The following is a 144,179-nucleotide window of genomic DNA, read 5'->3' as shown; positions in this document are numbered from 1 at the left end:
TCCTTTCATAGATCTATTGGTCATCTATATGTCCTCTTTGGAGTACTGTCTACTAGGTCCTTTGCCCATTTTTAATTGGGGTATTTGTTTTTTGGTGTAAAATTGTGTAAGTTCTTATACATTTTGGTATTAACTGACTATTGCAATATAAAATGCAACTGTTTTCTGGATATTAATTTTATGTCTTGCTACTCTGCTGAATTCATTTATCAGTTCTAAGTAGTTTCTCTGTGGAATCTTTGGGGTTCCCTATGTACAGTGTCATATGATCTGTCAAATAAGACAGTTTACTTCTTACTTTCCAAATTGGACTTCTTTATTTCTTTCTTCTTGTATGATTTCTGTGGCTCAGATTATGGGAAACAAGAGAGGTAAAAAGCAGACATCCCTTTCATTGCCTCTGTATCTCAAGGGGAATGCTTGTAGTTTTTGCCCATTGAGTATGATGCTGGCAGTCAGTTTGTTTATATATGGCCTTTATTATGTTTAGGTATATTCCCTCTAATCCCACTTGTGCTGAGAGTTTTTATTATAAATGGGTGCTGGATTTTATCAAATACTTTTTCTGCATTTACTGATAATATCATGTGGGTTTTATCCTTCATTTTGTTTATGTGTTGAATTACATTTATTGATTTGTGAATGTTTGTAGCCAACCTTGCATTCCCCATAATTAATTCCACTGTGTCATGTTGTATGATCTTTTTGATGCATGTTGTATTCAATTTCCTAATATTTCATTGAGTATTTTAGCATCTATGTTCATCAGAGATATTGGCCTATAATTTTCTTTCTTTTTTTTTTGTAGTGTCTTTATCTGATTTTAGAATTAGGGTAATGCTGGCCTTGTAAAATGGGCTTAGGAGCCTTTTGTCCTCTTGAATTTTTTGAAATACTTTGAGGAGAGGTGTTAGTTCTTGTTATATATTTGGGTAAAATTCACCTATGATGTATCTGGTCTAGGGCTTTTATTTGTTAGAAGTTTTATTATTATTATTATTATTACAGCTTCACTTTCACCATTTGGAATCTGCCTGTTCAGATTATCTGCTTCTTCTTGATTTAGTTTAGGAAATATTTTATGTTTCTAGAAATTTATCCATGTCCTCCAGTTTGTCCAGTTTATTGGCATATAGTTATTCATAATATTTTCTTACAATCCTCTTTCTTTCTTTGGTACTAGCTGTTATTTCTCCTCTTCATTTCTGATTTTATTTATTTTGGTCCTTTCTCTTTTTTTCTTGATGATCTGGTTAAAGGTTTGTCAATCTTGTTTATCGTTTCAAAGAACCATCCCTTGTATTCATTGAACTTTATATTGATTTTTAGACTCAGTTTCATTTATTTCTGCTCAATCTTATTATTTCCTTCTTTCTACTCACTTTGGGCCTTTGTTTGTTGTTCTCTTTCACATTTGTTTAAGTGTGAAGTTAGATTGCTTATTTGAGTGTTGCTGTTTTTGTGTTTTTTTGGTTTTTTTTTTTGAGATTTGCCTATAATCCTATTAATTAACCTCTTAGGATTGTTTTCCCAGTGTCCCACATATTTTGGATTGTTGTGTCTTAATTTTCATTTGTTTTAAGGTATCTCTTTTAATTTCTTCTTTCATATTGTTGTTTACCTCATACATTGCAAATAATATATTATATAGCTTCCATGTATTGTGTGTTTTCCAGTGTTCTCATAATTGATTTCTAATTCATCACATTGTGGTCAAGAAGATGCTTAATGTGATTTCAATCATATTGAATTTTTTGAAACCTGTTTATGTGCTAACATGTGGCCTATCCTAGAAAACTTCTATGTGCACTTGAAAAGTATGCATATTCTGTTGCTTTGGGATGAAATGCTCTGAAGATACCAATTAACTCCATTTGATCTGCTGTGTTGTTTAAAACTGCTGTCTCTTTCTTGATTTTCTGTCTGGAACATCTATCCATTAAAGTCAATGGTGTGTTAAAATCCTCAACTATGACTGTATATCTGTGGATCTCTTTCTTTATGTCCATCAAGACTTGTTTCACATATTTAGGTGCTCCTATGTCGGGTATGTAAATGTTTACTAGAGTTATATCCTCTTGTTGGATTGTTCCCTTTATCATTATGTAGTGTCTTTCTTTGTCTTGCACTATAGCCATGGTTATAGTTTTTTTTTTTTTCAGATATAAGTACTGCTACCCCAGCTTTTACTTCCTTTCCATTTGTGTGAGATATCTTTTTCCATCCCTTGGTCTGTGTGTATCTATCAATCTCGGATGTGTCTCTTGGGGGGAATATACATGTGGGTCTTGTTTCCTTATCCATTCAGCTAACCTATGACTTTTGGTTGGAGCAATTAAGCCATTTACATTTAAGGTGATTATTCATAGGTACATATTTAGAGCCATTTTATTGTTAAACTAATTTCCTCTTTTTTTCTCTTTTTTTTTTTTCCTCTTAAAGCAAGCTGTTTAACATTTGTTGAAGCACTGGTTGGTGTGAACAAACTCCTTTTGCTTTTCTTTGACTGGGAAGCTCCTTATTTCTACTTTGGTTTTATATGAGAGCCTTCCTGGGTAAAGTAGCCTTGGTTTAGGTTCTTGCTTTTCATCACCTTGAATATTTCATGCTATTCCCTTCTAACCTCAAATGTTTCTGTTGAGAAATCAGATGACATTCTAATTGGTGTCCCCTTGTATATAACTACCTGCTTTTCTCTTGATGCTTTTAGGGTTCTCTCTTTGTTTTTAAACCTTGCCATTTTAATTATGATGTGTCTGGTGTAGGCATCTTTGGTTCCAACTTGGTTGGGGCTCTCTGGTCTTTGTGGACTCATGTCATCTTTTCCTTCTCCAAATTAGGGAAGTTTTCAGTCATTCTTTCTTCAAATAGGTTCTCAATCTCTTGTTCACTCTCTTTTCCTCTGGTATTCTCATGATATAGATGTTGTCATGCTTCACGTTGTCCAAAATGTTTCTTAAACTCTCCTTTTTAATTTTTTTTTATTTTTCTGTTCTGCCTGGGTATTGTTTTTTTTTTTTTTTTTGTCTTCCAAATCACTGATTCTATCCTCTGCTTCATCTAACCTACTGTTTATTCCTCCTCTTGTAATATTTATTTCAGATATTGCATTCTTTATTTATGAGTGGTCTTTTTTATGGTCTCTATGACTTTTTTCATGCTGTTGAGTATCCTTATCATCATTACTCTAAACTCTCTGATAAATTGCTTACCTCCATTTCTTCTAGTTCTTCTTCTGGAGAATTCTCTTATTGTTTCATTTGGAATCTGTGCCTGTGTCTTCCCATTTTGGCTATGTCTTTGTATTTTCCACATTAGTTGTTAAACTAATCAGTGATGTAGCCTCAGACTGTAATCAGCAACATGGATTAAGCTCCACAGGATGGAGCAGCACAATTCCAGTGGGCAGGGCTATTGCTTTCCCTCAGGCTGATGTCACTTGGAGGGAAGTGCTTTGCCTGAGAAAGATGGCTTCTGCAGTATGGGGAATTATTCAGCACAGGGATGCTGGCAGCTGTTCCTTCAGTTCTCTTCCCACAGCCACTAACCTCAGACTCTCCTCACACATCTCTAGTCCACTCTGCCCTCCCTCTGCCAGAGCCCAGAATAAGTGGCTTCAAATGAAATATTCTGTGTTAGCCCCTAAGAGGCTCTCTGTATCTCTAAACATCTCTCCCTGGCAGACAGAAACCCTGGTGTTTTTCACAGCTGGATGTTATCTGGGTTCTTTTCTGGCCATGGTGCTGTAGGCTGGGGGATTCCTCTAAGAAGTGTGGAGTCTAAACCCCAAGCTGGAGCTAATCCCCCAGCCACTGAAATATCCCTCTAGAACTTCAGCTGTTTGCTTGGAGTTTAGCCAGCATTCTCATGTCTCCTACACACTACCTACCACTGTCATTGTGGTGAAGTGGTTTCTTCTGTTTGCCCTTGGTTACAAGGCTTCTCTCCAGCCAGTGTTCAGTTTGTTATTCAGGGTGATTGCTATACAATTTGGTTGTAATTCCATATTAGTCCTTGATAGAGGTTATTGTAGCTTCCGCTTACTCCACCACCATCTTGGATCTCATTGGTCATATATTTTTATGATGACCCTCAATTGACATGTGTCTTATGTTTTTCTCATGATTACATTGGGTTTATTGATTTCAGAGAGGGTGCACATTAACATTACTTATCACTATTAATATTATTCTTCATTCTTTATCTAAGGTAGTGTTTGTCAGTTTTTTTCCACTACAAAGTTACTTTCTTTCCCCTTCCCAAACTGTACTCTTTGGGAAGAAATCACTATGCACAGCCCACACTTAAGGCGTGGGGAGGTATACTTTTCTTCCCTGTGTGACCTATTAATGTGAGTTATTAGGATATTTTCTCCATGGAAGATTTATCTGTTCCTCTCTTCTACCCTTCTATCCACTATTTATTTTATCTATTTACTCGGTTCTTTATTTATGTAAATATGCACTTATGGATTTTTAAGAATATTTTGACTCTGATAGTTTTTCTATAGATTTACATAGACATAGTAGTGTGCTATTGGTTTTAGAACATAAAAATAAGTCAGTGGAAAAGATAGTGAGTTTAGAAATCAACTACGCATGATTGCCAATTTATTTTTATTTTTGCCAATATTAATTATTTTAATTTTAAAATTCTCCTCATATTTTACATATAAATAATTGGGTAAGTGGATATATTAGCAAAACTCCTTCCCCTAACATTTCTTCCTTTTTTAAATGACGGATCATTTTTCTTTTGGGTTAATTTTCAAGTTTTATTGAGATGTATTTGACATATGGCACCATATAGTTTTGAGGGGTTGACTGAGCTGGAACCTAGTAGGATGGTGGTCTCTTTCACTCAAAGCACACCAGAACGTCTGATAGTCTTTGGTCATTCTCATGAGAGGTAGGACAGTTCCAAGGCTCTTCTGGGGATGTTGGCAGACTCTATGGTAAGCCCATAAGCCTGATGTTGGGGGAACTTCACTCAGAAGGAAATGCTAACTGTGTGTGTAGCCTTGGGATCAATTTGGCATCATGAGTAAGTTGGGTGAAAGGCAGTGCTAATCACCAGCCACCTTCTAGGCAGTACAGGGAACAGCTGGTGAGGACTGACTAGGTAAGGGAAGAGGTTAGCAGGCACTTGATAGCAAGGTAAGCTAACATCTCATGATATGCCAATGAAGCCTTTCAAAAAAAGATAGCAATTTTTGAAGAAGCATTGATGACTCTTTCATGTAGTCTATTAGATTGGACCACATAGATTGTAACGGGGTGCTGAGCTAGAGGTCCCCCAAATGGAGAAAATCCCCAGAGCTATTATTGGGGGACTGAGGGAAGAAGAACAGGGCCATTGGGAGTTATTTTGCATATCTAAAGAAATTGGCCAGAGTTTTAGTAATGTTAAAAGCTGTGCCTGCACTTGTTTGGAGCCAGGGAGATGGGCGTGACTCTAAGGCATGATGTGATGTAGTCACAGGGCCTTACTTGCCTGGACTAACAATGGCAGCCGGGAAAGGCAGAAGAAACCAGACTGCTGACAGGAGTAACCCAGTGTGGGAGGAATTGGAAATGGAGTTACAGAGGAAGATCCATGCTTATATTTAAATCCAGGCACAGCAGCCATGCTGAAGCTTAACCATGACTTTTGGGAGTGGAGTGGCACTCCACTTCTCTCTCTCTCTCTTTCTCTCTCTCTCTCTGCCATACTTTGTCTTAGCCATGCTAGAGCTCCGGACCATGTGGGAAGGAGAGTAGGAAAGTCATGAGAAACTCTCTTTCTCACTTGCTTTTAACCATGTGGCTGGGAAGGAGAAGCCTCTTGACCATGTAGCCGAAGTGTGGGGTCTTGGCCACGCAGTTTGAAAAAATGCAGAAGGATTCCCTGGCCTACCATGAGGATGCAGTTTTGGATTAAAAGCAGGAGCCTAGCTAGCCAAGTACAGATGGCTGAAGGAAGCTGAAGGAAGCCTGGATACAGACAGAAATCTGTACAGCTAAGCTATAGACTTTAATTTCTTTTCCTGAGAGACGGTACTTCTGACTGGTCTGGCTTGGCAAGGGGAAATAGGCAGGACTGTGTATTTGTGGGTGTTTCTTTGTTTCTAAAGGGAGTGAGGTTTAATGGCAGGATTCAGCCATTATTCTAAACCTGTATAACTTTTGAATAAATAGTACCTTTCCTTTTTACCAAACTCTGGCATTGAAAGCTTCAGTTCTTATTGGTAACAAGCAAAAAGAACCCAGAGTAACAGAACCCATGGGTTCTGTAACAGAATGAGGATATTTGCCAATTTTTTAAAATCCTTTTTTAAAAATTTTAAAAATACCTTATTCATTTATTTTTAGAGAAGAAAGGGAGGGAGGAAGAGAGAGAGAAACATCAATGTGCAGTTGCTGGGGGCTGTGGCCTGCAACCTAGGCATGTGCCCTGACTGGGAATCGAACCTGTGATGCTTTGGTTCCCAGCCCCTGCTCAATCCACTGAGCTATGCTGGCCGGAGCAATACTTGCCACTTTTTAACTTACCAAAATACATAGCCTAGGGAGTACCTGATCTTGCCTAAGGTTTAAGGAGTATGATTTCCTTCACCTAAGAAAGAAAGAAAGAAAGAAAGAAAGAAAGAAAGAAAGAAAGAAAGAAAGAAAGGAAGGAAGGAAGGAAGGAAGGAAGGAAGGAAGGAAGGAAGGAAGGAAGGAAGGGAGGAAGGAAGGAAGGAAACAACAGAAAAAAATAAAAAGAAATGAAGAAAGAAGTAAATTAAAAAAAGAAAAAGAGAACTTTTTTCCTTTTGTTTTTGTATGCTATTAGGAGAGAATTATAAGCATGTAACAAAATATTTATGATAGATACACTTAAATATAGACTCGAAGATTTCTGAGTGCCTGTGGATCTCCTTCCTTGTGTCTTGCTCCCCTTCCTGGCACTCTAGCAATTATCTTTATATCCCAATTTCTTCTATTCTATTTGTAAATTATTTCCTTGAGCCTTACTGATCACCAAGGCATGGATACTGGGAGTAGTCAGAGGTGAGAGGCACAGTCAGGAAAAGTTTCTTAGTCACTGCATGTTGGAAGAGGCCTGGATTGTGCCTGGAGTGCTCACTTGACTGATTTCCAAGACAAAGGCAGGCAGCTGTGGGACAGACAGGTCTGATCACAGCAGGTTACAATGAACTGTGTCATCCCAGCACACCAGGCAATTTCCTTTTTGAGTCACTTTTTAGCTCAGAATGAAACTCCACCCTCTTTTTTCTGTGTCCCAAGTGAGAGGAAGATACTTTCTCTTGGAGAGAACATTTCAGCAAGGAGCCTCCTAAGTATGCAGTTTCTGCCAGGATGGGCAAGGGTCTGCAGGAGAATCCCCTGTCACTGTGTAATGTGACTCCCTGGAAGCTCAGTGGTCCTCACTGAGATTCTTCAGGACTTGGGGCCTGGAGGCGACCTGGGAAATGAGATGCCCTAGCAAGTCCATTTGCTAACAGAGGAATGCACTTCCCTTTTCCATTTGGGTTTTTTCTCTTGACTTAAAAAATCGGATGCTTGTCCTTTGTGCTTTCATGGGAGAAGAGATGTAGTGTCACTGTGCTCCCTGGGTCCTTGGTTTTGTGCTCTATCATCAGAAAAAGAAGATATATCTAAAATCACTGGTTACTGGATTTGATTATAGGGATTTCTGAAAGGCTTTCCCATTTTCTCATAGTTTTAAAAAGCATATGCTTACCAGGAATTGTGCTTTGAGTTTTGTTATTTCCAGCTTTCTGCTTCTTTCTCCTTCTTTCTCTTTCTTTCATTTTTAACCTATGGACACTGGTAAAAAATTTAGTCACTATTTACACCATGCAATTGAAGACAAGAATGTGAGCAACAGACCTGGGAAAACAGGGCTTTCTTCTCTCAGAAGAAAGGAGACCTGAATGTGGTGTGAGGAAGTAACTGCATCTCCCCACTCCCTGCTCTCTAAGGCCTGTGGAGCTCCCAGATCAAAATGGCCCATGCTGCTCCACTGCTGTAGCAAGCATTCCAAAACTGATTCTTGCTGGGAGCAAAAAAGCTGTCTTAAAAAATAAAAAGGTATGACTAATCATTGGATTTAAAAGCTGGTTTTTGTACCTTGTCTTCTGACCAGTTTCAGTCCTTTTGTAGTCAGCGCTGAAAATGAAGCATTTTCCTGCTCCCATTCTCCTTTGCTTTCTCCTTCCAGTCACCCACAAGAGGCAGCCCTCCTGTGCAGTTTCTGCAGCATTGTGGAGGGAGCAGACAGAGGCCACAGAGAACAAGGTCATCAATGCCCCACACATCTTTCTTCCCAATGCAGAGACATTCTTCTAGTTTTTAAGGGTCTGCAGTTTAAGGCAAGTATCTTTAAAAAAAAAAAGTAATACCCTACATCAGGAAGGATTGTATGTGCTAGAGTAAGGAAGACTACAGTGAATGGAGGAGTAGTAAGGGAGCAGGTGGGCTGAGATTTGGGGTGGAAAAGCCCAGTGGCAAAATACTCCAGATATCAGTTACTCCTGTTCGTTCACCCAAACTGCCAAATCTCCTTTCCACATGGTATCCAGAATTATCTTGAACACCTCATTCCCTTGCTCAGTCTTCTTCAGTGACTTGCCATTGCCAGAAGAACAAAGTCAAAACTCATTAGCTTGGAAGCTAAGGTGTCCAAAATCTGCCTTCATCATGTATTTATAAACCATAGTTCACTGCCTTCCTTGCTGCCAGTGTTCCACCTGGGCTCCACCCTACCCTTCACTCTATTCAGAATGCAGTCTGCACATCCTTACTCCTTCTCCTTCACTGACTTAATTCTTTTAGCCCATGAACTTCTTTCTATTCAATCGTTATTTCTATTCTCCTTTTCCTTTTTATTAGGTATTGAAATTCTAACCATTTTTCAAAGATTATCTACTTAACATAATTGTCTCCAATCATTTAAGTCAATATAAATCTCACATGTATTTATTTTCCTGTTTTTTCCCATGGTTCCAACATATTATACTTGCCTCACAGTTATACTTATATAAGGGCAGGGCCTGATGTCACCTTTGTATATAATGCCTGGAACATTAACAGAACTCAATAAATTAGCATCAAGGTGTTGGTTCAGGCTACAACATTCCCAAAGACTTATCTAAAAAATAATCGAGTTTTAATTGTTGAACAGAAACTCAAAGGCAAAATGGACTTCGGGGCACCAATAGAAAGAAAGACCCAAGGTGGCATGTGGTAGCATACATCTTTTTCCTGGTCAAAGGTGGAAAGCTTGGCTTCAGAGGGAAAAGAAGGACACAGAAGTGAATCTGTAAATGACTGTCCCAAGCTGCTTTGCAGAAAATGAAGAAGCTGTAGTCTTTATTCAGATGGTATTCAATGCACTAGTGGTGGAGAAAGCCCAATTAGTGATCTCACTCATAGGCTCAGGGATAACACTTTGCCAATTCAATATTTACTTTGTTTTAGAATAGTAGAATTTTAAGAGTTGGAGAGTACTCTGGAGATTATCTTGTTTATGCTCCTAACCAATTTAGGGATCTCTTTATCCCATTTATTCCTCCGGAATCCACACCTCGATCTTTACAGTCATGCCTCTTCCAGAAAGCGGCCCATGTACTTAGGATGTGACAAGACTACAGTCTTCACCCCTCATCAGACCTCACACCCTGGTGCTTTGCAGAGAATGTGAATGAACATTCATGTGAGAAGTTCTATGAGAGGCGTGAAAAGAGACATGCAACTTGGTAAAGGCACTCTAACACTACGTCTGCACAGTCAGCATACTTGCTCTTAAGAAATGGCTAAAATGCTGGGAAACCATCTATCAACACTCAAAAATGACTGGAAAAGAAAAAGCAACCTTCATTTCTGTCATCATTCTAAGAAATTTTGGGATCTTGCAATCTGCTTATAAAGAGATGTAGGTTAATAATTTGCAGTCACACTGGGGTTTAGAATATTCAGTTATGCATCAGTAGTGGTTTTTGCCAATGAAAGGACATTTAGAATGCAAAGAATTAATTCATAATGATTCCATGGCTAGCTGAAGGTGTTTTTCACACAGAGTACGATTGATGAAGAAAGTTACAGTAAGTGGGTGAAGTCAGCTCACACTAGTGCTATTTGTCTTTTGGCCTTAAAAACTGATCTATCACTCAGATATAACCGACTCATCAGAAAATCATAATGATAATGGTGTCTTTTTAAAATGCAAGATTACTTTTTGAAGGTAAACACATACATTGAGTATGTATTATAATAGGAATTTTCAGAGAATTTGAATGAGACATTTTTTACATATCCTTGCCTTAAGAGGCCTGAGCACTGTTTACAATTCCTTAGGGAGGAAGAAAGGAGGTTGTTGTGATTAACTTTTGGACTAAGAAATCCTTATTCTCTCTCTCTTTCCATCCTGGGATCATATATCAGAGCAGATACCTTCCATCTATGACTCGTTGTAGAGTCCTTTGAGCCCTTGAGGCTGGCTGTTAATTGCTACTTCAACCAGGTTGCTAAGAACTCTCATGATAAAGCTCACAATAAAACTAATATACATGAATGTATTTACTTATTTATATTTATATTTATATTCATATAATCTAAGTAAGCTAAGCACACACCCAAATGCTCCAAACCACAGGTCACACACACACACACACACACACACTGATGGGTGTGCATGGGATTACTAAGCCTCCTTGATTGATTCTGAAATGAGGCAGGCAGAGGTGTTTTTATAGGGAAGTAGAAATGTTGAGCTGAACAGCACCTGCTGTGTGTGATCTGTGATCTGCCACTTGTCTTGAAAGAGGCAAAGAGAATGAGGCCTAAATCCCTAAACTTTTGGAGGACCCCAAACAGGAGGGGCACCCAGTGGAACAAAGAGCTTCCTGGCATACATGAGAGCTGTGTTTTTCAACTAGGTATCATGTTCCAGCCACAGCATGATAGACAAATGCCAGGCCAGATGAGGAGATACAATCTGCACAACCTGATGCGTCTGTACCTGGATCATGTGATGGGAACAGATGCTGATTCAATATGGATACAGGTGCAGAAAAAAATGGGAAAATGCCTAGACACTGAAGAAAAGTGCTATGAAAGTTTAGAGCCTCCAGGGGAGGCTCAATATTTCCATTAATGATCTGAATGTGGCATAAATTGTCACCTATACAGTGTTGTGTTGAGGCTTTCTGGCGGAGGAAGCCTAAGAGCATATTTGATATCTGGAAACCTAAGGCTTCTACAGGAACAATTAATCTTTCTGCTCTTCTCCTTGTGACCTGGAGCAGCAGTTTCTCTCTTCATTTATGGTGCCATGTTCACTGTTGATGATGAGACTATCTTCATGCTGCTAGCTATGTTTGGAAAGATCATAAGGGGAAGGACTGCTGAATTTGTTACTTCTTGGCTGTTTCACAAACACTGAAAACTTGACATTGCATGTTAGGGAAGCCCATGCCTGTGTTACACAAGAAGTTTAATGCTCTACCATTATCCTTAAAAAAAAGCTCAATGTTGCCTATACTGAATAATTATTGAAATCAGACTTCAAAATTCCTGATTATTTCTCCAGGTGCTTCTATGAAGAAATTATTTACTTAGCATCTTCTGCTAGTCAGTGTGCCATGTGATTAGAAAAAAAGGCCTGCATCTGCCAAATAAAAGAAATATTAATGCAATTATTGAAAATAAAGAACCTGTTTGATCTCAAGATAAATACTGGCCCCCATCCCAGAAAACAGAAGCTGCTTGTAACCTCAAAAGTGGTTATTTCCAGCTTCCTAAAAAATGTTGATATCTGGTTACCAATGGTAGCACTACTATTTTTCTTTCTATATCTTGTCTTTCTTTTCTATTATTATTATTATTGTTGTTGTTGCCTTCTTTAGAACTTCCCTTTATCCTCGAATTTTGAATACTCTTTGGTTCACATAAAGACTTAGTTTAGAGGCACTAAATTACTCAAAGTTTTCCCTTCCTTGCCATTCATGAAGACGTGATTTTAGGTACTGTTCAATTTTTTATGTGTGACTTTAAATTTTATTTTTCAATTACAATTTACATTCAATATTGTTTTGTATTAGTTTCAGGTGTATACCATAGTGGTTAGACAATCATACTTTATAAAGTGATGACCCCAATATTTCAAGTTCTCACATGGCAACATAAATAATGTTACAATTTTATTGAGTACATTCCCTATGCTGTACTTTACATCCATGACTATTTTGTAACTACCAATTTGTACTTCTCAATCCATTCACCATTTTAACCCATCTGGCAAACATCAAAATGTTTTCTGGATGTATGAGTTAGTTTTTGTTTTGTTTTGTTTGTTTGTTTTTCAGATTCCACATACAAATGAAATCATATGGCATTTATCTTTCTCTGTATAACTTATTTCACTTAGCATAATAGCCTCTAGGTCCATCCATGCTATCATAAATAATAAGAATTTATTTTTTATGGTCAAATAATATTTTGTTGTATATATGTACCACCTCTTTTTTATCTACTCATCTAATGGTGGGTATTTGGGTTGCTTCTATATCTTGGCTATTGAAAAAAAACAGTGTAATGAACATAGGGATACACTTGTTCTTTCGAATTAGTATTTTGGGTTTCTCCAGATACATAACCAGAAATGGAACTGCTGGGTCATAAGGCATTTCCAATTTTAATTTTTTGAAGAACATCCATACTGTTTTCCATAGTGGCTGAACAAATCTTCATTCCCATGAACAGTACATGAAGTTTCCCTTTTCACCTCATCCTGACTAATACTTGTTTGTCCATTTACTGGTGATAGCCATTCTGGCAGGTATGAGGTGGTATCTGATTGTGGTTTTAATTTGCACTTCTCTGATAATTAGTGACACTGAGCATTTTTTCCCGTCTATTGGTCATTTGTAAGTTCTCTTTAGAGAAGTATCTATTTAGGTCCTCTGTCCACTTTTTATTTGAATTGCTTTGGTGTTGAGTTGTATGAGTTCTTTATAAATTTTAGATATTAAGCCCTTATCCAAATGTCATTAATGGGCATCTTCTTCCATTCAGTGGGTTGTCTTTCTGTTTTGTTGATGCTTTTCTTTGCTGTGCAAAAACTTTTCTGTTCAATGTAGTCCCATTTTTTGTTGCTGTTGTTTTCCTTGCCCAATAACATATGTCAAAAAAGTATTGCTAAGAGAAATGTCAGATATTTTATTGCCTATCTTTGCATCCAGAAGTTTTATAGTTCAAGTCTTACATTTAAGTTTTTCAGTACATTTTGAGTTTGTTCATATATATGGTGTAGAAAAATAGTCTAGTTTCATTTTTTGCATGTATCTGTCCAATTTTCCCAATAATATTATTGAATAGACTGTCTTTACCTCAATGTATGTTCTTGTATTTTTCCCATATATTAACTCTCTATAGGTGTGGGTTTATTTCTGGGCTTTCTATTATATTTCATTGATCTATGTGTCTGTGTTTATGCCAGCATTATGATGTTTTAATTACTCAGGTCTTGTGCTATACTTTATTTTCTAATTATATTTTGTTGATTATGTTATTACAGTTGTCCCAGTTGTTCCCCCTTTACTGCCTCCAACCAGCACCACCATTCCTTCAGGCAATCCCCACACCATTTTTTTATGTCCATGGGTCATGCATTCATTGGCTACTCCATTTCCTATACTGTGCTTTACAACCCCATTACTATTCTGTGACTACCAATTTGTATTTTTTCTTTTGTTCTTTTCTTTTCATTTTTTTATTTTTTTGCGTTCAAGTACAGTTGTCTCCATTTCCCCCTCCACCACTCCTCCTACCCCAACCATGCCCCCTTCCCACCCTAGATCCCAAACCCCCTTGGCTTTGTCCATGTGTTTTTTATACATGCTCCTTGACAACACTTCTCCCTTTCCCCCGCATTATCACCCCCACCTCCCCTCTGGTTACTGTCAGTTTGTTCTTAATTTCAATGTCTCTGGTTATATTTTGCTTGCTTGTTTGTTTTGTTGATTAGGTTCCACTTATAACTGAGATCATATGATATTTGTCTTTTACTGTCTGGCTTATTTCACTTAACATAATGCTCTCCAGGTTCACCCATGCTGTCACAAAGAGTAGGAGCTCCTTCTTTCTTTCTGCTCCATAGTATTCCATTATGTAAATGTACCACAGTTTTTTGATCCACTTATTTGTGGATGGGTACTTGGGTTTCTTCCTGCACTTGGCTGTTGTAAATTGTGCTGCTATGAACATTGGGGTGTATAAGTTCTTTTGAATTGGTGTCTCAGGATTCTTAGGGTATAGTCCCAGCAGTGGAATTGCTGGATCAAAAGGCAGTTCCAGTTTTAGTTTTCTGAGGAAATTCCATACTGTTTTCCATGGTGGCTGTACCAGCCTGCATTCTCACCAACAGTGCACTAGGATTCCCTTTTCTCCACAACCTTTCCAGCACTCGTTGTGTGTTGATTTGGTTATGATGGCCATTCTGGCTGATCTGAAGTGGTATCTCATTGTGGTTTTAATTTGCATTTCTCTGATGGCTGGTGATGCTAAGCATCCTGTCACATGTCTTTGACAAGGGTTTGATCTCCCAAATATGTGAAGAACTCACACAACTCCACTCCAGGAGGACAAACAACTCAGTTAAAAAATGGGCAAAGGACCTGAATAGATACTTCCCCATGGAGGACATAAGGATGACCCAATTTGTACTTCTTAATCCCCTCACCTCTTCTTCCCTTCCCCTATACCCCTCCCATCTGGCAACAATCAAAATGTTATCTGTATCCATGATTCTGTCTCTGTTCTTCTTGTGTGCTTACTTGTTATTTAGATTCAATTGCTGATAGATATGTATTTATTGCCATTTTATTGTTCATAGTTTTGACCTTCTTCTTAAATAAGTCCCCTTAACATTTCATATAATAATGGTTTGTTGATGATGAACTCCTTTAGTTTTTTCTTGTCTAGGAAGCTCTTGTGCTATAGTTGAATATCAGGCAGTGCGGTACCTCCACCTTTGGTTTTCATTCTCAGGATTGCTGTGGCTATTCAGGATCTTTTGAGGTTTTATATAAGTTTCAGGATTATTTGTTCTAGCTCTGTGAATACTGCCAGTGATATTTTGACAAGGATTACATTGAATTTATAAATTTCATTGGGTTGTGTGGATATTAGATGTTAATTGTTCCTATTCGTGAGCATAGTATATGCTTCCATTTATTTGTATCTTCAATTTCTTTCTTCAATGTCTTATAATTTTACAAGTATAGATCTTTTACCTCCTGGTTGAATTTATCCCTATGCATTTTTTAATGTAATTGTAAAAGAGATTCTTTTAGCTTCTGCTTTTGATAGTTCATTATTAGTGTATAAAAATGTAAGTGATTTCTTAATGTTTATTTTGTATTCTGCTGTTCTACTGAGTTCATTAATTAGTTCTAGTGTTTGTTTTTTAAATAGAATCTTTAGGGTTCTCTCTACGTAGTGTCATGTCATCCACAAATAGTGACAGTTTTGCTTCTTCCTTTTCAATTTGGATGCCTTTTATTTTTTCTTGATTGCTGTGAATAGGACATTTAGTACTATGTTGAATAAGCAGAATAAAAGTGGACATTCCTGTCTTGTTTCTGATCTTCAGGGAAAAGATTTTAGTTTTTCTCCTTTGACTATGATAATAGCTGTGGGTTTGTCATAGATAGCTTTTATTATGTTGAACTATGTTCCATCTGTTTCCACTCTGTGGAGTGTTTTAATCATTATTGGGTGTTAGATTTTGTCAAAAGCTTTGTCTGCAACTATTGATATGATCATATGACTTTCATTTTTTATTTTTATTTGTGGATATTGAACCATCCTTGCATTCCAGAAATGAGTTCCACTTGATCATGTATTGCTGAATTTAATGTTTTGTTAAATTTAGTTTGCTAATATTTTGTTGAAGATTTTTGCATATGTATTCATCAGGGATATTGGCTTATAATTTTTTGTAGTGTCTTTATCTGGTTTTGTAATTAGGATAATTTTGGCTTCATAAAATAAGCTTGGGATTCTCCCCATGTAATGAATATTTTGGAATATTTGAGAAGGAGGTATTAGATCTCTGAATGTTTGGTAAAATTCACCTGTGAAGTTATCCAGTCCAGGACATTTGTTTGTTGGGAGTTTTTGTTTATTTGTATTACTGCTTCAATTTTGTTATCATAATTGGTCTGTTCAGATTTTCTTTTTTCTCCTGATTCAGTTTTGGAAGAGTGTATATTTCTAGAAATTTAATCATTTTATGAGGATTGTCCAATTTGTTGGCATGTAGTTTGTAGTCTTATAATCTTTTGTATTTCTGCGATGATTATTGTTGCTTCCTCTGTCATTTCTGATTTTATTTATTTTGGTTCTCTCTTTTTCTTGATGGGTCTGGTTAAAGGTTTATTGTTGTTTATTGTTCTTGCTTAGTTTTTTCAAGGAATTGGCTCTTGGTTTTATTGATCTTTTGTATTGCTTTTTTAGTTTCTATTTTGTTCTTTTCTGCTTCGATCTTTACACTTTTCTTCCTTCTATTCACTTTGGGCATTTTTTTGTTGTTCTTTTACTTATTCCTTTAGGGCTAAGTTTAAATTGTTTATTTGATATTTTTCTTGTTACTTGAGGCAGAGCTGTAATGCTATGAATTTCCCTGTTAGGGCTGCTTTTGCTGTGTCCAGTATATTTTGGGTTCATTTTGTTGTGTGTTCATTTTCATTTGCCTCAAAGTAGCTCTTGATTTTCTCCTTGATCTCATTAAACCATTCATCGTATTAGTAGCATGTTATTTAGCTCCCATTTGTTTGTGGATTTTTCAGCCTCTTTCTCATAATTGATTTCTAGTTCCATACTATTTTATTTGGTGAGGATGTTTGATATGATTTTAATCTTCTTAAATTTATTGAGGCTTGTACTGTGACTTAACATGTGACCCATCCTGGAACGTATTTCATGTGCTTCAAAAGAATGAATATTTTGCTCTTTTGGGATGAAGTGCTCTTAAAATGTAAATTAAATCTATCTGTTCTAATGTATCATTTAAGGGTGCTGTTTCCTTGATTTTCTATCTGAAATATCTGTCCATTGATGACATTGGGGTGTTAAAGTCCTCTACTATGACTGTATTACTACCGATCTCTCTCTTTATGTCCATCAATATTTGCTTTATATACTTAGGTGATTTTGTGTAGCGTTTATAAATATTTACAAGGGTTATACCCCCTTGTTGGATTTATCCTTTTATCATTATATAATATCTCTCTTTGTCTCTTATAAACTTTTTTAAATTTTATTTTAATCATTGTTCAAGTAGTTTTCTCCCTTTTACTCCCAATCCAGCCCACCCTCCCAACCCTCCCCACTTCCCTCCCATTACCACCCTCCCCCTAGTTTTTGTCCATGTGTCCTTTAAGTTTTTTCCCATGAACCCTTCCCATTGTCCCCTGAAATTCCCTCTTCTCTCCCCTCCAGTCACCGTGAGCCTGTCCTCTATTTCAGTGTCTTTGGTTATATTTTGCTTGTTTCTTTGTTTTGTTACTTAGGTTCCTGTTAAAGGTGAAATCATATGGTATTTGTCTTTCACTGCCTGGCTTTTTTCACTTAGCATAATGTTTTCCAGCTCCATCCATGCTGTCGCAAAGGGTAGGAGCTCCTTCTTTCTTTCTGTCTCATAAACTTTGTTTTAAAGACTATTTCATCTAATATAATTATAACCCATTTTTAAATTCCATTTACATAAAATATGTTTTCCATTTTTTACCTTCAGTGTGTGTATGTCTTTAAATCTGAGGTGGGTCTCTGGTAGATAGCATATATGTGGGTCTTTTTTTCTTATTCATTCATCTACCTTTTGTCTTTTGATTACAGTATTTAATCCATTTATATTTAAAATGACTTAAACTCATAGATAGAAGGCTGACAGTTGTGGTGGAGTGGATGCTGGGTCAGGGAGGTGGAGGAACTGAGCAAAACTGAAAAAGAGAAAAAAACTCATGGACACAGACAAAAGTGTGATGATTGCCAGGGAGTGGTGAATGATGGAAGGTTGAGGAGGGTATGCAGGGATAAATGATGATTGAAGGAGACTTGACCTGGGGTGGTGAACATGCAATACAGTGTACACATGATGTATTGTGGAACCATGCACCTGAAATCCATATAATTATATTAGCCAGTGTCATCTCAATAAATTCAATAAAATAAAAAGTGATTATTTATAAATATGTATTTATTGCCATTTTATTATTTTTATTTATGTTCCTTTTTTCCCCTTTCTTCTTTTTAGAGAAGTCCCTTTAACACTTCTTGTAGTACTAGTTTGATGGTGATGAACTCCTTTAGCTTTTTGTTGTCTGGGAAGATCTTTGTTTCTTCTTGACTTTTAGACACTTGATTTGTGGATAGAGCAGTTTAGGTTGTTGGCCCTTTTTATATATATATAACTTTGAATATTTCCTGCCAATCCTTTTTGGGGTCTGAAAACTTTCTTCTGAGAAGTCAGTGGCAACTTTGTGGGAGGTCCCTTGCAGGCAACTGTCTGCTTTCTCTTGATGTGTGTAAGATTCTCTCTTTTTCTGTAACCTTTGCCTTGGCATTTTAATTATAATACAATATGTTTTGGTGTGGGCCTCACTGGGTTCATCCTGTTTGGGTTTCTGCACTTCCTGGACTTGTGTGTCTTCTTCCTTCACTAGGTTTGTAATGCTTTCAGTCATTATTTCTTCAAATAGGTTCTTTTTTTAAAAAATGTTTTTATTGTTGTTCAAGTACAGTAGTCTCTATTCTCCCCCACCTTCAAATTGGTTCTTAATTCCTTGCTCTCTCTTCTCTTCTGGTACCTCTATGATGCAGATTTGTTATTCTTAATATTGTCCCAGAGGTCCCTTAAATTGTCCTTATTTTTTTTACATTTTTTTCTTTTTTTCTCCTTGGGGTGTTTTCTGCTCTCTTGTCTTTTAAATTGCTGATTTGATGTTCTGCTTCACCTATTCTGCTCTTGATTCATTCTAGTGCATACTTCATCTCAGATACTGCATTCTTTATCTCTGACTGGTTCTTTTTATGGTTTTTAGTTCTTATTTTATGCTTATGATCTCTTTGTTTAAGTTTTCACTGAAGTGAACTCATTCATTTTTCCCATAATTTCCTTGATCATTCTTGTAATTGTTTTGAACTCTGTATGTAGTAGATTGCTTGCCTCCCTTTTTGATTTTTTTTTCTGGAGATTTCCCCTGTTCTTTCATTTGGGATATATTTTTTGTCACCCCATTTCGGCTGCCTGTCTGTATTTCTTTCTATGTATTAGGTAGATTTGTGATCTGCTGCCTTAGTAGGGCGGCCTTAAATATTAGGTGTTCTGTGAGGCTAGTGGTGCAGTCTCCTCAATGGGCTTAATTGGGCATTCTAGGAAAGTCTCTTTAGTTGAGTTTTTATTGCTCTTAGTTTTTCTGCAAGCCTGGTTGACCTTCATGTTGCCCAGCTGGATATTGCCCCCAACCACATGCTGCAATCTGTTGTATCACAGCTAAGTATACTCAGTGGATTTCACCATAGCAGGGTATGATGCTTACCAAGATCTCCCTTTCAGTGTGCTAATTGCAGAGCTATTGGATTGTGTTCTGATGCATTCTGAATTTAGCCATTGGATGTGTTGGCTTTGGGACCTCTTAAGATATACTTCCATATAGGTCAATGACAGCTGTTGCCTGTGTTTGGCCATGGACTAACTTTAAGAGGTAGAAGGTGATCTATGATTGGTACCTGCTTATTCTGTCCTTGGTGCACATGGGAGGGCAAAACTGCATACCAAGGGGGCTGCTACCATGTCTGAGCAGGTCATCAAAATGCCTAAGACATCCTGAGGTTCACTGTGGCCTGCGGGCATTCCATTTTACTAAGCCTCTGAAAGAGCCTCAGGCAAGTACATGACTTGTGTAAGGCAGGTTTTCAGTGAGTCATCAGGTAGGGGTGTGTGGTGTTCACCAGTTAATACAAATTTAAACCTGATGCCAGTGCTGGGTCTGAGGCCACTCAAAAAATGTTTCAGTATATACCAAGATTAATTGCCACCCAACTGGGGTCTTTGAACCTCTTTTCAGTGTGACATGGTCTCAGGGAATCATCAAGGTGGGGCCATTATACTTCATTAGGCTAAAACAAGTTCACATTTGGCCATTTGGAGGAAGGGCTCTGCACATGAACCTGCCAAGCATGTGGGAAAAAGTTGTTCTTGTCCTAAAGACACATGACTCTGTCCCTCCCTGTGCATCTCTGGAACCCTCTGAGCTTGTCCAGAATTTTCAAGAGTTTTTTCAAGAAAGGTTGCAATATGGGTGCAGGTGGGCTTTTGTCAGCACATTTTTCTATTGGCTGCAAGTTTAGCAGGGAAGGGTCTCAGGGAGTCAGCAGGGTGGGACTAGTGTATCTCCCCAAGCTAATGCCATGTGGAGGGAAGTGCTCATCCCAGAAAAAAAAAAAAGGTATTTGTGGGCCATGGGAGAGGGGCTCAGTATAGGAACAATTGGAAAAATAATGAAATATGAGTTGAAGAATGTGGGGGCCAATAGGAGATGAAGATCACCTTAGAGGGCAGGTTCTAATGTGAGCTCAGGTCTGTCCTTAGTTGGGTCCTGCCCCCCCCCCCTTTTTAAATGTTTTAGAGGAAGAAATGGAATGAAAATGTATCCAATTCTTGGGTTATAAGAAATTGGTGGGTACCAAATACTAAGGATAACAAGATAAGGAGTGCAAAACATCTCAAATATCCAAAAAATTAATAATTAACACTTAATACAGATTAATATAATAGTTTACATTTGGTTAATAGTGAAAAGGAAAAACAAAAATAATTTTGTAAATATATTCAGGGACACAAGTGTAGCTTCAGATCATGGGTTAAACACTTTGATGTTTGAGTAAAAAATAAATATTTATCAACTTGAACTTCCCTCTATATTATCTTTATAATCCACATCATATCCACTCATAAAGAATTCATTTTAAATGCCTCTCACATTTTGATGTCTGGTCAGATGCAATCTTTCTGTCACCTGTGCTCTCATAAAACACAATCTCTAGCTCTCTCTTTGCATTTATCATTTTCCCTAATATGTTGTAGGTTTATAACCATATTATAGGATTCCTATAACACTGTATCTCACTTGAGGTCTTGGCTCTCATTTTGTATATCTCTGTGTTCTCAGAAAGGTAGGTGCTGAATAAATAACCTTTAAATGAAGGCTATTGTGTGAATGTAACAAAGGAGTAATGTGATGTTGGGTCAAATCAGTGTCTAGACATGGGCCATGAGGGTCAGTTGAGGGGGACACTGGGAAATGGGGATGGTATCATCCCCCATTGAAAACTTGAAACCATTTCATAAGATGAAAAATAGAAAGAGCCAGATGACTTTCTTGCTGTTTTTTATTTTTATTATTTCTTTGTTTGTTTGGGCTGGAATATAGACTTAGGAACAAATAGGAATGAGGTAGAATATGATCTCTATCTTTACTTTAAAAGGCTTGCACATGAAGAAGGAGTTTACCTTACTCTGTTTTGTTCTAGTGAGCAAACCAAAGTAGAAACCACATACACATAGAATTTAGTTTGACAAGGAGACAGAATTTTCTTACAATTAGGAATAAACCTTGGATAGAATATGGTGTCTTGGTGAGTCATTTTTATTGGACATTTTCAAGAGTTGCAATAAAATTTATATTATTGAGGCAATTGGACTAAGGCTCACTGTAAAACAAGGACATAGAATATTGAAACAATTTTGGCTGTACATGATATTGTTAACAGGGATAAAACAGTTAAAAATAAACTACAGAGTGTTCAACCAATAGTTCTATACACATTTACCTTTAAGCAAATAACATTTTTAAAAGCCATATAATTAATAAAGTTATTCTAAATCATTTGTTAAGAAGTGGTATTCAACTTAAAAAGTTAGTAAATTTATTTATTGATATTTTAAGATTAATTTTATTTAATTAACACCAATTCTACACATTCTCTTCTTTGAAAATAGATGAATAAACACTCTCCAAATTATTTTATGAAGGTAATGTTGACATCACATCAAATCGAAGGCAGTATAAAATAGGAATCTACAGATCTACCAATGCACTCTAGATAATATTATTCTGTTTACTGTAATGATAAAGAGTAATAAGGAATGATAGTGGTTCTCAGAGGATTTGCTCTTATTTTGCTGAACAAGGGCTTGAATCCATGACCTCTGAATTGTGATGACCAACAACCACCTTCCCTCTTTTAGGGATTGTGTGGGTTTTCTTAGCTCTAATTGTTCTCTCTAAATATTATTCTATTTATATTAAATATGAATCACAGCATCACCACTTACTGGAGAAGCATGGGCAAATCACTTATTTTCCATAACTTAAGTTTTCTCTTCTGTCCAATGTGGGTATGATGGTACCCATGTCATGAGTCTGTGGTAAGAATCAAATACACAAATATTTGCAAGGTGCTTGGTATAGTGCCTAGGGAGAGTGACTCATCAGCATCATCACCACTCTTTAATAAGTTCCCTAAATTGACTTTTCCAAGGGTTACTTTTTGTTCTTTAGTAAATCTATCTATTCAAATTCATTCTTAACAGGACTGGAAAGTTTATGACTTTAGTAGGTTTTCTTTGGTGGTAGAGAGAAAAAGCTTCAGATCATAAATGTAGCTATGGCCTAAAGAATCCATCCAGTGCTTCAGGGTTTTGTGAATTAACAAGGCACATGGGTGCATTTTGTGTTAGTGGGCTGCAGCTTATTCTTCTGTAAGTTATTCCCATGGAATCTGGCTTTTAAACAGTTATTGGCATGAAATTAATGTGGTATATAGAAAAGCAAGAAGAATGAGGAAAGAGCAGGAGGAAGAGAAGGAGGCAAAGTGAAAAGAAATGGGAGATAAATGTGTATGCAAAACCCTAGGGGAAATTCATACAATTTGGGATAAAATTCAGATAAAGCTGGAGAGACCTAAAATCCCAATTTGAGTTTGAATTCAGGCCATAAATCAAAATTGAAGCAAAAGGCCTTTATTGACTATAATAAAATGAACATGAACTGTTGTATAGAATCAATCTGGTTGTCTCAAGCTTTTTGGTCAACAAATGAATCTGTGTTTGATTTAAACATCCTAGCATTTCTTATTCTCATTTGTTACAAAATCTTTCTCATCATAAATTCTTTGCAGTGAGTATATTGGGTTTAATCCAGCCAAATTATTTAAACTATTTTCATTGTCTTTAATGGTATGGAATAGTGTCTCACTTCTACTGTATAGAAGTAAGAAATATAACTATTGGGGCCCTTTAATTTCATAGAATAATATATTTCTGTATTTAGGTGTGTGGTACAGTGGGAGTAGCACAGAGTACTGCAGCTCTGCAAGGCTTATGTCAAGTTGGTTCACTTTCTTGAGCATCAGGTTCTCAACTGAAAAGGAAATGGTAAGAACCTTCCTGTTTACATCACAAGTTTTGAGTTGTTCAGATATTATTGAATAGGGCAATATATAAAAAATGCTTGTAAATTGTTCAGCAATTTACACTTTGCTCATATCATTTGATATAGACAATAATGAGCAGAAGTGAAATACATTTTGACCTTTGTTTTCAGTTTCACCAGATATTGTTAATGATAATGTACATGTTTTCTTGTTGAAGAAAACTGAAGCTGTATTTTCTTCCACATAATGCCTAGGAACAAGCCCATTTTTTTTAAATAAAGGAATTAGGTAGAAACTTTAGATACAGTTATCTTTATGTTTCATGTGTTTAGATAATGTTTAGCTTTGTTTTACATCTTTAGGAAATGATATTGATTTTTTAAACTAACATTTTTGTATAAGATACCTGTATTACTTCAACCCCATAGAAATTTCACGTGTGTATGTGAGCATTGTGTGTATACTCACACACTAACACATGTATTGGAAAGTTAGTTGATTTATATAGGCTCCTCCCAGGATTCAAGGTCCAGACCTACAAGGCCCACGTTATGTTATTCAAATGTACTGCTGGCACTGAAAATATAAATATTAACCTTTAAAGAGAAAAAGACTTCAAAAGACATGTAGCCCCTTTACTCAAAACATGTTGAATATTATTACTAAACAAGAGATAAATGGAAATATATTTTAGGACTAATTTACTTTCAGAGTCAGCTTAGAAAAAGAGATATTTAGGACATATATTAATTAAAATTATTCCAGTCCAACTCCCCAAATCAATCAATCAACACACATATGCTTTTATCATTGCAACAAAGTTTTATATTCTATGTGGTTTTTATCAAGCAATTCATCTTTTCAGACTTTATAATTACTCATTTGTGCAAGCTATACTGGATTATATTTCTGCAACAGAATGTTTATTCATGGCATGGTTGGGTCAAGATAGATTGATGAAAAAAATGACTCTACTTTTGTATTTTAATCAATAAAAAAGTATTGAGAAGAATGTTGATACATGATGTCGTTGCAATTTTAGGTAACTTCTAAAATGTCCTTAATAATTTCATGAGTATTTCATGCTATATAAAGACAATAACTTTCTTATGTTCATTAAAGGCAATCAAACTTCTTTGCTATGAAACAGTCCTAATATTGCCATTTATTATTATTAAAAATAGGAAGATGAATACACTTCTCCAGAGAGGACATGCAGATGGCCAATAGATGTATATGAAGATGCTAATGTCACTAATCGTTAGAGAAATGCAAATTAAATCCACAGTGAGATATAACCTCACACCTATCAGAATGGCTGTCATCAAAAAATCAAAAAATAGCAAGTGTGGAGAAAGGGGAACCCTTGTGCACCATTGGTGGGAATGCAGACTGGTGCAGCCACTGTGGAAACAGTATGTAGTTTCCTCAAAAAATTAAAAATGGAACTGTTGTATAACCCAGCAATTCTACTTCTGGGTATATGAGGGGAGACCCCCCAAAACAGAATTTATTTATAAAAAATTGTATATTTATTCTTACATGTTTGAACTTCAATCATCTCTGAAGTACTCTTCAGAGATGAAGAGTACTTCATTTGATTAGATATACCTATTGAGATGTTTTTTCCACTGCCAAAAACAGTTTTTGAACTTGTTGATTTTTATGCCTTTTAGTGCTTCTGCCACTTTTTTGTTTCACCTCTTCCACATCAGCAAAACATTTCCTTTTGAAGACTTTTTTCCTGTGGGGAAACCATTAAAAAAGTCACTCAGGGCAAGATTGGGTGAATAAGGAGGGTGAGGCACAAGGGTTATGCTGTTTTTGGTCAAAAACTGCTGAACACTCAGTGCTGTGTGGGCAGGTGTGCTTGTAAACCACCCATCAAGAAGTGGGAAAATGCCTTGAAAGAGGCCTCAGAAAAAAATTCACTGAAGCTGAACATAGCCTCTTACAACAATGCCAACTCATACACTGATATAGATGGGTTCCTAGAGCATTCACCGAGTTGGGTAAGTCTGTGTGTACTACAATGCATCCACCCTCCAGAAGATGATTCTACTTTTTTAGGGGTTTCTTCTATATCTGAAGAAACTGAAAATACTAATTCAAAAGACTATATGCACCCCTATGTTCATTTCAATGTTACTTGCAATAGCCAAGTTATGGAAGCAACCCAGGTGTCCATCAATATAAATGAATGAATAAAAAAAGTCATGGTACATATATACAATGTAATATTACTCAACCATAAAAAAGGAAATCTTACCATTTGCAGTAGAATAGATGGAACCAGAGGGTATTATGCTAAGTGAAATAAGTCAGTCAGAGGAAGACAAATACTATACAATTTTACCTATTTGTGGAATTTAAAGAATAATATAAACAAACAAACAAACAAAACAGAAACAGAAACAGACTCATAGATACAAGGAACAGACTGATGGTTGCCAGAGGGGAGGGGTGGTTGGCAGACTGGGCGAAAAACATGAAAGGATTGAGAACCACAGATTGGCAGTTACCAACTAGCCATGGGGATGTAAAGTACAGCGTAAGAAATATAGTCAATAACATTGTAATAATTATGTATGGTGCAATTGGGTACTGGAAATATAAGGGGGAACAGTCTGTAAAATATATAATTGTCTAACCACTATACTGTCCATCTGGAACTAATACAAAATAATATGTATGTAAACACACATTGAATGTAAACCATAATTGAAAATTTTAAAAAAATTAAAAATTAAAAAGTCAAAACAATGAGGAGAAACAAAAGTGGAAAGACCATTTCTTCTTTTATATTTTAAAAAGGTGATATAAATGATAATATAGCACTAATTTTGGAGTTCAAAGAACCATGTTCAAGAGCTGCCTTTCCATTTACTAACTGAGTGACCTTGTGAAAATTACCTGACTCCAAGTTGTAAGTTACAGTGACTAGAATGTGTCATAGTATGGCAATTAGAACTGAAAGAGATCCTTGGTAGCCATTGTTGTCACCACTACAATCATCACTCTGAGATGTGTGAAAACAGGTTTGTCTTTCACCTTTGTACCAAAGTAAAAAATCTTATTTTATGTTTTACTTTTGATGATATTATTGATCTTGATGCTTCATCTTTTTCACCTAATTCATGGGCAATTTCACCTGATTTTATTCCATCTTTCCATAGATTTGTGATTTTCATTTTGAGTATTGCTTCATATTCTTGACCTTTTAAGTTTAGCCTTACATTTAATTGCTGTCTTATTGGAAACAGAGAAACTAGCTAGGGAATGGTAACATATATTTGTAAAACAGTTTAGAGACTGACATTCTACTGCATTACTCTGGTATAATTTTATATTTTCTCAAGACACATAATACTTCCAATTTAGACTATTAAAAAGAAAAAATGTACTTCCCACTCAGCTAGTTTCATGTATTTTCTTGTGCATGCTTATAGTTTATGGCCAAAAAGAGCTGTCTATCATTTCTCTGTGAAGTTTCACAGGTGGAAATTAAGATTTGCTGCCATTCAGGGAAAATTCATCAGGCCCATCAAGGGATGAGAAATGGGTGGGGAAGATTATGATCTGAAATCTTCAATTTTTATAATAAAATATTATTTCTAATGGTACATAACAATACACATCCATCCTGGGATTTAAATTTTTGTGATTTGTGGTAAAGAGGTAAGATAATTGTGGCAAGTCCATAATGTTTCCCTGTTCTCCAGGGAACCTCAAACTGAGATTGCTGACTTTGGCTGGAATGTGGTTCCCCACCCCCTGCTCTTTAACTATATTTTAGGGAAATAATAAAGGTTGTAGTGTATTCCTTATTTGCACTCTATCATTTGAGATTGTAGTAGGAATGTTCTTTCTTTTCTAAGCCCATTTCTATAGAGATGGTGCAAGAAGAAATTTTGGCCAGTCAGCTACCAGTTTGAAAGACTGAGCAGAACTGTTATGGACAGTGATATTCCTCCCTGAAACAGCTCCTGAATGAATGTATGAACAATAAAATTCCTAGACGAGGAACCATATGTGATGCACATTGGTAGATGACATTTACGTGTTCTGTGGATGAGTATATTTTTACTGAGTGTTATGCACTGGATATGGTATTAGATGCTGGGGTGGAAGAGATGCAAGAAGCTTGTTTTCTTCCTGTATTTCCTCAAGAAATATAAATGAATTAGAATTTAGGGACCAATGTGTGGTAGTCTTTCCCGAGAAGCTTATACATTTGTTACAAATATGAACTTAGATGATTTGTTTGATAGTATAATTACTAAACAATGATTTGAGATCTTCAAATTTTAAAATCTTAAGTCCTTAGCACAAACAAATGAGACTGTCACAGACATTGCTGAGTAATAGATTCTACTCCACACAAAAACCCTTTCACTTAACAACCTTCCCTGAGTAAAGGTTCCAGGAAAGCATGTCGCTTCCTGAGGGAAAAAAGGGCAGAATGGACTGGATGGCCCAAAACCCTTTCTCCATTTCCATTACCCATTTTACTTGCCTGAAACAAAGACGGAGTGGCTACAGGTGCAGAAGGCAGCCTGATACCACAGAAAAAATGACAGTGTGCCCCTGACAGTAGAGTGGAGAAAGCAGGGAGGGATGGAATTGTTGAGACAACTCTGGATAGCTGAACCCCAGTCACTTTTATGTGATAAACAAGTTCATATTTGTACAAGCTACCTTTCCTTGGTATTCTTTTTTTGTTGCAGATAAACACAATTCTACGGGATGTAAAGGTCCTACATAATCTAGTCCTTGCTTTCTTCTTCATTCCACTCTTACTGCACTCTAATCTGTTGCATGTGGCTGTGTAGTGGCCATTCCCAGTGTAGACAATTGAGTTATGCAAAGCCTCTGACCAATGGTGCCTGATGGCCTTGCCAGGCCAGCTGGCCTTTGTTCTGTGCTTATTTCCAGGCCCCTCTCTTGGTCTTTATAATGTTCCTCCATCCTCTTATAAAGTTTTCTCCCTCCCCACCTCACCCCAGGGCCCCAGGCAGCACTTACTGGCCTGCCTGGCTCCTCCTCATTCTGAATCTTAGTTTAAATGTTTCTGTCCATCTGGGTGAAGCCTTTCACAGACCTCCCAATGCCAAGCATGGGGCCTCTGGTTTATACTCTCTCCACAATCTTTATTTTTCTTCAAAATATTCATCAGAATTGTAAGCAAATTATTATTTGGGTCATGGAGAAGTGTTCTTTTCCCCCAGCTTGATTGCAAAAAACCAGGTCCGTGTGTCTGTTCTAACTCCTGGCCAATTACATGACAAGTGACAGAAGCTCAACAAATGCTTGTTGAATTAATACAAAAAAAAGAAAGAGTGGGTTAACTCATTTTTCATGAACTCAGTTGTGTATTTCTTAAATGCAGGGGACTGTCAGGGAGACCTAAGAACAGGAAGTCACAATTATTTATTAAAGCTCTGGAATTCTTAGTCTGCCCACCAACAATGGGCAGCTGACCTTACCAAGAGGTCAGCAGCCTAGGCGTGTCCAGATGGTGGGACTCTGGCCAACAGGCAAGGACAGGATGAGCACTGAGCAATTGAGGAAGTGGGAGGCTCCTTAAAGCTGCACTATAGACCTTCCACTTCTGAGATAGCCATGTCTTATTTCTCATGTACTATCACTGCCCCCTGACCATGAACCTCTACTTCCTTCCAAGCTTTCTTTTAGGAGAGAAGAGAAAGCCCTATCAGAAGCTGAGGATGGCTAGTCTTCTTCAACAGCTTGGAGAGGAGAGCTCCAGGGCTGCTCCAAGCAGACAAACATGATTTACCACCACAGTGCCATTTGTTTTAATCTTTGAGGGGAAATGGGATATGATGAGACATAAAGAAACATTATTTCTCAAAGGAGGATTTCATTTCTTTAACCATTTATAAGTCTCAAAAATAAATTATGACTATTTTGGGATTGATATTATATTTCAATGGCTTTTGCAGCTGTTGCTCTATTATATACATTCCAGAGCTTTCCTCCGTCCAGCGAACAGCCTGTTACTCACACACCACAGTAGTGATAGAGCCAGAAGCTGGGATTGTGTGTGCAGCTTAGACAGGGTGACACATGCACATGCTGTATGAGTGTCAGGACTCACTGTACCGGGGTGAGGAAAACCAATCACGTCCTCTGTATTCTTGTGATTGACTAAATTTGGCTTTCGTGAGCCCTTAAGAGGCGAGGCAGTGCAGTGACTCTGGGTTCAGTGCTAATGTGAACAAGTGTTGGCAGGTGCTCTCACTCCTGAGGAACATTCCGTTCACTCAGTGTATAAGGAGCATCTCTGTGATTTCCTCAAAGGTATGTCTGTATAATAATGCTCCTGTCCCAAGCAACAGTGATAAAGAAGGGAGCAACCAGGAGTGTCCAAACATGCATAGGGCAACCACTGCAAGTCATCTACTGTCCACATGTGCACAGAGTTAACATAAAATCATGTTTACTCTTTATTTGCAAAAGAAAAATTTTATCCTCATCCAATGACATTTTATTCATTTCTTTCAGGGAGAGGAAGAGAGAGAAAGAGAGCAAGAAACACCAATCTCTTGCTTTCTTCTATGAGCCTTGACCAAGGACCAAACACACAATTTAGGTGCCCTGCCTGGGAATTGAACCCACAATCTTTGGTCTATGGGATGATGCTCCAAACAAATGAGCCACTCTGCCCAGGGATACTCTTTATTTAAAGATACCAAAGACTATAGCTACTAATTGTATTTTTTAACTACAATATAGAAGTGTAATTCAGCATTATTATATTGTTTAAAGTTTTCTTATATTTTCTGCTCTAACTTATACTGGACATGGGAAGTCTTCTGAAATTTATTAATTTTACTTTAAAATACTCATATTCCTTGTATTTAATCATTTTTACTTAGCTGTATCTCTTTCCTCTCACTATTACTCCTTATATCCCCATATGTCATAGCTTCTTTCTTCTAGACCTTCCTTTTCTTTTTTCTATGGAATATCAAACTAGCTTCACCTTCCTCCACCAGCCACACAGACTGAGATTTCTCATGGGCACCTTCTGAATGAACATAGGGTAGCCCAAACCCTGCTTTGGGAGCTCTGAGGATTGTGGCATCAAAGGGAGATTATGTCATAAAATTCTAAAAGTTCTACATTTTACCTTATTTTTACAGAAAATTAAATATCACATGGTTTTGAATTTGGGTGTGAGCCACAGCCTTGACGTAAGAGATTATACACTGTGACAATGGGAGGGAAATTTCACTGGGAACAGATACAGAGTTTGTAAGCAGATGGAGCAAACATCTGACTGGGAAGTTCAAGTCTGAAGCAGATGACAGGATCCTCCAAACTGCATGAAATCCCTGTGTCAGGGGACACAGTGAAAGCAGGTGCAAGGGTAGGAACTGAAGTGGGCATGAACCAGGACAAAGTCCATGGATGGAAGCTGCTTCCCAGTGGAGCCCAGCCAGGGAGGATGACTGCCAGAGAGCGAGGCAGATGAGTCAGCACTGAAAATGATCTGGGTCATGACCTAGTGGGAGAGGAGAGAACAGAAGGGACAGTCAGGAACCAACAGGTGGGCTGGCCCACAGGAAGGGGAAACAGACTCACAGCAGGTGGCACAGCAGATGGGGTAGAAATATGGACATGAGCAGGTGGGCAAGACATCATCTGAGGAGGAGGAAAGAGAAAGAGACGTGGGGGGAGGGTGGTCAGGAGGGCAAGGCACCAGCAGGGGGTTGGGCCTGTGTGACAAGCAGGCTGGAACCTTTTGATCCTCTCTGACTGCAGGTGCTGTTCATAGCATGGGAAGATCAGAGGTACCAAAATACAACTTGTTAATTCAGGTTATTAATCCTCTTTTCCCCCTTTTTATTTAATTTATTGGAGTACCACTGGTTAACAAAAGTATACAAGTTTCAGGTGCACAATTCCACAGCACAGTAACTACACTGTATTGTGTGTTTGCTATCCCCAATCAAGCCTCTGTCCATTGCCATTTATCACCCCTGTACCCTCCTCCACCTCCCACTACCTTCTTCCCTACTCTGTTGTCCATGTCCATGAGTTTTTTATCTTTTGCTCAATACTTCCACCCTCCACCAACCCACTGACACATGTCAGCCTGCTCTCCACGAGCCTGTCTCTCTTTTGCTTATTAGTTCAGGTTGTTCATTGGATTCCACATATGAGTGAGATAATATAGTACTTGTCTTTTTCTGAATGGCTTATTTTACTTAGCATAATGCTCTCCATGTCCATCCATGCTGTCTCAAATGGTAAGATTTGCTTCTTTTTTATGGTCAAGTACTACAATTGTGTAAATGTATCACAGCATTTTTATCCACTCATCTACTGACAGATACTTGGGCTGCTTCCAAAACTTGGCTATTGTAAATAATGCTGCAAGGGACATGGGAGTACACATTTTTTCAAATTACTGTTTCAGGTTTTTTCATAAGGCAGCTCTGTTTTTAATTTTTTAAGGTAACTCCATATTATATCAATATGAATGTCCACCAATAGTGCATAAGGGTTACCTTTTCTCCAAATCCTCATCAGCCCTTGTTGGTTGATTTATTGATGACAACCATTCTGACAGGTGTGAGGTGATATTTCATTGTAGTCTTAATTTACATTGTTCTGATAATTAGTGACATTGAGCATTATTTCACATGTTTGTTGTTTGTTTTTTTTGGTGAGTTTTATAAGTTCTTATAAATTTTGAATATTAAATCCTTATCAGATGTATCAGTGGGTTGTCTTCATTTTGTTGATGATTTCTTTTGGTTTTCAAAGCTTATTAGTTAGATATAGCTCCATTTCTATATTTTTGTTTCCCTTGCTCAAAGAGATATATCAGAAAAAAATATTGCTATGAGAAATGTGCAAAATTTTACTGCTTATGTTTTCTTTTAGTATATTTATGGTTTTGAGTCTAACATTTAAGTGCTTAGTCTATTTCAGTATGTTCTTTTGTATGATGTAAGAAGGTAGTTTAGTTTTTCTTTTTTTTTGCATGTATATGTTCAATTTTCTAGTACCATTTATTGAATAGACTATCTTTACCCTATTGTATGTTTTTTCTTCCTTTGTCTGATATTAACTATAAATGCATGAGCTTATTTCTGGGCTCTCTAATCTGTTCCATTGATCAATATGTCTATTTTTATGCTAGTACCTTGCTGTTTTAATCACTATAGCCTTCTAATATAGTTCCATATCAAGTGGCAGATTCTTCCAACTTTGATCTTCTTTCTCAAGATTGCTGTAACTATTCAGGGTCTTTTGTGGTTCCATACAAATTTTTGGAATACTTGTTCTAGTTTTGTGAAATACTCCATTGGTATCTTAATAGGCATTACATTGAATCTAATGATTGCTTTAGGTAGTTAGACAGTTTAATGATCTTAATTCTTCTAATCCACGAACACTTTATGTGCTTCCACTTGTTGGTATTTTATTCAGGTTTTCTCTTATAATTTTGCCTTATAATTTTCCAGGTGTAGATCTTTTACATCCTTGGTTAAATTTATTACTTGGTATTTTACTCAGTACTTTATTTTTTAAGGCAATTCTGAATGGAATTGTTTTCTTAGTTTCTCTTTCTGATAGTTTATTATTGTATAAAAATGGAACCAATTTCTGGATATTTATTTTGTATCCTGTTACTTTGCTGAATTCATTGATCAGTTCTAGCAGTTTTTAGTGAAATCTTTGGGGTTCTCTATATACAGTATCACAGAGTAAGACCAACACTCAGTAAGCAAGGCCTTGACAGTACCTGGGAGTAAATCTAAAGTTTACATCTGTACATCAGCCTTATAAATGAACTTTAGATTGGAGCTGAAAGCTAAGCATTCTCAGCTTATCCCTAAAGGTAGATAAGCTTCATTTGCACCATTCCTGGCAACTGGACCTGATGATGCAGAGCAAAAATCTGCATCTCCCACAGGTTGGAGATGGTGACAATGTCCAGATAAAGGAATGTATCCTGAGAAGACACTTTGTCATCACTGATCACTGAGGGACTGGGTTGGCCAGCTGGTCTCCTAATTGATTCCAGCAATTATGCAACAGTGGTTTTGGGGGTCAATGTTGATATCAGAAATTTAAAAAAAATAAATGCATCTAGAAGAGCCAGAATTTTATAATAAAACTTGAAAATAAATGAGGTGCATTGAGAATGGATCTTGATGCTTTCTGTACAAATTTAATTGGCTGTCCACATTTAGTTTTTATAATAAACAAGTTTATACAGCCAGTGGTATTCAATCATTTTGCACTGAAGTATTAAATATATTTCACATAGGAATGCACATGAAAGATATTGTGACAAAGGAAAGGCAAAACATTTCTGATAATGAAAAATAACAATGTCATCTTACCTATGACATTTGTACCCACAGAAATTGTGGCTGCTTCTGCCACATTGAGATGGAAAAGCACTGGGCAGTCACACAGCATTCCATCACCCACCTATGGGAGATCCAGGTTGGAAAGCCATCCTCTACTAGCCAAATGTGCACAAAATCTCCATACAAGACAGAGAAAAGGCTACAGTGCCTGAGTATGACTTACTGATCCAGGAGCACCTGCCTGCAGAATGATCAATTCATCCTGGGTGATGTTCAGGCAGAGTGATACCTTTTCAGATGCAAGTCACCACATTATGTTTATGAGCCTGCTGGCTGGTAAATGAGCTTATGCTTGAGGTGGGGAATATAAGCAACAATGTCAGTAACACCTTGCTTAATGGTTTAAAAAATCATCTCAAGCCCATCTGACTCATACTGCCACTCTAAGTCATGAGAAGAACAATGCTGCCTGCTTTACCATGGGTCAGGAAGGAATATGCATTTGTTGAACTCAGTGAGGAAATACATAAGGAAAAATTAGAAGACAGAAACTATGGGTCAAAAGGGAATTTAAACTACATAAAATGGGATTTTGATTTTGCACCTTCCAGAGACTCAAAAGAAGTGGCATGGGCAGGTTGGAAGGAGTGTTCCTAGGTAAAGCCTATTCTGAGAAATATTATTACCTCTTTTCTTTTTAAAATAACAGATGCACCAGTCAGGGATCAGAGTAGTGCTGCAGCAAGCACCCAGGCAGGTGTGACTAGACCAGCATTGGAGCCTGCAATCTGGTGTATATTTCTACTATGTTTCACTGACATTTTCCATGCAAGACTGGGCTTTAAAATACATTTTACATAGTATGATCTAATTACTACGTCCTTAAAGTTATAGAGCATTGAAGAATAGCATAGGCTACACATTCTACTGCATGGAATTAAAACTGCAAATATACTTGTTTGCTATATTTTTTATTCACATAAGTTTGCTGTTTTTTTAATCTATATATGAACGTGAATTTCTTATGTAAACATTATGGTTCACTTTTGGTGTTACACATTCTGTGGGTTTGGACAAACATATAATGACATGTATCTATCTATTGTGTAGTAACATACAGAGTAGTTTCATTGCCATAAAAAATCCTCTAGGCTTTCCTTATTTATTTATCACCCCTCCCCACCAATCTTGGTAATCACTGTATTTTTTCCATCTCTGTAGTTTTTCTTTTCAAAATGTCATATAGTTGGAATTATATAGTATGTAGTCTTTTTTTTAAAGCCTGAATAATATTTCATTGTCGGAATACACCATTCTTCATCCATTCACCTACTGAAGGACATCTTGGTTGGTTCCAAGTTTTAGCAATTATAAATAAAGTTGCTATAAATATCGCTGTACAGGTTTTTGTGTGAATGTATCATTTTCAGGACCTTTGGGTAAACACTAAGGAATATGAATGCTATATCCTATGGTAAGAATATGTTTAGTTTTGTAAGAAACTACCAAACTGACTCCCAAACTTCCTGAACCATTTTGCATTTCTACAAGCAGTGAAAATAACCTCTGGTTGTTTTACATCTTTGCCAGCATTTGATTTTTGGTGTTTTGGATTTTGGCCTTTCTAATAGAGGTGTAGTAGTGGTATATCATTGTTGGTTTTAATTTGCAACTTCCTAATGACATATGATGTTGAATATCTTTTCATATGCTCATTTGCCCTATGTATATCTTTTTTGGTGAGATGTCTGTTAAGGTCTTTGACTCATTATTTAATTGAGTTGTTTGTTTTGTTATTATTGACTTTTAGGTGTTATTTGCATATTTTGGACAACAATCTTTTACCAGATATATATTTTGCAAATATTTTCTCCTAGTGCATGACTTATCATCTCATTATCTATACATTATATCTTGCATAGCAGAGTTTTTAATTTTAATAAAGCGCAGACTACTCATTATTTCTTTCATGGATATGCCTTTGGTATTGCATTTAGAAAGTCATTGCCATGCCTAAGGTCATATAGGATTCCCCCAATGTTATCTTTAGAAGTTTTATAGTTCTGTGTTTTACATTTAGGTCCATGATTCATTTAGAATTAATTCATTTAATTTTTGTGAATCATGTACAGTCTATATCTAGATTATTATGTTTTTGGTGTGGATATCCAGTTATTTCAGCACCATTGGATGAAAAGACTATCTTTATCATCTTTGCTGTTTTGTCTAAAGTCAGATGGCTATATTTATATGTGTTTCTTTCTATGTTCTGTAGTCTGTCCCATTGTTTTGTCTGTCCTTTCACTAATGCTACACTATTTTGATGACCATAACTTTTTAGTAAGTTTTGAAGTTGGGTAGTATCAGTCCTCCAGCTTTGTTCTTCTTCAATATTATATTAGCTATTTTGAATCTTTTGAATCTCTATATAAACTTCAGAATCAGTTTGTCAATATCCACGACATAACTTTCTGGGACTTTTATTGGAGTTACAATGAATCTATACATTTAATTGGGAAGTACTGGTGTCTTGAGAATACTAAATCCTCTTGTCCGTAAACATGGAATAGCTCTCTATTTTTTAGTTATTTTTTAAATTTTATTTTTCTCATCATTTTGCAGTCTTCTTCATATATTGGGTTGGCCAAAAAATCTGTTTAGTTTTTTCCATAAAACACACATTTTTTCATTTTAACCAATAAGTTTATTGATTTAGATATTTTGAATATGTTGGCTATCTCCCATATGGTATAACATTGACTATTCTCAATTAATGTCTTGATTTGATTACTATTCACTTCAACTGGTCTACCCAACCATGGAGAATTGTCTAGCAAGAAATCTCCAATACAAAACTTCAGAAATTACTTTTGATATGTTTGATCAATCACATCACCTTCTCTGTACACTGCACAAATCTTTTTTTTTGTATTTCAGTTGCATTTTTCACCCTTCTTGAAATAATAAAGCATAATAGACCAAAAATATTGTCTATTTTCTTTCATCTTCAATATTAAAATAGCTACACAAAAATTCACCGATTTCAATAAAGTTTTTCAAATGCATGCTAACATTACGGCTGTCACAATACCATCAAACAAAATTGTTTTGAAGTTAAAGACAACTAAGCACTACTAGATCCATGTAATGGAAAAAACCAAATGAACTTTTTGGCCAACCCAGTAGATTTTTGTACAAATCTTAGATTTACACCTGAATATTGAAATTTATGACCTAAAATTAATGGTATTATGTTTTCAATTTCAAATTCCACTTGTTCATTGTTTGTTTATAGGAAGTTAACCTTGTATCCTGCAACCTTACTAAAACTGTTTATTAGTTCCAGAATTTTTTTCATATTTTCTGTATAGATGATTTTGTCATCTGTGAACCAGGACGGTTTTGTTTTCTTCTTCCTCATCTATACTGTACTTTCCCTAGTCTCTTAGATGGGACAGGATGGCAAGAGTGGGCTGGAATTGATGTCTCTTTCCCCCAGGTTAGTTAGACTCTGATAATACCTCAGCAGTTTGATTAACTAGCTTCTTCTGAGGGCAGGCCTTCTTAAGAAGAGAGTGCTCTAATGTATTTCCCAATGGTTTCTCTTCCTTTCCCCCTCCTGGAATCACAAGGGTTTTATTGTCTCTGATATTTACTGTGTGTACCTGGTTGAACACTTGGAGGTGAATCTCACAGTATTGTGGGAGCCCTACCCCCACCATGACTGGGTCCCCTGGAGTCTTGCACTCTCAGCTTTGCCTTGGCATTTGTTGACTGAAGTTTAGGTTTTACTCTCCTGGCACTGGTTCCCACAGTGGTTTCGGCACGAGTCTCTGTTTTGATAAGCTATGACTCCCTGCATTCACTGGTGACTCTCCAATCTCATAAGACAGTGGTTTTCTCTGTGTCCTCCCCTCTTATGGATCTAAAAAGAGTTGTTGAGCCCTGGCTAGTGTTGTTCAGTGGATTGAGTGCCAGCCTGTAAACCAAAGGGTCTCCAGTTCAATTCTCAGTCAGAGCACATGCCTGGGTTGCAGGACAGGTCTTCCTCAGTGGGGAAATGTGAGAAGCAACTACACACTGATATTTGTCTCCCTCTCCTTCTCCCCCCTTTCCTCTCTCTCTAAAAAAACAAATAAATAAACTATTTAAAGACAAGTATAAAAAGAAAAGGAAAGTTGTTGATTTTCAACCTGTTCAGATCTTTACTTGTTGAAAGGATGAAGTGGTGATTTCTAAGTTCTTTATATGGGTGACCATATACTAGAAGTTTCATGAAAGATTTTATATTTATCACTGCAGTTAATAAACTTTCTGGACTACTGGCAGATGATAATGTACTTTCCCATAATAGGTATATGTTGAATGTAGGATGACTGGTTTTATCACAGGATTGTGATAACAAGTTTAACAAAATACTACCCACACATATTAATTAATTCATCAGATATGGCTTCTAAGTGCCAAGCATCATTCTAAATTCTGAGATAATAGTGAGCAAAGCAAGTAAAACTGTCTGCCCTCATAGAAATGCCATTCTAGTGTGTGAGACAAACAATACTACAACAAATAAGAAAATATATATAGTATATTAAATATTGACACATCCTATAAAGAAAAGTGAAACACAGAAAGAACTATTTGGGGCTGCTACTTCAAATAAGCTGCAGGAAGATTCATTGAGAAGGTGACATCAGTAAGGATGTATGGATAGTATGGACTGATTGTTACAAAATTCCTATGAGTTTTTGGTATTGGGATGTCAAATACAAAGGCCTTGAGGCAGGAACATGGATGGGTATTAAAGTACAATTGGTGGCCGATGCTCCTGGAGCAATGTCCATGAGTGAAGGAATGGCTAGTGGGTGGTGGAGTCAAAGAAGGACACAAATTCCACATCATGGGGGCCTGGGTGTGTTTGTAAGGCATTGAATATTTACTCTGCGTAAAATGAGGTGGAAGTGGAGAATCCTGTAAAGAGAAATATCATTATGTAACACTTTTTAAATGAATTTTAATACTTTTGGAACTTTAACTTTGCATTACTTTAAGATTTGCAGAGCTCTTACAAAGAAAAGTATACAGAGCTCCCATGAAGGGTTTACCCTTCATGTAGCTTCCTTTAGTGCTTAACATATATAAGCATGGTATGTTTTACAAAACTAATGGCAATGATACAATATGATTAACTAGTCTATGGACTTTATCTGGATTTCACTAGTTATTCTAATATATATCTTCTTGTGTTCTGGCACTGATTCAGAATACTTAGTAGCACATGTTTTTAGCTTTGTTGACAATAGACTAAAGAGAGGCAAGTGTGGATAAAAAAGAGACTATTTACAGGGCTCAGGAACTAGTATCAACCAAAGATGATGTTGAGGACTGAAGTGGAAGTGGTGAACGTGAAAGTGGGTTATTGCTATTGGATAAATGCTAAAGATGGAAACAGTGTCATCAGAGATGTAAGAGGCAGAATAGGTTTTGGCCTGAACCTCTAGAGAAGGAGCTGTTGTTACTGAGATAAGGCAGACTTTATGAGAGGCAGGTTTACAAGGCCTATCAAACATACAGTTATGGTGGATGGGTTAGGAATGAGTTGCTTTGGTTATTTGATCTGGTGTATGTTGCATATACGTAGAACTTCCAGTGAATTTAGCCTTTAAATAGCCATTCTGGTTATTTAATAGACCCTTTAATATCGTGTCCCTTTCTTGGGTTTACATAATATATTATTAAGATGATTTTACTAACAGGTGACAGGATATCCTCACTCCAACTGGCTTAAATGTAAGAACTCCCATCACTTCCCATAGCTGAGTACAGGCATCAAGCACATGGTCCTGTGGTTTTGTAAACTCTGCTGTCCTCTGCTTTTACCTCATGACCAAGTAGAACTGGTTGTTTCAGTTTTTAGTGGTTCAACGACTACTGGTATCATTGCAGGCTGCAGCCACCTTTGTCACCTGAATGGGAGGGTGCAGAGAAAGCTATCTGTTCCTGCTGCAGTGTGTCAAGGCCAACTTCAGTCAGGTTCCCATGCTAATAGTCATATGGTCCTTAATATGTATTAATATTTGCAACATAATGTGAAGAGCTGTTAAGGTAACTCAGGCCAAATATGTCTTTTCCTCAGAGTTGGCATTTGTCCTTTAATCAAGAGTTACTCACCAGTTGCTATTAGGTGTCAGAGTCACTACAGTGACATCAGAGAAATGCCCTGTGCATGCAGGCTTGTACCAGGGGTTATCAACCAGGGAAATTATGCAACCTGGGCACATTTGGTGATGTCTAGACATATTTCTGTTTATCACAACTAGTGGGGGCTAGGTGTTACTGGAAATTAATATATAGGAGTCAAAGATGTTAAAGGTGCTGCAATGCACAGGACAACTGCCAATGCAAAGCATGGCCCACCCCCAAATGTCAGTAGTACTATAGTTGAAAAAATCAGGATTGATCTGAGATGAGGTTACCATTTTGTGATCCTCTTGAAGAAAAGGTGGACACCTGAAGAAACTAAATTCTGTCTGAGAGAAAGAAGGGGCCAGGGGACAAACTTTGAGATGCATTTCTCCCTTCATGCTTTTTTTGCTGACATTGGTTCTCTTCAGACCCACTGGGATGACCTTCTCTGGGTCTCCTTATTCCTACCCCATGATTGGCCCCTGTATATGACCCATGTCTATGGATAAGGCAGTGGGAAACTCACTCAGATTCATTGGAAAGAAATTTATGTATATTTTCTTTGAAGCTTCAAGCTCCTTTTAATTTTTACTCTGAAAATTACAAGAGGAACAATATTATTTTCAGCATTAAGGGTATCTGTGAAAGTTTCCAGGTTGATTTTCTCCTACTTATCAATGTAATAGAATCAATAATAATTCTAGAGGGTTGCTTTTGATTTAACCCTAAATGTGGGTTCTCAAAAAACAGGAAATGAACATTGTCTTGGACCTTTAGTGCCTAGAAAAGTTTTGAGCCATACAATATGAAGTTAGGTGGTTGAACTGAGTTTTTTCCCTCTTCAGTATCATTTAAAATATCTAAATGGCAAGACTTTTCCTTATAATACATCTGTAAAGTTTCATTTTTGGAGTAACATTGTAATCCAAATCCTAGTACATTGATTGACATGTAGTAGGGAATTGTGAATGACTGTTGGCTGAAGGTCCAATGCCAGCTCTGATGAAAACATATATTTAGCCTGAACAGCTACTCCAACTATTCCCATTATTCTGCAAATATTAATACATACTTAGGACAATATATATTTATTTGCTATTTTTAATTTTTGTTTTTAAATTCTCATTCTTAACTTCATTTTCTTCTCTGCTGCAGGCAATAGAAGTCCTATCCACCTAAAATACAAGGAAAATATATGAGAGATATTTTTACCCTGGTCCTTCCTAGAACATTTGTATCTCTATGTGATTAGCTTGTATTCAGCTGAAGTTATGTTTCATTGGTGTCATTCTCCTGTTAATTTAGAAAGAGAAGTCCAACACTCCATGTTCCTCTGGGCTTGACACATCCAACTCTCTCTTTTCACGTCCAAAAATATTGAATAATTCCTCTCTAAGATTAAGATAAATAAAGTTGTAACAATTTAATTTTGGAGACTCTGAGTTTGTATGAATAATATAAAGAAACATGCTAAACTTGAACATTTCTCCCCACCCCCAGGATTTAGTGATAGTTTCTTCTATTTGTTTCTTAAGAATTCTTACCGCACTGCTCACTATCATACAATAATAATAACCTTTCTCATACAAATGAGATTATACATTCAGATCAGTTAAAACACCCAAATCACTGGTATGCAGATATAGTCCACATTATCATAGATACAAAAAGGTAATTAGATTATAAAAAGTAATTATCTCAAAGACAAAAGAGAAGATGGAAAAGGATACCATGAGTAAGAAAAGACTTTTGGAGACTTTATGTAGAACTCTGTGTTTTATTGTCAAGTTTTGAATTTCCAAGATATGAAGGAAAGCTAGTTTTCAGAGATTTATGAATCTCTCCCCTTTTTATTAAAAAAAGAATTTATACTTACTTGAAATGACACTTTCATTAAATATTATTATTTGTTAGCTGGATTTGGAAAAGAAGTGCTGACTGAGCCAAAATTGAACAGAATCTTGTAACAGGTGGCAGTGCCCATAAAAGAAAGAGGGAATATGCAAAGGCAATTTGATAGCATTGAGCAGTGTGGTGCCCCTTCGGGAAAGAAACAAGGAGGAATGGTTTAAAATCCATGCGTATGATTTTAAACAAACATACGCATCTCAGAAAAGCAAACATGCGTATCTCAGGGTGCTCAGACAAGTATTTTCATTAGTCTTTTTATACAAAAATATTCTCTTGATTTTATTTCCATCACTTTATTTTTGTGATGGAAAAACAAACATGCGTATCTCAGGGTGCTCAGACAAGTATTTTCATTAGTCTTTTTTATACAAAAATATTCTCTTGATTTTATTTCCATCACTTTATTTTTGTTCAAAGTTGAAAAAAACTCAGTGGTTCTAAGTGTAGAGAAAGGGAGCAGAGTTGTATTCTCTAGATCCCAAGATACTGAAATTCATTTTTCTCTGCCCTTTAACTGTTACAAAGAAAGCGGACACATTATCAGCATTCAGTAGGTGGCCATGAGCCTGATGGGACATCAGAGCCAATGAGAAAGCTTCCCTGACACTCAAACTATCAGACCCATGTGACCACTGGATCATGGAAGTTTTTTTAAAAGAGGGTTTTAAAAAAGCTGTAATTATAATTTAATATCCAATGACATTAGAATAATTTTCTAAGAGACTCAGTTAAATGTGTACTAAATTATTTGCATAGATTTGAAGTTCTGAGTGCAGAATTTTATACAAAATTCCAGGAGTAGAAATTTTAGGATGATAGTGGCTAGAGACAAAAAAATGACATAATTTCTTCCATTGAAGGAAGTTGGATTTCAACCAAAGGAGAGTGGCATAATTGCAGATACTGACCAAACACCCAGAAGACAAGAAAGTACAGAATGTGGTCAGACCCGACCTGTGTGCAGCATCAGGACTGAAGATGGGACCAAAGATTCTACAGACACAGTGCTTTCTCTCCAGCTCAATTATGTGAAAAAGAGTCCTAGGCCTGGAGGCAGCATGAACTGTGAGTAAAAGCTACCTTTAAATTTAGCCCCTAAGGTACAATGGCATTATTCTAAATCTAGACAAAAACCCCTCTCGACAACTACCCTTTCTCTATTTAATTTTTTTTATTTTTATTGTTGACAATATTACAGATGTCCCCATTTATGCACCCTTTGCCTGCCCCCACACTGCCCCCACCCCTCTTCCCTTTGGCCACTACCATACAGCTGTTTGTGTCCATGAGTCATATGTGGCTAATCCCTTTATCATCTTAAATCCAGTCCTCTTTGCCCCTCCCCTCTGAGAGCTATCAGTTTGTTCCCTGTGTCCATGCCTGTGTGTCTATTTTGATCATCAGTTTATTTTGTTTGTTAGATTCCACATACAAGTGAGATCATATGGTATTTGTATTTCTCTAACTGACTTATTTCACTTAGCATAATATACTCTACATCCATCCATGTTGTAGCAGAATGTAAGATTCCCTTCTTTTTTTATGATTGTGTACTATTATGTAAATGTACCACAACTCTTTAGCCACTCATCTACTGATGGGCACTCGAGCTGTTTCTAGATCTTGGCTATTGTACATAACACTGCTATGAACATAGGGGTGCATATATTCTTTCAGATTGGTGTCTCGGGATTCTTAGGATATATTCCCAGAAGTGGGATAGCTGGGTCAAAAGGCAGTTTAATTTTCTAATTCTTGCAGAAACTCCGTACTATTTTCTGCAGTGGCTGCACCACTCTGCATTCTCACCAACACACTGCACAAGGGTTCCCTTATCAGCACTTGCCACCTCCTCACCAGCACTTGTTGTTTGTTGATTTATTCACAGTAGTCATGCTGGGAAGTGTGAGGTTTTCATTTGCATTTCTCTGATGATTAGTGATGTTAAGCATTTTTCATATGTTTCTTGGCCATCTGTGTATGTCCTCTTTGCAGAATTGTCTATTCCGGTCCTTTGCCCATTTTTTAATTGGATTGTTTGTCTTCCTGGTGTTGAGTTATATAAGTTATATATTTTGGAAATTAACCTCTTATCAAATATATCATTGGTGAATTTGTTCTCTCATACAGTAGGTTCTATTTTCATTTTGTTGATAGTTTCTTTGGTTGTGCAGAAGCTTTTTAATTTGATATAGTCCCATTTGTTTATGTTTTTCTTTATTTCCCTTGCCCTAGGAAACATATTAGCAAAAACGTTGCTCCAGCACCATTTAATTAAGAAGCTGTTTTGCCATTGAATTGTTTTGTACCTGCATCACAAATCAAGTCATCATATTGTGTGAACCAGTTTTGGTTTCCCATTTATTTCATTTGTCTATGTCTCCATTCCTCTCAGAATGCCCTATGATCTTGAATTTGGGGCTACATTTTAAGCCTTAATATTGGGTAAATTGATTTCTCTCATTTTGTTCTTCATTGTCAAGATTGTTTTATGTAGTCTATAGCCTCTACCCTTCTATATAAAACTTAGAATAAGCACATCTATGTCTATAAAAATCCTTGCTGAGATTTAATAGAAAATACATGGAATGATATTAAACCTATACATTTGTGTATATTTCTATTTATGAAATATTTTATAGTATATTAATATGTAAAATACACAAATCATATTTATGTATTTATATGGAACTTTAAGGATAATTGACATCTTTAGTGTGTTGAGTCTTTCAATACATGATTATGGTATTTCTTACCAGTTTAGATGTTTTTTACTTTCTCTCATCAATATGTTGCCATTTGTAACATATAGATCTGATGTATGTTCCATTAAGTGCATGCCTAAGTATTTAATTTTATTTGGAGCAATTTTATACAGTATTGTGTTCTTAATTTTGGTTTCCATATATTCATTGTATACAGAAATGTGATTTGACTTTTGTGTATCCATCTTGTATTCTGTGACCTTCTTGAACTCACTTCTTAGCTGTAGGAAAGATTTTTGTGTGTGTGTTTGTCTGTAAACTTGTTGGATTCTCTATGTAGACAATAATATCATCTCCAAATAGGCCAGTGCTATTTCTTTATCCCCAATCTATATAATTTTTATTTCTTTTTATTGAGCTATTATTGCAGTAGCTAGAAATACTACTTGGGTAAAAGTGGAGAAAGCAGACAAATTTGCCTTGTTTTTCATCTTAAATTGAAAAATTCAGTTTTTTTACCTTTAAGAATAATGATACCTATAGGCTTCCCCACCCAGAGATACTCTTTATTAAATTGAGATCATTATTTTGTATTCTTAACTTGTTGAGATATTTATCATATGTAAATGGAGTTAGAGATGAAACTGGGTTCAATTATTATCCTAAATGAAATAGAGTCATTTATCATAAATAGAATTTATCCTAAATGAATTTCAAATAAAACTGAATTTTATTCTTGTTAATCTTGCTAGAAATCTATCAGTTTTATTAATTTACAAATGGAATTTATAAAATACTTTTTTTTAATTACTATGATCATTTGATATTTCTTTAAAATTTTTTTATTTACTTATTGATTTTGGAGAGAGACAGAGAGAGAAACATTGATTTGCCGTTACACTTATGTGTTCATTGGTTGATTCTTGTTTGTGCCATGACTGGGGATAAAACATGCAACCTTGGTGTATCAACATGAAGTTTTAACCAGCTGAGCTACTTGGCCAAGGCTATGTAATATTTCTTTATCCTCTTGATAGGGTGAATTGTAATGATTTCTTTTCTTTTTTTATATTTTTAAAAAATTTATTTATTTTTAGAGAGAGAAGGGAGGGAGAAAGAGAGAGAGAGAAACATCAATGTGTGGTTGCTGGAGGCCGTGGCCTGCAACCCAGGCATGTGCCCTGACTGGGAATCAAACCTGTGATACTTTGGTTCGCAGCCCGCGCTCAATCCACTGAGCTATGCCAGCCAGGGCTGTAATGATTTATTTTCAAATGTTGAACCAGCCTTAATTACCTGGAATATATTTCACTTGTTCATGGTGTATAATTGTTTTTATACATATCTAGATTTGTTTTGCAAATATTTTCTTGAAGATTTTTTCATTAAAGTTTATAAGAGGTATTGGTCAGTAGTTTTTTTATGTTGTAATCTTTGTCTAATATCAAGCTAATACTAGTCTCTTAAAATGAGTTGAATTGTATATCCCGTAACTTATTTGTTAGGAAGAAATTATGTAAAATTGACCACCTGGATCTGAAGATTTTCTTTTTGGAAGATTATTTATTTATTTATTTATTTATTTAAATTTATTTTATTGATTATGCTATTACATTTCTCCACTTTTCTCTCCCCTTTATTGCCTCCACACTGCATCCCTGTTCCACTAGCATTCCCCCACCTTAGTTCATGTCCATAGTTTATTCATGCAAGTTCTTTAGCTTCTCCATTTACCATACTATTCTTAACCTTCCCCATCTATTTTGTATGTATTATCTATGCTTCTTATTCCCTGTAACTTTTCTCCCATTCTCCCCGTTCCCTCTACACCAGCATGCTGATAAACCTCCTTGCGATCTCTATTTCTGTGAATCTGTTCCTGTTCTAATTGTTTGCATAGTTTGTTTTTGTTTTTTCTAGGTTCCTTTGTTGATAGTAGTGAGTTTGTTGTCATTTTACCATTCATATTTTTTATCTTCTTTTTCTTAGATAAGTCCTTTTAACATTTCATATAATAATGGCTTGGTTATGATGAACTCCTTTAACTTGACCTTATCTGGGGAGCACTTTTTCTGTCCCTCTATTCTAAATGATAGCTTTGCAGGATAAAGTAATCTTGGATGTAGGTCCTTGCCTTTCATGATTTCATATACTTCTTCCCAGCCCCTTCCTGCCTGCAAGGTCTCTTTTGAGAAATCAGCTGATGGTCTTATGAGAACTCCTTTGTAGGTAACTGTCTCCTTTTATCTTGCTGCTTTTAAGATTCTCTCCTTATTTTTCATCTTAGGTAATGAATTTACAATGTGCCTTGGTGCATGCTTCCTTGGGTCCAACTTTTTGGGGACAGTCTGAGCTTCCTGGACTTCCTGGAAGTCTATTTCCTTTGCCAGATTAGGGAAGTTGTCCCTCATTATGTTTTCAAATAAGTTTTCAATTTCTTGCTGTTCCTCTTCTCCTTCTGGCACCCCTATGATTTAGACATTGGAATGTTTGAAGTTGTCGTGGAGGTTCCTAAGCCTCTCCTTGTTTTTTTGAATTCTTGTTTCTTCATTCTGTTCTAGTTGAATGTTTATTTCTTCCTTCTGCTCCAAGCCATTGATTTGAATCCTGGTTTCATTCCATCATGGTTGGTTCCCTGTATAGTTTCCTTTATTTCACTTTTCATAGCATTCACTTCTTCCTCTGTTTTGTGACCATACTCAATTTCTGTGAGCATGCTGATTACCAGTGTTTTGAACTCTTCATCTGCTAGGTTGGCTATCTCTTCATCGGTTAGTCGTATTTTTTCTAATGCTTTGATGTGTTCTTTCATTGGGCCATCTTTTTTTGTCTCAGTGCACCTGTTACGTAGTAAGGGGCAGAGCCTTAGGTGTTCACCAGGATGGGGCAACCCACGTTGCTGACTGTGGCACTGTCTGTGGGGGAGGGGTCTGAGAGAGAGCAATGCCTTTTGCTTCAGTCTTGGCCAGCTTTCACTCACTTCCTCCACCCGTAAGAAAATTGGGCCCTTTTGGTGCCAATTCCCAGGTGAGTTGTTTTGTGTACATTCTAAGACCGTGTGATTCTCTCCAAGGAACCCTGCTGTGAAGCTGGGAGTTTCTGTCACTACTTCAACCTCCATAGTTTTTTTTCAATCAGAGGTTTGAGGCTTTATTTCCCCTCACTGGAAACTTGTGTTGTGAGGTCTATCTCATTCCCCAGTTGTTTATCCTGGTTTATCTGCATGCAAATGTGGGACTGCCCCTACCCCAGCTGCCACCCCTCCCTGTCCGAAGGCAGCCACCTTGCCAGAAGTCCTTTCCACCCCTACTGCCCTTTTCTGCCCCCCCTACGGGTTTGGATAAATATTTCTTCTTTAACTCCTTGGTTGGCAGACTTCCATACAGTTCAGTTTTCTGGCAGTTCTTGTTATTATTTGCTTTTAAATTTGTTGTTGTCCTTCTTTTGGTTATGCCAGGAGGCAAAGTGCACCTACCTATGCCTCCATCTTGGCCAGAAGTCAGGATTTTTATTTTTTATGAATTCCATTTCCATAAGGTGATTCAGATTATCCTGATTGAGCTTCTGCAGTGTGGTGTGGTATTTAAGTTGTAGACTTTATAATTTTGTAGTATCCCCTTATCTTTTAATTGACGTCAGATCTTTATGATATATTCTGTTTTATTTCTTAGATTTCTGATTTCTGTGTTCTTTATTTTTGTCTCTTCCTAGAGGTTTATCAGTTTTACTGATGTTATTCATAGAACCAGCTTTTTGTCTCATTAGTTTTCTTTGTTGTTTTCTTATTTTAAATTTGTTTGCTTTTATCTTTACTTTTTTTCCCACATAATCACTATGGGTTTACTCTTTTGTTCTTTCCTTTATCCGTGAAGTAGGAACTTAGGCTATTTATTGGAGACCTTACCTCACTTATAATGTAGATACTTAGTGCTATAAATTTCCCTCTCTAAGAACTGTTAGCTGCATGTCACCCATTTTGATATTATTTTGCTTTTATTGAGTTCTATATAATTTTACTTCATCTGAGCACACTTCAATTCATGAATATTTTAGAAATATGTTGTTTAATTTCCAAATGTTTACAGATTTTTCTCTTTCTGTTATTGATTTCTAGTTTGATCCCATTAATGACAGAGATATGCTCTGTATTATTTCAGTTATGAGAACCCTAAAAAAACAAGGTTTTTATAAAGAAATTGTGTATTTATTCTTACATTACTTCAGCCACCTTCAAAGCACTCTCCACTTCATGCAATACACCTATCAAGACTTTTTTTCCACTGCTCAAAAATATTTTTTTAATTCATCAATTTTTATGCCTTTTAGTGATTCTGCCATTTTGTGTTTCACCTTTTTCACATCAGCAAAATGTTTCCCTTTGAGGACATTTTTCACCTGGGGAAACAAAAAAAAAAGTTGCTAGAAGTGAGATTAGGTGAATAAGAAGGGTGGGGCATTGGTATTGTGCTATTTTTGTTCAAAAATGGCTGAACATCCTGGTGTGGGTAGGTGCTAGTAAATCACCCACTATGAAATGGGAAAATGCATTGGAAGAGTCTTCCAAAAAATACTGAAGCCAAACACAGCCTCTGACAACAATGTCAGCTAGTACACTGATACAGATGGATTTTTAGAACACTTACCCAGCAGGGTTAGCCTGCTTTACAAGGGGCCTATGCTCCAGATGATAATTTTGCTTTTTGGGGGTCCCCACTCACATTATAATTTGATAATGTTTGTTTTATAACCTATAATATGTTCTATTTAGTTGTTTGGGGTGAAGTGTTCTATAAATGTTGATTAGATCCTAGTTGCTGTGCTCTTCAGATCTTCTAGTGTCTTCTGTTTTCTACTTAATTGATCTGTCTGTTGATAAGAGTCAGGTTTTAAAGTCTCCAACTTTGGTTGTGGCTTTATTAATTTCTTCATTTTCAGCTATATTAATTAGTTTTTGTTTCACATATCTTAAAGCTTTTTTTGGTGCATACACATTTATAATTGTTATGTCTTTTGGGTGGATTTATCCTTTTATCAATTCATAATGTTCCTGTTTACATCTAATAATTTTCTTCTTTGCTCTGATGTCTATTTTATCTGATATTAATATAGAAACTCCTGCTTTTAAAAATTTAAAGTTTATATGGCATATCTTTTCCTATTTTTTGGCTCTCAACTACCTATGTTATGAATTGAAGGAAGTTTCTTCTAAATTGTATATGATTGGAATTTGTATTTCTATCCATTGTGATGATCTCTGTCTTTTAATTGATGCATTAGGTCACTTACATTTAAGGTATTTATTGATTTAATAGGACATACATTTGCCATTTTATATGTTTCTCTTTGTTTCTGTTGGTTTCCTTCCTCTGCTTATTACTATTTTGCCTTCCTACTTATGGTGTTTTAGATTGTATAATTTTGTATAGGTTTAATATTTATTGCTGTCATTATTACTACACAAACACACATGACATAGCAGTTTATTGGTTTTAGTGTTTTACTACTTCAAGTGTGGAAAACTCACTTGATTTGGTCCCTTTATCATCCTGACTTTTCAATGTCATTGTTGTGATAATTATGATACAATAAATTATGTGCCAATAACCAAATATGATTTACAAAACTCATGAGGAAAGGGCTAATTTATTGTATGTAACTATGTTTCTTATTTTTCCATTGTTCCTTCTTTTTTCTGGATGTTTTAGGATTTTTTTTTTATGTTTGAAGAAGTTTCTTTAGTAATTCTATAAGGTAGCTCTAATAGCGACAAAGTCTTTTAGTTTTCTTTATCTGAAAATGATTTTCTTTTCATTCTTGAAGAACAGTTTTTCATATAGAGAATTAGAAGTAGACAGTTCTTTTCTTTAAGTGCTCAAAAATATTGTACCGCTTTCTTCTGACTTTAATGGTTTCAAATGAGAGATTTTCTATCATAGCAATTGGTGGTCTTCTATAATTATGTTTCACTTCTCTTTATTTGCTTCCAAGATTTAGTCTGTGTTTTCAGTTTACAAAAGTCAATTATGATGTGTTTTGGTGTTTATGTCCTTGGGTGTGTACTGTTTAGTAATTGTTTAGCTTCTTGAATGTGTAGGTTTGTGTCTTTCAACAATTTTGGAAGTTTTAGCTATTATTTCTTTAAATACACTTTCAATTTCAGTCTCTTCTTTTCCTCTTCTTCTAGTAGTTTGATACAGATGTCAGATTTTTGTTATTGTAACTCAGGTCTCTAAGGAAATTTACTATTATATTTTAGTCTATCATGTTCAGATTGGGTGGATTCTATCTATTATTATTTTCTCAAGTTTACTGACTTTATATTGTCATTTTCATTTTGTTACTGAACCCATCTAACAAATTTTAAATCTTTATTATATTTTTACTATATAATTTTCACTTGAATCTTTTTTAGTTTTTATTTCTTAGCTGAGATTCTCTCTGTTTATTTGTTTGAGGATGCATATATGACTATTGCAGTGTTTTTAAAATACCTGTCAGATAATTTCAACATTACATTTTTATTACTATTAGCTTTAGATTATTTTCTCATTTAAATTGTGATTTCCTTAGTTCTTGGTATGACAGATGAATTTTAGTTATATAGTAGACTTTTTATCTATTATGTTAAGAGTTTCTAAACTCTATTTAGATCTTATGTTTTAGTAGGCATTTACTTTGTTTAAGTTTAGCATTCAAGTCTTGTACTATTCTTGTGGACTGTGTTTCCAACGGCAGCTTAATTTTCAAAGTGTTTGCAATGTTGTTTTCATTTGCTTTTTTTTTTTAATGGTTACCTGGGATTTTCACTGGTCCCTGCTGCCATGGCCTGAGGATCATAACAGGTTCCCAAAGCCAGCTGTTATGTGTCTGTTGGTGGGAGGGGTTGTGGTGATAAACCTGTACCTGTGCCTCAGGTATGTCTGAACAAACAGGAGAGCCCCAGACCCTTTGTGACTGAGTGTTCTCAATAGGCTCTTGCTGTGGCAGGTTCCTCTTCTGACTTCACCCCTGCCCAGGTGTGTCTACCCTGGGCAAATAAAGGGACATTTCAGGCCCAGTGAGAAGGAGAGCCACCTGGCCATTGATTTTTTGGTGGGGTTCCAATGGGCAGGCACTTGCTGATGGCTCACATGCAAGTTATTCATGAGCATGGTCCCATCCAGAGGATGAGACCACCTGGGCATCCACTGTTGCTGGGCATGGGGTGTGAAGTGCCATACCTGGCCACCTTTCTCCATTCTTTGGGGCCTGAGGCTAAGAACAGTGATGCTCCTTCAGCCCTGGGTCCCAGGTCTGCCCATCTTCCTCTCAACTCCTTCCAGAGTCCCTCGACAGTTGAACTGTACACCATGAAGTATGTATTTGTGTTTAGCTTGGGAATGGAGTACAGGGAGAATGGATCAACCAAATTTGTAGGGACAAGAAATCTATAGAGCTGCATTAATTCCTTGATTTTTCCATCCAACAAATCATCTTATGAAAATGCCATATCTTTTGCAAGCTATCCAGTTTATCTCTTTACTTTCACTTATAATCTACTTCCTAATTAAACTTTTGTCAGCTTTTCCTGGGACTATGGTGATAGCTACACAACTGAGTTCCCTCCCTGCAGGTCTTAGCCAGTGTCTTCCTCGCTGATTTCAGACTTTGGGTGCTTCCTCCCAAGACCATCAGATGTGGCCTTGGGATTTACTCTCATATCTTCCTAACTAATACATCTCATTGTATGAAGTTCACCCATATGCCACTCTCTGTTTTACTTTGCCTTGTTAATTCTGTTTTCCTCACCTAATTAGTTCATTCTTTACCTTTTTTCCCTGTTAATTGTATCTGACACGTACAAACTGAGGTAGCCATGACTTTTCCAGAAAAGCCTTTGCTAATTCCTCCAGGTTCGTAAGGTGTCATTTTTTCAGGGCTTTCCCAATGCCTTACCCATTTTTTTCTTCTTTCTGAGCTCTGTGTGGCTCTCTCCCATAGAGCTGCAACTGCATCAGTCATCCCATCAATGCAGTAGCCTGTTTACTCGCTTATTTCCTCAGATCACACAGTGGTGTTTAGTTGGAGGGATGATTTCTTTATTTCTTTATTAAAAGATTATCTCCATAAACTTTTAAATGTTAGGTAATTAACTTTAATTGACAGGCTAAGTGAATGACTATCACCTCTCATTTTTTCCTTCCTGTTCAGTTCTCTAGTGTCTTTTTCTGAATTTTTTCTTTTCATTTTGAATTGAAAACTAATCATTTTTATTTTCTTGTTATTGAATAAGGAATTCAAAACAAATGTGGGATACAATGTATTTTGCAAGCTATTATTCTTCTATAGGAACTTGATTCAGGGGATATATTTTCTAAATCTATACTTCCATTTATGTACAATAAACAGTGTTTACGCAGATCAAATTGGAAATCTGAATTAGACAGAGGAAGTTCCTTGTGACTGTGTACTTCAAGTAAAATGGAATCTGTGAAGAGGCTGATCTGTATGCTAGAGTTGACCACTGGGCATGGCAAGTTACTTTACCAGCAGTACTTACTGAGCACCATTGCACAGTGGAGATTGGAAAGCAAAGACACTTTTCTCTGTGTAATTACATTTTAATGACTAAGTTGAATTTAAGCAAGTTTTACAGTCAGATCCTTTAAATATATATAAAGTTAAGCTACTTTCTTGCCACTTCACATAAATTATGCCTTATTGTCTAATATGCCAGTTCTTACTAGAGACATAGCTAAAGTACAAATAATAAAAAAAGAATAAGTTTCTCTCAATAAGTTCAATCAATGATAAACTTAAGCTGTCTGTTTTGCCCTCAGCTAAGTCAGGGGACACTGATTTGGATTCCCTCTATTATGTCACTTAAATATTCCTTTTATCTATGAAAACATTCTGGAAAATCACTATAGCAAATTATTTAAGGCCCTTGTAGGTGGTGTAATGAAGAACTTGATTGGTAAATTTTGGGATAGGATACTCACAAAAAATGACATAAAATCTATCTCTTTTATTTTTTTAAAGATTTTATTTATTTATTTTTAGAGAGGGAAGGGAGGAAGAAAGAGAGAAACATCAATGTGTGGTTGCTGGGGGTCATGGCCTGCAACCCAGGCATGTACCCTGACTGAGAATTGAACCTGCGACACTTTGGTTTGCAGCCTGTGCTCAATCCAGTGAGCTACACCAGCCAGGGCTCAAATCTATCTCTTTTAGAAGTTCATCATCATCAGCTTTTACGACCCTTATGTTCACCCTGACACCTGGCATTGTGCCACATGTGGGATTTGCAGTGTGAGTGGGTGGAGAGGCCTGAGTGGACTGTGCTAGGAAGGACTTGGGCCCTGGTTTCCTGAATATCCTCACACAGATGCAGGCTCTACTACTTGACATGGAGTTGACTTTTGGCCATCAGTGACCTCACCCAACCCTGTCTCCTCATTAAGAATTTGAGTATAATCATTTGACTCTCAGGTATGTCCTAAACACAGCAGAACATCTTATTTCAAATTCCTGATACAGATTTGGGCACAGAAGCTGTTGGTTCACCTCCTGCCTATGTTCTACCCCAGGATTTCAATGCTTTGAGAAGCCATCTCTTGGAGTGAAGCAGTTGTCTCTCCAATGTGTCCTTGTCAGCTTCGTGGGGTAAGGTGGAGAATGGGACTCTTCCCCTACAAGCTTTCTAGCTAAGTTGATAGTTTGGCTCCACCCCCCAAAACCCCATCTCTGTGGGTAAGTAAACAGATTCTAGAAGTTGCTTATATTTGCATATGCAGACACAAAAACAATAACCATCAGGCAATGCATCTTGCACAGAGTCAGGAAAGTCTTCCCTCAATTTGAGTGGGATTTGCAGAGCCGGAATCTCTTCCTGCATGAGAAGTCCTACCGTTGGATCAATGTTTTACAGGCAAGAAATCAGGAGGCTTTTCTTTTACTGTTTTTGTCCAACTGAATATATCTTATGAAAATAAGACATTGTTATATCAATTTCACAGACATGGCTTTCCTTTCCTTCCTCTCCTCGTCATACAGTATTCTGTTACTTTTCTCTTTAAAGGAATGAACAATTAAACCCAAATTTACTGTTTTGGTACTGTTGAAAATTTTGCTGAAAGACTATATTTCAATCCTAGTTCTTTTTTTAAATTTTTAAATTTTATTTTATGTACAAAAAGCTAGCCATTCTGCAATAAGGTAGATGTCTTGAATGACCCATTCAAAGAAGTTTGCTTGGTCCAGCTTAATGAAGCCTATATCCTTCGTGTACTGACAGAAACACTGGTGGCACATATTAAGGCCATACTTCTGGACCAGGCCATTCTGGTTTGAGCAGATGTGGCAAGAATGAGAACCCTGGCTGAATTTTCTTGCCTCAGAAAGAAAATTGTACTGGATGGCTCCAGTACAGCTGCTGGTGACCCATGTTGCTCTCTCTGCTGCGATGCGGGAAAAAAAATCAATCCTAGTTCTTAAAATAATAATAATAAGGCATTACTTGCCTCATATTTAAGGACATTGCTTATCTTTTTATTCATTAAATTTTTCCATTAGATGTAAATGATTAACAATAAGTGAAGCCAGTAGGTTTTATATATTCTTTTTTTAAAAATATTTTATTTATTTATTTCCAGAGAGGGAAGGGAGGGAGAAAGAGAGAGAGAGAGAAACATCAATGTGCGGTTGCTGGGGGCTGTGGCCTGCAACCCAGGCATGTGTCCTGACTGGGAATCGAACCTGCGATGCTTTGGTTCGCAGCCTGCGCTCAGTCTACTGAGCTATGCCAGCCAGGGCTATATATTCTTTAAAGTCTAATGGGGAGCTTTGATTTTTAGTCCCTTGAGCATAGTGTTATCATGAAGCATCTGACATTATCTCTCTATTAGATAAGAAATGAACAATAGTATTCAAGCCACTATAGTTACAAAACTTGGAGCAATTTAAGATTCAGAGTGGAGAGAGAGTAGTTACAGAATAGCAAGTTTCTGCAAAGAGTTCTTTGTGCTGATGAACTTACACTGTGGGTAAATCTGAGTATTTACTGTAATCATGACATGCAAACATGGTGGGTGGGTTCTCAATTCAAATCAATTAATATTCACTGACTACCTGTTGTATGGTCTATGTGACAGTTGGCTGTTATAGTCTTGTTTTTTCAGGGATAGTTCATTTCACTTATTCATTCATTCAATGTTTATTTTTATTTTTTAAAGATTTTGTTATTTATTTATTTATTTTTAGAGAGAGGGGAAGAGAGGGAGAGAGGGAGAGAAACATCAGTGTGTGGTTGCCTCTGTCACAACCCCTACTGGGGATTGGGCTCACCCCAATCTCCAGATCTCAGGATAACTCTAGTTATCCCAGAAATCTCTTAGTTTTTTATAAATGAAATATTTCATCCTAAAATTTTTATCAACATTATATGGAAGATAGAATAGTGGTAAATAGATTGTTGTCAACTTCAACTGAATTCTACGGAGTGGCAAGGTTTTTGGGGGGGTGCATTTTTTTGGTAATCTTGAAAATCCTTTGTATTGGTACTGCCCATTAAGTGTGTATGCCCTTTATATAAGTTAACAATCTGCATTATATATATTCACTGGGTATTCTATAGATGCTTTGAGACTATATACAAACTAGAATTTTTGGAGACATATCTTTCTTCTATTTTGCAGCTGCAAGTATTTTGCAAACTTAATTTAAAACTAAAGAAATAAGCGATCCCTTCCTACCATTCCTAAAACTATGCTGCTCTAGGAAATGTAAAATTCCACCAATTACAGAAGAATTCTGGTATCACCTGTGGCATTTTTCATATCTTTGGACTTAGAGGAAATTCCTACAATTTACTACCTTATTGATTATTTGTATACTGCTGATCAGAAAAAAAAATCCTACAGCAACCCTGCTCTTGTCAATTGGTATAACAGAGACAAAGACAACATTTATACAGTACAGTTTTTGTCTTTATGACTATTATTCAATCTATCCAGTGAACCAGTTCTTAAATTTCTCCTTGCCCCAGGTTCCCCAGTCCCACCTGTCCCCATTTGGAAAATTTCTTGGTGAGAAGTGCTTCCCTGGCATATATGATGTGGTCCACCTGGCATTTCCTTCTTGCAAAGCACTATTTGATATAATTAACCTTGTAAGCTACAACAAGAAAAAACCTGAACCAAACCGCCAGGCATGTTTGCAGGTCATGGCACCAGTCCTAACAAATGCTTTTAAAAGATGCCCTAACACAAGATTCTCATAATGGAATGCAGCCAAACAATTATTAATTCATATAATTTAAACTGCAGTGTAAATGCCTGCAAAGGGCAAAATTCAGCAGAGGTATTAAGAAAATAATCCAAACTGAGTTTGCAAAATCAAATGAGATTCCACTTCCTGTGTGATTGAAATTATTAGCCTTTCCTTACTTGTGCTTTGACATGCACTTTGAGGGCTCTGGAGCCAGACAGACAAGTGCACTCAGCACACAGGAAGTGAGAGCTTCCCACAGCTTCCCAGGGCCATGAGCAGTAGATGCAAATGTGCTTCTTCCTCTAGGGAATCACCAGCTTCCCAGCATGATCTGCTCGATATGTTTTCCTGTTCAATGGTACTAAAAATACATTAGAATCATTTTATAAAGCATCACAGTGAAGTAATGTATAAGTCATTATTGTGTTTTTACAAGAAAATAGGCAATTAGAAGAAGAGTCAAAGAAAGGAGCACTTATTCATTCATTCAATTGATGTATGCTAGGGGGCAATTTTGTATTTAATATTAGGCTGTTTCTACTAGCACGAAGAAAAGAGAGGTCACAGTGTGTCCTCCAGAGGCTTACAGCTTGGGCAGATGTGCAGAGAAGCAACTACAAGTTTGCACACATGTATTCTGTGCTTTGCAGGTTCATGTTCCCTTCTGCTATTAAAGAACTTTATTTTCCTGAAATAGGTTTGCTACTTGTAATCCCAAGGGATTCAGGAGATTGTTGGTGTGTCATATATGCTGGGACACACCAGCATATCCTTTCATGCCTGCTCCCAGCCTTTCTTGCCCACCATGACCAGCTCAGCTGATTTGCCAGGCCCTATGGTGGTACGGACTCCTGACCCTCAAAGTGCCCATGTGAGTGGTTTGGAGTCTATGGGACACCCATGTGTTTTTCTCAAAATGTGTTAAGGCCAGTGCTAACCTCTGTACCATAGAGCCATTCCTTGAGTTTTTATTTATCACTTCACTGCATAATCTGCTCTGAAACCAGCTTGGAGAACCCTCGTGGGGCTTGGTGGTCAGGATAAGAATGAAAGTAAAAATACTAGTGAGGAGGATGAGGAGAAGGGCAGCTAGTTTCCTGAACTCTTACTAGCCATCACGGATATTAACTCTTCTAGCCATGTGCCATCCCAGCAGCAAATAGACAGTGCAGGCAAGCTGGGGAGACTTGCGAGGGTTGGTAAAAGGGACCCATGCACAGGCTTGTGCCAGAGCCTGGGAGAGCAGAGGCCTAGGTACTAGACCATGAGATGCATGTCTACATCAGAGGATTATGCACCTACCCCTCTCCCTCTCTGTCCCCCATCCTGCTGTGTTCCCTATTGGCTATACCCCAAAGCCAATGGGCACAAATCTGGCAGAGAGCAAAGTGGGGGTTAGGGACTTTAAGGACCCACCAGAAGTTACCCGAGCACAAATTCTGTAAAAGTAGGTGCTTTCCTAGCCCCATTTCCCTCAAATGAAGCTTTATAGTTAAGAAGTGAAACCAGAAAAGAAGCTGTTTCATAAAGCCTGGAATTAAAATCCCACACCCTGTCCTGAGCACTTGCCTCTTTCCTGTAGAGGCCCAGCCTACTTACTTTTGAACCTCACTTTTGTTCCTCTTAGTATGAAATGTTCCTTGAAGACTCAGAATTTTCATGAAAGTGGACGTCTATAGGCCTATAGTGCTCAGTCATGTGTACTGGCGCTGCTATGGCATACACACCTGGTTTCTCTGGGCCCTCCCCTAGAGATGCTCAAAGTGCATGGGAAGCTAGGGGCAGATACATGGAAATGTTTCACATAAAGACTGAGCTAAAAAACTACCTACCTATAAAGTCATTGAATCTAAAGTCATCTCTTATTTATGTAGTTTTCATAACAGCCTAAACACAGTTTGAGCATTAAATTAAAATAGAATCAATGATTCAGTGATCATTAAGTTGCTTTACTATATCCAAAGAATCTACTCCTTTTTACCTGTTAAAGAGAAGAATTAAGGCTAGCTCCAAGGTTTGTGTTGGCCTGGGAGAATAAGAATTTTCTCACTTGAAAAGTTAGGATTGTGAAAGGAGCAGAAATTGGAGGGAGTTAGAGGAAGAATCAGGAGTTTGGCTTTGCATGTGTTAAGTCTGAGTTATCTATAGACATCTATTATGGGCTGAATTATAGCCCCAGAAATCCTAATCCCCAATACCTCAAAAAATATGACCTTATTTGGAAATAGAGTCAATGCTGATATAATCAGTTAAGATAAGAGGGTTCTGGTCAAGATGGCAGAGTATGTAAGTGCTGTGCTTGCCTTCTCCCATGACCACATAAAAATTAAAGCTAAATTATAGAACAACCACCATTTAGAACCACCTGGAGGCTAGCCGAACAGAACTCCTGTAACTAAGGATATAATAAGAAGCCTGATGAAATGCATAGGAGGGGTGAAGATACAACATGAGCTGGTTCCACATCCATATGGCAGTTAAGAATTGGGATGGATATCTCAGTTGTGGAGGTCCCCACTGAGGAGCAGGAGCAAGGGATCACAGCCCAACATCTGGCTCCACAGCCTAGGCACCAGGGCCAAGAAGAGGAATCTTCACAATAGCTGGTGTGGAAATCAACAGGGAAATCAACTCTATCTGGAGTCCTATCTCAGTCCTGGAGAGATAGAGGGCTGTTGGAAACCCCGATGTCCTCTTGAAAGACTGGAACTTAGACCCATTGCTCACAAATATTTGTCTTAAGTTCCAGGGAAGGAACAACAGGGCAAGGGCTGGAGGGACAGCTCTTTCAAGGGCTAAAGTACCCACAGGTACCATTATTTCTTTGTTGAGCCCTCCACCCCCAAAAGGCCTGCAGGCAAAGGCAGACACCAAATCTGAGTCTCCATCAGCCTGGCTGATATCATCCCTCATAGCCCTAGTAATGCTCTGAGGACTCACCACACCCAACATATACCAGCTTGAGCCTCTTTCAGTAGCTGTTGCTCACAAGCAACCAGCCTCCACCCATGTTGCAGACTTTCTTAAAATATCTCAAAGGTCTACAAACCCCAAATAAGCAATGGCTGGCCTTGGCATGCACTTTACTGCTTGATAAGTGATACCAAGCCCAGCATTAGAGGCGGCCAGCCTGGATTCACAGCACAATCTTTCCAAGGCACCTTCAAGCCAGGTATAGCCAACCACCAATTGCAGATTATTTTGTAGCTCCTACCAGGTGGCTCAGGCTGCGCGTAGGCAGAGGCTGACTTTGGCCTGTACCTGAGTCTCTTTTAAGAAAGCCTAGAACCCTGGTGCCTAGAACCAACACACTGGTGGCCAGCTTCAAACCACACCAGAACACCAGGCAATTAGCACCACAAATGACATACCCGAAGGGTGAACTTGACAGGCACCAGGTCCTTGGTATAGCAAATCCAACCCTGTGGGGTCAACCATCACACAACCACTGTAGTCAAGACCCATCCTCATAACCAGTCAGTGTTGAGTATATTGCCCCCTCTACTGATGTGCCAACTGCAATCAAGGCTCACTTACAACAGGCGTGCACACAACACACACAAGGGAAAATCCTGGAGCACCCAACTCAGGTGACCAGGTAGACTATGACACTGGGCCCCACAGTGTAGCTACTATACAAGGCCACCATGCCAAGAATGAGAGATGTAGCAGATCTACCTAAATCATAGAAACAAACACAGGGAAACAACCAAAATGAGGAGACAAAAATCATATCTTAAATGAAAGAACAGGAGATAACTCCAGAAAAAAATAAATAAACAAAATAGAGGCAAGCAATCTATTAGATACAAAGTTCAAAACACTGGTTAAAAAGATGCTCAATGAACTTAAGGAAAGAGTAGATGAACTTAGAATTTCAACAAAGAGATAGTAAACATAGAAAAGGACATAGAAACCATAAAAAATAGCCATTCAGAGATAAAAACACAATAACTGAAATGAAGAATACACCAGGAAGAATCAACAGCAGATTAGGTGAAGCACGGGATCATATCAAAGATTTACAAAACAAGGTAGTAGAAAACATTCACTCAGATCAGCAAAAAGAAAAAAAAATATTTTTTAAAATGAAGATAGTTTAAAGGATCTCTGGGACAATAACAAGCATAACATTTGCAGCCTAAGGGTACCAGAAAGAAAAGAAAAACAAATAATATTGAGAATCTTTTTGAAAAAATAATGACTGAAAACTTCCCTAACCTGATGCAGAAAATAGACATACAAGCCCAGGAAGCACAGAGAGCCCCAAACAAGATGACCCCAAATAGGCCTACACCAAGACACATCATAATTAAAAGTCAAAGGTTAAAGAGAGAATCTTAAACACAGCAAGAGAAAAGCAATTATTTGCCTACAAGGGAGCTTTCATAAGGCTATCCGCTGATTTCTCAAAATAAAAAATCATAGGTGAGAGGGATTTGCACAAAATAAGCAAAGTGATGAAAAGCAAAGATCGCAAAGGAGAATATTTGTGAGCAGAGCAAAGCACACAGGTTTGAGTCCTGAGCCCTGCAATCCACTAAGCAAAGGAAAATCCACCAAGGGAATAGGGAAACCAGGGTTACCCTAAACTGGGGTGTAAGATATTGGGCTTGTATACTTCTATGTTACTTCTAGAAACTGGACTCATAATGATTACACCATAGTTACATGAGGGGTACATTATGGGAGACCTCTAGTGAATAGTTGCCAAATTAATAACTCGCTGTGTTATCATGTTAAGTACACTAGTGGAATGATAACTATTTCATATTTTGTTCTAGTTCTGTTTTATATAGCAGCGTAAACTTAAAAGTGTTGATTTAGTATTTTTTCATAAGTGACTCCTGAAAAGCAATACATTTAACCAGCACTGATTTGTTGAATAAAATGCATTCACAATTTTTGAAATCCAAGTGGCACAAAATGTAGTACAGGGAAGCTCTCCCACCACTTCCCAGCAGCCACTCAGCTGGGATGTATCCAGCAATGACAACTGACACCATTGAACCATGCCTTGCACACATCTCTGGAAATACTTTGTGCATAAAGAAGACACACAGATGCACAGGCACACTCAGTACTTAGATTTCCATCTTCCTTTTTTTAAATACAGTTGAAAGCATTCTATATCACCACTGTATACTTTGTTTTTTCATCTTTATCTGTTTTATGCTATTTCTTAGAGCTTCTCCTGTCTCTGTACATAAAGGATTTCATTCCCTCACCCCATCTAACCCCATGGCTTTAAAGTATTTTATTTTCTGAATATAACACACTGTATTTAAACATTCCCTTTTGATAGATATTTAGGTTGTTTGCAATATTTTATTACTATAACTAGAATTTCCATGAGTAGTTTTGGCATGTTCTATTTTCTACATGAACACATGTATCTGTAAAATAAATTTCTGAAAGTACAATTTCTGGGTCAATGGATATGTCAGTTTTAATTGGGATTGAAATTGCCGAATCACCCTCTAGGTAGTTGAGACAGTTTGCATTTTCACCAACAGAAATTTGTTCATGGACCCACTTGCCAAAACCATGTACTACTATCAACTATTTTGATTTTGTTTTAATCTGATAAGTGAAAAATTAAATTTCCATGTAGTTTTCATTTGCATTCATATCATTATGAAATTAACACTTCTTTCACATTTAAGAACCATCTAAATTTCATCTTTTGTCAACTATTTATATTCTTTATACATTTTTCCATTAAATTATGTAATCCCTATACATATATTAGGAAAATAGGTCTTTTATTTATGGTATAAATTTCAAGTATACTTTTCTAGCTTGTCCTTTGCTTCTTGTTTCATTTATGGAGATATTTTACATAATTTTTATGTAATAAAAGTCATTGATACTTTTTTATGGCTTCTAAATTTGTCTCAAACTATAATGCTTTTGCTTCTCTGGGATTATAAGACAATTCTCATAGTGTTTCTCATATTTTTTTTTAATATTTTCACTTTTTGCCTACCTGGAATTGTTGGTTGTGAGTTAAGCATTTTTCCCCCCAGATGGCAATGCACTTGGTCCTAACATCAATCATGGAATGATCTTTATGTTTGTGTCTCTTAATATGAATATAATTCCTTTATATATATATCATGTGCACACAATATATTGAGTCTCTACCTGAATTGTTTATTTGTTCTATTGCTCTCTGTATTATTCTTGAATTAGACATATATTAATTTAATTGTGGCTTTTATGCCATAATTATTTTCTGGGAGAATTAGTACCATCCATTTACCAGGGGTAAAACTCTTTTCCAGATTTTTTTTTTTACTACTTTTTTGTTCTTCAATTTTTGAATATAATTTATCTAATTCAACAATTCTCAGCCTCTGATCAAGATGGCAAAGTCAGTAAATGCTCTACTTGCCTCCCTCCCAACAACCACATAAAAGTACAAGTAAACTACAGAACAACCATAATTCAGAACTACCTAAAATTTAGCTGAACAAAAGTCCTATAAATATAGAAGAAACCACAATGAGGCTGGCAGGAGGGGCAGAAATGCAGAAAGGACTGGCTCCACACCCGTATGTGGCAGTTAAAAATTGGTAAGGATATCTCAACTTCAGAGCCCCCCCCCCCCCCGAGGAGTAAGGAGTCCTAGCCCCCAAGGTCCCTAGCTCAGGGTTCTAGTTTGAGATAAAAGGTCCCCATAACTTCTGGCTATGAAAACCAGCAGATTGTGGCTGTGACAGAGAGCTTCTGGAGTCCCAGGCATTCTTCCAAAAAGTCCTGTAGAGACTTTTACACTGATGGACTCACTCACTCAGCACTGGGGCAGCAGCTTAAAAGACTCCAGAGACTTACTCTTGGCAACTGAATTGTCCAGGTTCAGATGAAGACTGGAAGGGAAGCTTTCTCCCACACAGAATACTGACAGAAGCAATTGTTTCTTTGCTGAGAATTGTTTCTTATTCTGCAGGTGCAAGCAGATAAAATAGCCAACTCTTCATCAAACTAGCTAACACCATTAAGCTCAGTCCTGGCAACTCCCTGAGACACTATCTCATTCAACTTTCAGATCCACCCAAGCTGCTTCCAGTGGATTTTCCACAAAAATGGCCTGTTTTGTCTCATGTTGCAAACTTTCCTAAAATCTCTCAAAGTTTCACAAACCCAAAATACGTAGCATCTGGCCTCAGCATGCCCCATACCACTTGCAAAGAAACACCAAGCCCAGCATTAGTGGTAGTTCACAGTTTAGCCTCACCTGGGCACCTCCAAACCCAGAACAAGCGACAACCATCTGCAGAGAACTTTATAGCTCATACCAGGTGGCCCCAGGCAGAGCATGAACAGCAGCTGACCTTGATCTGCACCTTTAAAAGGCCCCCAAACCCATACACCTGGTAGCCAGCTTCAGTCCATGCCAGAACACCACCCAACATCTCCACAAATGACGCACTCAAAAGGCAGATTCAGCAGTTGCTAGAGCCCTGATACAACAAATCTTGCTCCGTAAGGTCAGTCCTGACACAGTAGCTCCTCCACTGTGGTCAAGGCCAGTGCACAAAGCCAATCAGCCTGAGGTAAATCCCTCTCATTGGGAGGCCAAAAGAAATCAAAGCTCAACTACAACACAAGGGCACACACAACCCACACAAAGGAAACAGTAGGAGCACCTGGCTCAGGTCACCAGGGGAACTGCTACTGGGACCCATAGAACACCTACTATACAAGGCCACTCTACCAAGACTAGGAGAAATTAAAAACTCTCCCAAATCCATAGAAACAGGTACAGGGATGCAGCCAAAATGAGGAGACAAACATGCTCCAAACAAAAGAAGAGGACAAACCTCCAGAAAAAGAACTAAACAATATGGAGACAAGTAATCTACCAAACACAGAGTTCAAAACACTAGTTATAAGGCTGTTCATGATTTTAATAAGAACCTCAACAAAGAATTAGAAAACATAAAAATTAAGAGAGAAACATAAAAAGAACCAGTCAGAAATGAAGAATACAATAACTATAATGAATTCATTAGGGGGAATCAAGAGTAGAACAGATGAAGCAGAGAATCAAATCATCAGTTTGGATGAGATGGTAGAAGAAAACACCCAATCAGAACAATAAAAATAAAAAAAAAAAGTCATCCCAAATAAGGATAGTTTAATGGGCATCTGGGACATCAAACATACCAACATTTGCATCGTAGAGGTACCAGAAGGAGAAGAGAGCGAGCAAGGGATTGAAAACCTATTTTAAGAAACAATGACCAAAAACATCCCTAACTTGAAGAAGAAAATAGACCTACATGCCGAGGAAGTGCAGAGTCCCAAACAAGATGAACCCAAAGAGGCCCACACCAAGAAAACTTGTAATTACAATGACAAAGCTTAAAGACAAAGAGAGAATCTTAAAAGCAACAAGAGAAAAGCAGTTAGTTACCTACAAGGAAACTCCCATAAGATTGTGATTTGATTTCTCAACTGAAAATTTGAATGTCAGAAGGGACTGGGATGAAATATTAAAAGTGATGAAACAGAAGAACCTACAACTAAGACCCCTCTATCCAGCCAACTATCATTTAGAATTGAAGGACAGATAAAGAGCTTCCCATGTAAGAAAAAGCCAGAGAAGTTCATCATCACCAAACCCATATTACAAAACATGTTAAAGGGATTTTTTCTGAGACGAAGAAAGAAAAAAAACATAAAAATATAAATAACAAAATGGCAATAACTATACATCAATAAACAATTACTTTAAATGTAAACTGATTAAGTGCTCCAATCAAAAGTCATAAGGCACCTGTCTGGATTAAAAAACAAGACCTTTAAATGAGCTACAAGAGATTCCAAATTGAAAGGTACACACAAACTGAATGTAAAGAGATGGTAGAAGATATTCTATAAAAATGGAGGCAAGAAAACAAAAGCTGGGTTAGCAACACTTATACCAGAAAAAATAGACTTTAAAACAAAGACTATAATGAGACAAAGAAGCACCCAGCAATTTCACTTCTAGGTATTTATCTGAAGAAACCCAAAATACTATTTTGAAAAAACATATGCATCCATATGTTCACTGCAGTGTTATTTACAGTAGCAAAGATATGTAAGCAACCTAAGTGCTCATAAGTTGATGAATGAATGAAAAAGAAATGGTACATATACGCAATAGACTATGACTGACCACAAAAAAACATCTAACAAGATGGACAAACTTAGAGAATATTGTTCTGAGTAAAATAAGTCAAATAGAGAAAGACAAATGCCATATGATTTCACTTATTTGTGGAATCTAAAAACAAAATAAACAAACTCATAGAAAATACATTTTGATGATTGCCAGATGGAAGGTGGTAGAAAGGCAGGAGTACAAAAAGGTGAAGGGATTAAGAAATACACACTGGCAGTTACAAAATACTCAGGAGACCCTGGCTGTGTTGCTCAGTGGGTGAGTTGCTAACCTGAGAATCAAAGGATTGCTGGTTCTATTCCCAGTCTAGGTCACATGCATGAGTTGTGGTCCACGTCCCCATAGGGGGTTACTCAAGAGGCAATCATCACATTGATGTTTCTCCTCTCTCTCTTTCTCCCTCCCTTTCCCTCTATAAAAATAAATAAATAAAATCTTTTTTTAAAATAGTCATGGTTATGTAAAGTTCAGTATAAGGAATCTAGTCAATATGTAATAACTGTGTATGATGTCAGAGGGTACTAGATTTTTGGGGGATTAATCACATTGTCAGTTATAAATGTCTAATCCCTATGTTGTACACTGAAACTAATATAATATTGTACATTAACTGTAACCAAAAGATTAAAAAATTATTTTAAAAATTTCATCCTGTTTTTTAATGGAAATATGTTAAAATTTTAGATTTACTTAGAATGGATAGTTTCATAGAAAGTTAATCACTTTATACATCTTCATATTGCAAACATTTTTTATACATTTGTTTTAGTCTTGAAGAAAGCAATTAAATCTTTATGTTTTAGAATTCTCTGTAGTTTCCTGAGTTTAAATACCATTTTTTTCTTTAAGCTTGCCATAGTTTTTACTCTGTTTGTATGTGTGGAAAACATGGGCTATATTATAAAGTGTTTTTTATAATTGTTAGTTGCTAAGACATATTCTTGATGTGATTTAGGTTTGTATTTAGTATATGAGAAGAACCTCATCAAATGCTACCCATATACATAAAGTTCATCCTTTTAGAAAAACCCATTAAAATGTTAATGAACAAGGATCAAATTATAGCGAAAAATATTTACATAGCCTTGGGATTGATGAATTTCCTAAGGTCATCTAAAAATGCTATATGTTTATTAATAAAAGTCTTACTATAATAAAATTATGGGGACAAGAGCAGAATGTCCATGCAGCTAGTGTAAATGTTTTTATTCTGTGGTAAAAATCCTGTTTTAGAATTTTTGATTTTGGATAATTAAATACAGGAATCTATGTTTGAAGCACATCATGTCTGTGTAGTTCCCATGAAAAAGATATTTACAAATTTCCTTCTAATTAACCCAACAAAATATTTGATATTATTTTATCCATTCAAATGTGGCATTTTCAAGAGCTGCACAAAACTGACTAATTCAACTATATGCAGCGGACACAATTCCTTCTTGCTCCTAAAAAGTCTTATCATTTTAAACATCAACAAAATAATAATATACAAAACTAACTGATGACAATTAATGTCTTTCCTATAAAGCAATATATGAAAGAGGCCTAGCTGGGCTTCTTCTTCTTCATTCTTCTTTTTTTTTTTTTTTGGTGTTACCAACACTTAGCTTATGGACATGGACAAGTGTCTTAATTGAGTTTGTCTTCATTCAATTTGTAAAGCCTGATGGTCATATGAAGATGGACACACAGTCCAAGTAGTTCGTGGGACATGTAAGAGTGGATTGGGCATAGCCAAAGGAGAGGAGAAAGTACTTGAGACTTTGTCAAAAACAAAGCAGATATAACAGAGATTTAAAATTATGAGTTAATACTTGAGAAATTTTGATGTGAACATGGAAAAATATATTTTACTTGCCACATACTGGGGTGTATGCAATGAAGGAAAATAACATAGTTTAAGATTTATTCAAATCCTAAGTGAAGACTGGTGTGCATTCCTGATGAGACTCCTTACTCTTTGCAGGTTCAGCTTCTTTGCATGGTCTAATGAGAACTGTGGTCAGAAGGCTAACACTGAAACTTTGCCCTTAATTAAAGATATAGCATAAGATGTGGGGAAGTGGACAGAGAGGGAATGGAGATTGTGATGCTTTAAAGGCATGGGAAAACTACATCTTGGACACTCACTGATAAGTTTTAATACTCAACTCCTTTCATCAAGGAAGTAACTTTTGTGAATCCTAGTACTCGTTCATTAATGTAATAAGGCACCTACATTCAACATTACAGAAAAAAGAAAAAATATGTATGTAGTATGTATTAATTTATAATCCACACCTGAGGATATGTTTATTGATTTTTAGAGAAGGATTGGTGGAGAGGGGAGAGAGAGAGAGAGAGAGACATTGATGTGAGAGAGAACATCTATTGGTTACCTCCAGTATATACCCCAACTGGGGATCGAAACCAAAACCTGAGTATGTGCCCTGAGGGGGAATGAACCAACAACCTTTTGTTGTGTATGGAACCACACCCAATCAGTTGAGCCACCTGGCCAGGGAAGAAGAAAAACATCTTTTAAGGAAATACAGGTACTTGTGCTTTTTATACAATGAATTTAGTGACAATTTATTGTTAAAAATCTTTGAATCTCTTCATGGGAGAGATTGGTCTGTAAATTCCCTTGCAATGATACACTCATTGGATTTTAATATGAAACTTATGCTGGGTCTAATAAAATAAGTTAAATGCTTTTCTCTTGTTTTTTATTCTTTGGAACATTTGTGCAAAAATTAATGTTATTTTGCCCTTAAATATTTGGAAGACATTACCGATAGGTAGAAACAACCATGAAGTCTCATCCAGTGGCACTATTTAGTTCTTTGAACTAAAATATTTTTTCTCTGAGCCTCTGTCTTCAGTATCTGCCAAAGTTGATTTTATACCTACTCAATTTATCTTTCAAACCTCATGGTGATAACAAGGCCCTCTTGCATGTAAAGAGCCATGGAAATACACACAATATCTTTATTAGTCTAAAATTTGTTTTACGTAAGATGCCAAGTTAATGGAGAAGAGTAAATAGTGTGGTCAGAAAGTCAAATCAAATATATAAGACGGTAAATGCATCCATGGTCATAAAAGTGATGCTCTGCCCACCAAGGTGAGCTACACTAACAACCTCCAGTACAGTGAAATGGCCCAAGCTTCCCCCAGTCAACCTACCAGTTGGAAAGCCAGGGGACACCATCCTTTTTCCTCTCTTCATATGATATAGCAAACACCTGTGGTATATGGGTAAATATCTGATATAGAACATTAGCAGTGCAAATTTAAAGATGTGTGTGAGACTTTAGGTCAAAGTTGAACTTTTATTTTTAAGAGGAGACTTTTAAGTTAAAAAAAAAATGAAGGAGTGGGTAAAGAAGAGGATTACTCAGCCAACTAGAGTTGCTTCTTTCTATTACCTCAGAAAATCATACAAGATTTTTATTTGTGATAGAACCTCTAATAACTACCTTGATCTTAGCAGCTAACATTTTTCTAGTGCATGGAACAGAAACTGTGGATGCCCTGTGCTGTCTGTGGCATCTCAGCCCACCCAGGCTCACTGAGGAGAACTGGCAGGCTCCTGGACCAGCCATGAGGGGCAAGTAGCACCCAGGAGGAATGCTCAACAAACTAGAAGGGGAGTCTGTGAATAAATATTCCAATTCAGTGTCCCTCAAAGGGCTACTCTGAGTTGTATACCTTAGGATTTGCACTAAGTTGAGCCCCCATGGTCCATAGGAGTTGCCCTTCATTTATTCTTTTATTGACTGCCCTGTCTTTCTTTCTTGATTTCCTATCTCCCTCAAGCATTTGTTTGTGGACCACATCCTAAGTAAACTACATGCATTTAGGTCCTTGTTTCAGGGTCTGCTTCTGGGGGATCCCAGACTAAGTCGGTGCATCTGACATATTGTCGACTGTTAGCTGCCTCCAGGGTTAGTACCATTTTCTATGCTAGGACAAGAGAGAGCTCTGTTTTTAATTGTCAGCTCAGTATTTCATATTTCTCCCTGCTCTATGGCAACTTAAAAAAAAGTTGATGACTGGGTGAAGCAATGAACTCTATTAAAGGATTGTTTATATTTAGTTTTAGATTTAATTTTAGTTCAAGTGCTCCATCTTTAAACAAAACAGCAGCTGAAATTTTCCAAATGGAATGTTTTCAATAATTTGTAAACTACATTTTACAAATGTAGTTGCCAAAGGAACTCTTTCTACATAGACAGAGGTCTCTTTGGTTGACTTGGAAGTAAAAGCATGGGGTCCACTAAACCACTATATAATATAATACCATAAAATAGAAACTCCCACAAGTTTCCATGCAAATAGCTGCCATTTTTATCCACTGGCTGTCACTCAGTCTCAGAATGATTATTCCAAAATGGATGTGCTAGAGAAGGAGACTGAAGGGAATATGTCAAAACCTTATTCTTTCACCCAGTTGTTCATTTACTAATAGGATATTTATGAACATTGAGGTTTTTTAAGGTATTTATTTTACTCAATTTTGTGGAAGATAGTGTGACATAATTTTGAGGACTCAGCTGGTTTTATTTAGCGTTTGATTTATATTCTGTGATTTGTTTTTCTTATTTTCTGATCCATTACTGAGTCAAATTGGAAAAAAAATAAAGCTATAATTAGCCTCTGGACTAGAGAAAGGAAGAAGGACTGTTTAGCCCATAAGTTAGTGAAAAGGTATAAAGAGTAAACTGTTTGGGGTCTGAGTAAACCTCTGCTGTGAAGATAGCCTCTTTCCACTGCTGAGTTTTTTCTTTTTACTTTTTCTTTTTTTTTGTGTATATGTGTGCATGTGTGTGCGTGCATGCATGATATGTTTGTTTTAAGATGAGAAGATAGAAAAAACAATATACAAGTTTTTTTTTAACATTTTTCATTGTTGTTCACATACAGTTTTCTGCTATTTTCCCCCACCCTAATATACAAGTTTTGGACTAGAACTAACTGGATATAGCTCAATCCAAAATGGGAAAGTGAAGGAGTGAAAGCTAGAGAGCAGGGCCTTTGCTCTGGAGAATGCAGAGCTTCTGGGCTCTAGTTTTGCTGGGAGGCCCATGCCTCTTCAAAATTAAATTTTCATTGATGTTTTCTTTGTCCACGTTATGAAGTATTACGGGATAGACTGGGAGGTCATCTAAGTGCCATTCTATACTTTTTTCCTTTAAGAAAATTCTATATTGTGTGTGTTTAGGGAAGCGTGAATGTGCTAAGGACCAAAGCAGGGAAATCTTCCTCTGCATGTGGGATGTGATCTGAACCAGGTGGATCTAAAATTGGGCACTTCCCTGACCTGAATATATGTATGGATGTGATTTTATTGTTATGAGAACAATTTACTATGACCTCTAAAGTCCCTTGGCATAGAATGAAGCACAAAGTTTTCCTTGTGATATTGATGCTGAAAATTGCAGAGACTAGTTCTCTGCTCCACTGTCTACCACAGACCACTTATAGAACTTGATTTGTGGCCTCATTCGATTAATTTTTTCTACTTTTCATTCTGCCATTTCTTCTCCATTATTTATTTTTAAAATATTGAATTATATAATTTGCATATCACTTGTAGTCTTTTTTGAGAATAAAATTGATATATTCAGAGAGCATTTACATTCCATAAAACCCAATACACTAGCAAGTGATTTCAAATTTATAGCAGAGAAGAATTTAATTTAGATATTAAGATAAATTTACTGGCTATCAAGGTTGTTAAATAGCTTGCCACAAGAAGTACCTGTTTCTGCAGGTATTTTAATGGGGAATCTACTCTTTGAAGTAGTTTAGTCAGAGTCCTGTTATATAGAGAGAGATGTGCTCCATTTTTACAAGATACAAGAATTAGAAACTCAAATCACTGAGTTTCTTTCTTTTGTGACTAAAAATGTCAACAATTGCAAACCTCTGAGGTTAATGGGAGTAATTAAAAAAAAATAAAACAATCGTAAACTTCTGCCCAATCCTTATAGGTAAATTAACACAAAGAAGGAAACTCCTTTGTGTAACTTATGGCTAGACTTGAAGAATGCAATAATGTGCTTATTTAGAAAATTAAAGCTAACCCCACCCTTCTTACAGTCACTCTAGTTCCTCTTAGCCAAGCGGCTGGTGGACACACACTCACAGCTGCACTGCAGGTTTTGGCACAATACTAGCCTAGGAGATGCAGTCCAACCATATCAGAGGGCAACAGTACTTAGTGGGATAAGCTATGTAACCAACACTGGTCGGAATGGCAGTGTGGGAAACAGCAGTTTATCCTCAGATCTGTTATAGGCCCATTGCACTTCAGTGGGAGCTATTTATTTTTGTTGTTCAAAAACCAGGCTGATGGAGCTATCACTTGTTTGAAAGTCACCAGCTGTGGGTCACAAGGAGAGAGAGCTCTGGAAAGTCTTGCATTAGCAATTACATGTTTGGCTGGGAAGTGAGGCATATCAATCCCACTCATGACTCATAGGGTAGAACAATTATATGGTCTCATCCATCCAATAGAGTGCCAGAAGTACAATGCTACAAAGAGACAGAACTAAAAATAATTAAGGACAGCACTAATAATTCTCTAACACATGCTCTCTCTGCCCCCTCTCTCATTTTTTCTTTTTGTGAAATGCAGAATTAGTCAAAATTGTTGGGCATCTGTTACCTTGAGAATATGTCTTCTCTGAATTTAATAAAGACAATAAATATCTGTTGATAATGTGGAGTGCTGAAAGCTTCTAGATTATTTATTGGAGGAAAACACATGATTTATGATATCAATAGGACATGAGCAATATATATAAGAATGCTAAAATGTTTATTCCTATGCATTTTTTCTTTTAAAGATCAGTAAGACAGTTTTTAAATTCTAAGGAAAAGAACTATTTTGGCTTTCACTGATTTAATAAAATCACTTGATTCCTTATTTAGTGCTAAGCTAGATAACATGCCAAGATGTGGTAATTAACTGAACTATGAGATACAAAGGGAAAGAATAGACAGTTGTTTCAATCAAGTATTACGCAAATCTAGACTCTAGCATGATATCCACCAGGCAGCATGATGTATCTTGTTGCATTTGGTACAAGGAACAAACTGTACATTAACTGGAGAATGTCAATGTCACAGCATCCATATTTGAAAAAATTCCAGTATTTTAAAGACTTCACTCTTTGGCTGTGTATGTGGAGGCAGTGTTGTTAAACTTGGAATGGAAAATAAACCCTATGAGTTATTAAGGCTCAAAATAAGTGATCACTATATACCTGAGTTCCTTCACTTGGGAATAGGTGAAAGGTTTAATATTCTTAAACTTTCTCAGGGAACTACTGCTTCAAATAATAAAGCTGGTGTGTCCACTGTCAGTATTAATTTCTGTCTTTGGTTCAGATTCATAGAAGAAACATGGACTTCTTGACTTAATTCAGTTAAATAAGCCTTTTGGGGGACATCATCTATAGGATCTGTATTACTGTTAAAGAAATTAAAAATTACTAGTTTTTTCATGAAGAGTTATCTCTTGAGACAAGATTTATGTGTGACTTTTTAACAAAATAAAGCATATTTAATTTAATATTAAAATATTTAGAAATTCTGACTTTTCAGAAATAAAGGGAAGGGGCTAGATTGGTTGTGATGTTGCTACAGTAAGACATATATGTGTAGGGAGGGCTTCCAAGCATTTATAATTCACTAGACAATTAGGTTGCATAGCACAATTGTAAAATTAGCCTTGAAATGTATTCTTTTACCTTCTTTGGCCTTAAGATTCGAGTTTGCCTGAAAACCTTAGGCTATTTAGATCATTTTAATTTTAGTTTTCACTTTCTGCATATCATGCAGCTGCTTATTCTATACACTTATGTAGTTTCTTGAAGTAACGCTTTTGTGGTAGGCGGAGAGACTTGAGCAGGTACTATAGGCCAGGTACAGAAAGTCACCAGGGGGGAAAGCCCCAGGTGCCTTAGCAACAGGCAAAACTGGGAAAACAAGGACCTGGGGTTAAAAGGGAACAGGTAATCTTTCCTTCCCTAGAATTTGACTGGTCAAACAGTGTAGACCCTGTGATCTTTCGTATTACTATTTCATATTTGAGGGGTCATGTGGTTCGAACCCTCCCCTGACCTTTCCTTCTTTGGCATGTTGCTAGTCATACAGGTTAGACCCCTTTAGAGGGGGAATGAACAAGAGGGTTGGAGAGCAGCCCTTAAGCATTAAGCCCCCAGGACAATGAGGTTCTGACCTGCATAAAACACACCTGGGCCACAGTTATGTTTCAGCTTCAGGCCCAGAAAAGTAGTGAAACCGGACAAGCAATGCCATGGCTGACATTAGGAGCTGCTGCATTGACTGATGACCACCTGCTCTGGAGCTGACCAATCAGTGGAGACTATGACCTTGAAAGGACACACCAGGAAAGCTGATGAGTATTCTATTGAGATCCTCCCCTGGGACCTCTCCTAAAATCTCTACCCTTAAGAGCCCTTAGGACAAAAAAACCAGGCACTCCTCCTCCTGGGGACATGCCCGCAATTTTCCTCTTGCCTCTTCTTCCCCCAGGGCATTAACCATTGTCTTCCTCTCTCCTAAGCTCCAAGGGCCTTCTTTTACCTCTGTAATTTTTTCCTGCGCCCGTTTCTTCCACAACTCACTTCTACCTCCATGATTTTCTAAACAAACTTTCTCCTACAGTTTGAGTCTTAGATCTTATTTCTTTCCTAGTAAGGACCCAGGTATCAAGGTTGCTGAACCAAGGTCCAGTCTGACCCCATAGGACTAACACCTGGTGCCATTCTTGCTGCTGCCAAAATTTTCACATAAACAGCACTAACCCACACTTTGCACCAATTAACTTAAGTTTTTACACTTACAGGTAGGTCCTAAAATAGTGTCATATAACAAATTTTATTTTGTAAAAACTTAAAAGTTTTCCTTTTAAGGATTTTTTTTTAATGTGTAGATTGGAATTTGAGTGGTTGTTACACAGAATTAATGTTCCTGAAAGCACACAAGAGGAATACTCTGAAGAAGGGCAACTGTTAGAAAGATGACACTTGATTTTGGTACTGTAGCCTGCATTTGGCTCTCGATGAGTCAATGTTTTCTTGACAGAATTTTTTAGTACACCCCCATTTTTTGCTATAATTGATTTCAAAGTATTAATTTCAGGAAACAGTGATTTGCTACTAACAATCCCTTTCCGGAACAACTTTTTGTTTTTGGCATGCAGTTACTACTAACTCAGGGACCTACTGGAAAAGTTGTAACTGACCCAGGTTGAGTCCCAAATTAAACAGATGCACATTTCAGCATTATCCTCCTTGCAAAAGAATCCAAAGACAAAGCAGCATGAATGTCGGTAGAAATTTCAAAGTCTAGGCCTGGTGGCCTTCTTCCAAAAGACTCTCAGCCACTAGAGAGAACAGCTGGAATTACAAAACTGCAGTAAGGACAAATCCTGGTCTTAAAATGTGCCTAGTCTATTAACATAGCTTTTCCCTGGGATGATCGCATTTTGGGTCCCTCTCACAGTATTTAACATTTCAACTGCTATACAAAACAAGCAGATTTTCCCTTTTTTCCTCTGTGGAACTTTATACAAGTTCATAGTCTCATTTAGGCCTCTGTGTCTCTATCTACAAAATGGATGAGATAATTACATCTACCTAAAAAGATGGAAAGTAGAATATAAGGGCTAGTCATTGATATTATTTATATTACTATTCTAGAAAAAACTGTTCTGTGATAACTGACACTAAAGTTACTGCAAACACATTGAGTAAAGTCTTATTAATACAATAAATATGGTATTTTCCAAAGTTCACTATGCACTGTCAATCTTTAGATCCTGTAATAGATAACATTGAAGATCAAATTTTCATTTATATTTTAAAAAATACTTTACATTGATTGTACAGCATACAATAACTTTTATATTATTAATTTGTTTAGTTTAATAATCAGACTTCTAATCTCTATATAAAGATATATTTATACACACAGGATGGGGTAAAAGTAGGTTTACAGTTATGAGTACACAAAACACAGTTTATTATTGTATTATTATTTATTATATTATTTTTCATACAACCTATATATTTTATGTATATAATTTATTTATTTAAATTTTATAATCAACTAGTTTGAAATGTTAATGCCTAATCAGAGGTAATTCATAAATATTTGTACATAAATAAACATAAAATTGAATTGTGTTAAAAATAATATATACTAATGGAAAGTAATACTTTATGTGTATAGATTGTACTTTACTGATATTAAATGTAATAATATGAAAATTAACTGAAGAGTTAAAAGATAAGATAAAAGTTGATATACTTTGACATTGGAAATTTTTTTCTTTTCTCCTTCTGGATTTATGAGAGACCTAGATTGATTTCTTTATATTTAAACAATCTTAACTCTTTGAGGTAATAGAAATTGCAAACAAAAGTAAAAATCAAAAAGTGAGGGAATATGGTTTAAAAAGGTAGATTAGGCACATGCTTTTTCTTGTAGTTCCTCCTGAGACTCCACCATACTGACATTAGGCAAGGGGAGAAAAAGGAATAAAGCTGTAATAGAAAAATTATAGGGGAGGTTAGGACATGGGGCTCAGAGCAAATAAGCTCATCTATAAACAAAAGATCACAGTAAATTTTCCAGGCTAACTAGTGGGTGGGAATGGGAAGGCAGAGCAGTTTCACATTATCTTCTAAGGGGACAAGGGAAACCTGGGGCATCAAGTGAGCGGGTTCAGGGAAGGTGAGAACCAGCAGGTGAGAAAGGAAACTGAGGGTTGACACATGAGATTACTGCACTGACTGACATTACCTGGTGCTCATCATAGAATACACTGCTTTCAAGACCATTGTTATTACCACTGAGAAAGAGAAAGAGAGAGAGAGAGGGAAAGTTTTTGGCTTTTTTTTTCAATATCCTTCCATCACAGAGACAATAAATCTTTGCCATAATGTCTAGTTTTAATGAAAAACAAAAACAAATCAAAACAAAACTTCAGGGTAAAATGGAACTACTGAGGGATGAAAATATGTAGATTGATGGTTAAATATTTTTTTCTTTATTACAGTAGGCATCAAGTGTGTAGGCAGAACAGATGTACATACTCTCTTTGGAATTCAGTCTAGAAACAATGTCAGCAAAATTATAAAGTTAAAAAAAAAAAGGAAGAGGAAGACATGATGTCTAGGAAATAGTAGATCAGCCCCAAGAAAGACAGAAACTTGATAAAGTAGAAGCATGATTTGAGGATAGAAAAGCATGCAGTTTTAATAATGGCAATGCAAAGAAAAAGAAGGCAATTAGAGCTTTAGATTTAAAAAATGTATGAGAAAGGTATTGCTCATATATGTAACAGATTAAATGTGAAATGTTCAAGAAAGTAACATTAACCTACAAGAGAGAATCTGTTTGATTTTAAGAACAGTAAACACATAATTTGAGTGAACCAGATGTTAAAACTAGATTCAGTGAAAGAAACAATTCCTGGCCTACCAGTTTTCTCAGTGAACAGTATTTATAAATCATAGTAATATTAATTCTTTATTAGTTTTCAATCTTTTGAGCCAAAGCATGGACAAAACAGTAAGGACTAGACTGCAGTACAAACTGAATGTAAAAGAAAGGTGTCCCTGGCACAGGGTACATGGGAGAAAAGTGGAAAAGTTCACATTTATACTCATACAAAATTTTGGAGGAGGATAAAGAAATATGACCAATAGTTGACAATAAAGTAAATAGATATTTAAATACAGGTAATCAATAGAAAAACTAATATATACATTATAAAATTGAGAAGGAGGAGGTAGAAGTAATTCAACTAAATTCACATGTTCTATAGAGAAGTCAATGAATATTATCTAAAGCTATAAATCAAGAAATGGAAGAATACACATACACACACGCACACACACACACACACACACACACACATCCTAGATTTGTGGAGGTAATAATCAGAAGGAAAAAGAAAAAATAACAACCATAGGAAACTTTTAAAATAGTTTGCTTTAAACATTAAGATTAGGAAAAAAGGTTTTAACAGAACACTGTTATTTTTCTTTTTCAGTCATTTTTGCACTCTGATTTGTTGCATGTGCTTATTGTTTTCATAATAGTTAAAAATAAAATTAAGTTAAAAGAACCTCCTTCTCACTTAGTACTGTGTGACCTAGGAAAAGTTACTTAACCTCCCTGTGCCCCAGTGTTTCTACCTGTAATCTGAAGATAAGAATAGTACTGTACCTACCTCACAGGGTTTTTAAAAATATATTTTATTGATTATGCTATTACGGTTGTCCCATTACCCCCCCTTCATTCCCCTTCACCCTGCATACCCTCTCCCACCCACATTCCCCCCCTTTAGTTCATGTCCATGTGTCATAAGTTCCTTAGCTTCTACATTTCCCATACAATTCTTGCCCTCTCCCATCTATTTTCTACCTACCATCTATGCTACTTATTCCCCATACCTTTTCCTCCTCTCTCCTCCTCCCTCTCCCCTATTGCTAACCTTCCATGTGATCTCCATTTCTGTGTTTCTGTTCCTGTTCTAGTTCTTTGCTTGGTTTGTTTTTGTTTTTGTTTTAGGTGTGGTTGTTAATAACTGTGAGTTTGCTGTCATTTTGCTCTTCATACTTCAATCTTCTTTTTCTTACATAAGTCCCTTTAACATTTCATAAAATAAGGGCTTGGTGACGATGAACTCCTTGAACTGGACCTTATCTGAGAAACACTTTACCTGCCCTTTCATTCTAAATGAAAGCTTTGCTGGATAGAGCAATTTTGGATGTAGGTCCTTGACTTTCATGACTTGGAATACTTCTTTCCAGACCCTTGTTGCCTGTAAGGTCTCTTTTGAGAAATCAGCTGACAGTCTGATGGGGACTCCTTTGTAGGTTACTGTCTCCTTATCTCTTGCTGCTTCTACGATTCTCTCCTTCATTTTTACCTTTCCACTGTAACTATGATGTGCCTTGGTGTGTTCCTCCTTGGTTCCAACTTCTTTGGGACTCTCTGAGCTTCCTGGACTTCCTGGAAGTCTATTTCCTTTGCCAGAATGGGGGAGTTCTCCTTTATTAATTGTTCAAATAATTTTTCCACTCGTTGCTCTTCCTCTTCTCCCTCTGGTACCCCTATAATTCAGATGTTGGAACATTTAAAGTTGTCCTGGAGGTTCCTAAGCCTCTCCTCATGTTTTTTGAATTCTTATTCATCTTTTTCTGTTTGGTTATTTCTTTCTTCCTTTTGGTCCACTCCATTGATTTGAGTCCCAGTTTCCTTCCCATCCTTATTGGTTCCCTGTACATTTTCCTTCATTTCACTTAGTGTAGCCTTCATTTTTTCATCTAATTTGTGACCATATTCAAACAATTCTGTGAGCTTCCTGATTACTAGTGCTTTGAACTGTGCATCTGATGGGCTAGCTATCTCTTGATCACTTAGTTCTATTTGCTGTGGAGCTTTGATCTGTTCTTCTATTTGGGCCATTTTTTTTGTCTTGTCATACCTATTACATATGAGGGGCAGAGCTTTAGGTGTTCACCAGGGTGGGGCAGCCCACGTCACTGGGCTGTGACACTGTACATGGAGGCAGGGTCCGAGAGGGAACAAGGCACTTGGTCTGCTCTTTGTTAGACTTCAGTCTCTTCTGCCACTTCCCCCAAGCAAATGGGGCCTTTCTGGTGCTAATTCCCATGTGGGTGGACTTGTGCATGTTCTAGGACCCCATGGGTCTCTCCAAGGAACTCTCCTATGAGGCTGGGAGTCTCTTTCTGTGCCTCAATCCTGACAGGTGTTTTCAATCAGTGCCCCAAGGCTCTATTTCCTGGCGCTGGGACCCTGGGTTGCATGCAGTGCCTTGCTTACAATTGCCGCCTTGCTGGGTCTGCTGGTTGCCACCCTGAGCCCAGGGTCTTCCAGCTGCCTCCTGCGCACCCAGGGACCACCTGCTGTGGTCTTGCATGCCCGGGGTGCCTTACGGGTGATCCTTTGTGCCTCAACCCTTCTGTGCCCGCCGGGCTGCTGGACTTCGCCCCTCCTACTTGTCTGGATTAACTCCTTGGTTGTCTGACTTCCATACAGTCCAATTTTCTGTCAGTTCTGGTGGTTATTCTGTTCCTAAATTATTGTTGTCTCTATTTTGGTTGTGCAAGGAGGCACACTGTGTCTACCTATGCCTCCATCTTAGCTGGAAGTCCTCACAGGGTTGATATGATCAGAATAGTGCTTGGTACATAAGCACTCAGTCAACTTTAGCTTTTATTATTACTATCAGATCCATCTTGAATTAGGCGAGTTGGCTAATGGAACACTCTAGGACATTTGAGTTATTTGGACTCTTTCAGAAATCCTGATATAACCTGAATTAATTAATAAAAGAATTGATTTGTTTGTCAATTTTTTTTGCATAAAACATCAAGAATCACCTCTTTCTGCATCCTCAGGCTGGAAGAGAAGGCTGTATAGCTACAGTAGTTATACATTCATTTCTTATCACAACAGCATTTAAGGAAGGAGAGAAATCATGGCTGTGTTAAGAGAGGGAAATTTCGCGGGCTGGGAACCAAAGTGTCCCAGGTTCGATTCCCAGCCAGGGTACATTCCTGGGTTGCAGGCCATAACCCCCAGCAACTGCACATTGATGTCTCTGTCTCTCTGTTTCTCCCTCTCTCTCTCTCCCCCCCTTCCTTCCCTCCCTAAAAATAAATAAATAAAATCTTTAAAAAAAAAGAGAGAGGGAAATTTTTTCCCAGGAGGTCTCAACCAAGTAGCACATGGGCCAGTTTTCAGGCTACCCATGAGGCTATAAGTCCAGTCAGCTTCCCTGTAACACTGTCTTCATGGGGATGGCTGAAGCTTCACAGAGAAGCATGTCCTGAAGGCAGATGCTGTAATTCCTATATCTGAGGCAGTAATAACATTGGAATAAGCAGGAACCAGAGGCCATGGTAGAAGAATGATCTTGTTGCATACCAGTGACATGTCTGATACCATGAACATAATTTTCCCACCTATCAACTGTTTCAGAGAAAGGACAGTGAAGCCTCCAAACTTCATTATGGTTGTTATTATTGCTTACTGTGGCATATGTAGAAAGAACCTTGTGAGGGACACTGGGGAAAAGGGATAATGCTGCTCAGGACAAACACCAACTAACTCTGGTATAGCCAGAGCTGCAGGATCGGTGTCATGGTAACATCTGAATTCCAACCGGCAAATTCTGATAGAGCAGCCAAACCAGCTAGGGTCAAATCTTGGTTGGGCCATCTATCTGCAAAGCTCCCAATACTGATGGGTATATAGGTGTACCTATAATCATCAGGCACTGAGTGCAATTTCTTGGATGTTTCTACATGGCTATCTCCTTTTAGAGAGCTGACAAAGTTTTTTTATGATGATTCTGTTACCTGGGAGGAAATAGGAGTAATGGGACCCAGTAAGTACATCTTACTAGTTGATTTATCTCTGCCTCATTATTTTCTTATTGAAGGATGTATTTTGCTGCAGTAAATATTATGATTTTAGTTCAATGTGAGGTTCCAAATAGCAGCTATCCAACTATTATTTTAGCTATCAACAGAATTCAGAGAAGTTTTTGAATTAGGCATTGTGACACGTGTTTTCCGTTGATTTACAGATCTCAACTTTCATGGTCACATCCAGCAGAGTTTTTGGATAGTCACAGTGAAGTGAAACAGCAAGATGCAAATGAAGCTGTGAAATAAGAGGAATTTAGAGCTATGTATGGGCTTCTTTCTAGTGAGTTCTAGGCTGGGAGGGTGGGGAAGGATAAGACTAAATATAGTGCTTGAGTAAGGATTTTATAACTTCTACACATTTATTCTTTTGAATGCTAAAAATCATCTATGGGGATAAAATCAGTATGGAATATATAAAGTAGTTATAAAAAACCCTCAATTCCTCAGTCTTTAAATATTTATTTCACATCTAATATGTGAACATGTGCTTTGAAAATGAAGCTTCTGTGTTGATGGTCTCTCAATATTAGGCTTAGATCCTTTGCTGTGTAGAAAAGACATTGGACTAACAAGGGACATTTTTCTCTCTGCTTTTTTTTCTCTCTAACTCTTTTCTGTCATGGAGATTCTGGCCAGAGCATGATATTTTATGATGGGGAAAAAACAAGAGCTAATCTTATCCTGAGAAATGGCAATGTGGAGACTTTTCAAAGCAGTGCTTTGAGGGGAACAGTTGTGGGCCCGCACATATTTTGCAACTGAGAATGTAATTGCTGATGGGGATTTCCAGCCCAAATGTGATAGTGCTACCCGTGCACCATCCTTCCTGCCCAAACTCTGGTGATACAGAGCCAAAGAGTTCTCCGTGGGGTAAGACCGCCTGCCTGTCTGTACAAAATGTTCTTATCTGTTATGTACGTCCTAACTCTCACCTAGGTGACTCTGTCCACTTTTTGCTTGGAAAACTTTGAATGTGGAACAATTTTTAAAAATTAAAGTTCCCCTTCTCAATCCCAGATGTAAAGATGATGACTCTAGAGCAGGATTTTTTTTTAGTAGTTTGGTGTCATATAAATATCAATTAATGTTTTGATAGTGGCTTCAAAATGAGAAGATTAGTGTCAGCAGAAGAGAATACTGGTATTTGGCAAAGCCATTGAAAGGAAAAGTAACATAAAGTTGAATGATTTAAATTCCTCGTGATATAACAATATAAGGTATATGAACACAATTTCATAAAGAACTTTATTTCTTTTTAAAAAATCATTTTGATAGTGTAATAGAAAACACTATCTTAAGATAACTCAGTACATTTTTCATAACATATGCTAGTTTCAGTAAAATACTGTGTGTTAAGATTTGTAATAGCTCAGAAAGTGGGAAGTACAATGTAACTGTTAAAAGCGCAGACTACCAAGCTGCACAGATCCTGATTTGGGTTTGGGGATCAGCTGTTTACATAGGCAAATTAACTTCTTTATGCCTCACTTAATTCATTCCTAAATGGTGTGACAACACAGTCTATATTGCAGGGGTTTAGAAAATTAAATGGCATAGTATCTATAAATTGTTAAGAATAGATACTGACACATCATAAACCTCAATAAATGTGAGGTAACTGTAATGAAATATATTTTATTTTCCTACCACATTAATAATAACCTATATATCCATGGCAATGCTTACTAATGAATCTTCCTTTTCTTTGTCTCTGGAGCAAGTTAGCCTTGCACCCCTCATCTTTCCCTTTAATCTCTTGCCATGCCATAACACATACTCCAGCACAGAAAACCTGGGATGTTTTTCATTTATTTCTGATAATCTAGCATAGAAATAAAAAGTGAACTGTGCAGTTATGAAAAATGGCAGGCACATCTGGATTGAGGGTAGTGAACACAAATGCTCTGCCCCCTACAGAAGTAAGCTGTATGACCCCATCAAGTTGAAACTTTTGTGAGCTTTAATTTCTTCATCTGCATAAATAGAGAATAAAACCTGTCTTTCCAAATTAATAAAATAACATATATGAAGGCAGCCAAAACTATAGGTAAAACATGGGTTTTTAATGAAAATTATTCCATCCATCCATTTATTCACCCATGCAGTGTCCATGAATCCAGCCATCCATGAATCCACCCATGCATTCACTAATTGATTTCTACAATATTTAAGACACATCCAGGAACAAGTATCTTATCCTTAGCACTTCATACCCTTTGTACTATCTCTACCACAAATCAGAGTGGGAAGCAGCCTGGGAAGACCAGTCAGAGAATAAGGACATAAAAGAGAGTAATGTTAGTAATCGTGGTTGGTAGAATAATGGCCCCCAAAGATGTTCACATGCTAATCCCAAGAACCTCTGAATATGTTGCCTTACATGGCAAAAGATTAAGTATGTTTGTATGGAGAGATTTTTCTGGATTATTCTGGTAAACCCAATCTAATCATGCCTTTAAAAGCAGAGAGCCTTTTCCAAATCCTGTGAGAGAGAAAGATGGGAAACAGAAAAAGAGGCAAGAGGAATTTGAAGCATGAAAGTGCCTCAACTCATCACTGCTGACTTTGAAGATGGAAAAAGGGGCCACAAGCCAAAGAATGTGGTGGTCTCTAGAAACTGGGAATGACAGGAAACAGATTCTCCCTTTAAGCCTCCAGAAGCACTGGGCCCTGGATTTTAGCCCAGTGAGACTAATATTGGACTTCTGATCTACATAACTGCAAAATAAAACATTTGTGCTGTTTTGAACTCCTAGTTTGTGGTACTTTGTTCTGGCTGCAATAGAAAGTGAATATAGTAATTGAAGGGCAGTGAGTTCAGACCCAGATAGGAGTCTTGGAGTCCCAGGGAGTAGGGGAGGCACTGGGACCAGATGGAGCTCCTGGACCTGCCAGGAAAATGCAGGCAGAATGCAGCCATCCTCAACCAACCACACCCAGCACCTTTCAGGCTTAGTGGCAGGATTTGAAAATAGCATGACTAAGGTATACATTGAATGAAAGGCTGTGAGATTTGGCCAAACACATGTGGTGTCTGAAGGCAGGCAGAGAGGACTGGTGGTAGGAGAATCAGGGAAGAAGCAAAGGAGAGCGACTGTGGAATCTGGCCGAACTGTGTTAAGCCTCAATATCAGGGTGGGGGACAACCAGCACCACTGTGCCAAGGAACCACATAAATAAAAAGAAGGACCCTCTCATGTTTGCTGTTCAAAGCGGAAACCTGAGCATTTGGATTGACATTGAGACCTCTTAGGAGACATTTATTGAAGAGGCCTTTAAACTGCATGTAATCATTGTATAACTATGGTTTTTAAAAGTCCTAGTGATAATAACAACCTTTAATCATTCCAGAGCCAGTAAGTGATGTGGTCTTAAGAAGGCTAATGATTTGGTAGCCCTTGAAATTGACATACTTTAGACGTATATTTATTATTTATCCAATGAGAATAGGAAGAGACTGAACTTTTTTACTAATAACTAAAATTGGCATTAACTGGAAAATTTTTATTGAGTATCAAGTTATACATGTTCTGTGCTCTCAGCTGGAGACACCAGAGGAGCTAACAGATAGAAACAGATCCACCAGCCAAAGCAGTCACTATTATAAATTTATCATGTTTATATTATATTTTTATTTACATACCTAGCACAAGCATATGACCACCATCATAAATCCCTTCCTAATCTTCCAATTGGCTATTTCCTGTTTCTGAGGGGTGCCTTGGAACTTGTAGTTCCTGTTCCTTCCATATAGAACTAAGAGGGGGAAGCTAACTACCTCCAGCTATTTTCTCTCTACCTTACAGTGTCTCATTGTACTTTGAATGAGATTTTGTTTTTTGTACATACGGTAGGGTAGGCCCTGACATCAGCCTCCTCTTTCTAGAGCCCTGGACATCAGGCAGAAAAGTACATTTGTTCTCAGAATTCTCCTCAGTGATCTGAAAGTTGCCACATAGTGACCCTTCTGCCAGGCAGAAGGCTAGCTAAGGGAAATAGAAGCCCCCAGCCTCCAATGAGAGACCCGGCTTCTTCCTTCTGTGTTGGCCAGAGGCTTGGTGGCTAAGATTCAGAAATGGTATGTTTGTTTTTACTCAATGAGATGAACACTATAATCTGAGTCTGGCTGATTTTGTTCTCATTTTCCTTTTAAACAATGTGTGGCTTATTAGCTCTTTCTCTGGAAGGTTCAGGTCAGATGAGTTCCAGTAGGGCCCTCAGGTGGAGTTCTTCAGATAGTCTGGGCATGTGGGCCACATTCACAGCCTTTCTAGTCCATTGTCTTGCTGTGAAGTATTGTTGTGCTTGCCAAAGTTTGTATGATCTGTTTTCAACTTTCTTTTTCTACATTCATGCTGAACCATCTTAAGCCTCCTCCCTTTCCCCAATAGATATCTGGCATCTTGGGGGAAATGGGTGACTTGAACAGGCTGACAAGGAAAAGATTATGAACACCAAAATGCAAAAGGGAAAAGCACAGTCATTCTGCATCCCAGTTTCTCCTTCTGTGAAATATAAAGATATTAGGAAGATAAGAGATGAATGATGATCTGTTCACCTCAGTGTGATACACTTAAAGTTCTATTGATATAGCAAGCTTATCTACTGATGGGTGGTATGTGAGAATGTACCTGTGTAGGAAAAAGGTGCTGGAGGAGGGGCAAAGGAGAGCTGTATTTCATTACCATGTGATACTGACGTCTTCAGACCCCACATAAAGTCCCTGGATTTTTTTTTTCAGCTTAATTGGACAATTTGATTTATCCAAAGGTATAGGAAGGTCTAAACTTCAGGAGTCTATTTGATGAGACTTTGTGGTTTTTAAAAAATCCTAGTCCATTAGGCTATAAATAACAGTTGGCTGAAGGATAGAATCTCTTTATAATTTGATAACACTCTTTTATGGAAACTCTAGGATAATATGCCAGTAGAGGGTTTAAATAATCTGAGACCTTGAGAGAGGAGTGGGTCTTGTGCCCCCTAAACTAACATGACCTGGGTTTTTGGTAAAATGGAGATAACAGTTTACTAGCTCTTGGTGGGACCTGAGATTCATGTTATTGAGAAGGTGCCACCATGCTGCTGGCCCATAGTCTCCTTGTGACTGGGCTAAGGTCACTATACACTGCGGGGGTTTTAGGCAATGCCTGGCTGCTGCTGCTGACCCCTGTGTGAGTGGTGGGTTGCTGAGCACATTGTTTAGGAACTCATGAGATGTTCTTACTACTTGAGCTTACAGAGAGCAGTGTGGAATGTTTGAGGAGGTTCCAGCAGCTGGCCCAGGGCCCTTGGTGAGCAGGGAGGGTAGAAAGCACAGCTTTGGATTCCCAGGTGGTCCTGCACTGCTGCACTGTGGATCTCAACAGAATCAGTGTGTATGCAGTGAGGGCTTCTCAGCAGAAATCCTTTATGCTTCCCATTGGCCACACTGAATTTTGAGAGAGCAGAGTCCACTTGCATCCTGGGGGTCCTGTGATGCCTGCATGACATCCTCATGGCCCATTCTTGGGAAAGTGGAGGTTTACTGTGAAGAGCTTGGTGACCTTGCGATGCCCCTATTCTCGTAAAGCAACTGTTCTCTGAGGTAGGGAGCAGTGTAGAGCACCTAGTGTCTCAAGTGAGATTTGTGCCACTCAGTCCCCTGTGGGTAGGAGTAGAGATCACAATGCTGACAGTCTTCAGAGCTGCTTTTTCACAAAGTCTATCATGAGGACTGGGTCTTAGAGCACTCTGATTGTGAACTTTATGTGTCAACTTGGCAAGCCCAGTGTATGCAGATTTTGGGTCAAACACCAGTTCAGATGTTGCTTTGAAGATATTTTAAAAACTGTTATTAGCATTTAATATTAGTAGACTTTGAATAGACCAGATTACCCTCCATAATGTGGGTGGGCCTTATCTACTCAGTTGAAGGCCTTAAGAGGAAAGACTGTGGTCCTCCAAAGAAAAGGGAGTTCTTCTCCAGAGAGCCTCCAAATTCATGTTGCAACATCAGCCCTGCCACAGGTCTCTGAGTTGCCATGTTGCTCTGCAGAATTGAGATTAGCTAGCCCCAGCAATGATGTGAGCCAATCCCTTAAAATAAATCTGCTAATGTCTGCATATAAACATCTTTTGGAGCTATTTCTCTGGAGAACCCTGAAAAGGCAGTATGGTATTGTATATCCTTGGTGATGCCCCTGAAACTTTTCCACAGGTACCCTGTGAGCAGTGGACTCACAAGAGAGAGCAAAGAGATGCATGCCCTGGTGGACATCTTTCCTCTCCCTGAATCACAGAGTGACAGTGGAGGTTGGAGTGCAGCATCAGAAATACAGGGGTTGTCAGCATGAGTGGTGGATATGGAAAGAACAGAGTGTGAAATCCCAGAGGACACCATGCTCATCTATCATAGAACACGTGTGACTCATGAGTGTTCTATGAGGTATATGTTCTATGAGTGGGTACTGCTGTTCATGAGGCATATGTGAGTGCAGCGATGTGGGGTAAAGGGTGGGATCCCATGGGTATTGATGCTGCTTTTCCACAAACTGCCCTGTCTGGTATAGAGGTAGAGGTCTCAAGGTCTGGTACCTCAACAGCAGTGCTGGTCCATTGGTCATATTGCGAGTCCTGGCTGCACAGTACAGTGTTGTGTTAGCAAGAGATTCCATGAACTACTCTGTGTTCTTGGGGATTAGAACCCAGTGCTTGGCATCCAGGTAGCATCACTACTGCTTACCCATAAGCTATGTTGTAAAGTTTGGGGTTTAGAACACAGTGGAGGTATCCCATGTGATGCTGTACTGAACTCAGAAACAACATGATAAAGATATGTATAAAGATATGTGCCGTGCCTTGCAGGAGCTCCAGGTCAACTGATGCTGCTTTTCAAGGTGCTCACTGTATCTTGGGTGGCGCCCATGCTGCCAGTCTGCAGACCACCACGGGAGTATTCAATTTTCAGCACAGTGTTGTGTATCCCAGGTGACACATTCCTGTTTTTTCATGAACCACCTTATGAAATGGGGTATAGAACACAGGATGGATGCCCCAGCTGGTGGCTGTACTCTGCTGCTCCCTGGCCCACATCTCAGTGTGGGATGTCCAGATGTTGCTTGCACTGCTGCTTCATGCACCATACCATGGTTCTTAGAGTGTCCTGAATGTCCTGGATGGCATTTCTGCAGTGTTGTTCCTGCAGTTCTGTAGAAAACGTTTCCCTTAACCCCACTGTGATTGTGTCTCAGTATGGGATTAAGTAGATGACATTCCTCTCCCTTGTGCATGAACTTCAAGACAAACCTGGGGTTTTCAAAATGTTCATGATCCACAGATCATGAACCACTGCAACTGGTCCTTGGAAGAACTTAGAATGCTCAAACTGCTATGGAATTCCAACACCCCTGTTCACTAGTATCTTGGCTGGAGAAACAGTGGGACAGGAGGAGGGAGAAGGTAAAATTTGAAATCTTGAAGAATGAGAAGGTATTTATAACCTTGCCTTATTTTCTCTAAAGAACTTCATAGAGATTGGCTCACAGTGTTCACATGCTCTTGGTGAACTAATGAAACCCTGTCCAAGAAGAGGCCTCTCCTACTTCTGCCCAAGGGTTTGCAGTTTTTGTGAAAGAAGGAAAAGATCTCCTGTTTGCTGAGCAGATGTCATGAAAGGGAAACCTGTCTCCCAGCAAAACGTTCCCTTCATGAGCACACACATTTCACGGTGTTTTGCTGTTAGTCTCACACTTGCATTTGTGGATCTGTGAGAAGGGTATTTTAGCACCTTGCAGGAGCTTTAATGGGCCTCTGTGAAGTCTATGTCTTCATGTGATGTTCTTCACTCTGCCTCCCACGCAGGTAACTGCAGTCAAGTTAGGTCTAATGCCTACCTCTTATTAATATCTTGTAAAACGGGTGTAAACCCCTTGTCTGCCTAACCTGGTGATAGAGGAGTGGGGCTGGGGAGGATTCTTTTGGGGGCTTCTGTGGGCTGTTGGAGCTGAAAAAGAATGAAGTATGTAGCACGAGGAAGCCTTGTGCATGTTGTGATCTCAGCCCAGAGAGAATATTTGGAAGGGCAGGGAAGCTCTCTTTAACTGGCAGAGAATACGCATTTGCCAAAAGCAAAACAGCCACACAGAAAAGTTTCAAATAATATTTCCATGACTGACTGTCTTTGTACTTGAATTTGTTAAAGGAGGAATGAAAGGCTCACCCCTGAGATTTTTTGAGAGGCACACTGCAAGAGTAAATTCACACTGGAAGCATTCCTGCAAAAGAACAGAGGGCCAAAGAGCTGCACAGTGCCTGAAGGCACAGGGAACAAAACATGTGGTAAGCAAGGCATGTGGGGCTGCACAAGCTCTTGTACAATGCTCTGATTTCTTCCACACACACGCAAACCCCCAGAAAAATCTCATGATGCCCCAGGGCACCAAATCAATGCCAGAGGTTTTCAGGGCTACTCAGAACAGGCCTGAGGCTTGCCTCCATTGAACAACTTTCAAACCTGCTTTCAAACCTTGTTCCTAAAGATATAAGGATTTTTAAGGGCAAGGGGTCAGGGCAAAAGCCTGATGATCTATGTAGGACCAGTGCTTCCTTGGCAAGTTATGTAACAGTGAGAGAAGGGAGCTGTCACAAGGCTCCAGTCCTCAGAATGATGGAAAACGTCCCTGTCTGACTGACATGGCATCCCTGATGGCTGTGACTTCACTTAAAATCCCCACTTAGTGACATCTTGTTTAATGTCCCAATTATCCCCTGCAATGTTTAAAAAGAGTGGTAGGAATGCTGTATCTTTTCCCCCAAGATCTTGTATCTGCCAAGAAAAACAGCATTTGACATTTTACCAGCATAATGATCTGTTCAAGAAATAGCTGAGAAAAGAAATAATGAAAAGCAAGGGCAACACTGAAGTTCATGCAAAGGCTATACTGATAGCAGGGGTGAGGGAGACACGGGGTCTGCACATAGCCTGGGTGCAGCATGGTCCAGAAGGCTCTGCTCATCAGAAAGCATGAGGCAATTGTGGTTGACACGGGGTCCCCAACATCATCATGATACCACACCTCCCAGAGGGGCATTCATTCAGCCACCTAAGATAGTGATTGGAGCAGCATGCCCTGAGGACAGCTCAGATGTGGGTCCAGGACCCTGTGATGTGGGACCCACAAAGGGTGCCCTCCCCACTCACCCCTGCCCCATTTGTTCTTAGAAGGGCTTTTCCAAGCTACCATCCACCAGTTTTTCTTCTTTCCCTCCTCCACTGGCTCCTACAGGAGTTTCCAGGAGGGCTGTGCAAGGGCTACAGTGTGTGTGTGTATGTGTGTACAATCAGTTCTTCATATTGTGAGTTCCACATCCATGGATTCAACCAACCACAGATCTAAAGTAATTGGAAATAAATGTTAATTGTGGTTGATTGTACTATGTACTTGGGCCTGCAATGGTTGCATCTGTACTGAACATGTGCAGACATTTTATCTTCCCTAAACAATATAGTGTAACAACTACTTATATAGCATTTACATTATTTAGGAATTATAAGTAATCTAGAGATGATTTAAAGAATATGGGAGGATGTGCATAGGTTATATGCAAGTACTTTGCCATGATTTTAGTATCTTCAGGGGTCCTAAAAACAATCACCCTCGGATATACGTGTTTTTCCATGTGCTGTTTATGTCAGAGAGGGATTGTGTAGGTGATGCACCCAGGGGAAGGGGAACAGTGGCAGGACAGCTGCACACCCCCTTTTTGCTTTACTGCATCCATCATTGGCTGTTGAACTCAGAAGAGATGGCACTTTAAGGCTCAGATTCCCTGGGTATAACAGAGCATGGCTTTCTAAGTGGGCAACATGGCATTAACGCTCAAGCAGACAACAGATCATACTCATGTATGCACTAGTCAGTGGTTGTGGAGGAGGAGGGTCACAAAAGAGGAGCAAGCTGTTTATCAGAGCACCAGCTGTGCCGTGAAAGGGCAGGGCTGCATTCCACCCTTGCAGGTGCCACTTCCTTCCTTCTGTTCCACAGCCCAAGCCAAGCTTCCAGTCATGACCACACACCCTTTCCACCTGGTGAATCAAGCTGGACAGGTGACTAGTTATGCTCTGTTCCTGCTCTTACAGGTGCCTGCATTCCTAAGTTCATTGTCACCACAGCCACACTTGCTGCAGGCTGCACCTTTTCCTGTGCTCCAGGCGGGGGTGAATGGCCTGCCCTGCTCAAAAATGTCTTCCAAGTCTGAATTACAGCTCATAATAAGCCTGCTGGCTTCCCTGCCCCAAAGGATGGACTGGGTGTAGATTTATCCTCATTACAATTCTGTGGGAGGCAGAGTTAGGGTATGGAAATAGGGACAGTCAAGTGATTTCTATTGCAAGTGACTAGAGTTTGTTCCATCATGGGTTCTGATAACATTTTTTTAAAATTTCAGATTATATTGATATAAAAAAATCAATTACCTTTCATGGAAATCTCTTTGAGGTTCATTAAACTGGATGTGTATACTTTCTAATCAGGTGTGCCCATATCATTAGGAGTCAGAGGCCCTGAGGGCCATTGGTAGCACTCTTCTATGGTATGTGAGTGTCAGTGTGCTGATACCAACATTTTAAGCTTATATTGCACTCATCCTAGAAGTGAGAAATTGTGGAGGCTAAACCCTATGCTGAAGCTCAAGTGGGATCTACCCAATTAATCTGAGTTGTAGTTTCAGTTTTGTTACTAATGAGCTCTGTGTCCTTGGGCAAGCTGCTTGTTGTTCTTAGTGGGGAAGGTATTTTTCTGACTGTCAATCCTCACATTTGTCATGCTGGGTCCACTCGTATCAGTGTCACACTCAGTATCCAACATGTAGCAGTGCTGTGTGAATATGAACTCCCTTCTCTTTCCTTCACCCAGACACATATATGCATATGTTGTTCAGATTGCCAAATTATAACAATAAATCATTGCATCTTAGAGAATCTTAAAACAGCACCTTGATTATATAGGTGGAAAAAATAGTAATGAAAGGGATGTGTGAGAAAAGGAAGACTATAGAAAAAAATGAGAGGTCTTTATTTTTTTATGCTCACCAGAGGACACTTAAAAATTATTATTATTAATATTTAGAAAGAAAAGAAGAGGGGAGAGAGGGAGAGATTGATCAGTTACCTCCCATATGCACCCACTGCCAGGGGTTGAACCCACAACCTAGTCATTTGCCAGAAGAATTTTACTTTCAATATTTTGTTGTATAAGATGGTACTTCAGCCAATGGAGTCACCTGTGCAAGGCAAGAGAAGTCTTAAGAGGATTACAGACACTGTAAAAAATATTGATTTACTTTATCAAAGGGCAACGTGTCATAAATTAATTTGCTAGATGAGAGATAACAAACCAGACAGCCAGGCTATTTTTAATGTTATGAAAAGCCTCTCTTTTTGTAAATATAATGCATCAGCAGCTCTTATGTTAGATACACATTTCTGAAAAGATTGACCTTAATGCCTTTCCAGTGGCTTCCCAGAGAGATGTCCAACTGTCACAGTTTGTCATTCCAGGCCAGTCCCTGCATTGCTCAGCCCACCTTTCCTTCCTCCCTTCTAGCCTACCTCTTACCTTTCTAAATTCTCTAACCCCCCCCCCCTCTATACTTACACCCACTGGCTTTGTTCTATATCCTGGAATCCCCTCCCACCACATCTTGTAGTTCTATCACTTTCTTAACTTTTCTGGGGTTAAAAAAAAAATAGATTTACCTTACAGTAATTTTTAGAACAGTGTTAATTTCGTATCAAAACTGAAAGGAAGGTGCATAGATTTTTCATATACTTCCTGCTCCCCACAGCTTTTCCCATTATCAACATCCCTCACCAGAGCAGTACATTTGTAACAATCCATGAACCTACACTGACCTGTCATAATCACCAGAGTCCAGTTTACATTTGAGTTTAGTGTTGGTATTGTCCATTTTGTAGGTTTGGATAAATACATAATGATGTGTGTCCACCATATGAGATTTTTTTAAATCCCAAGTGATCCTGAGCTCCTTTCCAGCCTACTTATTCTACTTGACAAATTTTAAGGCATTACCTTGTTTATGATCTCTCTTTTATCACTTTGATTTACTAATTAAACCATGTTTGGTTCAAACAACATCATTTGGAATGTGCTTCAGGGCAGGGTCTGTCTACTTTGGGCCTTTCAATTGTCATCTCTGGTAAGTGTCAAGAAGTGTTTGCTAATTTGATTTTACTCTGCCCATCCCCTATCTTTACCTCACAGCTCCTGTTTGTTGTTTCTCCTATTGATAGTTTTGTCACACTTGGGTCATACAGATTTTAATTCTTTTTGTTTCTATATTATACTATATAGGTGGATTCTCCAATACGGCAATATGGTGACCACTAGCCACAGGTGGCTATTTATTTTTAAATAAATTAAAATGGAATTAAATTAAAAATTTAGTTTCTCAGTAAGACTAACTACATTTCACATGCTCAGTCACCATATGTGGCTAACAGCTACCATATTGGTCAGCACTGATTATAGAGCAACCCCATCACTGCAGAAAGTTCTACTGGGTAACATTACCATATATTTAAAGATCAACAGATGTCATGATTTTTCAAAGGCCAAAGTTTCCACATTCATTGCCCTATACAATGAATTTGAATATATTCACTTTCTTTTTAATGTTCCATAGTCAATATATTGCCTTACAGCAGTTTTTTGTCTGGATAGAGAGTGAACCACTCATTTTTTTTTAATCCTTCTTATTTGCCAACTAAACAAAGAGTATTAAAACCTAAACAGGGTTTATGCAGTTCATACTTTGGAACAGATGAAAATTGTCTCCTCAATAAGGAAAGAATAAATAAGAGCAGAGATTATGGACAGTATCTTTTGTTTTTTAGGTTGAAGAAGGAAGTTCTAGACATGTTTATTATCAACTTGTAATTATTTGACTTCTGCTTTAACAGAAGAGTAGAAAGTTCTTTCTTTTAAAAGGAAAATGTAACTCAAGTTCAAAACTATACCAAACAAAAACAGCTGTGTCCATATGTTGCTTAAAAATTATTTTCTAAATAATAACACTAAGATTAAACTTTATGTTAAAAAGCACCCCACAACTGAGGTCACCATGGGCTTTCTCCTTGCAGAAATGTCATAAAAGAGCCCACTGATGTGGGGAATGTGAGAATATTGGATTTTAAAATGCATGGTAGATTGCAGTTGTTGGTGCAGAGCAGTTAGTGCATCAGCACTAATGTGTACTCTTATTGACATTAGTGTCAGCCTGAAGTAATTTCCCTTATTATAGTGGGGGAAAATCAGTATAGTTCTAAAAAGTACCTTGTAGTCTCTTCACATTTGACATCTTATGAGTTAATAGATTGATGTCATCTTTTGTATTTTTTTTTTCTTGAATAGAATTAAAGTCAATTTTCTCAGGCTTTGTAATGGATGTAGTGTTTGTGAGTATCAGCTGGCTTTAGGAACCAATGGTAATATTTGTTCAAATATAATGGTTTCTTAATCTTTATCAGTTTAACTCAAGTCTTCAAAATGCTTCTCCCCCACCTCTACAAGTCATCTATAAATGAGCAGTTGAGCAAAAAGTAAAAAGGACCCATGGACATGGAAAACAATGTGGTGATTGCTGGGAGGAGGGGGATTTAAGGGGACTAAATGGTAATGGAAAAAATACAATAAAAATTAAGTTAAAAAATTAAATGAATATACAAACAAATAAAAAGGTTTTATTTTCAAAGCAGGTTTTAATTCATCAGAAAATTCATTTATTTATACAAACAAATAAAAGGTTTTATTTTCAAGCAGGTTTTAATTCATCAGAAAAATGCGTATAATACAATGTCATTTTACCCATTACTTTGCACATTAGTGGCTCCTGTAGTCATTTTTATTTTCTGTAGTTAGGCAGAAGCTTTGTGAGGTCCAACAGACCTAGAGATTACATCATATGTGGTTACTTAATGGATGATAATTTGTAGGATTTGCACAGCAAGATCTTCACATGAATATTCAAGTCCAGATCTTTTTTTTAATTACCAGGAAGGGGACTTTGTATTTCCAGACATATTTAAGCCTATTTGTATAGTATGTAAATTGGCTTCCCATAGGGTTTTCAAATCAGCATCCAGCAATTGATTTTTCAATAAAAATGCTAGAAGGAAAACAGACTCATGGAGATATGGTTTCACATGAAAACAGCTAAAATAAATCAGAATTAGCAAAGAAAATATGCCTATAACACCTAGCTCTGTTAGGGCAGGGCCTTCTTTTTAGTGAGTAATATTTAATAAGCAGTGAAGTTTGCTGAGACAAAATGGCATTTGTTCAGTTTTAATCAGTGATTTTGCAGTTTATGAACACGTAATCTCAAAGTTAATTTATGAGTTAGTTGTTTGAAAGTCAGAACTTATTTTCTCATGTTATTTTATTGACTGTGGCTGTATTCCCAGATTAGCCAGTAAAATCCTGTTTATTCCATAGTATAGCAAAACTGTATTCCCAGCTGTTGTCCAGTGACCCAGATTCTTCTAAGCACACAGTTCTTTTAGCTCCAAAGCCAGGAGTGGGCAGGCGAGTGGGAATGGAGATGAGGCAGCAGTTCTGGAAGCCAGGCAGTTCACTAAGCATTCATAGAACTAGAACTTTGAAACAGCCAAGTGGGAAGGTGGGATGGTATAAAGCCCCATAATGGGTCTCCAATGGTGGCGGTGACTTTCAGGGTGTGAGGACTAGCTGTGAGGCATCTACCTATAGTGAGTGGGGAGGACCTTGAGTGCAGAAGTGGCACTGGACTGAAAGCGATGTGGGGGTTATTGTTATAGGCTGGGGTGGGAGCTGGGAGAAGAAATGCAGGTAGAGCTGCAGTGATGTTTAACAGTTTCACATCATTTCTAAGTCAGATATCCTGCAGCAGAGCCCTTTCGTAACAAGGCTGACTTTCCCTACTGAACCATGATAGACTGGGGTTAGCAATCTCTGTGTCATATCAGGATTCTAGGGTACCCTGATTACAAGGATGTTTTATTCCTACTTTTACAAGGTACCTGCAGACAAATAAATTTAACCTCTTTGGGCCTCAGTTTCTTAATTAAAAAGACTGGCAATAATACTTATTCTTTTTTATGTACCTCAGAGGAATTCTGTAAAGATCTAAAAAGTGATTTTTTAATATTTAAAATGATATATGTAGCTTATGTGAACACCAACTTATTTCAGGAGATATTATACAACACTTAGGCAATAAATGTGGGAATATACCAGTTAGTTTACTAACTGTTCTAATGTTTATAACTGCTAATTAGTTCTTGTGATATTTCAAATTACAAAAAAAAATGGGATAAACAGGATTCATGTGGTCTGTGTATTTTAGGAGAGAATTTTGTTTGAACTATCAATTCCTAAGTGCATATCTGGTGTATATACAAATGTGTACAGAGAGAATACAGGAGCAAGGGCAAATTGCTGGAATAACTTTGAGTAAAGAACTTTGAGGAGAGTTCCGATCTGCACTTGCCTGTTAATTAAGAAGAATGGAAACACATGCTATGAACTCTTTGCCAAAAGCTTCTACAAGAGTGTAACAAATCCGTGCGTGAACGTGAACAACTGGAGGTAAAATCCCCTGTCATCCTGGTGCCCACCTTCCTCTGGACTCCCTGGTGTTCTCGCAGGCTCTGGTGTTGCCAGCGACAGGGGCGAGGGCATGGGCCAGCTGGGCCTCTGTCTGGAGTGTGAGCCAGGTGACACACAGCTTCTGGCCGCGGTTCACTTGCAGGTCTCGAACAGCCCGGGCTTGTCAGCTGAGGAACGTCAGGCAGTGCAGGGACTTGTAATTAGGCGGGCCGCGGGCTGCGGTCCTCTCTGAGCGGCTTTGTTTCCTCTGCTTGCCCAATGGGCATCTTGCCTCCACCGAGCGTCTCTAGAGACCTGGCGCAGGAGGAGCGGGAGGTACAGAGGTATGTGGGGGAAGGAAAACAGGTATGAGTCTTCAAGTCCAGGCAGGACACCCCATTAGTCATGTTATCGTAAAGTGGGCAGCACCCGCCTCTCAGAGCAACAGGTAAATAAAGAGCTCAGTGTCTAAGGGGTTTTTGCCCAGAGTGGTGAGCTGTGTCATTCTATTTCCAAAACAAATGCTCCCGTAGGTCTTGCTTTAATGATTTCCTTGTGTGAAGTGAGCACTTGAGGCAGAGTGTTTAGACAGGTCCATTGCAATATTTACTGCCTTCTGCAAGGCACAGTCTTCTGCGGAAAGAGGGAGCCTCTCTGCAGGTCTCTTCTCTCCATTCCCCCTCCTCCCTCCTCTGCCTCCACTTCCCCTGCAATGAGCATCTCGCCAAAGCAGGGTTGGAGTGGTGTGATGGATGCTGGTATCCACACATTTTTCCCCTGCATCCAAGACTTGGAAGGGTTAGAGAGAAAAGAAGAAAATGAGCTTATTTCAATTAGGAAATTAAAGCAAAATCTATGTCAAATGTAAATGACCAAGCATATTTTTCATAATCAGTTTTTTTAATCCTTACCCAAGGGTATATTACTACTAATGATTTTAGAGAGAGAGAGAGGAAAGCAGAGAAAGAGAGACATCGATGTGAAAGAGAAACTTTGATTGCCTCCTGTATGCACCTGGACTGGGGATCGAACCTGCAACCTAGGTATGTACCCTGAACAGGAATCAAACACATAAGGTGGCCTTTGGTGCAGAGGATAATGTTCCAATCAACTGAGCCATAATCTAGTTTAATTGACACCTATATGATTACCAGAGGACATTGGACATGTGCTTAGTTTTATTTACAGTGGATACTTTTGTTTTTCTAGGCAATAGTAGAAAAGATGCTATGTCAGAAAATTTCCACAAAGCTCTTTGAGTCTATTGAGGCTATGAGAGGGAGCTCTGTGAGATATATACTTGACTTATTGTGAGCCTGATGATTTTGTCAAACTTCCCACAGTAGATATGGGCTAGGTAAGATCATGAACTGCAGGCTTGTCAAAGGAGATGCTAAGGTTCAGACTGTTATGATAAAGCAGGAATCTATATTATGAAACAGAACATTTTCTTACCCCATAAATGTTTAGTTTCTCATGGAGGCAAGTGAAAACACAATGTTTGCAAATGTCAGCTGACATAGTGGTCTTTCTCTTAGTCTTTTTAGGACACACAGTGAGTGTGAACTGATGGACAGGAGAAGAGGGCTGCAAGCATTTAGAAATGTTATTGCTTTTCATCGCTTTCTTTATAACTGTTGCTTTCTGGCTAAAGTCCCTTTACACTAAAGATACATAAAGAGGGAATTAAAAAACTTATAAAGAGACACACAAGATTGATGTCAGTTGGAATTTGCTTTATCTGGTAGACCTAATTTCCATCTGTTTTCTTGCAGCTCAGAGTCCAAGTCTAATCACAGATCTTCATGGAGGTGTGGGAGAAACCTCTCTCTTTCCTGATATGTGTTTGATAAGGATGATACACTTAAGAAATATGTCCATGTACCTCATGCTCTACAGGCTCTTTAACAGATTTTCTTTTATTTTTAATTATATAAAAACAGTGAGAGGCTTGTGGTAGAATTATTTTATTAAAGCACATTTCTTATATACACTGTTACATACTCATTATCTATAAAATGTACTTTAAAGTAATGATACTATATATACTAATATTTCTACTGCTGACCTCTCTCACTGTTTTGCTATATTTTGGGGACTCTGTGCACCATTCTTTTTTTCTTAGTGACTAAGAGATCTTTGAAATGTACATGGCTTCAGTACCACCTCAATGCAGATAGTTTACAAATTTTTATTTCTGGTTTCACAGATGTTCCCTGCTATAGTCTCCTATCTTCTTAGAGGCAATTTTGGTATCTGAAATGGCCATGTTTAATTTCTAAATGTTCAAAACTGAGTTCTGGGGCTTCTGGTCCAGAAGGAGAACATTGACTCATCTTTGCTCATGTCTATAAGTTCAGTTATGAGTCTAACACTGGAAACAGCACAAAGACAATCACAGGAGGACACTGAAGTTGAAAGGTGAAAGCAGAGTGGTCTGGGCCCCAGGACACCAAAAGTCCTACCCAAGATATGAAGGTCAAGGTGTGTTCATTCTTCCCTGAAGACATAAGGCCAGCCTGAATCATCTACAGGGGTGTCAGTGCAGAGCTCTTCTAATACCAGCAGGCCAGAGGAGGAGATTTACTTCCCTCTGAGCCTGAGACTGCCCCCCTGACAATGTAACAGGATGTTCCCACAGAATAGAGATCCCCTTTTCCCATCTAGAGACAACATGGGGCCGGGTGGATCCACTACAACAGGTACCTAGACGCAGAAGCTCATTTTAAGCCCAAAGAAAAGAATTTCTTCTACCACCTGCACACACAAAGCAGCTGGGCTGCCAGCAAGCCACAGATTCAGCCACAAGGAGCAATCACTCAACCAGGGAAATGCTGTCAGCCAAGTTGAACTTGAGACTTCCCTCCCCTCCTTAGGGACAAGGGACAACCAGGCAGCAGCAGTGGAGCTGTAATATCACAATAACCCCTGACTTGGAAAAGGTTCTTTGTCCCAGAAGGCCCCTTCCCTGTTCAGAAGACCTCATGCTTCCTGGTCTCCTGGACTCCATGTGCACCCTCGGCCAGGGTCAGCAGGGATCAGTGTGCTACCAGTGGCTCCAGACAGATAATGTAACCTCACAAGGACTCTGAACTTAAATTGTCACTGGAGCCACTGCCTACAGAATTACCCAAGACCTGTCAGTCAGCCTAGACAGGGTGACTGTCTATTCAAATGGAGGATTTGAGGAGAAAAAACTCCAGAAACTGCTAATATAGTACACAGGAAGAAATAGAATACAATCAAAATTAACCTGTCGCACAAAGAACCAAGAAAAATCACAGACTAAATGAGAAAATATGGTCAAAATTATTAAACCTTTGAAATTAATAAATAAGGAAAAGATAGTGGGAGTTGGGTGATCTGTAATTGTGCTTATCAAAGGAATTTGTTGCTTTAGTTTTTAGTACGCATTAACTTTTTAAAAAGGCAAAAGATCACACTAAGGAGCATTTTTTTAGTGAAAACCCAACTTACCTGTCAGCTTTTCTATTAGGCATTAGTTCTTAACCTAGAAGAATGTAATTAAACTTTTTTAAGATGAATATTTTAACTCTTTAAGGTAACTCCATGAGTTTCCATCATTGTGCCTCCTCCAAAATCACTATTTCATATTATTGTACAAGTTGAAATAAGTAAAGCAATAGATTCAGATTCAGGTGTTTGGGTCCATTCTTTATGTTTGCCCTTCCATCTCAGTATTATAATGCCTGCTAAAGAGAAACCTAATGACAGAGACTAAGGTGCTTTTTCAGAAGTCACTTGCTACTAATAGTATTTGAAAATCAATGATGTGTTTTGAAACTATAAATCAATAATTAGTCCCAAGACAATCTTTTGACATTTGTCATTGAACATAAAATTGTTTTGTATATCAAGCATTTACCTTGTGACCTGGCTTTGGGATCTATGAATACCCATGACAGGGCTTGTTCCCAACACTACACTTTTGAAACACAGTTGACAAGACAGCCATTGAGGATATATCCCAACATGATTGGATCTTGAAGGGGATGGAAAATTAGTCAAAATTCCCACAAGTTGAAAAAAATGGTACTCCCCACCCCCTTTTACAAATGAGGAAACTATAGCTTGGTGATAAGTAATTGGCCTAAGGTTACACAGTGATGTAAAGGACAAAGATTTCTACACAGCCTGGCCTCAAAATTATGCGTTCTTAGCACTCTACCCTATGGGTTCCAATAAAGGAAGCCATGCAATGCAGATGGTTGTGGAACAGCCAAGGGAGGAGATAAGTAAGCACAACTAACCATTGTACATGCATTGACTTTTTTTTTTTCTCTAAGGAGGGTGGTCTCAGCAGGGCAGATAGTTTTTAAGATCATTGAACTAGAACTGGATTTTTGGCATGACTGCTTGGAAGTCAGACAATTATTCATTCCTTAGAATCTCACCCACAGGTGAAGTCTCCTAGGATGTCTCCTCTTTAGTGCAGCCTCCCTCTGGACTCATTCCCACCTGGCCTCAATCTCCATATTTTTGTAAGCTTCTGTGGATATAGTCTGGACTTCTCTTGGGACACTTATCAACTTTGACTTTGTGTTGGGCTTATTCTATGCTTCTGTAACTCAAGATGTAGGTGTTAGAGTCCAAGACACCTAGAGTTTAATCTGAGCTTTGCCATTTAGTTGGTATGTAACTTTGAACAACTTAGTCAAATACTTAAGATCTTGATGTTCTGGTGTAAAGTGGGCATGATATTGCCTATACACTGGGATTGTTGTATGGGTTAAATGTGATAAGTAATATACATAAGCACATAGAATGTGCTCAGAGCTGGTACATAGAGCTGGTACACAGTAAACTCTCAACAACAGTTTTTGCAAACTTTAATAAGTATTAATATTATTGATTTTATTCCACAACACATTCTGATCAAAGGCAGCCTAATTTAAGGCCTATGTAGGGGTTGGACAGAATAGGTGACAGTAACAGGTGGCATGGGGCAGAAATGGGGACTACCGTACCTAAACAATAATAAAAAATAAATAAACTTTAAAAAGACCTATCTGCACCAATTCCATTTAGTAAGTAAAAGAAAGTAAACCTGAATCATACTATTTCACTTAAGAATGATATCACACATAAAAATTACCAGTGAAACTAATTCTTGTTTTCATTCATATAGTCATTCTATTCTCCGTAAGATACAGCAATATTCCTGGAACATACAGTTTTTCATTTAGGTAGAAACCTCCAAAATTAAATCAAAGATTTAAAATTTAAAAACATACACATTCTCTTTTCATCTACTGGTTTCAGACAAAATGCTTGCAAATTAGCACTAGAATAGTCTGTTTTGAATCTAGGTTAGTCAAATACTCTTTTAATCCACAGAAAGTTTTATAATGCTTTATTTAGAATATCTTATATTTTCAGATAAACATATGGGATTAGCATGTGGTGTGCTTCTATCAGACAAGGGAACCTTGAAAGTGTAGGTTTCAAAGGGGAATTATGCCGTTCCCAAATAAAATCAGAGCTGTGTGACTGAAGAACATGGGTGTTGGCGGCAGCCCACATTCACTGCTGCAGTGTTAGGAAGTGACCAAACCAGTTGATAAAGAACAATTTTGACCTGGTGAAATGAGGAGGGACCCCTCAAAATATAGAGTGATCTTCTAGGGGGCGGGGTTCCTTGTAGTGCAGGTTTCCCCTGCTGGGTGAGTGTTCTAGGAACTCATCTGTACCAGTGTACTAACTGACATTGTTGTGAGAGGCTGTGTTTGGCTGCAGTGAATTATTTTTTGAAGACTCGTTCAACACCCATTTTATGATGGGTAATTTATGAGTGCACCTGCCCACACTGTGCTGAGTGTTCATCAGTTTTTGACGAAAAATGTCGTGACCCCCATGCCCCACCTTCCCTATCCACCTGATCTCACCCATAGTGACATTTTTTTTTGTTCATTTCCCTGGATGACAAAAAGTCCTCAAAGGGAAATGTTTTGCAGATGTGGAAGAGGAGAAACAAAAAACAGCAGAAGACTGCTTTAAGCAGTGAAAAAAAATGTTTTGATAGGCATATTTCATCAAATGGATAGTACTTCAAAGGTGACTGAAGTTTAAACATGTAAGAATAATACACAATTTTTAATTAATAAATTTCAGGGTTTTTTTCGATACCTCTTGTAAGTTTGTAAGCACAAGAGAAAAGTTGCATACCATATGAATCAATGCTTATAGAATTATTGAAGTGACAAAATTATAGAGATGAAGGACTCAATGAATTTTGCTTTATGAATTTGAGACTGTTGTTTGATGCATCATACATTAGATCATTATATGACTCAGTGGATCAATTCTTTTGCTAGTATATTAGTTTTCTAGAGCTGCATAACAAATGCCCACAAACTGGGTGGCTTAAAAGAACAGAAGTTTATTCTTTCAAAGTCTAGAAGTTAGTCTGAAATCAAAGTGTGGCTGGGCCATGCATCCTCTGAAGGTTTTCAGAAAGAATCCTTTCCCACTTCCCTCCTAGCTTCCAGTGGTTGCCAGCAATACTTCGAGGGTTGTTAGTGGTTAGAATTCCCTGACTTGTGCATTCATTGCTTTAATCTCTGCCTCTGTTTTCACATGGCATTCTCTTTGTGTGTTCCTCTGATGTCCAAATTTCCCTCTTCTTTTTTCCTCACAAGAATACCATTTATATGGATTAGATCTTACCTGATCCAGAAAGACTGCATCTTAACTTGATTACATCTGTAAAAATCCATATTCCCAAATAAGGACACATTCATAGGTACCAGGCATCAGGACTTGAACATATCTTTATGGAGGTCACAATTCATCCTACAATAAGCCTGTAGTAATTTTTTTTTGCCCAGAAATATATTGCATTAGATGTTAATATAGACACTCTTGCTTTTTTCTTATATTATTAATGTTGCATAGCATATCTTTTCCCATCATTTAACTTTCAATGATCTACATCATTACATTTGGGTTTTTTTTTTAATATTTATATGGGGTTTATGGCAATTTATTTTTTAAAGATTTTATTTATCCATCTTTAGAGAGAGAAGGGAGGGGAATAGAGAGAGAGAAACATCAATGTGCGGTCGCTGGGGGTCATGGCCTGCAACCCAGGCATGTACCTGATTGGGAATCGAACCTGCGACACTTTGGTTTGCAGCCCATGCTCAATCCACTGAGCTGTGCCAGCCAGGGCTACGTCATTGCATTTGAATGAATTTCAAGTACATTTTTGAAGGGGGACTTATAACAATAAAAGTTTATTTATCATTCATAGCACATTTTGGATATGTGGGGGTTGTGGTATTTTTTCATATGTCTTCTTCATTGGGTTCCAGACTACTAATAGAGAAGCTGTTATCTGAAATAGAGATAGGCACAGAACTGGAAATAGCAATAGCTCTCAACTCCTGCTAGGAATCACATACCACTTCTATTTATGTTCCATTGGCCAAAGGAACATAAATCATGTGTCTGAGAAGCAACAAGAGTTTATTTCTCATTCATGCTCACATTGGCTCCAGATCAGCTTTGGCTCTCCTCCTTGTGTCCTCTCCATTTTGGGATCCTGACAGAAGGAACAGCCCCTAGCTGAAACCTGTAGCAGGCCACTACTCTGGCTTTTGATTTCTGCTTTCAAACTGAAATCCAGTGGAAATAAAAGCTTCACTTCTTTCTCCCCTGGACATTTGCCTTCAGATTCTTGGGGTAATTTCAGACTTCCCAAGAAAATGAGGAGGACAGTTTTCACATGCAGTGTTGGTATGCACCATATGAGTAGCAGTGATGGTATATACCATGTGAATAACAGTGTTGTAAGCTCTTTTGTACTCCCTAGGTCTAGACAGTGTTAAAAACACACCTTTGCTTTATTGTAGAGCTTTGTTGGGTTCTCTGGAGAATCTTCTGTAGATAGCTCCCTTCTGCTATTCCTTGGTGTAAATAGGCACAACTCTGTTTTGGTGACTGGATTAATCTTCCTGCAGCACCAGAAGAATCTGCTGGTTCATCTCTAGGTTTTTCTACTGAAGTCTCATCAGCTCTGCTGACAGTCCTATTGCATACAAATGATGGAGGATGGCCCAGACTAGCATCCTCACTTGCAAAGCCTTTGCCTGCTCAGTGGAAAACACTAAAGCATCCCTTGCCCTAATAAATCCTGGGCACATGAGGTGAATTTATTGTAGATAGAATATAGTTGGATAATTTTTTGTATACTTTCTTGCCAATTTCTACCTTTTGAGTGGATCATTTAAGACCATTGATATTGCTAGGACTTGAGTGTACCATTTCATCAGCTTCTGTTTATTTTCCTTTTTCTCATTCCTTGGTTTCTTTTTCTTTTTCTGGCTTTTTTTGTGAATTATATGAACATTTTTAGGATTTCAAAATTTTTTAGCATATCACATGTTATATTTAAATTAGTGGTTGTTACCATACACATATTATATATCCTATCTACTGGTATCGACTTTTACAACTCCAACTCCATTTTTCTATTTAGATCCCATTCATTATCCTTTCAACTTAAAAAACAAAACAAAACAAAGACAATTAACTTCAGTATTTCTTATATATACACAGCACCACATCAGATGGTGTTATACATTTTGTTTTAACCATCAAATATGATTTAGAAAATTAATCAGAAGGAAAGTTTATTATATTTATCCCTATTTTCCTCATTCCAGTGGTATTCTCTCCTTTCTGAAGTTAGGAGCAGTCTGATATTTCATTACTTTTTAGAGAACTTCCTTTATATAATTTTGAACATTTTATTTATTTTTGTCTTTGTATTTTTCAGCTTTATAATTGCCAGTTGTTTCTTTCTCATTACTTCTCCCTTGCTTCCATACTTTCTATTTCTATTTTTAATTCATTTCAAAGAATTTGAAATTGCATGTTGAAGCATCTTTATGATGGCTATTTTAAAACTCCTGTCAGAGAATCCCAACATTTGAACCAACTTTGTGTTGACAATCATTTGATTATATTTTTTAAAAATTTAGTTTGTGATGTTTCTTGGTTCTTTGTGTAACAGGTGAATTTTGATTGCATCCTGAATTTTTTATTTATTATATTAGGAGTCTCTGAGATCTATTCAAATCCTTTATTTCAATAGGCAGTCACTCTGTCTTGGTTAACCAGGAGGTCTGAGGTAATTTTGTGGACTGTGGCTCCAATGGCAATTTAAATTCAAAATCCTTGTGATGTTATTTTGGTCTGATTGGTTTGACTATTGCCACTCATGCTCCACTAGTCCCTGCTGATGCTGGCAAAAGTGTAGAGGGGCCCCCAAGATCAGGAAGCATGGGAGCTATGAATGGAGAAGGGTCTTAGGTCCTCAGAGTGACACCAGGAAAAGGTGAATGTAGAACATCAGTCACCCACCTCACACCATTTCCTTATATTTCCTTGGTGCTGGGTAGGGGTAGGGGTAGGGGCTTAGATGGCTGTTGGATCTTGGAGACATTACTCCAGTAGGGAGTGGAAGATCAGCTTGCTGCTCAGTCCTGTTAATACTACCCCAGCAGGGGAATTTAGGTACCACGGAATAGGAAGGGGTGTGAAAGTTCAAATCCCCCTTTCTATTGGTGTTTGCATGTAATAGAAGACATATTACCAAAAAGGTTTTCATTTTTAGGCCACCCTTTTCCTGGTTTGATGGATAGAAGGAATAGGTTTTTCTTAGAATCCTTTTTGCCATGATAGTGGCTCTGGATTGGAGGCTTCTACAGCACTCTAAGTTATATGGGGGGAAATAAGAAAACCTGGGAGACTCACTGCCATGTTATTCCTCAACTCTTGAGCTCCCATTCTGTCTTCCTTTTTCTTTTTGTCTTCAAAAATCTCTAAATGCTTGTTTTTGTGTTGTGACCAGGGTTTTTTACTTGTAAGATAGAGAAACTTGTAGGAACAGGGCTATTCTGTCTTGGAATAACTGGAAGTCACTCTGAACTTATTTTGTGAGTCCTAGTTTAATTTTGATAACTGCCTAATCTCATACAGTATTGGAATGTCATTTAATCAGGTAAACCATGCAATGACACTCCACTCTGGTAGACTTTGTAATTGTATCAAATCTATAACAATAGGAGAGTGGAATGGGGAAGTCATTTGTCCAACCATCTGTATCTTGATAAAAGACATGCTTCCTTTTTGTAAAGTGCCAGTTAAAGATGAGATTTCGTAAGCCAAGGTAAACAAAATCCCAACCACAGAATGAAAAGCTCCTGAAAACCAAGATTATAATAGTGTTATGGACAATTTGTAGCTGGCAAAATGTTAAGATGAAGATAAATAAGAAACAGGGACTTTAAGCTAGAGTATCTCCAGTATTGAGTTAAGTAACAGAAAAAATTCATGTTTTACTTTTTGGTATTAAATGTGTCTAACTGAACACAGCAGATCCAAGACATTTAGGACATAGGAAGAGCAAGAGACATTTACATGTAATCCATCTTATTATTACACTTTACAACACTTAGACACAGGTGGGAAACAGTGAAATAGCTGAACACATAGAACTGAAATCTTTAATCTAGCTACTACCTCCTTTGGGCTCCTTTCTAGATTCAGTGCTGTTAACTCACAGGAATTCCCCTTGGTGTGAGAACCAGGCAGTAGTGGCCCATGTATTTCTCTCCATAAAAGGAAAAAGAAGACATCGATGTGTAACAAAATGATGCACATAAAGTTGGCTGAGAACTTTTAAACCTGCTTCCACTTTTCAGAAAGTTTTTCTATTAAAGTCTTTAGTGACAAAAATTGCCTTAGGTTAGATTTAGCACAGTCTAGAAAGCTAAAGTTCTAACATAGCATGATACTCTAAAGAGAATGGTTAAGCATGAATAACTTAGACATTATAATGTAAACCATACTCAATTTTTCATCAGGGAAGCTTAGGTATAATATCACCTCCACTTAAAGTTTTATTTTCCACATTATTTCTATATGTGTGAAAGTATGCTAAGTTTATATTCACTTTGGTAATATTTAAAGTCTTTTAACTTTAAATATAATATAAGCAGGTAATTAAGACATTTTAATAACATTACCAATATGGCTTTAATCTTTTTATTTTCTAATATGAAATATTTAGCATGTTTAGCATTTTTTAAGCTCAACATAAAAGTGTTACCTCCTTGGAAAGTCCTACCCTGCAGACCCCTTGTGAGTCACCTTCACACTCAGTCTCCATCACAGTTCCTTAATGATTTTCTTCCTAACACTAAGCATTACAATATGGATTTATTTATTAACTCATTTGGTCTTTAGATTTCTAGCATGTGGCTTCTACAACTAGGATGTAAGTTCCATGAGTATAGCAATATCATTTATCTTTTACTGCCCTGTCATTGTGCCTCAGCCAGTGCCTATCATATATGACAACCCCAGCAACAATTCTTGAATGAATGAATGAACCAATCAATCAATCAATAAATCAAACAGTTCACCAGTGTATCTTATAAGGGTGAGAATTATTACACCATTTAATAGACTAGGACACTAAGACTCTCAGAAGTGTAAAATGGGCATTCTGATGGCTTTACTCATCATTAAAGTGTTATGTCAGAGCCAAAAAGAGGTTGGAGGACACAAAAGATAAATGTATTTTCCATACTTTAGTTTGCTTACATATAAGTTCTGAGTAATAAGCTTTTGAATATTTGAGTTAAATATTTCCCCTTGTTCCTTATTATCCCTGTCATTGTCACTTAAGTTATAGTTCTTCTTACCACTGTCAAAGCCATAAATCTTGAATTTGCCATCATATTATTCAATTTTCTATCTAATCCTCATTTCAGCAAGCTATAGACTGTCAGGTGATGTGCTTATATAGATCTTGAAGGTTTTCAACCCCTAAGTTATTCTTTCTAATACCACAGCAGTCATCAAGACTGTCAGTTTCATGATCCACGCAGGTGATTACTCAGATATTCTGGCTTCTCACTCCTTCAGTGACCATGTTTCTGCTCTGGCTATGCCATTGACACCCATATCCAGATTCAGATATTGTCAATAACTCCCATTGTCTCAAGTTCAATTACTGTATTTTTTTTCAGATGATAAGATGCACCTTTCCCCACCAAATTCGGGAGGAATAATGGTCGTTAATGCTGCTGTTGGGTTCTGTTTACATTTACATTGGTGAAGTATTATGTTATTTATGTTATTAAATATTTTACCACATTTTTTCCTTCCAAATTTTTTTCCTATATTCCTCCTCTAAAACCTAGGTGCATCTTATGGTCCAAAAAATATGGTTATCCTATTTTCATCTACCTTATCTTCTTCCTTTCTACCTTTCTAATGCCCTCTTCTCCTTTCATAACCTGCTTAAATTATATAATCCATCATTATAAATCCTCCTTTCTATCATCTGTTAACCCCCCTGCTCTTCTTTCCTTTCTTCATACTCTTTTGGTTAAACCTTAAGCCTGATCATATCCAACTCACACCAGGGCTGAGTATGGCAGCAGAAAAACACACAATCAACAACTTTAGATGAGTCCTTACTAACTAGAGATCATATTACACATATTCATGAATGTTTTACTCCCTTTCCTCTTTCTTCAGAAATTGTCAATAACTCTTTCTCAGCTGATGACTTTTTTATTTTACCAAGAAAACTTCTTCTTGTTTCAAACACTAAATCTGCCAATCTGCCTGCAAATTTTTCCATGTTTCCACCTTGTCTTTTTGTTACTGTGAATGAATTATTTTATATAACAATAACCCTTCCACTTCTGCACTAGATCCTCTCTTTTCTTACATACTCAATAATATAATTCCAATTTTCCTCACTAATCCTTTAACCCCATCTTAAGAAAACAAAATCAAAATCAAACTCTCACTTGATCTATATCACCTTTTAGTACTTGTCAGCTACATTTTTCTATTCTTTAAAGAAAAGTTCCTGATAGAGCTGTCCAATTTCTCTTATGACCTATTTTGACTACTCCAACCTAAGCAACTCTTGATCTGAGTTACCAACAAACATCACTCAGCAAAATCCAGGAGTTAAGCCTCAGTTCCCTCTGAACAAATTTAGCAGTGACATTTGACACAGGTGGTTATTGTCTTCTACTGGAGACTCATTTTTTTCCTTTGCTTTCTGGAAAATACTTATGACAGACTATATTTTCCAAAGATGCCCACAACAATATTTTTAAACTTGTAAGCTATTTTATAATGTAGCCTTGCTACTCTTTTTATGGAGAAGTGAAGTTTATGTTCCCTCCTTTTGAGCAAGATTGAGACTGTTCTGACCGTGGCATGAGATTAAAATGACACTGTGTGAATTTTTAAGATAAATCATAAAAGACCATGCAGTTATATCCTAGCTACTAGGAGAATGGAGGAAAAATATGTGGGTATTGTCCACAGAGTTCTTCCTAATAGATTGTTACTGCATACTTACCCTTCCTGACACAAAACTATTATTTTTAAAAAATGTTATTAGAGAGGAAAAAAACATTGATTTTTTGTCCTACTTATTTATGCATTCATTTGTCAATTCTTGTATGTGCCCTGACAGCAATCAAATCTGCAACCTCGGCATAGGGAGATGATGCTCTAAAAAACTGAACTACTTGGCCAGGGACAAATTATTATTTTTACTACTCTGGAATGTACCATCTTTTTGACTTTGAATTAAATATAGATTGGACTCTACATGCACCATGAATCAAATGCTTTGTTACTACACTGCTTGTTACTGAGGCTATGGAAATATTACAAATAGAAGAGGACAAAAGCAAAATTATTTTCAAAGAATTATTCCAGTGGTTACAAATAAATACCTTTCTCTTATTACTCTGCTTCTCCCTCTTTTTCATCTCCTCTCCTTTTGACCACTTTTTCAGATTTTGTATTCAATTCTGTGCTTCCACCCTTGATCTGAATACTAATGCAAATATATCCTTCTTATTTTTTATACCTTCATATCTATGTTCTTTTCTATTTACTCCTTAAACTTAAAAGCTCACTAGTTATCTGGCAGGAACTTAGACATTATCAGGTACTTAGAAAAAAAATAAGGGTGTTTGGTCATTTTCCTCAAAGAGTTTGTATTCTAGTTGCAGAGAAAAGCTGGATTAAATGAAGCAATTAAAGGATACTTGATCTCTCCTTCATCATTTTCCTGAATATTCTTTATTCTCAACTACAGAATACCAAGAAATCCATACAACTTCATCAAATTGAAAGTAAGAGTTAAATAAAAAAAAAAGTCCTGTTCGGAGAACAAAAACAGCAAACACATTGAGCTACCAAAGTTTTGAAAGAATTTCTTAGGAGCAGATTTTTATTTAGAAGGGATCAGAATACAGAGACAAGAAACTATCTCATCAAGGGAGAGAGTACATTTATTTAAAATCTGTTTCTGGAGGAATCTGAGTATGTGAAACACAGAGTTTAATCTTGTATTATTATTTATTAATTAATGTATTATTTTTTCCATACAAACATCTGTAAACCTACTTTTGCCCTGCTCTGTATATATAGAGTAAGTTGATTCTCATTATTTATGAATTCTGTACTTGAGAATTTGCCTATTTTAAAATGCATTTGTGAGCTCAAAATTCATCATTATGGTGCCTTCGTGATCATTTGGGTATGATCAGTGACTGGCAAAACAGTCTCACCTGAGATTGAATAAGGCATTCTCTGCCTTCTTGCTCCTGCTTTCATTATGCAAAAAAAGCTTTTTTTTTTTTTGCAGTCTACTCGGTGACACTTTTTTTTGCCTTTTTGTGACTTCTTTTTTTGGAGATTTTGATGTGTAAAATGGCCCACAAGCATAGTACTAAAGTGCTGTCTGGTGTAAGAGGACAACAGTTTTGAAGTGCCTTGTAGAGAAAATATATGTGTTAGACAAGCTTCGTTTAGGTATGAGTTATAGTGTTGTGGGACAGGAGTTCAATATTAATGAATCAACAATGTATATTAAATAAGGTGCCTAAACAAAAAACACATTAAAAAGTTACATATTAATTGGCTGACAAAATATTGTGACCAGAGACCCACAGGATTTTCACCCTGTATTTCCCCTAGAAGCAATTGTTTAGTATTCACTATTTTAGTGCTCACTGAGTTTTCATAGAACACTACCACTGCAAAAACAAAAATAATCTCTCTCTGTCTTCCTCTGTCTCTTTCTGTATCTATTATCTATCTATCCATTATCTATCTATCTATCTATCTTCTATCATCTATTATCTACCTATCATCTACCTACCTATAATGTTATAGCTAGGGCTCCAAGATGGGTTTATAATAAGTTGTTTTGCTGTGCACTGTGATTGGCAAACATGGTCTAACTATGGACATCGTAAAGTGGGTCACTTTCAGAATTTAGTTTGAAAATCAGAAGTGTCTTTACTTGCCCATATAAGTGGTTGTGTGGAACTTCAGATTAAGTTATAATCACACAGAATGAGCACTTTCTTGATCCTTTTTAGGTTTCTTCATTGACTAATACTTTAGACAACTGACTAGTGCAATTTTATTTTATTTTATTTATTAATTTTTGAGGGTGAGGGGAGAAAGTAGGGGAGAAGAGAGAGAGATTGATTTTGTTGTTTCATTTATTTATGCATTGATCAAATACTTCTCATATGTGCCCTGACTAGTAATCAAACCTGCAACCCTGCAACCTTCATGTATGGGACAATGCTCTAACCAACTGAGCTACCTGGCCAGGACTGACTAGTGTAGTTTTGATATCCATAAGCAAAGCACAGATTGTAGTTGGAATATGGATGTCTGTTTCTCAGTCTTTTAAACACAGCTTAACTTTACTCCAAGAGGATGCATAAGAGGGAGTCTTGCACAAATGCCTATGTGCCCAATGTTTTCCTGGATGTCCTCCTAACTCTCCTGCGGCATCCTGACTCTCCAACTGCCTCATGACTTCTTGGTCACACAACTTTCACTTCTCTTGCCATGGTCTGCTCAAATGTTCCCCTTCACTTTGCATGCCCCTTGGGAATTTTGCTCTGGATTGACAGTTCTTGAACACCACTTCTCACTTGAAATGACTCTTAGTACTGTTGCACCCAGAGCTTTAGGTTAAGGATCTATGTGCCCTGCCCATCAGATCCTTCCTGATTGCCTAAAAAGTCACCATATTGAATTAATTACCAATATTTGAAAGTCAATCTAAAATTTAATGATTAACCTTGTAGCATTTTTGATGCACATTTTCTCTTAGTCATTTGATTTCAAACTTGGGAAAGAAGTCGTCACAGTGAAAATTCAATATTACATCTGTTCTTCATGTAACCTTTACCATAGGCAATGTAGAATATACCTAATTGGATGAGAAAAATACGTCAAAACTTTACCTGTAAGTGCTTGTCTCTCACAGGTGGAAGTATGAACAATAAATCAAGTTTTGGAAAGAGTTAGACCTGTGTTTACACTAAATGTATAATTACTAGTATAGAAGCACTTCAAGTGCATTCCTTACTTAAGTGTATTTTACTCCCACTTGTTTGCTGCCAAATAGAAATTTCAGTTGCTAAAGGAATGAATGATGCTAACAAGCCTCTTGGATTCACATAACGTGACAAAGTGAATCATAAGTAGTTACTTGTTTTATAGGCTAGAGTTTTCCCAGAAAAATATGCTTTGCCTTCATTTAATCAGAAAATAGGAAGAACACACCAGTGCTCTAATATATGCGCAGCTCTGCCTTGTGTGCACATCCTTCCAATACCTTGTGCTGGCCCAGAGCCTCAATGAAGAAAGACAAGTGACTATTCCATGGCCACATGCAATATCATGTTCCAGGTTCTCTAAGAGCATGATCTGTTTATGCAGAGAGAATTTTGGCCTTGTAATTATAAGGATTCTAGCAAAGAACTGTGACATTATATGGTGAATGATGTAGTCTTTTAATGTCTTGTGTAATATAGAGTGACTTCCACAAGGTCTTAATTTCCAACTTCTGGCAGTATCTTCTTAGGAAGAGCTTATGTAAAAAAAAAATTATTTGCCATTCTCTTTTTACAAGTTGCCACCCTAAATTTCCCTTTTCCAATGTCAGGTACCTGAACAATTTAAATATTTTGCAATGGTACAAAAGCATTCTATATATAAGTAATGCATGTTATTGGCATAGATAATATTCTACTAATCTTCCTGAAGGTGAAGAGAATTTACTTTACATCATCCGGAATATAGATCACCAGGGATATAAAGATAATGTTACTATGCAGCATAAGTGTCATTAAAACAGTAGTAGTAATGATAAACAATGTATTTTATTGTATGCAAGTTACTTTACATACATCTCTAATTTTTATAACTCTGGAAATGCTTATTATACAAATGTAAAAACAAAATTTAAGAGAAATGTAATTGTTTTACAAGCTAATCAGTGTTTAACACTGGAATTCAAATGCATGCATTTCTGACTCTCAACTTTCCACTATTCCACATCTGACTTAGCCCCTTCATTTTTGTTTTTTCTCTTACCTTCCCTCTTCTCCATCAAACATTTAACAATTTTTATTGAATTGTTAATGTGATCCAAACACCATGACAGACTTTGAGATAAATGCAATGAATAACAACTTCACTTTGTCTTTCAATAAATTTCTACTCTAATAGAGGACACAGATATGAAACTAATAATTTCATTAAAATATACAAGTTCAAAGGAGATAAGTATAAAGTACAGTGGTAGCCCAAAGAGGATCAAATTTCCACAAAATATGACACTGAGAAGGATGCTGATGGGAATGGATGCCAGGAGAACCACGAACATGTGCATGGGATGAAGCCAGGTGACAGTAGGAGGAAGTCCAATGGTAAACCATAGCCACACAGTGCCAGTAAGAAAGAGTGTGAGACAGGATACATATGGCCCCAGAGTTAAATGGGCTGGGTACACCCTACTCCAGGTGTGACTCGAGGCAAGGCATCACCTCCTTGTACTTTAATTTACTCTACTGTAAAAAATGGATGTATAAGTAGTGGTTCCTATACCACAGGGTTGACACAAAGATTAAGTGAGTTAATATCTGTAATTCGCTTTGAAGAGTGTCAGGCCATAGCATTTTATACAATGAGCTTTGTATGAAACAATCTTGGCTATGCATGTTGAAGACAAGTTGTAGAAGCTTTGTGGGCTGGTCAAATGTACTCAGGCTTGGCCCTGGATAAAAGCAAAACATTGAAAGTTTTTATCCAGGGGAGCAATGGAATTAGCTTTGTTTTTCAAAAGATCACTGTGGTAGCAGTGTAGAGGGTGTGTGGAAGGTGGAGATGTGAGCTGCAGGGAGGTCTTTTAGGTCAGCCATTCCCAGTGTTCACTTGGGGAGACTACATGCCACATTATTTAATCAGTGTTCTCCTTTTCTTGTAAATGCTAAAGTTTCCCCAAATGCCCAATTTAAAAAAAACAGCAGTCACTGGGGTACATAAACTTAAGTATAGCCTCATTATCAAGGTCATATGTCATACAAATGCAGTTTTAATTATTTCTCTGAAACTTTAGAAAATAAAGCTTACCATAAAACATAATTTGCTGTATATGAAATCTCTCAAGCACTTCCCAGATTAGCAGAGACCTCAATTGCATCCACACTCTAAAACTAAAAAATTCTGGTTATTAAATCTTCTTTTTCACAGTGATAAATTTAAATGAAAGATATATTATGGAATAAAATTTTGTTTCTCAAGTAAATCACTCTCAAATTAGTTTCTTAAGTACATTATTCTCAGTTTCTGGCTCTTGTGGGTCTGTAAGTCATGAGGTGCTCTATATTTTACCTTTTTTTAAAAAAATATTTTATTTATTATTTATTTTTAGAGAGAGAAGGGAGGGAGAAAGAGAGAGAGAGAGAAACATCAATGTGAGTTTGCTGGGGGTCGTGGCCTGCAACCCAGGCATGTGCCCTGACTGGGAATCGAACCTGCAACACTTTGGTTTGCAGCCCGTGCTCAATCCACTGAGCTATGGCCAGCCAGGGCTATATTTTACCTTTTAATAGGGACCACTAGGGGTAAAAGTTTGGCATTACCTACAGAACTCACACATTTTTTCCTTTGGCATATGCATCCCAGAGAAATGCATACAAGTAGCACTAAGAGATCTGTTCTAGAATATTCATAGCAATATCATTAATAATAGCTCCTAATTGGAAATAACTCAAATATCCACTACAGCATAATGGGTATGTATTTCATGGTGTATGCATGCAATGAGTTCTAAAAAGCACTAAATAGAATGGACAAGAAGTACCTTCAGTAGTAGTAGGCTGAACCACAAACATAATGTTGAAATAAAGAAGCCAGACAAAAGAGTACAGAGAAAAGGTACAGAAGATCAATGAATAGAAGAGCTGGGTTGTTGAAAAAATATTGACAAATCTTTAGCCAGACTCATCAAGAAAAAATGAGTACCTGAATAAATAAAATCAGAAATGAAAGAGGAGAAATAACAATTGACACTAAAGAAATACAGATAAACAAGTCTATGTCAACAAATTGGACAACCTAGAAGAAATGGATAAGTTCCTAGAAACATACAATCTTCCAAAACTAAATCAAGAAGAATCAGAGAATCTGAATAAACAGATTATACCTAGTGAAATTGAACCTATTAAAAAAAAAAAAAAAAAAAACTCCAGTAAATAACAGCCCTGGACAGGTGGCTTCACAGGCAAACTTACCAAACATTCTGAGAAAAAACTAACACCTCTCTTCAAACTATTTCAAAAAATTCAAGAGTAGGGAAGCCTCCCAAGCTGATTTTACAAGGCCAGCATTATCCTAATTCCAAAGCCAGATAGACACTACAAAAAAAAAAAAGAAAGAAAAAAGAATATTAAAGACCAATATCCCTGATGAACTTAGATACTAAAATCCTTAAGAAAATATTTAGCAAACTATATACAGCAATACATCAAAAAGATCACACATCATGACCAAGTGGGATTTATTCCAGGAATGCAAGACTGGTACAAAATTCACAAATCAATAAATGTGATATACTACATATATAAAATGAAGGCTTAAAAACCACATGATCATATCAATGGATGCAGAAAAAGCATTTAATAAAAATCCAGCACCATATATGATAAAAACTCTCAGTAAATGAGAATAGAGCGAACATACCTAGACATAATAAAGGCCATATGTGACAAGCCCACCGTCAGCATCACACTCAATGGGCAAAAACTACAAGTGTTCCTTTCAAGATCAGGAACAAGATAAGGACGTCCGCTTCCACCTCTCTCATGCAACATAGTACTGAAAGTCCTAGCCACAACAACCAGACAATGAGAAGAAATAAAAGGCATTCAAACTGGAAAGGAAGAAGTAAAATTATCTTTATTTGCATATTACTGTACATAGAGAACCCTAAAGATTCCATGAAGAAAATACTAGAACAGATACATGAATTCAGCAAAGTAGCAGGGTACAAAATTAATATCCAGAAATCAGTTACATTGTATATGCCAATAGTGAACTAACAGAAAGGTAAATTATGAAAACAGTCCCATTTACAATTCTTCAAAAAGAATAAAATACCTAGGACTAAATCTAACCAAGGATGTAAAAGACTTCTACTCAGAAAATTATAAGACACTGAAGAAAGAAAATGAAGAAGATACTAATAAGTGGAAGTATATATTGTGTTCAAGAATTGGAATAATTTATATCATTAAAATGTCCATGCTACCCAAAGCAATCTATAAATTCAATGCAATCCCTATCAAGATACCAATGATGTATTTCACAGAACTAGAACCAATATTTTAAAAATTTATATGGAACCACAAAAACCCCACATAGCAACAATGATCCTGAGAAAGAATAACAAAGTTAGAAGAATCATGCTACCTGAGATCAAACTATACTACAAGGCCATAGTAAGCAAAACAGCATGGTACTGGCATAAAAACAGACACATAAATCAATGGAACAGAATAGAGAGCCCAGAAATAAACTCACACCTTAATTATACTCACCAGAAGAAACAATCACATACAATGGATTAAAAATAGTTTATTCAATAAATGGTGTTGGGTAAATTAAACAGATACATGCAGAAATATGAAACTACACCACCTTCCTATGCTGCACACAAAATTAAATTAAATTAAAAATGGATTACAGACTTAAATGTTAGAACACACACCATAAAAATCATAGAAGAAAACATAGGTAACAAAATCTCAGATATTGCTCATAAAAATATATTATCTGATATAACTCCTTAGGCAAGGGAAACAAAAGAAAAATAAACAAATGGAACTACATCAAACTAAAATGTTATTTGCACACCAAAGGACATCATCAATAAAATAAAAAGACAACCCACAAAATAGGAGAAAATATTTTCCAATACATCTGATAAAGGGTTAATGTTCAAAATTTATAAAGATCTTATAAAACTCAACACCAAAAAATGAAGCCAATCAATTAAAAATGGGCAAAAAACCCTGAATAAACACTTTTGCAAAGAGAACATATAGATAACCAATAGATATGTGATAAGATGTTCAACATCACTAGTCACCAGAGAAATACAAATTAAAACCACAATAAGATATCACCTCACACCTGTCAGAATGGCTATCATCAATACATCAAGAAACAACAAGTGCTGGTGAGAATGGGGAGAAATGGAAAACCTAGTGCACTGCTGGTGGGAATGCAGACTGGTGCAGCTATTATGGAAATTAGTATGTAGATACCTCAAAACATTAAAAATGGATCTGCCTTTTGACCCAGGGATCCATCTTCTGGGAATACATCTGAAGAAACCCAAAACACTAATTTGAAAGAGCATAAGCACCCTTATGTTCATTTAAGCATTATTTACTATATGATCACCAAGATATGGAAGCAGCCCAAGTGTCCATCAGTAGATGAGTGGATAAAACAACTCTGGGATGTTTACACAATGGAATACTACTCAACTGTAAAAAGAAGAAAATTTTACCCCTTGTATGAATGGACCTGGAGAATATTATGCTAAGTGAAATAAGCCAGTCAGGAAAAACAGATACCATATGATTTCACTCATATGTGGACTCTAATGAACAAACTGAACTAACAAGCAAAATGGAGACAAAGTCATGGATAGAGAGCAGGTTGACAGCTATGGGGGGCAGTGTTTAGGGCATGGAGGAATCAAGCAAAAAGGAAAAAGGGCTCATAGACATGGACAACAGTGTGGTGATTGTGGAGAAGGAGAGTGTTTAAAAACAGGGGATAAGTAGTAATGGAAAAAATACACCTAAAAAAAGAAAGAATACAATGACCAAGATTAAAAATAATAAATGCTTTATAGTTTTAACTTTTAAAAAAGAAGCTAGACTCAAGAGAATACATATACTATGATTCTATTTAAATAGAGTAAAATAAAGAAGACAAACCTACTGGTGTTATAAATCTGTATTGTAGTTACTTTCCATGAGAAAAGAGGTCATAATGATTGGGCAAATCACAGTGAGTTTTTCTGGATTCCTAGCATTTTACTTGTTCTTGATATAGGTAGTGGTTACATAATTTTCATTTTGCTCTCTCTCCTTCTCTGTCTTCCTCATGCTCACACACTCTCTCTTTGTCTCCTTCTATCCCCAGCTCCATTTCCACCTTCACCTCCACCTCCATATTCATATCCATATGTATATTTATTTAATTTTTTGTCATTGGTGGTAAGATTTGATATTTTTTATTTTTTTACATATAGAATTTTTTTATTTTTTTAAATTATTGTTCAATTACAATTGTCCATATTTTCTCCCATTAGTTTCCCCTGCCCTACCCACGCCCACTTCCCACATTCAATCCTCCCCTCATTGTCTTTATCCATGGGTCCTTTACATATGTTCCTTATATCTATGTTTTCACTTATCTGTGCTTCATTTCAACATGTTAAAGACAATATTCTAGTGTTTTATGCATATCTTAAGATTGTAAAAATAAAAACTATATAAAATGTTAGACTTATAAGATTAGAAAATAGTCATAATTATTGAACTAAAAGAATATTTTAGCATCATAGTGCAATATAAATTGTCAAGTCTAGAGGTGGCCATAATGTTCTGTAATTATACTAGAACTTTAGAATAATAATCATAATAGAACATTAGACTCCCACTTCTTTATTTCTCAGGTGACATTCTTTAAATAGAAAGTAAACATAGTAAACTGCTAGTGACTCTATTACATTTTAAGTAAATGTAATAAAAATATCTTAAGACTGTCATTGCTCTCAGCTGAGTCATATCAAGCTCTTTCAATGTACAAAAGTCCTAAATGGCATGGTAACATAGGTATCTATGATGTATACAATGTGATAATGTCAATGGTTGATGCTACTCAAGTAATAATTATATCAATGATGCCTGCTTATCAGCAATTTTTGGCCTAGCTGTATGTAGTTTGTGGTCTAGTCAAGTTAGTCATATCTAGAAAAACCATTAGGATATACTTTTTGTGTAGCCAGTTTCTTTCTCTCTTTCTCTCTTTCTCTCCTTCTCTCTCTCTCCCCTGCCATGCACAAACATAGTCTCCAAATAAATGCACACATGGTTTAAACATGAACAACTGTGAAGGCATGCAAAAACTTAGGCTGTGGAATACATAATAAATCCATAAAGTTTCTATCCAATTCATGTTTGGAAAAAGGTAGACTTCACTATAAAGAGTGTTTGTCTCCTAAACAGATTTGGTTTGTTTGAGAGTTCCCAGAGTTCCATGTTCTAGACAGACTACAGTTGGGATCATCCATCTTTTTTATAACCATTCCATTAGATGGTTAATGGTATCTCATTCAGTGGGTAGGGGTTTTTTTTTTTCGGGTTCTGTGTTTTTATTTTTAAAATAGTTATAGATGTTTCAAACATTCACAAAAGTAGAGAGGATGGTATATTTTTTGTTGTTGTTCCACTTATTTATGCATTCAGTGGTTGGTTCTTTTTTTCCCCTTTTATTGTTGTTCAAGTACAGTTGTTTAACATGATTTTCCCAACATGTCTAATTCCCAAATTCAACAAATTTTTAATATATTGTGGATTCTATTTCCTGTATGTCCCTGTTACTTGCCTCACTCTTCCTGCTCAGATGATTTTGAAGCATGTCTCAGATTCAGGAATGGCATCCTTTAGTTATGATGTGCTGTATACTATAAATGTGCCAGAGGCTGTGTTTTTGTCATATTTTCCAGATAATACAATTTTTCTTTGAAAATTCCCCAATGTGGACAATTTCATATCTATAGCCATTTATAGGACAAAATAAATTACAACACTTTAGAAACCTTCAAAAATATTGGTTTGTTGCCTTGACAGGTGTGGGTTATTTGGCTGGGAATCATCCTGCAAAGCAAAGGTTTGCAAGTTCAATTCCTGGCCAGGTCATCAATGTCTCTCTCCCTCCCTTCCCATCTCTCTAAAAGTAAATAAATAAAATCTTTTAAAAATATATTGGTTTCTCAATTTTTTTCATATTAATAGAAAATCTTTATTAAATTTTTGCTTGGTAATTTGTGTGCTAAATTCAGAATGTTACTTGTAATATCATAAAATAATGTCATAATATCATTTATAATATGTGAAATGTAGTTGGTATATATCACACATAGCTGATATAATTTTCAAGTTTACTTTTCTCTCTAGTATCAAGGTAAATTATGCATACATTAATAATATGGCTTGAAAATAATGAATTATGCATGGATCCCTTTGGAATTTCTAGTGTTCGATATTAGGTTTCTTTTTAGATTTTTTTTCTGTGAATTCACTGTACATAGTTAAGTTCACACTTAGTGTTCTAATATTTTTCAAAGCTTGGATTATATCCAACTTTTCTTTTTAAAGAAAGAATGTGAGCAACCTATGATTTGCAAAGACACCTCTCCCACCTTGGCCAAGAACCCAATTATTTGGAAAAACAAAACTAAATGAGAGTAATTTGCTTAAGAAACTAAATTTTCATTGTATGAATTTGTATTTCAAGTCAAAATTTAACTATGACAGAGAAAATTTAATAACTGAGAAAACATATTTTTGGATTATAGTCCAAAGTGAAATACATTAAAGTGTTCTAAAACTCATAGTCCCTAAAGATCAACAAAGCCCATTTTATAAAACAATGGACTGCTCAGTTGATAATCACAGGTAATTAAAGTTTATTTCAACCTTATATTTGACCTTCTTTTCAAGTAAACTGTTATTCAGCAGAATAACACATAGCAAAATGAAGCACTAAGATGAATTTAATCTGTCCTGGGGATAAGAGGAAGAGTCAAAAATGATTGATGTCAAGGTGGTGATACTTGCTCTGTGTCATGGAGGTGAATCAGGCTGACTTGGTGGAGAAAGCCAGGTGGAAGATGGTACAAAGGGGAAAGTCATGTGCACACTGGTAGTCAGTGCAGAGAGAGGTAAGTAGGTTGAATGCATAGCACTTGTATTGGAAGAGCAGGTATCCTGCACTCTTCTCTTAAAGAAATGAATGCTGTTGAAGAAGAATTTAGTGGCACGATTAAAGTTTGAATTTATCCCTGTGTAGCACTCATTAGGAAGCTTTCCCCAGTGTAGAAAGATCTTTCTTAGCAGATCCCTCTTCCTGTCTGTTTTGCTTGTTTTGTTTTGTTTTGTTTTGTTTTGTTTTGTTTTGTTTTGTTTTCAGCCAGACAAGTCTTAGGGCTTCCTAAGCCTGGTTGGGCTGTTCTCTGTTCAGACATAACTACACATGCACAACTTGCAGGAGGATGCATTTGCGTGGCGGAGGATGGGGGGTGGGAAATACAGGGATGGTGGCAGAGGAGGCTAGATTTCCCTGGGAAGCTTTAGAAGAGTGTGCCCAGCCCTTTCTGTGAAGATGTGCTCCCTTTCGGTAAAGATCACAGCTTCACACCCAGCCAGATGTTTCTAGGCCTCTGAGAGCCCCACTCCCTTCTGCCTGTCATGGGTCCCCCAGAGCTTTACTTTGGCAGTTCATTTAAGAGAAACAAATACTGTTAATAATGTATATCTATGAAATTATTTTATTCCACATGTTTTTACAAATTAAACAATCCAAACCAAGAGAGAGGGAAAACATGGACATGTGACCTGGGTTTAGAATCTAACCCTGAGGAAAGGAGATCAAAGGGGAGATGCTGGCACTGAACAGCCACCATCTGTCCGCGGGGCTCCCAACAGCAAATGGGAAGGACGCTCTGGCTAGAATTCCATGCTGTGTCTCCCAGGGTTATGCAGGGAGTGAGGATCTAGCTCTGCTACTTCTGTCTGTCCTAGCTTTATGACATGGCGATTGATTTAGTCTGTGCTCAATTCTCCCCTCTGTAGAATGGGAATAATAACAGCTCCACATCTTTGGCCTCTCATGAGGATAAAACAAGTTATTGTACTAATGTGTTTTGACCAGTATTTGACAATCAATACATTTATTATTTCTTTATTATTATTTAGCCACTTAACACATATTTGTTGGATAAGTTTTGAATGCATGAATAAGTGAGTAAATGAATGGAAAATATGATGTAAAAGATATATTTTGCTTATGGCCTAGTTATGGTCTATAACTGCACAGGCTGTCACACTTTATCAATACATGGCATATGAACATACACACACCCACATGCATACCACACATGCATTTATTCCACAAACACACTTACCCTCAACACATACATACTGTCTCTCAGTCACATATATGCCACACACACATACCCTGATAGAGACAATTCAGTCTCTTACCTAGTAGATAATTGAACATTCTGCCTTATTCTGACTACTATTATTTGCTCTCCTGTGCATTTGTTCCTAAGTTGAGTTCATGATGGGGACATACCAAACACTATTTATTCATTATAAAAAGTGCCTGAGAGCAAGATCACATACATTATTCATGCAAGGTCAATTTGAAGAGTCCTGAGGGTTGTAGAGATTGGTTTCAGTCACATAAATCTGGACTGTGTGCATCTGGGGTGGGAGGGGGTAAAATTTGATAATTATATTTGTAATTGAATAAATTGAGATCCATCTGTATTGAATGCCCTGCTGCTGCTGGGTTGCTGATGTGGCCTGCTTCCTTGCTACAGTCCCTTAAGTTAAGATGCTTGTGAGTCAGTATACAGGTAAGCATGCAAGAAAACAGGTTAAACTAAAAAAAGAAAGCTTCCAATGATCCCAAGGATGGTGACCACAGGCATGGGGCTGAAGGGAGGGAGCAGGGAGGACACCAGGGAAGATCTTTTCCCTTTGAGGCAGGTTCCTATATCTCTTCTAAATAAAGCATATGGCTGTATTTTGTGCAAAATGCAGGGCTGAAGAGAGAGTAGTTTACCTTATGCAAATAGATTACTATATTATGTATAGAATTAGGCCCTTGATTATTTCTGGGCTTTGGGGTCCAGCAACTCAGTTCTCCTGTCACAGGTGCTAGAGATAGGTTTCTTCACCTCTCATGGGAAGAAAAATCCTAGTTTGAATATGACATTTCTAATTGTATACAAGGTCGTCTGCTTGTTGAGACTTTAAAAAGACCCTCTGTGAGATCATCTGGGTGATGTGATGTAAAAATGGTGTAACTAGAATCAGTAATGGCTTCATTCTGACCATGAAGAGCTCTCTTCAAGGGAGTAAAAGAAGAAACTGGCAAACAGTGTGGCTATTGTAAGCACAGCCTCCTTCAGGACCTTCTGGGTTGCACAGTGGGAGAGGACAACCATTGGTCACAGGATGGTTAATTTCATTGGTCACAGTGGCACATGCTGGTTAACCATGCTCCAGCCAGCAGACGTTGGAAGTTCTTACTCCTTTTCTCCATATCCATGGAAGCATTTGTTATCTCTTGTCTTTTTAATAATGGTCATTCTAATGGTCAGATTAGAAATTAGTACTGTGGAGAACAGTATGAAGGATCCTCACAAAATTAAAAATAGGGCTACCATATAATCCAGCACTTTCGCTTCTGAGAATATATCCAAAGGAAACAAAAACACTAACTCAAAATGATATCTGAACATTAATAGCAGCATTATTTACAATAGCAGAGACATGAAAACAGCCTAAGTGTTCACCAGTGGGTGAATAGATAAGGAAAATGTGATATATATATAGCACATACATATTTATACATATATATATATAATACCACACACATATATGGAATATTATTCAGCCATAAAAAAGGAAATTATACCATTGGAGACAACAAAGATGGAACTTCAAAGTATTATACTAAATGAAACGAGGCAGACGGAGAAAGACAACTACTATACTTACGTGTGGAATCTAAAAAAAAAAAAAAAAAAAAACAGAAAAAGAGATCAGACTGTGTATGCCAAAGAAGGAGGATGTAAGAGGGAATTGGAGGAAAGTGGTCAAAAGGTACAAACTTCCAGTTATAAAATAAATAAGTACTAAGGATGTAATGTCCAATGACTATAACAAGCACTGCTATATGGCACATAGAAGAGTTGTCATAGGAGAGTAAACCCTAAGAATTTTCATAACAAGGAGAAAATCTTTTTTTTCTTTTTATTGTATCTGTATGGAGTTTAGCTGAACCTATTGTGGTAATTATTTCACAATATATGTAAATTTAATTATCTGCATACTTTGAACTGATACAGAGATGTGTGTTAACCACTTCTCAATAAAACTGTAGGAATAAAAGAACCCCTGGGTTCTAGAATCTCTGAAGATGACCTGCAGTGAAATGAAGATGCACCAATCTTAGAAACACCAAAGGTGCTACTATTCTTCAATTTCCACAGCACTCACTGTAAAGTATGGGGGAGAAGGAAACTTTCCTCTACCCTCAAGGTCCTTTTAGTTGGCCTAATAATTAAAATACATGAGACATATTGGCAAGAGAAAATAACCAAGTATGGGAACCTCATATACAAGAGAGAGTCAGAGATCTCACATAAATGAGAGGTTCAGAGATGGAAAGGGCAAGCAAGGTGTAGAAGACATTCTGAGCTAGGGATGAGGTGAGGCACCTTGGGGTTTCAGAAGGTCATTGCAGGGATAGCACATGTACAGTAATCATTAACTTCCTTACCATACAGATAGGTAAAAAGTCATTGTGGGCCAGGCTCCTCATATAAATTCTTCTAGATAGTTAAGGAATGCGGGGAGCAGAATTTTCTCTTGAGCCTGCAGGGCCTTTGTTGCCTTTTTAGCTCAAAATAATCTGCATACCACCTAAGCACATCTGGGGGTGGCTGGTTATGAACTTCTGCAACAGGAAAGAAAGGTTCCTCTCCTGACAGTTCAGCTCATTATTGTTGAGAAGAAAACAAGGCCAGTAAAATGCAAAGCTTCCTTCATGGAAGCAGGCACACTTACCAGCCTTTATTGAATAAATTTAAATAATAATTTAGACTTATGCCTAATAATGCATGCATTTTGACATTTAAGAAAATGCAGTATAAATGAAAAGTCTCAGGTTGATATTCAAGAATCACCTTTTCTATTTCACAAATGTTTGTTTCCTCAGGTCTGTGATTAGAACCACATTTTTATGTGTCCCCCCTTATCAAGAGACAGTGATACATATTTGTACTAGTCCATCTAACTGGAGCAGGCTTCTGGTGCATGGCTCCTTATCCTCTAGGCAGCCATTGCACTGAATTCCATGATTCATGGCCTTTGCCCAGAACAACCTGGTGCTTATTCAAGTGTCCAGCTAATGAGCTACATAAATCAATCAAATTGGCTTCATCTTTCTTGCTTTCTGTTCAGCTACTTCAGTGATCTCCAACTAAGAGGGAGTCCTTTTATTTGCTCATGGTTCTAATGCTCTTGTGGGAAAAAATATCAGACATTTTTGGCTTTTGGACTTCATACTCTAGTTTGAATGTGGTTTCATTCCAAAAATATCATAAGAAATCTGAGGAATAGCAAAGCCAGGGGGAAAAAATAGCTGACATTGAGATCCAGTCTTCAGCATCCACAAATATTTCTAGAATCCTTTTTTTGGTCAAGGAAAATTTTCTTCAAAGAAAAGCTTAGTCATTGAAGAGCCAGATATGTAAAAGAAATTAGTAAAAAAAGACTCTTATTGAAACAGGCCTGAATCCTGCCTCTTTGTTTCTTTTCAAAGCTCCCCCCATGAGCTTACTGAGCAAGGTTGAAAACTACTGCATGGTTCCCAAACTGTGCTCAAGAAAATGAGTCTTTCATATATTTTGCAAAGACTCCTCTAGCTAGAAGTCTGTCACATGTTATATTCCACATGTTTTTCTTGCAGTTTCAAAGTTTCTTTACACTTAATGGAAGACTCAGGGAAGTTCTTACAGTATAGAATTCAACATGCCATGGAATCTGTTGGTCATAGACACTGTCATATATTCTGTAACTACTGGCTCTTTGCATTTCCCCAGGTACCTCCCCCAAAACACAGGAAAAAGCCCCTTGGGCAGAACATTCACCTGACCTATTCAATTACACTCTGCAGAAAAAGGGGTGCTGAGTAGGGATTGGGGAGGGGATGAGGAACAAAAGTAACTCAGTAGGACCAACTTATGGGTAGCAGAGATTGTAAAAAACACAAACATCAACATTTTTGTTGGTTCATGTTTCCAACAATAACATCAAACAGAGTAAACATTGTACCCTCTCTCTTTCCATGTAGACTAAGAATCTGATAGAGAATCTCTCCTGACATTCTTTCATCTTTTCCAGAATCCCTCAACAGCCTCTTTGAAAACCTTAAAGCATAACAAAGCATAGCAACCAAATGATCTGTGTCTCAGGAAAAAATTCTCAAGTGAATCTAATTATTCCCCTATTAGTCTATTTCTACTTCTACAGAGGCTTCTATTTCCTTGTAAAATATGTACATTTTAAATGAGTTTAGAGAAATGACAAATAACAAGGAGTAAAAAAAAAAGAATTTTGTCATATAGCTTATACCCAAGCACTCTAAATCTATCAATATCAACTTACATGATACTTGTTATCCTGCCTGTCAGAATAGATGAACAACTGTATTTTTCCTTCTTCTTGTGAATTCTTTTTATTTTTTTTAAGGAATGAGTGAAATGCTTTGGACAAACAGGTAAACCAAAAAATCATTCTGAGCCATGACCTCAGTCATTAGTTGTCCCCATATTTTCTAACATCCTGAAATTTCCCATTTGACTTGGATGGCTAATTTAACATATTTTGTCTTTACCTCTGTACTCTGTAGAGTTTGGGACACCACCAAAGACAGGGAATGAGCCTGACACCTGCCTGTGGTCTCCTGGCTCCTGTCTTGCCAGTACAGAGCTGAAGGGAGGGCATGAGCCTGGGGCATGGCTGCCCTCACACACAGACAGGGCTGGAGGAAGAGAAAACTGCATCTGGGAAGCTTTTAAAGAAAAAGGAATTGTGTACCACAGCTTTTGCTCCAATGCAAGTGGAAATGGCTTAACTAACCATTTCTTTTGCCCATCAAGTTTTACTTTTAGTGATAAAAAGATTAAGAAATATTTTACAGAATTGCAATTTCTGAAAATTCCCATTGCTATCACTATTTTTTACAGGATCATTATTCTTACATACTAATGTAGCTTCCTTCTTTTAGGAAATTGTTAATTATGAAATACAATTGACTGTCTTCCCAGCTATCTACATTATCAGAAGAGAAAGTGGGGAGTGGATATCTCTGTATCCCTTAACTTTGAAAGGAACCATTGTTGTTGATAAGCTAATGTGGAAATCATGTAGAGCTTGCCTGAGAATGTGCCTGTGACCAAATTTATATTAAAAACAGAAAAACTCAACTTCAGAAATAATCTAGCATCATTATTACCACATTCCTTTCCCTTATCAGCATTCTAATTCTGAGACAACTTTTAAGTAATTTCCTGAAATTTTTTACTAACATAATTATCACCAGGCATTAGATGTTTAGAGGTTGTCCTCATTTTTATTTATCATTTCAGAGTGAGCTCTCTGTAAAGCAGTGACAGTAGGAAACTGCACATAGCTATACCTAAGGTTCCAATAGCCTCTTTTCACATTGTGTTTTTCTTCATGGAGTCATATGTAGCATGGATTAATTCATAACTTCTCCCAGAGCAATAATACCATCAAAGCTCAGTATAATAACAATTGGATTTCCATCTCTGCAAATTATTTATTGTTCTATAAAAAACAGACCACTATGTTCATCCTGACATTTTCACTTCAAATCTGACATATCATTTACCTAGTTAGGAAAATATGTAACTCATAACTTTCTTTATAATATGTATTTTCAATATAAATATGCAAAAGATTTATCTGTAATAGTGTTGTTTCTGTGCACAGATACCAAAAGGGAGAATCTGTTCTTGTACCTTACTTTTTTCACTTCATTTTGAATTCTACATCTCAAAAAATAAGTAGCTTAAAACCTCTTTATTGACAAAAAGCAAGAAAAAAAGTAATGGAATTATGTAAGATCAATACATTTGCAAACATTAAAATGACTTTACATAATACCTCTTTGTAAGAAAATTTTCTCTGATGAAAACATCCAAGTCTGCAAAGACTGTCCTGACAAGATTCTGCAGTCTAGTTTGAATTTGTAAATTCAAGTCAATAAAGGCTGGTAAGTGTGCCTGCTTAGGGTCCTATGGACGCACTGGACCTTATTGTCCGCAGTTCAAATTGTCCCAGGAGCCCACTCATTGGGATGAAGCCAGCATATTTGTAGGGGTAGTTAAGAAAACCCCTGGTAGATGCTACAAAATCAGTTCTCTAATCTGGATTTTCTTTCTTTCTTTAAAAATGTTTTTCTCTTCTTTCATTACATACTCTATAACTCATTCTGGACAGAATCTTCTAATCAGGTTGTGGTACAAATTCAAAATGAGTAGCAGAAATGACAACTTATCTTTATTTCAACATGGAAATGTGGTTTCTCCAGATGTTTCTAATGTTCCAAGTAGGGTTTTCAAAGACAGAACATTGCATCAAGGCTGCCAGCCTAAAGGACTCTACACAATGACAGTGCTTCTGTATAATACATACACACACACCAGAAATACAGGTAGTGTTTTACATCTGTGCACAAGGAAAAATAATCTGAGGTGAAGCACACTTTTTTTTTCCATCGGCAGAATGACCAATGACACACACACAAATAGTAGGCAACTGCTATTTGTAGAACCATTAAGGGTATGAAAGAGTCTTAAACAGTTGAACCATTCTGAAGGCTGGTTTTCAAGGCTACAAGAAGTCAGGGGCACAACCTATAAGAAACATAGAGCACATACCATACTGTTAAAAATATCATATATTTTCTCTTTTCTGTCATATAGGGAAAAACAAAAGAGATGGAGAGAGAGCAAGAGAGCGAGAGAGCGGGAGAGAAACAGAGACACAAAGAAGTCTCACAAAGTTGAAAATATAGCATTTGTCAAATTGTTTTCTAATCATGCTTTTAATTTCTGTGAAGGAGGTGAAAATCGTGGCTAGAACATGAAGATTTAAAAAATGTACTAATGTAGTGAAAATTTGATTAAACGCTGTTGCATGGAGAAACAATGATTACTCATACATGTACATTTGTACTTTGCATTGTTTCATATTTAAGATGTTGTATAATACCATTAAATGCTGACAATAAAGTTACATTATTCCCACAATCAAGTAGGAATTGTCTACTTGTCTACTTGACAAGGTATTATGTCTACTTGAGGACTAAATTGTCATTCATGCAATAAATATTTTATGCCCATCTTTTAGGTTCCAGGAATATGCACAGTGATTGGATGTGAAAATGTTATCTCAGTCTCTACCATTAAAGAATTCAGGCTGGACTGGGAGTAAAGGACAGAAAAATGTACTTGAACAATGATTAAAATAAAATTTAAAAAAATCATTCATACTCTAGTGAGGAGATAGGCACATACGCAAATGATTATAATGTAAACTATGTACTATGTATAGTAGCAATACAAATAAGAAAAAAATCTCTAGGTCTGGGAAAACCAGGGGAGGCTTCTTAGAGGAGACAGCAGTTGAACTAACATTCCAAGAGTATGTAGAAATTAGACAGACACATGAAAATAGAATGGGTACTAGAGATGGTAGGCACAGGATGTATAAGAGTTCAGTTTGTTTGGAAAACTATAAATTGTTCAATATTTCTGGAGTGTGCATATATATAAAAATTAAAACAAATCATTTATTTTTTGAGGGATCAACAAAGCTTATAGCAGCAATTTTCAACTTGTGTGCCACAAGAATTTTAAAACTTGCAATACCTGACTATTTAATCAGGGGCACTAACTTCTTTTCCTACAGATTGTCAAATAAAAAAAAAGAAAGACCACAACCAACACAACAATAGCCCTCCAGTGTGAATTCCCTGCCTTGAACCATAATATATAGGCCATAGACAGAGTTGCATATTATTGGCCACATCACATAATAAGGTTATATCTGATTGATTAATTCCTGGTAACAGAAATCTTTATATATAAGCATAGGTACCAGATTTTTTTTAAAGTCACTTCAGAGCAAAAAGTATAGGTAATTACTCTTATTGCTCTTTTACTATTTTTTTTTTGTAAATCAGTAAGAATTATTCCTATTTTTGTCAGATCATCAAAAATTTAATATATTTTTTGGTGTGCCATGGAATTTCAGTAATCAGTTTATGTGTGCCATGAGATAAAAGGGTTGAAGATCACTGGCTTATAGGTTTGGGTAATATCTTAATATGTAGAGAAGTTGTATTTGGTGTCATGTGTTAAGAAAATATTTTTGGTTAAATTACTTTATTTAGGAAGCAAAAATTCTGCTTTGTGCTTTTCTGCCATCTTTTTTCCTGGTTGTAAGAGTGGGATATTTCCATGAAAGCACTACAAGGCACTGCACATGACTGCTTATAGAATAATTTTATGTCTCCCTTGGAAGTTGATCCAGTGGGTCACAAATTCTCTATTAATTTTTTCTTGTTCATTAAGGACTAAACCTAGAGCCAGAGCCATATCAGATATTCCTCTTAGAGAGTTGCAGTTTAAAATAAAAATTATTTGAATTCCTGTCCATGATCCCCCAAATAAGCACTTTGTGAACTGACTAAGATCTACCAATCTTCCAGTACAGCTTCTCCCATTCTTTTTCCATATGCTGGTACATGGGTAGCCCATCTGGGAACAAATTATTTGGTATGGCTAATAGATTGACCATGAAGTTTTTGTGGTAGAAAGTTAGTTTCCTGGGTTCTTCTCACATATGTTTAGGAAAAAAATATTTGTGATAGGAAATGAATTAAATAGAATACCAGAAACATCAGATCCTAATGTCTTTATAGTCTGCTCAGTGTGTACATGTTGCTTGACAAAATATAATTTTGTTAACTACTGGATATAAAAAGCTGTTTTGGCTAACAAGAAAATATTGAAGTTTTGATGTGATTTACCAAGTAGTTTTTTTTTTTTTTATTTGGTGCTTTCCATATATGAGTTGGCTGAATTAAGTTGGGTTTGGATCCCACTCTCTGTTTGGTGGAATCCATAGTTGGTAATGTTGAGCAGTGGCTAATCTAAATCTAAAAACCCAGTGATTGCTTTTTTTTTAAATTTTCATATTTTTACTTCAATGAAAAAGAGTGAAACCATGTGCCTTATCAAGTACCAGTCACACTTTTCTTTCCCCTTTTGTAAATGTTTTAAGGATTAGTACTTTGTTACTTTACTGAATTAGCTCAGTGAATTTATAGGAAAGAGCCGTGGTGAACACTGGCAGGTATTAGATGTCAAATTTTAAGTGGTTTTGCTGCCAATATTCAGTTCAATCTTTCTTACTTGTTTTATTTTATTTTAAGTATTTCTAAATTTTTTGTTATTTTAAATTGAGTTAACTCAAAGGTATCGAGGAGTTGTCTTGGTTTAAAACTTATTTGATTACTGTTCTGACATTCTCCAGAGAGCTGTGACACTGGTGTGGCTGTCACTCAGATGGGAAAGACCTTTTATAATAAAAGCTACATATTCAATACCCATAGAACACCATCTTCCAGACTCTCCTTCCATTCAGATTAAATGACCTAAAAATTACCTATTGTCTATTTAAATATTAAATAGTATTTTGAGAAAATATTTTATTTTGCTTTAGAACTTATATATTTTTTAAAATTTTCTAGATTAGTAGTTACTAATTTGTTAAAGAAATAGTCAACCAGACCAACCAGATCAATAAGAATGGTGGACTGAGAGAACCATGAGGAAGGCAGCAGATTGTGCAGGTGGGGCTGGCTGAACTGGAAACTGAACTGACTGTAGACTATAGCAGGGTCTGTGCCATGGGAGAAACTCCCAGTCTCACTTGAGAGTTCCTTGGAAAGTGGGCTAGAGACAACAGAAGAGTTGCTCGGTTCCCTCTCTGGCTCCTCACCCATAGGCAGCAAGGAGAGTTGCTCTACCCAGGTGAATACCTAAGGCCCCACCCCCTTACAACTTAACAGGTGTGCCAAGACAAAGAAATAGGGCCCAAATTAAACAACAAAGCAAAACTCCAGAGAGATAAGCCAACCTGTCTCATGGAGAGTTCAAAGCCCTGGTAATCAAAATGCTCACAGAACTGATTGAGCTGATTGAAATGATTGGTCGCAAAATGAAAGAGCAAATGAAGACTACCCAAAGTGAAATAAAGCAAAATATTCAGGGAACCAACAGTGACAGGAAAGAAACCAGGACTCAAATCAATGATTTGGAGCAAAATGAAGAAATAAGAAACCCACCAGAAGAGAATGAAGAAATAAGAATTCAAAAAGATGAAGAGAAGCTTAGGAAACTCTGGGACAACTTTAAACATTCTAATATCTGAATTATAGGGGTGCCAGAAGGGGAACACTGGCAAGAAATTGAAAACTTATTTGAACAAATAATGAAAGAAAACTTCCCCAATCTGGTGAAGGAAATAGACTTTCAGGAAGTCCAGGAAGCCAGGAGAGTCTCAAAGTAGGTGGACCCAAAGAAGAACACACCAAGGCACATCATCATTAAAAAGTTACCCAAGATAAATAAAAGAGAGGATCTTAAAAGCAGTGATAGGAAAGGAGAGAGTTACCTACAAAGGAGTTTCCATAAGACTGTCAACTGACTTCTCAAAAGAAACCTTGCAGACCAGAAGGGGCTGGAAAGAAGTATTTGAAGTCATGAAAGGCAAGGACCTACATCCAAGATTACTCTATCCAGCAAAGCTATCATTTAGAATGGAAGGGCTGATAAAGTGCTTCCCAGATAAGGTCAAGTTAAAGGAGTTCATCATCACCAAGCCATTATTATATGAAATGTTAAAGGGACTTATCTAAGGAATAGAAGATAAAAAGCTATAAACATTAAAATGACAAAAAACTCATAGCTATCAACAAATGAGCCTAAAAAAGGAAAACAATGAAAACAAAAACTAAGCAAACAACTAGAATAGGAACAGAATCAGAGAAATGGACAACACATGGAGGATTTTCAGTAAGGAGGGGGAGGGGATGAATGAGGGGAAAATGTACAAGGAATAAGAAGCATAATTGGCATGCATAAAATAGATGGGGAGAGCTCAAAAATGGTATAAGAAACAGAATTTGAAGAACTTATAAGTACAGCCCATGGACATGAACTAAGGGAGGGAATGCTGGAGGGTTGGGGGTGCAGGGTGGAGGGCTGGAAAGAAGTATTTGAAGTCATGAAAGGCAAGGAACTAAATACAAGGGGGAAAAATTGGGAAAACTATAATAGCATAATCAATAAAATATACTTTAAAAAAGTTACTAATTTGGAATTTTAAGCACTGTATTTCACATAAGAATATGCTTACAAAGAACAAAGGCTATCATTGCGTTTTAAAATGTCTTAAATGTGGTCTTTGATTTTGAATGACCTTTAATATACCAGTTTTGAAGGCTATGGGTGCCTTGGGAGGAGGTTAGAGTAAATACTGTGGTCTGTAGGTGGCACATACTTTTTTTCTCAGGAAAGCAAGTACCTCACAGTGGCAGCCAGAAGCCAGCCAGGGGTGTCCAAACTTTTGGAATCTGTGAGCCACACTGGAAGAAGAGTTGTCTTGAACCATATATTAAACACATTGCAACTTGTAATCACAAAAAATCTCATGATGTTTTAAGTACATTTATGATTTTGTGTTGGTTGGGCTGCATTCATATGCATCCTGGGCTTCTTCTCTTGGCTTAGGTTCTATGGCACTGAAATAAATAGTGACTTTCTGATTCTTATGGAGGACACATGGAGTTATTTATCAGTGCACTAATTGCACTTTCAATAGAAGGGTTGATATGCTCTGGTAACTTATTGCCTGTTTTAATGAGAACTTTGACAGGCAGAATTCATGGGTGTCAATGACAATTGTATTTACTAAAACAGTGAAAAAACTATTTCTAATTTTCCTTTTCAGCTCTGCTTCAAAATATTTTTCATTTGCATATCATTTTAATCTTCTCAATTAAATTAAAGTGACCTTGTTAAAAATACTTTACCTTTGATATAGACTCAGATAATGAGTAAAATACATACGAAGAGAACACATTATGAGTGAAGGTTTGGGCATAAAGTGGGAGATACACAAAGTACTCTGCCTCTTGATTGTTTATAATGTTTCTTTTCTAATTTCAGAAGTAATTTATACTTATATAGTCATGCAGGTTATATAAATGCATCATATAGAAGGTGAAATTTTTCAAAGTTCTGGCCAAACTCATTGGATGATGAAGACCTTTTTGTGTATTTTTGTGGTTTGTAAATATGAGGAACATCATTCTGACTTGTTCAGCTTTTTGCACTATAACAGAAGAGACAGTGAAGCTTATGGGCATGCTATCCATATACTTTAATTCATGAAGGTCACATGGTTGATTCTCTGATCATACTCATCTTAGATGACTTATGTTAAATAATGACAAGGAGTAGGCAAGAGAGATTAAAGAAGAAAGGAGGAATGCCTCTTCCTAATAAATAGAATAAAATAATGTTTTCATTGAGTGAAAAGCACATTTTTGTCTTTCATCTGAGTATTGGTATATATAGATTAAAAATCAGGTTTAACTTTGAGAAAAAAATACTAGGTTGAGCTCCACTGTGTGTGACATTGCTGTGTGCTCCTTATGGATTCATGCGATATCTTTGCCTTCACCTACTGGGATTCAGGAATTGTCTCCTCCATGTAGATGATGCGAATGAGTACAGCCCACCTGCCTTGTAACACAGGTGGTAAAACTGAAATGTGAATCTTGGTCAGTCAGTCTGACTACAGAGCCCTGCTCTTCCTGTTACACTCTGTGCTGATATAACAAGACCCAAATGGCCTGGATTAGAATGTGGCTACTCTGATCAGTTTTTTAATAGTATCATGAATGTTTTTTATTTCACTATTATTTCAAATGGCCTAACTGCAATTTCTATAAGACAAATAAAAATGAAGCACCCTTTTTGCTTAAGATTACAAATTGGGGGAAAAAAGTGGTTGTCTTTAAAATCAATCAGGACACCTCCATGGAAAATTACCTGGGCTGTTTCATGGTTGGGAAGGCCAGAGGAGGGAGTTGGCATCCTGAAGAGGCACCGGCCTGGCCCTAGGTCTGGCCAGCACCCACTGGCAACAGCTTAGCAGTGGAGTTGTCAAGATTTTCCTCAATTGTAAAAATATGAAAGTTACATTTTAGAATCATCTTTTCTTCTAATTCCTTATTACTGCCTTTTTATTATCTCAGGAAAGCAGTAAGTAACACAAAAGATCCTTTTACATCATTTGATTTAAAACACAGAATCCAAGAGGGATTTTTCTGGCTGAGTTCATGAAGGAAAATCTGTAGCCAATCAATGTTCATCTTACCAGTAAAAACCTGATTACATCAAACAAGTTCATTCATTTTATTTTATAAATTCAATGATTTAAAATTATGAAAAATGTCTGGATTCTCATCCATTTCAATTTTATAAAGAAATAATTATCATTATGAAAGCTGTAATTTATTTTTCTTTCATTAAGTGAAATAGATTTTTATTGTGCAGGATAGTTTCCACCCTTCACCCCTCTATATTTACAGTATATATATATATATTTTTTTTAAGATTTTATTTATTTATTTTTAGAGAGGGAAGGGAGGGAAATAGAGAGAGAGAGAGAAACATCAATGTGTGGTTGCTGGGGGTTATGGCCTGCAACCCAGGCATGTACCCTGGCTGGGAATCGAACCTGGGACACTTTGGTTCCCATACAGTATATATTTTTCAGCTTAATTTAAAACCCTGTCAAAGTTCCAGTGCTGTAAACTATTTTTTAAAAGATTTATTATAAAATTGGAATCATGCAAAACAATAGTTTATGCTTTTTTTTCCCCTAGAGGTCTTTGTTCAGTACTTCTTCCCACTGAGCACCTAATACAGAAATTGGCAAATAGTAGGATGCCGTGAACAACAAAGAAAAAGAGAACGAATTCTTAACTTGTATACAACATGTGATTTGCAGCAAATGATTAGCTAGGACACCTGAGTTTGAGCTTCCTACCCAATCTCCCATTGTTGTTATGCTGTACTCAGAGTGTGACCCCAGACCAGCTGTGTCTGCCTCACCTGGGAGATGTTATAAATGCAAATTCTTAGGTCCACTACACACCTTCTAATTCAGAAATTTTAGGAGTTGGACACAGAAAGTTGTGTTTTAACCAGGCCTCTAGCTGATTCTGATGCCATCTGAAGCTATCCATGTACCATTGTTTTATTTTTCCCTTACTGATGGCTTCTGGAGTCTCCTTCCCCTGCTCCATGGTGGCAATAAGGCTGCTTTCATCCACCTAATCCTGGACCTAGAGAGAGATGGACCCAGCTTCTCTATTTTTGCTTGTCTTCAGAACACAGGAGATTGGAAGGGGCTTTAGTTCCCACTGGGCTAGGTCACATTCACAAAATAAAATCACAAAAATTTTTTTTAAAGATTTTCACTTATTTATTTTTAGAGAGGGAAGGGAGGGAGGGAGAGAGAGAGAGAGAGAGAGAGAGAGAGAGAGAGAGAGAGAGAGAGAGAGAGACATCAATGTGCTGTTGCTGGGGGCCATGGCCTGCAACCCAGGGATGTGCCCCGACTGGGAATCGAACCTGTGATGCTTTGGTTCGCAGCCCACGTTCAATCCATTGAGCTAAGCCAGCCAGGGCAAAATATTTTATGATTTTATAAAATTAATTTTTTTCTCAATTACAGTTTACATTTAATATTAGTTTATATTAGTTTCAGGTGTACAGTGTGGTGGCTAGACAATCATATACATTAAAAAGTGTTCTTCCAGTACCCAACTGGAACCATACGTAGTTGTTACAATGTTATTGACTATATTCCCCATGCTGTTCTTTACATGTACATGGCTATTTTATAAATACCCACCTGTACTGCTCAATCTCTTCACTGTTTTTACCCAGTCACCAAGCCTCCTCTGGCAACCACCAGTATGTTCCCTGTATTTATGAGTATGATTCTGTTTTGTTCAGTTATTTATATTGTGCTTTAGAGTCCACATATAAGTGAAATCATGTGGTACAATATTTATTTATTTTTCTCTGACTTATTTTACTTAGCATGATATTCTTTAGGTCCATTTATGCTGTCATAAATGGTAAGATTTTAATCTTTTTATGGCTGAGTAATATTCCATTGTACATACGGATGTATGGATGTTAACCCCATATGTTGGATGTTAACCCCTTATTAGATGTATCATTGATAAATATATTTTCCCATTAAGTGGGTTGTCTTTTCATTTTATTGATAGTTTCCTTTCCTGTGCAAAAAATTCCTAGTTTAATGCAGTACCATTTGTTTTTATTTTCTTTTGTTTCTCTTGCCCAAGGAGATGCATCAAAAAAAAATAATAATATTACTTAGAGAAATGTTTGAGATTTTACTGCCTATTTTTTCTTCTAGGATTTTTATGATATCTAGTCTTATGTTTAAATCCTAAATCCATTTTGAGTTTATTATTACATAAAGTATAAGAAGATAGTTTGGTTTCATTTTTTTGCATGTATACATCCAATTTTCCCTTATTTAATAGACTGTCTTTACCCCATTGTATGTACTTGCCTCCTTGTCAAATATTAGTTGACCCCTAAGGCATGGGTTTATTTCTGGGCTCTCTATTCTGTTCTATTAATCTACATATCCTTTTTTATGCCAGCACCATGCTCTTTTGATTATTATAGCCTTGTAGTATAGTTTGATGTAAGGTAGCATCATTCCTACAACTTTGTTTTTTTATTTTTCCCCCTCAGGATTGCTGTAGCTATTCGGCATCTTTTGTGATTCCACATAAACTTTTAGAGTATATATTCTAGTTCTGTGAAATACACCATTGGTATTTTGATAAGAATTGTGTTGATGACACCCTGGCTGGTGTAGCTCAGTGGATTGAGCACAGGCTGCGATCCAAAGTGTCGCAGGTTCGATTCCCAGTCAGGGTACATGCCTGGGTTACAGGCCATGACCCCCAGCAGCCGCACATTGATGTTTCTCTCTCTCTCATTTTCTCCCTCACTTCCTTCTCTGAAAATAAATAAATAAAATCTAAAAAAAAAAAACAAACCAAAACAACAACAAAAAAAGAATTGTGTTGATGGAGAGGTGGGAGGAGGTAATGGGGGGGGAAGGGGAAAGATTTTCAGGAACATCTATAAAGGATACATAGACAAAACCAAATGGGGGGTAGGATCAAGGGTGGGAAGTGGCAATGGCTGGGGTTGTGGGGTAGTGGTGGGGAAAAAATGGAGACAACTGTACTCGAACAACAATTTAAAAAAGTCAAAATAAAAGAATTGTGTTGAGTCTATAGATTACTTTGAATAGTATGGACATTTTAATAATGTTACTTTTTTTCTATCCATAAGCATGATATATGCCTTTTTTTGTTTGCATCTACTTTAGTTTTATTCTTCAGTGTTTTATAATTTTCCAATACAGGTCTTTTACTTCCTTGATTACATTTATTTCTAGGTATTTTATTTATTTTTTGATGCAATTGTAAATGGGATAGTTTTCCTAGTTTCTATTTGTTATAGTTCATTACTGGTGTATTAAAATACAACTGACTTCTGGGGATTTATTTTGTATCCTGCTACTGTACTGAATTTATTTATCAGTTCCAGTATTTTTGGGGTGCTATCTTTAGGATTCTCTATATATGGTATCATGTCATCTGCACATAATGAGTTTTCCTTTTTTCTTTCTAATTTAGATAGCTGTTTTGTTTTGTTTTGTTTTGGTTTTTGTTTTTTGTCTTTTTTTTTTTTGGTCTGACTACTATGGCTGGGACTTCTAGTACTATGATGAATAAGAAGAATGAAATTGGACATCCTTGTCTTGTTCCTGATCTTAAGGAAAATGCTTTTAGTTTTTTCCCATTGTGTATGATGTTGGTTGGTAGTTTTTCATATATGGCTTTTACATTGAGATATATCCCCTTTACTCCCACTTTGCTGAGGGTTTTTATCATAAATTTTTGCTGGATATTGTCAAATGTACCTATTGATATGATCATATGATTTTTATCTGTCATTTTGTTTATGTAATGTATCATGTTAATTGATTCGTGGCTATACTAATATTGCATCCCAGAAATAAATCTCACTTGATCATGGTGTATGATCTTTTTAATTTATTGTTGGATCCACTTGGCTCGTATTTGGTTGAGGATTTTTGCATCTATGTTCATCAAGGATATTGGCATATGATTTTCTTTCATTGTAGTATCTTTATCTGGTTTTGGGATTAGGATAGTGCTGGCCTCATGAAATGACCTGGGAGTCTTTCTTCCTCTTGAATTTTTTGGGATTGTTTGAGGAGAGGCATTAGTTCCCAAAATGTTTGGTAAAATTTACCCATGAAGACTTCTGGTCCACAAGTTTTGTTTGTCAGAAGTTTTTATGATTAATGTTATAATTACATTACTTGTAATCAGTCTGTTCAGATTTTGTTTTTCTTGATTAAGTTTTGGGAGGTTGTATGTCTTTCAGGATTTGTCTATTTCTTCTATATTGTCTAATTTGTTCGCACATTTCCTATGCCACTCATAATATTTTTTAATAATACTTTCATAATCCTTTGTATTTCTCTGGTGTCATTGTTACTTCTCCTCTTTTGTTTCTGATTTTATGTTTTGGGACATCTCTTTTTATTCCTTGATGAATCTGGTTAAGTGTTTATTGATCTTGTTTATATTTCTGAAGAACCAGCTCTTGGTTTCATTGATCTTTTGTATTTAAGACTTTATTTCATTTATTTCTGCTCTGATATTTATTATTTCTTCTCTTTTACTCACTTTGAAGGTTTTTTGTTGTTCTTTTTCTAGTTCCTTTAAGTGTAAACTTAGATTGTTTATTCAAGGTTTTTCTTTTTTTTTGAGGTAGGCCCATAATGCTATGAATTTCTCTCTTAGGACTGCTTTCATTGTGTCCCATAGATTTTAGATTGTTTTGTACTCATTTTCATTGTAACAAACATGGATTTAAGATAAGCCCACTCTATAAGAGAATACAATGTGGTCAGCATGTTGTTAATATTGTGAAAACTATTCACCAAATTGTACTGTATTATAATGAATAGGGCATTCCTTAATTATATATATATATGTATTTAATAATACACTTATGAAGTTAAATAATATTCAATTTAATTATCTATTATCTTTTTATTATATTTTGGATAAGTTTAGGTATTATGAAATAAAAATGTTTAAAAGAGAGGGAAGAGTTGCTTATCATTAATTCTGAAAAAGTAGATTTCTCTAAGAATGCATATTTTCAATTTTACATGATTATTAATAAATAATTTATTAAATTAAAATGACATGAGGAGAAATAACCAGGGAATTAAAGAATTATACATCAAATAATGTCCACTTGGCAAAGTGTCAAATATTATAAAAATATAGTAGTGCAGGAATAGCCAAAGCCACAGGCTTATGCAAGGCGGCCATGAAAATTATTGAAATAAACCCATGAACTGCTCAGGTAGGAACCTACCTGTCACAAACAGTGGAAGCCACCAGGTTCGGAGTGATGACCAGCAGGTGAAAACAGAGGCCTGTCAACAATGACTCCCCTTACCATCAGTCTCATTGATGTGTGTAGTCCTTTAAGCTGGCAGAAAAATCACATTTACAATGTTCTCTGCAGAGAGCAAGGTTCAGTCTCCTTGGTGTGAGTGGACTAAGAAGAGTGAGTAAGTGTTATGTTATGAGCCCTAAAAAAGTAGATGTGGAGTGGGCAAGACTAGAGACATACATACTCAGGAAATTCAAGTGGAAATCTGAAAATCAAAACAGAGGCCATGTCATACTGTTATGTAGGTCAGGGATCATGGTGCTGGGTGACTTGTAGAGGAGCAGAGAAGTCTGAGCGGAAAGTAAATTAGCTTTGGTGGAAATTTCACTGCCCCTGCCCTTAGCTAGGCAAACATGGAGTGCAGAAATATTCCAGACCCCACCTGCTGGTGAATCTGGTTGCTGTTGTACTGCTGCCCACCCTGACATGTTAAATTGTGTTAGATAAGGAACTCACATCTGATGGAAATAGAGCCATGGAGTTGGGAGCTGCGTTTAGGGTAAAGCTTGGCTACTTGGAGTGAAGTATAAGGATCAGCAACATGGACACCACCTGAGAGCTGGCTAGAAATGCAGACTCTCAGGTTATACCTCAGATAGACCAAACTAAGACTCCAACCAGACCCAGGTGACACTGTACACACTGAGATTTGGCAAGCACAGGATCATCACAGGACTTAAAAGCCTGCAGCTTAGTGAGATTGCATATGGCTGCAGGTAATAGTTAGCCTTCTTTGCTGTCCTTTCTGCCAAAGCCAAATAAAGGCACTAATAGAATACAGGACAATTTTAAACTGCTATACATCTGATGGATGTATAGAGAGAAGTTGGCACTCTTAAGAAATATAACTACTTTTCTTTTTTTGTTGTTGAGACTATATCACTATTTTAGTCAATCTGAGTCTTTCTTTCCTACTCCCAGAATCAACTACTACTACCTCCTAACTATGTGGTAGAGGAAATATAACAACCAACGTTTAGGGGGGAGTGAATTCCAGCCCCAGAATAAACTTGAGGAGAAAGTTGTCCATCCATCTCTACCATCTTAACCACTGAAATGGATGATTGACAGGCCAATCTCACTGGCCATTGTCTACAAGCACTACTTAGTGATCATTCAAAGGACCTCATAATTCTACAAATTTCCAAAGAAACTAGCTGAATGGATTAAACTGACCATTAAAATCAGAGGAGCTTAATTAAATGAACTAGTGTGCAAAATATAAACATACCCGGCTTTTATTTACAACAGCTCTCCCACTCATTGCTATAAATACCTCCCCAGCCCCTTTGGAGTTTGTGGACATGGATATACTGCCATTTCCTCTTCTAATCTCCAATTGTTTGGGGGTCTGGCCAAATGCCACAACGGAAAAGTTGCCATGCTTGGTGCTTTTTTACATGCATGCCTTCCACAAAGTAATTATTACTTCCTGGAGGGCTGAGGGACTAAATTTAACTTTAGTCATAGATTTACTCCCGTGGTCACATTTATACATATCTACTACTAAAAAATAAACGAGAGTTTTCTTTCCCTTCCATATGTGTCCATCTCAGACAAAGGGAATACTTTTTTTCTCATCTGTGTCTCATGAGAACCTAAAAATGATAGAAAGTCACCTTATTTGAGAATTGTTACTTCCCCAGAACAGAGCATTCATTATCAAACTAATTTCGTTCAATGTTTTCCGTATTGACATGAGACAACTTATTGCATGTGGATCTTAGCCAGAGAAGCCTACGACTTTTCTATATTGTAATTGCCTCAGTACACCAGAGTGTCCACATTTTAGTGGTGAAAGAAATGACTGTTTGGCTTGGGAGACTTTTTAGTCTAAGAAGATAAAAGCCTGGGTGAAGACTGTGGGTGTGTGAGGGAGTAACAGTGGCCTTCAGAAGATGAAGTGTTAATGTACAGAGGATGGAGACCAG

The 144,179-nt window shown here is 37.1% G+C and overlaps 1 pseudogene; it reads right to left on the bottom strand.

Moving 5' to 3' along the window:
* Positions 1-54,787: 54,787 nt before the first annotated feature.
* LOC114514826 lies at positions 54,788-55,075 on the bottom strand (annotated as a pseudogene).
* Between the last annotated feature and the right edge of the window lie 89,104 nt (positions 55,076-144,179).

Source organism: Phyllostomus discolor, chromosome 7, assembly GCF_004126475.2.
Source record: "Phyllostomus discolor isolate MPI-MPIP mPhyDis1 chromosome 7, mPhyDis1.pri.v3, whole genome shotgun sequence".
In the NCBI taxonomy this organism is placed as follows: Eukaryota; Metazoa; Chordata; class Mammalia; order Chiroptera; family Phyllostomidae; genus Phyllostomus; species Phyllostomus discolor.
Note: the sequence above shows the minus strand (reverse complement) of the source record. Positions and strands in the feature narration are given on the sequence as shown.